This window comes from Pinus tabuliformis, chromosome 7 (genome assembly GCF_031772625.1).
Source record: "Pinus tabuliformis cultivar Carrire ecotype Pingquan chromosome 7, CPIR1, whole genome shotgun sequence".
Lineage (NCBI taxonomy): Eukaryota > Viridiplantae > Streptophyta > Pinopsida > Pinales > Pinaceae > Pinus > Pinus tabuliformis.
In genome coordinates, this window is record NC_142293.1 from 335,441,678 (window position 1) to 335,585,856 (window position 144,179).

Below are 144,179 nucleotides of genomic sequence, written 5' to 3' on the forward strand. Positions count from 1 at the left end.
ACTTAAATTTAATCAACAATGTCATGTAATCCAAACTCTTCGTCCTCTAGAGTTTCATCATTGTCATCTTCCACAATATTTTCTACTTCCTTTTGTGCAATTTCCTCTTCTAATGGGTCTTTGATGTCTGCAAATCTCCCAATATATGTCTTTCCAAACATTCCATGTAATGGTGGTTGGGGTTCCTTTGCCTTTTTTGCCACACGTGATTCACTAAAGTCCCCTTTCCTCAACCCAATTTCTTGCATTTCATCTGGAAGAAATTGAAGAGCATTAATTCTTTGCTGAATGAAATTGCATTGTAATGGATCTTTTTCAATTGCAATGCAATTTCTTCCTTTTTGAAGGCAGCATGCTAGTGTTGTACCTAATTATCAAGCACAAAAAAGTAATGAAGTAAATTAGTACAATGACATATTAATTAAAAAAAAGAACATATTGAAATTCAATTCCATGTGGCAAAACCTACCTGAGCCAGAAAATAAATCCAGAACCCAATCTCCTTCATTTGAACATATGTCTATAAGATAGTTAATCAATAATTGTGGTTTTTGATAAATGTTAACTATCTCTCCTTTCGTTTCTTTGTCTTCATATGTTAGTTTTCTCACAACAGCATCATAAGTCAGTATTTGGCTATGACTCTTTCTCTCCACCCGATTAAAAATCATAGACATATGGCTATCATCTTTTGCCCAACTATCAATATGAATGAACTCACAGTCATTTATAAATTGTTGATCTTTATTGTTAAGAAGATTTGACTTTTTCCTGTAACATAAAATAGTAAAAGTTCAATTAACTTGTACATAAATGAATTTTTCAACATTAATCAAATATACCTTTAAACATCTTACCATGTAAGCTGCATCCTTGAATTTGTTTTCCCCTTGAAGCTTGACAATACCATTGCCAATTGTGTGTCTGAATGAAATGTCACAAATCTCCATAATGGTGATGACGTCACTTCCATAAATCCCGCCACCACTTTATTAAAAGCTTGATAAGTATAAGGGTCACTATCATAGTAAATGTTTGGAATATTGAAACCATGGGGAATATCTGCAATAACCAGGGCATAATCCCTTTTTGGTACGAGTTTAGCAATGTCTTCACAGTCGCCTTGTATTACTTGATATTGAATAGTGTCTAGCCCATTCCAAATGAAATGATTAAGAGTTGGATCAAGTACAACATTCTTAATACGTTGCTTTCTTAGTCTTTCAATCTTTATTTTTTCAATAAAAGTCTTGAAACTGTCTGGTGCTCCATTATCTTCTTTCTTCATCTTTTACCAAACAAACAAATGTATGTGTAAGTTTTAAATTAAAAATAGTACATAGATGATTAAAACTGAATGTATAAATCAAGTTACCTTTTTAAATGCAAGATAAAAAGCTTTTAATGTTGATCTAGAACTTGAATCTGGATAGTTGCGTACAACATCATCCCAACTATCTTCATTCAACAGTTTAACCATTTGTTCTTGAATTTTCATGTAAACTTTGTGACTGCATAGATAAAGTAAGAAAAAGTTAATATAATGATATGTATAACAAATACTACCAATAACAACATGTTTTATTTAAAAGATAACTATAATCCTGGAAATAAGTAAAAATAATTCAGCAAACTTACTTTTGAAATTCTTCAGACATTTCTTCCAATGATAATTCCCCTGACCTCACACGAGATAATATTGTTTTGACAATTTTTTCATCTTTCACTCCTTGCATCGCCCTCCAAGGCGTGATGGTCATATCGTCTGGAAGTTTCTTCAGTTCAGGAGCTGATTTATTGTTGCTACATATCAATGGCTTAGACTTTTTGACCCTCTAGTTTTTAATGCCAATGTCTTCCCACATGCTAAAAATGTCATCAATCAAATTCCAAATATCTCCAGTTCTAAATGCCAATTGGAAAATGTTATCAATACCTCTGAATAAATCGCTATATCTGCTGTCTTTTCCACCTTTTGAATTGGTTTTCTCTTCAATTTGATAGCCTATTTCCATACAATATTCCTTTCGGAAATCTGCAGTAATATTTATCTTATCCCCACCACATTTTTCTAGGAATTCACTATGAATAAATCTAACCTTTTGGATCAAATTCATAGACATCCTATATTCATTATCTGAATTATGATCCAATGCCACTAACTTTGCTTCTGTTTCATTTAAACTAGCATAAATGACACATTTCATTGTTTCAAAACGTCGGTTATTAGGATATTCCTCCATCAATTGTCTTTGAGCTTCAACATAATGGTTCCCCCCAAGCACATAATAATTGTATTCAAAACATTTTGACTTATCAAATGCTTCTTTGTTGGGAACTTGAAGTGGATCAACAAGAAGCACATAACTAACCAGATGAGCATATGGATTATACCTCATCAATGTCTTCAAGTTGTGAACATGCAGATGATGTGGCTTTCTGATTTGATATTGGCATTGTCCTTCACTTGCCTTATAGGTTTGTCTGACATTTAACTGAAATGTACGACCACCATCAATTAAGTTTCTCTTTGTCAAATTCTGTCGAATGGAATTTTGTTTTGTTTTGATTATGCCATCATCTAAATCAGCTCCTGGTGTAATGATTTCTCTGCTTTCTTTTGAAGTTTCACTAGGTTCTTGACTGCTGGTAATGACTACTTCAAGATCTTCAACTCTACTTTTTTTCGTCATAAAATTCTCAAGAGATCTATTCTTGGGCATTGTTACTTTTGGTCTTTTACGACCTTCTTCAGTTCCAATGTCATCTTCAGTAATGGCAACATATGCTTCATTGTCAATTTCAACTTCATCGTCCTCAAAAGTAACTTGTTTACCCTTGCTAGATTTATCCACCAGAGGCCTTTTTTTCTGATTCTTTGGATGTAGTTTTGTAGCATCATCAATTACTACATTTTCCATGTTTTCCATATCTTCTTCTGACATTGAGTAAAAATGGCTGACAACTTTCATGATATCATGCTCTATGAAATGAATGCCTCCCAACCTAATTGAACAGCTTTCAACAAAATTCTGCCAAATAAAATATCATATGTTAATATAAACAAAGTTAAAAAAATATAGCGAGACACTTTCAAAACGCAAAATAAAAATACAAATAACAATACTTACGATGTTTTGTGTCATCTCATTTACGATTTGTTTACACAACTTTGTAGATACCTCTCTCGTGTCATATAATGAATATGATAGTCGGTATTTAATCCTTTCATGTGACTTGGGAGCTTTTGTAAGTACGTAAACAACTTCAGTGTTTGGTACCGAACACATATCTATGACTCTTCCCATCACCTCCAAATTTTCATTATTTTGGGGTATATCAATGTATAGATATATATTCACAGTTGTGCTCTCTCTTTCTTTCACATACCAGACTCTTGATGGAAATTTCACCTCTTTTGAACTTTTCCAATCTGAGATTAGCTTCTTATCACTTGAAGCACTTGAAATATTTGTAGGCATGAGCTCAGGTGGAGTTCGTTCACCAATGTTTTTTGAAGATACACCTTTAAGACTCTTTGGTCCAGAAAGATTCACAGAAATTTTCCTTGATGCCATTTTCCTAAAAAAAAAACACATAAATTAGTAAATAAAAAAACATATTAACTTAAATTAATAACAAAAATATACCATAAATTTTTTATTTGTATAATCAGAATTGCCCAGCCACCTCTAACGGGCAGGCCGGTCGATGGGCGAGCGGGAGGCCAGGTGAGGGATAATGAGGCTAAGTAGACATTTAGGCAAGTATGGGCGAGCCCCTACCCACGCGCCCCCCACAACCCCCTAAGCTTCCCCCCCTCACCGCCCCCCTTCCCTTCCATCACCCCACCCCCTACCGTCCCCCCACACCCCCGCCCCCAAAACCCCCTCCCCCCATCCCCCGCCCCCAAACCCCCTACACCCCCCAACACCTCCCTGCGGCCGCCCCTCCCCACTGCGCCCACCACTCCCCACACCACGCGCCCCCCCTGCCGCATCCCCCCCCCACCATCCCCGCGCCCTACCCCACCCCCCCCAACCCTTATCCCCCCCCCTACACCCTACCCGCGCCCTACCCTTACCCCCCCTACCCGCCCTATTCCCCACCCGCTCCCTACCCCATTCCCCCCCCCCCCCCCCCCCCCCCCCCCCCCCCCCCCCCCCCCCCCCCCCTATCCTACCTACCCCCCCCCATTCCCCCTATCCTACCCCCCTCATCCCCACCCCCCCGCCCCCACCATCCCCCCCACCCTACCCCTACCCCCCCATTCCCCCCCCACGCCCCCACCCTACCCCCCCATCCTACCCTACCCCCCCATGCCCCCACCCTACCCCCCCATCCCCCCCACCCTACCCCGACCCCCCCCATTCCCCCCCCCCACGCCCCCTATCCTACCACCCCCCCCACGCCCCCTATCCTACCCCCCCATCCCCCCACCCTACCCCTACACCCCCCCCCCCGCCATACCCCATTTCCCCCCCCCTATCCTACCCCATCCCCACCCCACCCACCCCGCCCACCCGGCCCACCCACCCTACCCCGCCCACCCGGCCCACCCGCCCGACCTCGCCCACCCATCCCACCCGCCCTACCCCGCCGACCCGGCCCACCCGCCCTACCCCGCCCACCCGGCCCACCCACCCCACCCGCCCTACCCCGCCCGACCCGGCCCACCTGCCCTACCTCGCCCTACCTAGCCCACCCGGCCCACCCCGCCGCCCCTCCCCCTCCCTCCTCCCCCTCCCCCGCCCCTCCCTGGCCCCCTCTACCGCCCCTCCCGCTCCACCTCCCCTTCCCCCGCCCCTCCCCGGCCCCCTCCGCCGCCCTTCCCCCTCCCCCTCCCTCGCCCAACGACCCCTCGTTGGCCCCCTCTGCCCACCCCTCCGCCCGCGCAGGGCCACCCTCGGGCCGCCCCGCCCCTCCCCGGCCCCCTCCGCCGCCCTTCCCCCTCCCCCTCCCTCGCCCAACGACCCCTCGTTGGCCCCCTCTGCCCGCGCAGGGCCACCCTCGGGCCGCCCCGCCCCGCCCCGCCCGGAATCGACCTGCCGCCGGTCAGGCGGGGCGAGGCGGCCCGGGGGTGGCCCTGCGCGGGCGGAGGGGGACGCGGAGGGGGTCGGGGAGGGGCGGAGGAGGGGGAGGGGGAGGGGCGGTGGAGGGGGCGGGGAGGGCTGGCGGAGGGGCCCGGGGAGGGGCGGCGGAGGAGGGGAGGGGGAGGGGGAGGGGCGGCGGAGGGGGCCGGGGAGGGGCGGGGGAGGGGGAGGGGGAGGGGGAGCGGCGGTGGGGTGGGCCGGGTGCGGCGGGTGGGGCGGGTGGGTGGGGTAGGGCGGGTTGGCGGGGTAGGGCGGGTGGGCCAGGTGGGGATGGGGTGGGATAGGGGGCGGGGGGGGGGGGGGGGAATGGGTTAGGCGGGGGAGTAGGGTAGGGGGCGTGGGGGGGGGTAGGGTAGGGGGCGTGGGGGGGAGAATGGGGGGGTAGGGGTAGGGTGGGGGGATGGGGGGGGTAGGATAGGGGGCGTGGGGGGGGGGAATGGGTTAGGGCGGGGGGTGTAGGGTAGGGGGCATGGGGGGGGAATGGGGTGGGTAGGGGTAGGGTGGGGGGATGTGGGGGGTAGGATAGGGGGCGTTGGGGGGGGACGGGTGGGGGGTAGGATAGGGGGGGAATGGGTAGGGTGGGGGGATGGGGGGGGTAGGGTAGGGGGGGTAGGGGTAGGGGTAGGGTAGGGGGGTAGGGGTAGGGGGCGGGGGGGGTAGGGCTAGGGTAGGGGGATGGGGGGGGTAGGGCTAGGGGCAGAATGGGGGGGGTAAGGGTATGTGGGGGGTAGGGGTAGGGGCAGAAGGGGGTGGAGGGAGAGGGGGCACGGGGAAGGAGTTAGGGGATGGGGCCCATGGGGCCGGTGTTAAGGAAGGGGGGGAGGAGTTGAGATTGGAGGGGAATGGGAGTTAGGGGTGGGCTTATGGGGAGGAGAGTTGTGGGGTAGGGAAGGAAGAGTTGGGGAAAGGGTGCATGGGTGGGTGAGTTGGGGGTGGCAAGGGCTGGCGCATGGGTAGGGTGTTAGCTACCTATACCAATAGGTTTCATATTTCATGATTGGCAAAGAAAGTTCCAAATATGCTCTGCTTTGGTGATGCAAAGATCCCATATTTTCAAGGAAAGGCAACATGTGTATATAGCTTGATGTTGTCTCAATTTTGATGGATGGTCCAACAACCTAATCTGGATCATGCCATGTTTCAATTTTTTGTTGTAGAATAGAGAAAGAAGTCTGTCCAAACTGTTTAATCTTGGCAGACCAGTAGCTAGGTAGAGAAGTAAGGTTCCCAACTGCTTAATCTGGGACTTTGGAAGCAATAAGGGTAGCCTGAGGTAGAGAATCAAAAGAAAAATCCAAAAGAAAAGAAAAGGCACATAAGGGTCTGCAAGTCTAAGTGCACCCTCCATGAAGAAACAAAAAATGCTAGGCAAGTAGATGGGTAGGTAGATGGGGTTGCAGAAATGTCATTCATTTCAACTGAATTTTGCTGGTCTAGCATAAAGGAACATCAGTGGATAGAGAAGCTCCTCTTCTCCATCATGTTGCAGCAAAGCAAAGGAGCATGACTAACTCCCTTTCCTCCCCTTTCACATTCATTACTAACATCCCTTCATCAGTTGTGTTCATGAAAGAATTTAAGGTTTTATGTTGGTTCTTATTCCTTTAAAAGCCACATTTCTTGTCTAAAATTCTTTTCATTTTGATCTACTCCCTAAGCTAAGTTGTTTTTATATAAACTTAGTGATATCACTCCTCATTCACCTCTTCCATTCATATTAACCCCTAACTTCTTATTATCTAAATCCCCTATGTTACCCTTTCCCTATTATTATAAACACTATGGTGTATAAACCCCAAGCATTCTATAAATATCCCTTCCCCCCTGGCATTATAGCCATATGTTCACAGTCAGGGATTAAATTGACATCTAGTCAGTTTAAAAACCCAAACCCTACCCCTCTTCCCCCTTCAGAAGTTATCTAAACCATTAACCCCTTCATTTGCTAAAGAACCTTGTAAAAAACCCCATTTTCACCCCTAACCCGCTTCATTTGCAAAATATACATAAAAACCCACTTTTCCCATTTTACCCAAAGTATTGGCGCAATGCGCGTTTTGATAAAATACATTGAAAATTCATACAAATTCACCAAAGTCCATAGTCCCACTGGGCGCGCTTTTCAAACAAATATATTATTTTAATCCCCGCCCACGTCCGTATCAACCTGGCACCTTAACGATCCGTCGACTGTCGGATCTGGCCCTTTTCATCTGACGGCTCTCATGCATTTCGGACCGGGCCCGACGTCCGTAAGTTACCTTCCGAAATCTGTCAGAGGGTGACGTCAAGCCTCTGCCACGCGTCACCCCCAAATCGTATCGGAGCGCCCTCTGAGAATTCTGCTTCCCTATAGAGAGCGGTGCGATATTATACCGCTTACCGTTTCCGGTCTTTTGTGAACCCGCCTTGCCAACGTCACTACCACGTCATTACCGCGTCACTGCTACATCACCGCCGCATCAGCGCCCCCGTCCGCCACTGCTCTGACCTGCCCGCCACCTCACCATCCCCGTGGACCACTCTCAAGCCGCCACGTCACTCGATGACATCACGATGACGTCATCCAAAAAAGGCGCCAAATAACCCAAAAATCCATATTTTGGCCGAAAAATCGTGTTTTTCATTACTTTTGCAAAAAACGACTGTGGCACCTCTGCATGTATTTTACGACCAAACAAGCGTCAACCTGCTGAATTTGACCCGAGGACCGTTGGTGCGCCAAATCCACCTGCATTTGTGACTATTGCCGACAATTTACCAGGTATTTATCCCAGTCATTCCCTCTGCGCCTGGTTTTATCCTGCGTTCTCCAACAATAGCTTAAAGAGTAAGAAAACACTGTGTTTACCGCTAAATCCCCTGTGGCTAGCCTCCATTTTCAGTTGTAAAGTCGAATTTCGCCTCCAGAGCCTTGTTTACCCGAATTTTCACAAAACATACAGTTAGTTCGCGCATTCGTGAACTGAGAACCCAAGTTGCATCAATTTACCATGAAGAGAGTTTTTAAGGCCAAGCATTTGCCCTATTAGTGCTTTGTGCAGTGTTTCAATTGCTGCCATTGCCATTTTATCCTCTGTTCCTCAATAAATCACCTCTCTTTCCAAGAAATACTCCTTTGTGTTGCTCTGCATAGTAACACCAGTGCATACAAACAGAATCCTAAAGTAACCATGGATGCACCGGTAGCTCCTGTAGCCTTGAATATTGCTCCATTAAATGCCCCTCAGAGAGAATTGGAATGGCAACCATTAGCAGACCTGGATTATCAAATATTAGAAGAAATGCTAATGCGCAGCAAGTACCACATCCACTTGTTAAATGAATTGAAGATTAAACACGAGACTGGAACAGATGTATTGGGCATTTGGGATTCTTTCCTTCCTATCTTCAAGCTCCCTCAGGTCAACCAGTTTCTTGACCTAATCCACCTATGTGCTGACTGCTACGACGCCACTCAGAGGGCTGTGATTGACCCTTTAGGCTCAGTTGTTTTCTATGTCACCCCTGAAGCCATCAGAGAGATGCTGCACTTCAAAACTGAGAAGAAATTAGTTCCTTTATCACTGATTGATCTGATAAAGCAAGGAGCTAAATTGACAGATGCTCAGGTCACCAAACTAAATCAATTGTACATTGACTCTGACACCGTGAAGTACCCTCCCATTTCTCATGTTTACCTCAACCAATTGGGCAGGGACCTTGTAGACATGATCAGTCCCATTCTGGGCTATAATTCAATTGAGTTTGTTGATGAAACTGTGCTGGTCATGATGCTCATCTTTTCCCCTGGCAAGTCTCCAATTTGCTATGACTATGCCACCTACATATCTGACAAAATACATGAGCAATTAATGAACTTGGCAAGAGAAAGGGTGTTCAGATACACCTCCTACATCTACCACTTAATTTTGTATTATCAACATGAGAAATTTCACTTTGCTGTGAAGAGAGTGGATGCACAAGGAAATCCAAGATCAGTGGTTTATGGGTCCTCTGCCTTCCACTATAGATCTTGTTCTCCATACACTTATTGTGAGTTTATAGACCTCTTCATCCACCCAGCCATGTCTTTGCTTATGAGCTCACCTCCTCCAAGACTAACTGATGAGATGCAGAGAGTCCTTCAGTTATCTAAAGCATACAACATTGGGGATTGGTACTATTACCAAAACCACACAGTCATCAGAATAAATGGGTGTGAGTTTCCCCCATACAGATTGCCCAAATATGTGCCCATGAGATTGTTTGCCCTTGAATACTTCAAGCAGTTTGGGAATGCTGATGTGCTACATTTTTCAGGCAAAGGCAAGAAAGCACAGCTCAAAGTAAGAAACCAATTAGGCCACTTCATTTACAACAAAAGGGAGGAAGGTTGGCAAGAAGCAGACAGAATGCTAGAATCCCTTGGCCTACAGACCAGTTTCCTTTGGAAACCTTATGACCCCTATCACTTCATAACTTTAAGAAGGGTCAAGTATAGGCTGGCCAGTTATGACCGCGTAAGGTTGCCTCATATAGAAAAATATGCAAATCAAATAAAGTGGAGGAGAGGCACCTTAGAGGAAGCTGTCACACAAGAAGAATTAAATCAAAGAGCAGTTAAAAATCTCCAAAAGATGGCTGACTTAGAGCTTTGTGCACAGGTATTTGCCCTTCCAGGCACTCAAGTGGGAGCAGCTGCCTCATCCTCCATAGCACATCAGCAAGCAACCAAAGCTACTGATCAAACCTATAGCAAAGGCAAAGAGAAAGAGATGGAGCCAGAGCAGCCACCTCATGAACAAGTACAGCAGCAGGAAGTGCAGCAACAGCCACAGGTACAACAGCAACAAGGGGGGCAGCAAGAAAAGGAACAGCCAGTGCAACAAGAGCAAACATCGCAGGCCCCAAAATCCACTGGGCAGCAAGCTCAGGACACTCTGCCTCCTAGGCAGGAGACAACAGTGGAGGCCTCAGTCCTCCAAACCCCACAAAAAGAAGACATAAGTAGAAAGAGGGACAGAGAGACTCCCCTCACAACATCAACAACTTAAGGGGAGAAAAGACAGAATGAATCCCCTCTCAGAGGAAGAAATGCCTATAGGGCAATCTTTGGGCATGGGCCCACCTAGTATGGAGGCATCTGCAAGTTCCTTCCAGCAGGAACAAGAGAGGATGATCGGAGGAGAAGTCAGCTCCTCAAGCCAGCAAAGAGGAGGTGAACTGGGCATCAAGCAACAATTCATTGATATAAAGAAGAGGAATGAGCCCATAAGAATACAGCTATATAATCATTTTTTGAAAATGGCTCCCACTAACCAGCAAAGACTAATGTCTGCATATGATGTCCAGGAGGGAAAAATGATCATGCGCCATTTTGCGCCAGCAGTGTTGCAGCCGCAGCCAGCTGCAGATTACATAAGGACCAACCTTGAGGTCCTTGCCAAGGACATCCACCCAATGGATCAAATCGAATTACATAAGCAAACGGGTGAGATGGTGTATGCCTCCTTGGCAGATAAGACATTGGTGAACTACAGTCTAGAAAATAGCCTAAATAATACAGCTGTCCAACTTGAGTTGGAGAGAGCATCCTCTCAAGCAAAGGACAACAGAATCAAAGCCTTAGAGGAGATAATCATAGAACTTGGGCATGATCCCAAGGACATCAAGGCTGTACAAGCATTATTGAAGTTAAGAGATGCAGATATGGCAGCACTAAGGAAAATGGTAAAAGTCCCAGCAACCATTCACCCACAAACTGGAGAAGTTGCCCAGCTGAGACATGACCAAGATGCAGCAGCTATGCTGGTGTCATTATACAAACAGCTGATCCAGACACAGGAGAAATTGGGAGAATCAGAGGCTGCACAGGCTGCACTGCAGGCAGCATTACAAAAAAAAGAAGGAGGACAAACATCTCAGCCTCCTCCAGAGATAATTAACCTTGAGGAACCTCCTCAAACTACTGCTCCTCCCCCTGAAAAGACAGAATAAATAGCACCATCTACATCAGCACCAGCGCCAACAACAGAGCAGGCTCCAAGCCTGGACATGCAGAAGCTAAGGAGTGAAATCCAAGCCCTGGAAGCCCAAATGGCAGAATTAAATGAGGCCAGGGAAAATTTGGTCAAGTTGAATGAAAGATATGATAAATCAAAACAAAGTGTTGCTGAGAAAGGAAGAGAGATAAAGGCTCTCAAAGAGAAGATAAAGGAGCTGGAGAAGGAGCTCACACTTGATAAAGTAGTGGCTGAACTCAAGAGAGTCCTATGGGCCAACATTGGCCAATCCATAACTGATCAATGGCAATACATTGAGACCATTCATGAGCAAATAGAGCTCATAGGGAAAGCACATAGAGAAATCCAAATAGCAAGGGCTTCTCTAGGCAATATGCCTGAGGTTGCCAACAGAATGATTAATGTGCTTAATAACAGAACAAGTGCTCAGCTGGCAAAAATGGGAATTTCCAACAGGACTGCGACCATTTTGCTAATAAAAAGAGTCCTAACACTAAGAATCCTGGTGCAAACACTAGAAAGAAGAAGCCAAGATATGCAGACAGAGGTTAATAAGTTCATGGACAAATTTGTGGCATTGCAGAACAGAGGTCTTCCTAGCTTATTGAACAGCGCAGGAAGACTACTTTCCCATGAAAATTATGCCAAAAGGGTCAACACATTTGCTACAAATCAGATTACAGAAAGACCCAGCACTTCAGAAGAATCAGGGCCAGCATCAGGGCAGAGTCTTGTCACACGGAATCTGTCAAGGGTGCGGACACGACTGACCTTCCTAGAAGTCTAAGACATTCTAATGACAAACAAGACAAAATGGAGTGATCTTTCTCTAAATACACCTTTTACAACATGAAAACTACAAGTGTTTAGGCTTACCTTATTCCAAAACGCTGTTGTTGAAGTCCGTTCTTGACGATCCGGATGAGCTCCTCCTTCAAGTCAATTCCTGCAACCACAAACAATCAAACAATTACCAAGCACTTGCATTTCATATAATAAAACATATATTCAACATGCAGACCAAGGAACACATGAAATAACTCATTAACACAAGCTATTGAGAAAAATAAACCAGTTTGTATTAATAACGAAACAAAGAAACTCTTACAACCTGGCCTTGGTGTTGTGCAAGTTCCTCCCAGGGTCCATCAAGGGTTTTCCTCTACTTTGACAAAGCTCACCCTCTCCCAAGTAGAATCAAGTGAAGACAATCTCTCCTCACAAAGGCTCTAATGGAAGACCTAAATCCTGCAGCATTTACCCAAAGAAAATGTATAGCTCCAACCTCCTCTCCTTCTGGCTCAATGCCTTTATTTATAGTGCTGTAAAGAGGTTATTCAGGTCCACTATCAATGGGATCATCCCCCTCTATGGGTGGGATAGCTCCCTTATTGATGGGATAAGTTCCCCCTTAATAGAGATACATGAACCAACTGGAGGCGCATCCATTTCATCAAACCGACCTCTAGAATGTTCTAGAAGTAACCACAAGTAACTTTTTCAAGATAAAACTCGCGCATTTTGCCTTTTACAGAGGGACGCACCTGTCCCTTAACATACAGAGCGTCCATGGACGCATATTTTGTGAACAAGGTCAGCGTCCCCGCAGGTAAGGCTAGAGAGAACCTGCGACCCCAGAGATAAACATAGTTTTTACAAGACTTTCTCTCTTCTTTGAGTTTGAGATGGATAACAGAGGCATGAGACTTGCCTAAGAGGGTAGCATGACTGTTGATTTGAGCCATACTAACTGTAAGTAGTCAAGGTGACATTTTTTAGTGTAACAGATTGCCCCCTAAAGTGCGAAGCCTGGAATAGAATAGGGTTTTGTAATTCTAGGAAGGGTGAAGCGCTTTATCATTTCAAGGATTGTCTTGTGGATGGCCTGGTTGGAACCTGCAATTTTCAACACAAAATACATGGATAAGATTATATCATCACTGAGGTAGGCATTCCCATACTCAGATTCAAAACTTTAACTAATGGACTAACTATTCTGATACAGGAATGATCTTGCAGTACATCATTTTTATAGACTTTTGTAGACACAGTATGGACGCAGCCATCTGTTTATGATTAGTCTACATAGATAATGAATACAAAACTCCTCGCAGCCTGGATGGTAGAAACTAGATCCAGGGTCTTCACTTCTACTTCCCGAATTGGTACGATTCTAGCCATGTGATTAAATGATTCGATGTCGAACATGGTAGAAACCACTTGATTACCAGTCAATGATGTAAACTGTTAACAAGCGTGAGAGAAACCACCAGTAATGTCAATGGTTCTCAAAGTACCAAGCACAACCCGTGAAATGTGAATAGATGTTTTGATGTCGAACACTTCACGGAATCCTCTGATCGAAAGTCAATGATGTAAACTGACGTCAAAGGCGAGAAACCTGCCATTGATGCATGCAGACTTCAAGGTACTGTCGATTCCTAAGTCATCTTTCTAGATAATGTGTCGATGTCGATAGAAAGCGACCCGTTGCAGGCAAGCCCGCAACACGAAATCATTGTTCAAGTTGAAGAAATGTTGCTGTAAGGACTGACTCAGGGATGGTCAAATGGATGACAAGTATTTTGCAGATGAAAGTTTTTGCTTGCAGACCTCTTGAACACATAACGACACAACAGATGGCTTGGTGACGTATAACTCAAAGTTAACCCCTGGAACCCGGTTAAAGACTTTCAAAGTGATTTGGTCAACTGTGAGGTAAAAGATTTCCCAACCCAGGTGAATGAAAAGTGTCGTGTTCAAGAGCGGTAATAAAGTTTCTTCTGAGACAAAAGGTGACAAATAGGTTCATTCTTCTCTTTTTTCCCCCACCATTTCTGGCAAGTACCTCTTTATTTTTAACAAGCTTGAGGAGGATAACATATGCTTGATTATAAGCTCATCCTTCGGACGAGTCCAACCTAGTTTAAATTCGAACCCTAGGAAGGAGTGGTTCGTTCCTGTTTGTAATTGAACAGGTCCTCTACTGTAAAAGTTTAACGAGCCCAGTATAGGAGAAACTCGGCGTTTTTCAATTTTAGAGAGTCTGAAAAAACTAAAGGAGACTCCACGTTGAACTTTTTCGTATATTTGTGTCCCTCAAGCCCGAAAAAGTATAAAATAATACCTGGGGGAACCGCTTGATCTTGCGACCAAGGAGTACTTTCATAATAGTGTCGTTAACCTGAAAAGTAAAAAGCGATCAAGGACACGTCGTTTTATTTCCTTATCGAGTTCGAAACGACAAAAACCCGGCAATCTTTTCCTGATTTTGCGGTCAGAAAAGAGCTAAAAGGGGACCGTCTTTTAATTCCGTTTTAACGAGTGAAAAAGAAACACTCGGCGATCTTTTCATGTTTTAGGAGTCAGAAAAGGGCTTAAAAGATGACTCTGATATTTTTGTTTGTGAAAAATTACAATTTCCCTCGAAATCCCTTTGTCCTGCACAAAAGCAACACATTACTCATACCTGTTTAAAATAGGCAAAAATACATTCAAAAACATCTTTTCATGGTAAAAAATGAACTAATTCATCCAAAAAACCTATAAAAAGACCTTTTACCATGTCATTTTTACCGTTTCACTGTTGAGGTTGAAAAAGGAGCTTTTGACAAGAAACTTCCCGTGGTTGCTGCGGAAAATCTGACCGTCGGAATCGAACGCCGTCTCATCCAGGTATTTTACACATCCTACTCTGCATTTCTATCCGTTTAGAATCAATTTTTAGGTTTTAGTTTCATTTTTTTGGGGGGTTTTGGTTTTGGAATGCGCCTCTCGGCGGACGCAGGTGCCCTTCGGGTGACCTGCGTCCCCCGACTTTTTCTCATACGGGAAAACGGTCGGAAGACGCAGCCCGCCTTCAGGCCAGCTGCGTCCGGGCGCCCTGTGCTACAAAGCCGGGGTGCGTCCTCCGAGAAACGCGCATTTCAAAACCCCAACTCTCTCAAAAAACCACCAAAAATTCCCAAATCAATTTCTAATTGCTATTTTTGATATGCAGGGCATTAATCATGTTAGACTGGAGAGAAAGAGAGCATGTAGAGGAAGATGAAGCTGCAATAAATCATCAACCTTCCCTGGATGCCCTAAGAGCATGCGGATTATACAAATATTGGACCATACCGGGCATGAGGGGCCAGGTAAGATTCTTGGAATGGCTGGTTGAGCGATGGAACGTACAAGAACAATGCTTTTACATAGGAGGGCACCAGCTCGAGATAGAGCCCTCGGATGTATACTTTCTCACTGGCTTGCCATACAGAGGTGAGCAACTCAGTCTTGCGGGGACTAGGCCGGTGGCCAATCCCTTGATAGTCTCCGCGAGAATTGGTGCACACCTGGGGCTCACCATTCAAAAGGCATAGAGATAAAACACATCACTCTGCCGGAACTCAAAGTCATAGCGTTCACGGTTACCAGAATTTGCGGCGCGGCCGCTTTACACATTGCTTCCGGATCCCAAATGCGGATGGCAATTGACTGTTACCAAGGCACCATTTTCAACTGGTGTGAAGCTGTGTCGGCTCATATGAAGAGCCAACTGACCAAGGCAAAGAACGGACGACTAAAGACTTTTGGATATGGGCCTATAGTCGTGAGCTTTGCCTTGGAGAGAATTCCAATGCTGATCCCTCAGCAACTCACTGTTGATATCTTGGGTCCCCAGCAGCCAAAGCTGATACGATGGGTTGCGGTGATGGCCCGGCATCCTGACGAGGGCGCGACAGTAGTTCGATTCTCAGATAGTTATTTTGACTGGTTAGAGGGCCAGCTTTTTGTGATACAGGACTTTCCGTATGCCGGAATGGATTTCAGAGGTGATCCGGACATGGTTCTTCCACAGGGAGAACAATGGGACGACAGAGGTACTTTTTATTTTCACAAGTTTTCTAGTTATGTATTTTTTGTATTTTTTATATATATCGTCTCAAAACTAATAGTAAACTTTTTCAAAATGCAGATGTTGGTCCACAGCGTCCAGCCAACCTCCGGCCTTATGATAGACTACATCCAGCTGCACCGGTACCGGCCCCACAGGATGCGACAGCAGAAGTACTAGCTGAGTTGGAGCATGATCTAGAGCGTCTCACGGCAGATATACCTGAGACTACTATGGACGACATTCCTATCAGGCTTCAGCGCTTCGTAGTCGCGGTCCCTGGACCGTTTAGGAGATTTTTGCGTAAGGTAGCCCGCGCAGTGGTGTCGTACAGAGAGCACCACCAGTGATTGACTAGTCACTTTTGTAGTCACATGTGACATTTTTGACTTTTTGTACTATCATTTTGCCGATCATAAGGTGTTTTAAACCTATGATCGAAGACGATGTATATATTTTTTGACACACTTCTATCTATATATATCACTATTACCGGCTTATCTTGTTTAACATATGTGATGAAATGTTTTTAAATTTACTTGCATGATTATCGTAAATGTCTGTCCAACATTCGAGAAGCAATTGCATCTGCTAATGTATTCAAAGACCTTGGAATATGTTGATATTCAATGTAATCAAATTCACGTTCCAAGAGACGCACTCTCAAAAACAACCTTAATAACACAGGATTTCTAATGGCATAAACTCTATTAAGCTGTAATACAACAAGTTCAGAATCTAACCTCACTATCAAACGTCGAATTCCAAATGAAATAGATTCGGATAATAATTCAACCACTGCACTGTATTCTGCAATGTTATTCGTTGTTTGACCGAGGCTTACCCCATGCATAGAAACTAACTCGTCAGAGGGCGAATAGATAACCCAAGCTGCGGAAGAGATATTCCGTGTACTACGACAAGCACCATCAGCAAATCCAATGTATGTTTGGAGAGGCGTCGACATCTACAATATCAAGAGTAAAACCAAGATAAGCCAGAATAATGACGAAAAACCACACTTGCTAAGCTAAGCACACTGACTAAACTAACACACTTGCTAGCTAGAAAGAAAATCTAACCTATCTAAAAATTTCTCCATACCCATCATTTTAAGCATAATACCTCTTTAGGTAAAGTCCATTTCTGGGTTTACCCAAAGAGTCCCCATCAAAATCAACTAACTCATAAGCCCCTTTTGCTAGCTTTCGCTTTACAATGTAGGGCCCATGCCACATGGGAACGAATTTTCCGGCACCTAGCTTATCGTTAGCTTGATCATATAATAGTACTAGGTCTCCTTCCGAAAAACTTCGAGGGGTTACATTTTTATCGTACTGAGCTTTCATTCGTTTCGCGTGAGTCTCGATAGCTAAAGTAGCGTCACGTCGAGTCTCATCTAATTTAGCCAAGTATAATAACCGTTTCTCCTCTTCGGAAGTAGCTGGAAGTAATTCGACAGCCATTTGAAGTGATGGGATTTCGCATTCAATAGGTAACACAGCTTCTAAGCCATAAACTAGCTGGAAAGGGGTGAAACCTGTTGAATTTTTCACTGAAGTTCGATATGCCCATAGCGCCGAAAATAACATGTTATGCCAATTCGTTCGATGGATACCAATGATCCGTCGAATCATGATGACTAGAACTTTGTTGATTGACTCAACCAAACCGTTGGCTTGCGGATAATAAGGAGTAGAGCTATCGTGGCGCAAACCAAGCTGGCTTGTAAGCTCAGTCATCATGACGTTTCGAAAATGGCTCCCATGGTCAGTAATGATTGCTTGTGGGACACCAAACCTAGTTATGATATGATTGAATACGAAAACTGCAGCTGTCTTGCCGCTTGCGTCGAATGTAGGCATCGCCTCGGCCCATTTTGTAAAATAATCAACCGCGAGGATGATATACGCATGCCCCCCGGCCGAGTGAGGGTTACAAGTAATAAAGTCAATGCCCCATTTGGCGAATGGACCAGCGGCAATTATAGGGTGGAGAGGAGCAGGTGGAGCGCGCATCTTTCGATCAAACACTTGACAGTTGTGGCATGTTCTGACAGCAAGGATACAATCTTTAAACATAGACGGCCAGAAATAGCCAGCGCGCAACACCTTCTGAGCTGTGGCATACCCAGACATATGACCGCCACATGCTCCAGAGTGACAATCATTCAAAACTCTCTCAGCCTCTTCGTGAGTTAAACAACGTCGAAAAACTAAGTCTGCCCCCCGGCGATAAAGTGTATCTCCAATAATTCTGTATTGCTGGGATCGAAACCGAATTTTTCGACGGTCTTCCTTGGAAGCTTCAGGCCGAAAGGTTTGGGTTTGGAGATAGATGATTATATCCCCATACCACGGATCTAAAGTGCTAATAAGAAACAAAGATTCGTCCGCAATGGACTCCTCTGCCACAGTCTCTGTGTCAGCACTCGGGAAATCACACATCAATTCCGCAAAAACTAAAGATTTCTTAGACTTGGACTTCTCGAACTCCAAGTCGAACTCTTGCAGGATAACAATCCATTTAGAGTACTTGCCCCCTAGCAGTTGTTTTGTCAAAATATAAATCATAGGGTTGCAATCCGAAATAACTGTAGTCTTGCGGAGAAGAATGTAGTGACGAAAACGCTGGACAGCTTGAACGGCTGCCAGGGCCAATTTCTCCACATGCGAATATTTTAACTCAGTGGGATTTAAGGTTCTACTAAGATAATATATCACATGCTCTGCTTTGAATTCATCTTCTTGAACTAACACCATTCCAATGGTGGAATGCGAAGCTGCGAGGTATAAGAAGTAGTCCTGGTTGTAGTTGGGAGGATGCAATAACGGTGCATGGGTCAACGCGTGTTTTAGTGCATCAAAAGATTGTTGGGCAATCTCGTCCCAAAAGAATTGTGCGTTCTGTTTCAACAACCGTGTAAAACCTTTAGTGACCTCGGCGTAGTTTGGGATGAATCGGCGTAAAAAGTTCGCTTTCCCTTGCAAACTTTGGAGTTGGCGCAAACTCGAAGGAGGAGGCAATTTGATGATAGCCTCGACTTTCGAGGGATCGACGCGAATGCCGGCTTTTGAAACAACAAATCCCAGCAATCGACCTGTTTCTATACAGAAAACACACTTGTGGGGATTCAACCGAATTCGATAATGCCTACACCTCATAAAGATTGCTCGTAGGTGGACAAGGTGATCAGCTCGTTGTAAAGAATGAGCAGGCAAATCATCGAGATAGGGTTGCACAATGTGCTTGATGTCATGAAATGCATAAGACATCGCCCGTTGAAAAGTGGCCCGGCATTCTTAAGCCCAAAAGGTAATTTGCAATAAGCAAATGTCCCCCATGGACAAATGAATGCCGTTTTTGGTTGATCGGCAGGTAGAATATTGATTTGATTATAGCCTGAGAAACCATCCATGAAGGAAAACATCTCACTTCCGGCACAATCATCAATAATTTGATCGATATAAGGCGTAGGATAGTTGTCTTTTGGACAAGCTCGATTGATATCCCTATAGTCGATACAGATTCTTATTGTTCCTTGTTTTTTATTGACGGGAACAATATTCGATACCCAATCCGTTAACGGGATCGGATAAATGAAACCTGCTTTCAACAGCTTTTCGACTTCTGCTTTAATCGCAGCCGCTTTTCGAGGGTGAATCTGACGCAACCGTTGCCGAATGGGTTTAGCATCCGGGTAGGTTTTGATTTCATGAACAACAATGGCAGGATCAATTCCCGGCATTTCCTCGTAAGACCAGGCAAACACGTCGCGGAATTCTTGGAATAGGGCCTTGTAAGTTTGGATTTCTTCTTCAGTACATGCGGCACCTATATGAATGTTCTCCTCGATTCCGGGCTTCACTGAAATATCAATGGGAATAGTACGAGAAATATTCCCTAAATTCAGCTCTGAATCAGAATGTTTCGTTGGATCCTGAGCGTCTTTGACATATTCAGCGGTAAAGATAGATGAAAAATCATTTTCAAATGCATCATCCTTAGGTAAAAACGAAGATCTGTGATGGAGATCTTCCCATGGTAGATCATCTACACTTAGGATTTCGCGAAGTTGTTCGTCAGATGACACTTCTTCGGGAAACGTTATCCGTTCTAAGGGTGAGGTGAAAAGTGACTCTTCACTGACCACATTCATTTGGTCGGTTTCGGTTGAATGAAAGTCGGTAAAAGACATAAGAGCTTCATAAGCAATCTCATACGGACTCAACGGCATAACATCACCGAGTGAGTCTAGCTCAGAGTCAGAGGGAACATACCAAGGATCATCATAAATAATGTTTTCTGACGTGATCATATGAATTGTTGCAAACGAAGGGTCTGCATTGAGTGGAGGGAGAGGAAAAGTTCCCAGTAAACCGGAATCCTTAACTAAACCTACACCAATGTCCCTATAAGGGATTGTCGTTTTACCAACATGCTGGATAGTTTCTGAAGAGGTTGGGTCGGATGAAAAGTATGTCAGCTGATCAATAGTCACGATCTTACCGTTATGTGGAAACTTAATGACTCTGAAGACCGATGAAACGACCGCTGTCATAGCATATGACCAACTTCGACCCAAAAGAAGGTTGTAGTCTAGAGGGGCATCAACCACTTCCACATCCAGACTAACGGTTTTACCTTCGACCCCTATAGGCAATTCTTGTAGAATACCAAACGGACGGAACCCACGGCCATCAAAGGCCTTAAGGATGGTGGGGGATTGGTTCAACGAAGGAGAACCAAGCGATCTCCAACATTGAATCGACATAATACACGTAGAAGCTCCCTCATCAATCACAGTCCGATGAATAGGCCTGTTTTTGACTATCACTGGAATTTGGAAAGCCATTTGATGGGGGAGACGCGGTGTACTACTTTCTAGATCAAAGATCATTAGGTTCGGGTCCTGAACATCGACAGCTCCAATAGCCGACAAAAGCAATTTTCGTTGCGCTGGACATGATTGCAGCACTTCGAGTGCCGACATTGCTGAAGGTGAAACAGCTAAGTCTTCAACAATGTTGTAATTCTGGGCTGCTCTCGCATGTGGATTGAAAGCAGACCTTCGAAGTACACCCTTGGCGGGCGGCTTAATCACTAAGTCTGGGTTAGGTTTTTCGATCTGTAGTGGATCGGAACCAGGAGCTGAGGTTGATGGGTTAGAGTGAGAAGATTCTGCTTCCTTACCATCAACAGGAGCCTTACTACCATAATCTTGCGATCGAGTCGCAATCCTGACATGAGACATCATCAAAATGGGTTCTTCACTGGCATTCGAAGAAGAACCTATCATCTTATTCTCCTGCTCTGGAAATGGATTTTTTAACACAGCAGGAGTGGGAGAACCTTTGACTATTTTCACTACCTCGGCCCGATGAGGGCAGTCTCTCGTAAAATGATCTTCTTCACAAATAAGACAAGGATATCGAGGTTTGCGTTTTTCGTCATTGGTTTCCGACTTTTCCGTTTTCTCCTTTGGAGCCTTGTCTGCTTTAGCCTTCTTCTTTCCTTTCTTCTTTCCACCGTTTTTTGATTTGGCCGTAGATGACTCTACAGCGTGAATGTCGGCGGTAAGTTCAGGAGGAGAAGACTCTCCTGTCGGAGAATCAGGCAAAGTGATAATTGGAGTATTGGAGGTCTTGGAAGACTTCTTCTTACTCTTCGTAGTCACGATACCGATCATACCATCAGCGGCATGAGATCCCGAAGGAGCAGCAGCGATTTGGTTTGACTTTGGAAGATCCGGAATTTTCTCGTGTAACGTACCCGACTGAGTGTAAACTAAGTCAAGGTATTGTGCCTGAGCAATGACTTGCTCCTCAGTAACTACTCCGGCCTTAGCTACATCTTCAGTAATTCTTGGTAATAATGATTTGACAAACCATTCAGCTAAGATTTGGTCCGGGATAAAAACTTTCACTAATCTCCTTCGACGTCTCCACTCATGAATGTGATCAGAAATGTACGTGGATGTCGATTGTTTTAGCGAAGTTAATAATTCTGTACCATTATCGTATCTGACTGGTAACTGAAAATGAGTTAAGAACGAGGTAGCTAACTGGCTAAAGTTGTAAAAAGAGGCCCGTGGTAACTCAATGTACCACTTGGCTGCGAGACCAATGAGTGTACGCTGGAAAAGACGTAAGCGGATGGAATCATCTGAGATGGAATTTGATGCACACCAGAGGTGGTAAGTCATCACGTGATTAGACGGATCCTCTCCAGACTTACCTTCGAACTTGGGTATATCGCTGGGCAACTTATTTGGCATTGGCGGCCAGAACTGAAGATATTGAATTGGATCGTTCGTTAGGCGCGTCAAGTCGGGTAAATCTAAAGTCGCAATAAACGGTAACTGCCGGTTAGGATCTCTAAAACTCTGAGTCACAATACCAGCCCCAGGAGGAGGATATCCAGGATAACTAGGAACAGGAGTCGCATTTGGGATATTATATCCTCCTGGAAAACCAGGATTAACCGGACCGTACTGGGGTTGCTGAGGTGGTTGATAAGTGTACCCAGGATACGGTTGATACTGGTAAACCGGTTGTTGGGCAGCTTGCCCAGGTTGATACTGTCCCTGGTACGGAGGTTGAACAAATTGAGGTTGAGTAGTAACAACCGTACTTGTACCAGGTTGGCCTGCAGGCATCTGGACTGTGGTTTGAACCGTGGGTCCAGACAACGGTACAGATGTCTGAGGAGTGGTTACAGGGACAGTAGAAACCGGAGCTGCCGATACTCCAGAAGTAAGCATGGTAGATGAAGCGGTAGTTGCTGCAGCCGTGTGAGGTGGAGTACCAGGTGCAATTGGCGGCTGAGTAACTACAGAAGTTACAGGGGTCTGAACACTTGACTGGACAGGTTGCGGTTGCTGGGGTGGACCAGGAACTGCAGGTTGTCCTGCTTGAGGTACCGACTGTATACTTGGTTGCGACATCTGTTGACCCTGTGACGGATCCCATGTTAACATTCCAGGGTATTGACTCGTAACAGGTTGAGGATACTGAGATCCATAGCCGTATTGAGGATAGGGTTGATAACTGTAAGGTGCAGTCCCATATGATTGCCCTTGAGGTGGTTGATAACCTTGACCAGGGTATTGACCCGTAGGTTGATAACCTTGAGGTAAATACGAATACTGGGGTTGACCTTGACCTTGAGGTTGGTATCCTTGAGGTTGATACCCTTGGGGTTGATACCCTTGGGGTTGCCATCCTTGAGGTTGCCATCCTTGAGGTTGATATTGATACTGAGGTTGACTTTGGGGTACATATTGAGGCTGGGGTTGATACCCTTGGGGTTGATACCCTTGAGGTTGCCCCCCAGTCACGAATGAAGTACCTTGAGGTTGCCCCCCAGGCATTAACGAAGGTTGCCCCCCAGGCGGTAATTGGCCACCTTGAGGTTGGTTAATGGGAGTTGAACCTGACATCATATAAACGTCACCTATACTCAATGGTACATTACCACTGTTTCCAACTAATAACCCATGATCAATGGGTTGAGGAGATGCTCCCGCAAAGGTACCAGAAAGTGATTGATACCCAGTAGGAACAGAAGGACCGCCATGTAAAAATGATTCAGGACTTTGTGAAAACACAGATGACTGACCAGACATATTTACAGGAGAATGAATTCCTCTAGGTGGAACCGGAGTACGAGGTGTAGAAAAACCTACTGAGTTGTCTAAAAAATTGGTTAATGCAAGGTACCAAGATTCACTTCTAGGAGGACTGTAAAAGATGGATTCACGCTCCCTTAGATCAAGGGTAATTAGATCTTCAGAATCAGAAACGCCTATTTCTTCCTCTGGAACAAGTTCTTCTATAGCAATTAATCCAACAGGAAGATTTTCGGTGATAATTCTTTCTATTCTTGGTGAATCAGGAACACTAGGAGTTGGAGTAACAGGTTCTGAAATTTCAGGTTCTTCGCCTGTTTCACTGGCAGATGAAAAACTACCAGCAAGCTCGGAAACTGTAACAGCTTCGGGATTGTAACCTGTTTCTAAACTTTGGTAATCTGGATGGACTACCAAGGAAGATTCTCCTTCTTCAGGTGATCCTACTCTACTGCCACTAGGAGGAGTTACAAGGACCTTTAACCCTTCTAAATGACCTGGAATGTCTTCAGGAGATTCACCCCGCGATTTACGGAGTTTTCTTAACAAATCTATTCCGGTAACAATCTCAGGAGACTTGCCCCGAAGTCTACGGGACTGTCTCGGTAATTCCGCCACAATTAAAGATTTTAACTACAACACACGAAAACAAAGTAAAAAATTTCAAATCAAACCACCTAAAGTCTTCTAAAGAAGCAAACAAATTTGAAGCACACGCCTAAATAATCTAGAGCGTCAAACCACACACAAACAGTAGTCTTCCGGACCAAAAGCGCTAGTTGGTGATTAGGCCCAACCTCGCAGGATTCAGTACAGAAATGGTGGGTGGAACAGTTACCCCGGCAACCTGCTTAATGAATAGACTGGACCAAGTTCCTCCACTTTAACCGTCTCGAAGTGAAGCGAACCCCCCAGAAAATCCAAGTGAGTATAACCGACGTCTGCTCCAGGTACAGTGGGACCTTCCCTCCACCGTCACCTTGGGTAGAATCCTAGATATTATGGCCACTAAGGTTACCAATCACAACAATTACACCTGGGGGAACAGTCTAAACTCCGACAGCACGCAAGGGCAGAGTAGCAAGCTCCAATCCCCTTACCGGCTCCTTGACAACAATCCAAGGTTTACCGATAAGTGACCCCTGGCTCCTCGACAATGGTTAATCCGAGGTTTACCGTTTGTAATACGTACTGCCTGGCGTCGTTCCCAACGAGGGAGGAATGATCCCCTCACTGGTTCGGACACGAGCTCGTGCTTCTCCTTTAAGAGGAGCTTTCCCAGAATGTAACTGAAACAATTGGATTTGTTCTACTCAAGATAGACTATCTGTTTGGTTTTGTAGTCTTGGAGAGTTAAGTACTCACCTACTCCAAGACCCTAGCCTAAGCTATGTTGGTGCTTCAGAGCCCTAGAAAAATAAAGATTACTAGATTGATTTTAATTTAAGCGTTACTTTTAAGGTTGTTTCTTAAGTCAAAAGGTGATGGAAGTGAAACTAGTGGTGTGTTGACTCGACTCGAAACCACTACAAAATGCACCTAGAATGATTTATCCACTACTTTACTTTTTCGATGAATTGCTTAACTAAAAAGTTGAGAGAATGCAATCTTTATAAAAGCAACTTCTTAATTGAAGACAATCAAAGAAACAATTCGTTTTTCTTTTCCAAGCATAAAAACATAACCTCTCTTTACATGCACGAAAAAACTCTTTTCTTCTTTCGAAAACAAAAAGCTACTTGAAACAAGACTTTTTAAGAAGATGTTTTTGTATTTTTCTTTTAATAAAGCAAATAAATCTAATATAACCAAAAATCAATCTTAACAACTCTTAAAATCTATGAAAATGCACTCATAAGCAAACTAAAGGCAAATTTACTCTAAGCAATCTTAACGAGGCCAAAACTAACAATGATTATTTCTAAGGTGTTTTACTTGATCACAATCAAATCAAGGACTAGCTTATTGCAGAATCAAAAACTAGCCAAAACAAAACTCTAATCTTTTTGTTCTTTTTGTAAAATGGAAATCAATACTTTATAAACAAGTAATTCGAAATTTGACCCAAAACAACTCAAATGGCAAGTTGCTCACAAAAGGAGACTTTACGACAGGCCCGACTTCTAAGAAGGTTGACTAACCAGAGAGATCTAAGGCTGGACAACTTTCTACTATCAAAGTCACTACAAAGCCTTTCCAAAAATCAAACCCTAGGTCTAAACTTCGTTGAAAACCACTAAAACACTCAAAGCTCACAAAACTAGTTCAGGTGAAAATTCTTGACAGGGTACTAAAGGATCTGGGCAGAAAACACTAAGGAAAAACAAAATCTAAAAGCAATTTAAAGCAAAAATGGAATTTTCTTAAGTTTTACAGGAAGACGCAGGCAACCCGTTGTCACAGGTGCGGCCCCGCTCTGTGCAGACGGCAACAGCGCGTCCAAAGACGCACTGTGCAGTACTAAGAGGGTGCGTCCTTCTGGAAAAATGAAGAAAAACCAAATCTAACTAAATCTAAAGCTAAGCCACCCAAATACTAATTCTCACAGTCAAAAACCAGAAAATAAAAATGATTTTCTCAAAGCAAAGTTCATATAAAGGAAAAGACTCTCTCATTAATGGATTCCCCAGTGGAGTCGCCAATTTGTCACACGGAATCTGTCAAGGGTGCGGACACGACTGACCTTCCTAGAAGTCTAAGACATTCTAATGACAAACAAGACAAAATGGAGTGATCTTTCTCTAAATACACCTTTTACAACATGAAAACTACAAGTGTTTAGGCTTACCTTATTCCAAAACGCTGTTGTTGAAGTCCGTTCTTGACGATCCGGATGAGCTCCTCCTTCAAGTCAATTCCTGCAACCACAAACAATCAAACAATTACCAAGCACTTGCATTTCATATAATAAAACATATATTCAACATGCAGACCAAGGAACACATGAAATAACTCATTAACACAAGCTATTGAGAAAAATAAACCAGTTTGTATTAATAACGAAACAAAGAAACTCTTACAACCTGGCCTTGGTGTTGTGCAAGTTCCTCCCAGGGTCCATCAAGGGTTTTCCTCTACTTTGACAAAGCTCACCCTCTCCCAAGTAGAATCAAGTGAAGACAATCTCTCCTCACAAAGGCTCTAATGGAAGACCTAAATCCTGCAGCATTTACCCAAAGAAAATGTATAGCTCCAACCTCCTCTCCTTCTGGCTCAATGCCTTTATTTATAGTGCTGTAAAGAGGTTATTCAGGTCCACTATCAATGGGATCATCCCCCTCTATGGGTGGGATAGCTCCCTTATTGATGGGATAAGTTCCCCCTTAATAGAGATACATGAACCAACTGGAGGCGCATCCATTTCATCAAACCGACCTCTAGAATGTTCTAGAAGTAACCACAAGTAACTTTTTCAAGATAAAACTCGCGCATTTTGCCTTTTACAGAGGGACGCACCTGTCCCTTAACATACAGAGCGTCCATGGACGCATATTTTGTGAACAAGGTCAGCGTCCCCGCAGGTAAGGCTAGAGAGAACCTGCGACCCCAGAGATAAACATAGTTTTTACAAGACTTTCTCTCTTCTTTGAGTTTGAGATGGATAACAGAGGCATGAGACTTGCCTAAGAGGGTAGCATGACTGTTGATTTGAGCCATACTAACTGTGAGTAGTCAAGGTGACATTTTTTAGTGTAACAAGTCTCTACAACAGGGTGGAGAACCTATTTTTCATCATGAATGAGATCAAACATTTGTTTGAAGTGCATCCAAATTTCTACAACTACACAGAGGCAGATGAGACTCTAGAGGCAATCCTGAGACATCAATTGCCCACACAGGAGGTCTGGAACAAAATGGTACAGTTAATACTGTAAACCAGAGCCTGTATTCAAGTTTTTTCATTTAAATATATAAATTATCATGCACAGGAAAATTTTGATAAAATCAGCATACATGGAAAAGAATGGGCTGAGCCAACTCAGCAAAACTATTCGGCCACTAAAGCAGCACTGACAGTCACAGGTGACAGGGCCGAAAAGATACAGGAGGACAGATCCACAAAGACACGTCATCCAGCATTTATAACAGAACATTCAACCGACTTAGTGGCCTCCAAAGGTCAAAAAGTCTTCTGACAGAATTGAAGAGCATTTATGTTGTATTCAAAGCTGTAATAACTTCTTATCTGTTGTTCTGTACAAGTTGGTGAACATATTTATTTCTCAGACGACTCAACGCTTGAGATATTTTGTATCACCGTTTGTATATATTCCCCCCTCGCATAAGCTTGCAGGGGTTGTTGTTGATTTCTCTTCTAGAGTTTCTTATGCTGTAAATTTTCAGAGTATTAATACAAAGGCTGATGGAATTTCCAAAGCTCTGCGTTATCTGAGTCATTGTGGTGTTTTGTTGAATGTTACAGGATTCCTGCATACTTCATGGCACAATAAGTTTTCCTTAAAAACTCTTCGTTATGTGTTTTTTTTTTTTTTTTTGATATCCTTTCATAGCTCATTCATGTTTCTGTGTTTCATAGTTAATGGCAGAGGAAAAGAATAGTTCCAGGATTTATTCACAGAGTACCCTGAACTCAATCTATGCTGTTCTAAATGTCTTTCTTCAGTTATAGTCATAAGGTGTAATTCTTAACTGCTGCACCTCCAAACTATATCTTTCACAGTGATTGTTGTTTCAGGAATTCAAGTTTGCTCCTGTGCAATATATCTCTTTCTTACACCCCATCTTAGTGGAGAATTCTTAATTGCTTTTCACTGGTTAAACACACCTCATAATCACAATTTAAATTTTGTTTCATGATGTATTTGAATGGCCCTGCAGTTTCAGCAACTCAACTTAATATCTCAGACAACCTGTAGCCACAGACTTCATTGCCCAATGGACTAGAACTATCTGAAGATTTCCACCTTAGCTACAGAAGACATCCCTCAACCAAAACATACAACCAAACCCTGAATTCATAACTAGCCTAAAATCTTCACGAAACAGAGACAAACCTTAAAGAGAGAGCCCTCTCTTATTACAGTTTGGCTAGAAGCTGTAATCCAAAGATTGGTTAGTGGTTAGCCCGGCCATATTCCCTTGGGAGTCAAAGGGAACAACCTGGGTGTTAACATAATTGGCGACTCCACTGGGGACAGCATATTTTTCAACTGTTGTCTGTCCATAGACAGTGGTTTTAAAAACCTGAGCAGTCCCTTGAAACAGTTCCAAAAAATATCCTGAAAATACCAAAAAGAAGTTCATAAGTTGGCTCCTAAAAGGAAAACAAGGCACACTAGGTCAAATCCTGACCCAAATCCTCCTCTTGTTTTCAATAACCCTAATTTGATCCATAAAACTCATAAAATCCAAGAGGAATGGGAGCAGTCTCCTGAATCCAGTCCTGAGGCAGTTCAGCATAGTTTTATCCCCACCCCTACTAAACCTACTATTCACCTCCATACCACTCATTCCTCCCCCTCTTCATCATCCACTTCACAAAATATATTGGCAACACCTAACACACAAACTGCCATTGTTGTTCCTGTTGTTCCAGTTGTCCCACTTATCCCACCAAATATGGCAAATCGTTATGCACCCCTCCAGCTGCCTAACAATCCCGGGGCCATGCCTCAGGATTACCAGGGTAAAATAACTTATTTTGATGGAACCAGTACATACACTGCCTTACAGCATACTAAGAAAATGCAAGACTACTTTGAAAACTATGAGATAGATGATGATGATGTAAGGATGAAAATCTTTGTGCAAAGTCTCACAGGTGAAGTAAGAACATGGTTCAGAGCACTGGCTGCAAATTCTATAGCTAATTCAGGTGCCCTTTATCAATCCTTCCTAAACAGATGGGAGAAGAAAAAGGACCCTCTGCACATTCTATCTGAATATGACACCATAAAAAGGGGTCCACAAGAAACTGTTTCGGACTATTGCACTAGATTCAATGCTGTCTATAGTGCCATTCCTCAAAACCTCAGACCACCACCTGATCTAGCATTAATTAAGTTCCCTGATGGATTTGATGCTGATATGGCATATCAGTTGAGAGAAAGAGCCCCTGCTACTTTGGCAGACATGCAAGACATAGCAGTGAGTGTAGAGGCAAATCTCATTGCCAAAAGAAATAGGGCAAGAACTGAAAGAAGAACTACATTTAAAGAAGAACCCTCAGCATTTGAGCAGAAGTTAGATGCAATCATCAAAGGCATGGATAGACTTGGGGACAGAGTGGAAACTATAGAAAGAAAGTCATCATGGGAAGGGCCAACAAGCAACGTGAGAAACCAAAACTTTAGAAAGACTCAAAATTCCAATGTTGGAAGGATTGATCCTAACCAGCATGTCAGACCCCCTTTCCAAGAGAATTATGCTGAGTCTTCCACATCAAGTGAACCCAATGAAGACCCTCACATCAATCTAATGGGTTTGGATGGTGAAAATCAAGTCTTTTTAACACAAGAAGATCATAAGGATGATAACATCAAGCAATTCCAAACCAAATCAGGTGAGTCATTCGATTTCAAACAAGGATATGATACAACGGTCTTTGAAGTTCATAAACAATACAAATTGAGGAGTAGAACAATAAATGTGACACAGCCTGACAAGACAAAGGACACTCCACAGCCTAAGAAAGCTATTGTCACAGAACCAATTGACAAGACTGGTCCAATTACAGATGAGGTAACAGTTGAGGAAATAACTGAAACATCCCCCTCAAAACAGCAACCAGTAGATACAACACCCTTCCAACACAACCCAAGTAACATTTCTCAAAAGACAAGTTAAAGGGATAAGCCTCAAGATCAAAAAGAGAATCAAGAGGAGGGCATCAGGGATTCCATTGAAAAGGAAAGGGCTATTAACCAAAATACCAAGACCCAACCTGATAAACCTTTTGACTTAGAAGCTGAAATTGGAAAATTGAAGATAGCCATTCCTCTTTCAGAATTGGCCAAACACAACATATACAAACAACAAATCAGAAAATCCCTTCAACTCAATCACAATAAAGATGATGTTAATGTGTTGGATGATACCCCAGAACTACTTTTCGGCCCAGAGGTTGATGGAAAGACAGCAGTTGCAGGAATTTTACCTTTTTATGTCAGCCTGCATGTTCATGATAAGATATTACACAATGCAATGTTTGACTCTGGTGCTTCTCACAACCTGATGCCCAAATCAGTCATGGAAAGATTAAATCTGGATATTACAAGACCCTATAAGGACTTATTCTCATTTGACTCCAGCCAAGTTAAGTGTTTAGGTCTGATAAAAGATCTTTGTGTGTCACTTGTCCAATACCCCAATAAGACAATCCTGATGGATGTTGTAGTTGCTGATATCACACCCAAGTATGGAATGTTGTTATCTAGATCATGGGGGGCTAAACTTCAAGGTTCCCTGCAGTTAGATATGTCATATGCCACTATCTCTATCTTTGGGCAACCAAAGAGACTATACAGAGAAACACTCATGAAATACATGGTCAGTAGTGAAGAAAAACCTCAAAATTTCCCCATATATGCGGTCCATTCTGATATAGATTCATATATTCTCTTCAATGATAACTCAGGTCTTACAAATCATGATGAAACCAAGACACTCAAACAAGATCAGGACATTAATGAACAAGCTGCTGCTCTAGAAATAAAGCTGATCCAATCAAGTGATGAGACTGTCCTAAAAGACAAACTAAATGAAAAACCAGAACTTCAACTCACAATCCCAAATCACAGAGAAGTTATTAAGTCTCCCCTAGAACAAGAGATCCTATGGTTCCTTGAATTTGATGGGTCAATCAACAAATTAGGGGCAGGAGCTGGAGTTTGGATACATAACAAACAGAACGATCATGCATAAGGCCGAGCCTATAGGCTAGATTTCAGATGCACTAATAACATGGCAGAATATGAAGCTCTTTTACTAGGCCTCAAACTAGTAAAATCCTCACAAGCCACAAAGGTTTCAATCATGGGAGATTCAGACTTAATTATCCAACAAGTGAAGGGAAATTTTGTTACTAATGACAAAAGGTTGAGATCTTATAGGTCTGCTGTTGCTGAAATACTAAACTCCTTCACTGAATTTCAAATCGCCAAAATTTCTAGGACCCACAATCTTCATGCTCATAGTTTAGCCACATTTGCAAGTACCTGCAAGCTACCCTTTGAACCTAAGCATTGTTTTATAGCTGAGGTAAGACACAGACCTTCTGTCCCAAACAATGTTAAATATTGGCAAGTATTTGAAGATGATACACAAATAAATAATTTCGTGACCTTGCAACAAGAATTTGTAGGATTAAACATTGACACTGAGGGAGCAAGTCAATCACAAATATAGAGTGAACAGAACAACAAGCCAATATCACCCAAGACAGCTCACCAAATCCTACATCCAACAATTTTTAACAAAAACAACATACAAGAAATTCAACAAACCAGTTATGAAGAAATAGCTGCTACAGAGGCTGAGATCATAGAGCTGAAAGACAATTTTCTTCCAACAGGCCTAACTCCATTAGAGGACATCTTTGAATCAAATGATATCCCTAGGAAACCAAAAATGCAGCCCCTTAATGCTGCCATTGAGGAATGCAACATTGGAACTATTGAGAAGCCCAAAATAATAAAATTGTCTGCATCCTTACCTCCTGATAAAAAACCTAAATACATTGACCTCTTCAAAGAATTTCAAGATGTCTTTGCATGGGGTTATGAGGATTTGAAATCCTATGACACCTCGGTTATCCAGCATACTATCCCTCTCAAGCCTAATCAGAATCCATTTAAGCAGAAATTGAGAAGGATCAATCCCATGCTTCTCCCTTCAATCGAAAAAGAACTGCAAAAAATGTTTAAAGCTGGCATCATAGCACCCATCAGGTTTTCTGATTGGATTTCTAATTTGGTACCTACAAGAAAGAAAACTGGTGAGATAAGACTTTGTGTTGATCTTAGAAATCTAAACCAAGTGTCCCTCAAAGACAACTATCCCTTACCTAAGATGGATCACATTCTCCAAAGAGTGGTAGGGGCCTCAAGGATCTCATTACTTGATGGATTCTCAGGCTTTAATCAAATCCTAGTGCACCCTGATGATCAGGACAAAACTGCATTGACAACCCCATGGGGAACTTTCAAATATGTAAAAATGCCTTTTGGACTGAAAAATGAAGGGGCAACATTCCGAAGAGCAATGGATATTGCTTTTGCCAAAGAGATTCATGACTTTCTTGTCATTTATTTGGATGACCTCACACCTTTCTCAAAATCTGACCAAGAACACTTGAAGCATTTAAAGCAGATCTTCTTAACATGTAGGAAATATGGAATTTCCTTGAATCCCAAGAAGTCTCTATTTGGTTTGGAAGAAGGTAAGCTCTTATGGCATATCATTTCAAAGGATGGCATAAGAATTGACCCAGACAGGATACAAGCTATCTTACAAATGCCCCACCCAAGAAACATCAAAGAATTGCAAGCTTTCTTAGGGAAGATCAATTTCTTAAGAAGGTTTATCCCAAACTTAGCAGAATTGATCAGATTACTAAACAACATGTTGAAGAAGGATTCAAAAGTGAAATGGACAGTAGAAGCAAATCAAGCCTTTGAAGGTATAAAATTGGCCCTTACCCAAACCCCAGTCTTAACAAATCCCCAATTTGATAGAGAATTTATCATTTTTTCTTTTGCCTCCCAGCATACCATTGCTGCTGTTCTATTACAGAAAGATGACCAAGGAAATGAGAAACCCATTGCTTTCTTTAGTAGAGCTCTTAAAGATGCACCTCTGAAATATCAGATCATGGAAAAACAAGCTTATGCTTTGGTCAAGGCCATTAAAGACTTTAGGATTTACATCCTTTATTCCCATGTTATAGCTTATGTGCCAAGTCCCATTGTGAAAGACATACTCACTCAAGAAAACTTAGAGGGCAGAAGAGGAAAATGGATCGCCAACATTTTGGAATTTGATATTGAAATAAAACCTACAAAACTAATAAAAGGGCAAGGTTTGGCCAAACTAATGATAGAAGCAAACTTCCAAGCCTTAGACATAAACCAGCTGGACAATGAACCGGAGCTGGCGACTCCAAAGATCAATGTAGCCTTTGAACAATCCCCTTGGTATTCTGATATCTGTTATGTGTTACAAAACCTGTGTGCTCCCCCAGGATTGTCCAGAACTAAATGTAGGTTCCTAAAAATGAAAGCTTCAAGATTTTGTGTTATGGATGGCAATTTGCTTTGGAAAAACCATGAGGGTATACTGTTAAACTACTTGATTGAGAATGAGACTAACATTGTCCCCAAAGAATTTCATGCAGGTGACTGTGGTGGACACTTGTATTGGAAGTCCACTCTAGATAAGATACTGAGGGCTGGTTACTATTGGCCCACTGTTTTCTCTGATGTCAAGAAATTCACCACCTCATGTCATAAATGTCAAGTGTTTGAGGGAAAGAGAAAGTTATTGCCACTTCCTTTGAGGCCTATTGCAACAGAGAGACCTTTTCAACAATGGGGCTTGGATTTCATTGGAGAAATTCATCCCTCATCTTCAGGCCAACATAGATGGATTCTAACAGCTACAGACTACTTTACTAAATGGATTGAAGCTGTTCCATGCAGACAAGCAAATGATTCCACTATCATTCAGTTCCTTGAGACCAATATTCTTTCTAGATTTGGTTGTCCTGATAAGATAATAACAGACAATGTTGCTGCCTTCAGATCTAAGAAGATGGTGAATTTCTGCCACAAATTTCACATTACCCTGGGCCATTCTACTGCATACTATCCCCAAGGAAATGGCCTAGCAGAATCATCAAATAAAAGCCTTGTAAACATCATAAAGAAAGTTTTGGAAGAAAATAAGAAGAATTGGCATAAGAAGCTGGTCAATGCCTTATGGGCAGATAGACTAACAACCAAGAGATCAATTGGGATCAGCCCATATGAGTTAGTCTATGGACTAGAAGCCAAATTCCCTTCATCACTAGGGGCTCCTGTCATGAAACTTCTTCAATAAAATCAAGCTGAGCCAAATGATATGCAAAGAAGGATCAATCAAATAATATGTTTGCAGCAAACTAGAGATCAAGTTTATAGCAGAGTTCAAGTTTTACAAGAAAAATTAAAGAAAGCTTTTGATAGAAGGACTAAGGCAGAAGATTTCAACATTGGTGAAAAAGTCCTCAAATGGAATTCAAGAAGGGAAGATAAGGGAAAACATGGAAAATTTGATTCCCTTTGGAGAGGACCATTTGCTGTTCAACTAGTACAAGGAAACAATACTTATTTCCTTAAAAGTCTTGATGAAGCTGATTTGGATGAAGGTCCTGTAAATGGCAGGATGTTGAAGCACTATTTTGACTACTATCCATAACTACAGCCTAAGTTTCCCTTGTACATATTCAGGTGTATATATTACTTTCTGTTAACATGTAAAAATGCAGTTTCTCAAGTTTTATTAGTTATCAGCAAAAGGAAAATAAGTTCAGAGATTTACCAAGGTGGGAAGAGCACAATTTTGGGATTTCAAAGAGGAATACTCCAAGTTTTGATACAAGAAGTCAAGGGCCAAGGCATTCTGACCTGCTGTTCTTGGTCTTTCAATTGGAAAAACCATCCCCATGTGGAGCCACTGTTAGCTACCTATACCAATAGGTTTCATATTTCATGATTGGCAAAGAAAGTTCCAAATATGCTCTGCTTTGGTGATGCAAAGATCCCATATTTTCAAGGAAAGGCAACATGTGTATATAGCTGGATGCTGTCTCAATTTTGATGGATGGTCCAACAGCCTAATCTGGATCATGCCATGTTTCAATTTTTTGTTGTAGAATAGAGAAAGAAGTCTGTCCAAACTGTTTAATCTTGGCAGACCAGTAGCTAGGTAGAGAAGTAAGGTTCCCAACTGCTTAATCTGGGACTTTGGAAGCAATAAGGGTAGCCTGAGGTAGAGAATCAAAAGAAAAATCCAAAAGAAAAGAAAAGGCACATAAGGATCTGCAAGTCTAAGTGCACCCTCCATGAAGAAACAAAAAATGATAGGCAAGTAGATGGGTAGGTAGATGGGGTTGCAGAAATGTCATTCATTTCAACTGAATTTTGCTGGTTTAGCATAAAGGAACATCAGTGGATAGAGAAGCTCCTCTTCTCCATCATGTTGCAGCAAAGCAAAGGAACATGACTAACTCCCTTTCCTCCCCTTTCACATTCATTACTAACATCCCTTCATCAGTTGTGTTCATGAAATAATTTAAGGTTTTATGTTGGTTCTTATTCCTTTAAAAGCCACATTTCTTGTCTAAAATTCTTTTCATTTTGATCTACTCCCTAAGCTAAGTTGTTTTTATATAAACTTAGTGATATCACTCCTCATTCACCTCTTCCATTCATATTAACCCCTAACTTCTTATTATCTAAATCCCCTATGTTACCCTTTCCCTATTATTATAAACACTATGGTGTATAAACCCCAAGCATTCTATAAATATCCCTTCCCCCCTGGCATTATAGCCATATGTTCACAGTCAGGGATTAAATTGACATCTGGTCAGTTTAAAAACCCAAACCCTACCCCTCTTCCCCCTTCAGAAGTTATCTAAACCATTAACCCCTTCATTTGCTAAAGAACCTTGTAAAAAACCCCATTTTCACCCCGCTTCATTTGCAAAATATACATAAAAACCCACTTTTCCCATTTTACCCAAAGTATTGGCACAATGCGCGTTTTGATAAAATACATTGAAAAGTCATACAAATTCGCCAAAGTCCACAGTCCCGCTGGGCGCGCTTTTCAAACAAATATATTATTTTAATCCCCGCCCACGTCCGTATCAACCTGGCACCTTAACGATCCGTCGACCGTCGGATCTGGCCCTTTTCATCCGACGGCTCTCATGCATTTCGGACCGGGCCCGATGTCCGTAAGTTACCTTCCGAAATCTGTCAGAGGGTGACGTCAGGCCTCTGCCACGCGTCACCCCCAAATCGTATCGCAGCGCCCTCTGAAAATTCCGCTTCCGTATAGAGAGCGGTTCGATATTATACCGCTTACCATTTCCGGTTTTTTGTGAACCTGCCTTGCCAATGTCACTACCATGTCACTGCTACATCACGGCCGCGTCAGCGCCCCCATCCGCCACTGCTCTGACCTGCCCACCACCTCACCATCCCCGTGGACCACTCTCAAGCCGCCACGTCACTCGATGACGTCATGCTGACGTCATCCGACCTTGACCCCACCTGATGACGTCATGCTGACGTCATCCAAAAAAGCCGCCAAATAACCCAAAAATCCATATTTTGGCCGAAAAATCGTGTTTTTCATTACTTTTGCAAAAAATGACTGTGGCACCTCTGCATGTATTTTACGACCAAACAAGCGTCAACCTGCTGAATTCGACCCGAGGACCGTTGGTGCGCCAAATCCACCTGCATTTGTGACTATTGCCGACAGTTTACCAGGTATTTATCCCAGTCATTCCCTCCGCGCCTGGTTTTATCCTGCATTCTCCAGCAATAGCTTAAAGAGTAAGAAAACACTGTGTTTACCGCTAAATCCCCTGCGGCTAGCCTCCATTTTCAGTTGTAAAGTCGAAATTCGCCTGCAGAGCCTTGTTTACCCGAGTTCTCACAAAACATACAGTTAGTTCGCGCATTCATGAACTAAGAACCCAAGCTGCATCAATTTACCGTGAAGAGAGTTTTTAAGGCCAAGCATTTGCCCTATCAGTGCTTTGTGCAGTGTTTCAATTGCTGCCATTGCCATTTTATCCTCTGTTCCTCAGTAAATCACCTCTCTTTCCAAGAAATACTCCTTTGTGTTGCTCTGCATAGTAACACCAGTGCATACAAACAGAATCCTAAAGTAACCATGGATGCACCAGTAGCTCCTGTAGCCTTGAATATTGCTCCATTAAATGCCCCTCAGAGAGAATTGGAATGGCAACCATTAGCAGACCTGGATTATCAAATATCAGAAGAAATGCTAATGCACAGCAAGTACCACATCCACTTGTTAAACGAATTGAAGATTAAACACGAGACTGGAACAGATGTATTGGGCATTTGGGATTCTTTCCTTCCTATCTTCAAGCTCCCTCAGGTCAACCAGTTTCCTGACCTAATCCACCTATGTGCTGACTGCTACGACGCCACTCAGAGGGCTGTGATTGACCCTTCAGGCTCAGTTGTTTTCTATGTCACCCCTGAAGCCATTAGAGAGATGCTGCACTTCAAAACTGAGAAGAAATTAGTTCATTTATCACTGATTGATCTGATAAAGCAAGGAGCTAAATTGACAGATGCTCAAGTCACCAAACTAAATCAATTGTACATTGACTCTGACACCATGAAGTACCCTCCCATTTCTCATGTTTACCTCAACCAATTGGGAAGGGACCTTGTAGACATGATCAGTCCCATTCTGGGCTATAATTCAATTGAGTTTGTTGATGAAACTGTGCTGGTGATGATGCTCATGTTTTCCCCTGGCAAGTCTCCAATTTGCTATGACTATGCCACCTACATATCTGACAAAATACATGAGCAATTAATGAACTTGGCAAGAGAAAGGGTGTTCAGATACACCTCCTACATCTACCACTTAATTTTGTATTATCAACATGAGAAATTTCACTTTGCTGTGAAGAGAGTGGATGCACAAGGAAATCCAAGATCAGTGGTTTATTGGTCCTCTGCCTTCCACTGCAGATCTTGTTCTCCATACACTTATTGTGAGTTTATAGACCTCTTCATCCACCCAGCCATGTCTTTGCTTATGAGCTCATGTCCTCCAAGACTAACTGATGAGATGCAGAGAGTCCTTCAATTATCTAAAGCATACAGCATTGGGGATTGGTACTATTACCAAAACCACACAGTCATCAGAATAAATGGGTGTGAGTTTCCCCCATACAGATTGCCCAAATATGTGCCCATGAGATTGTTTGCCCTTGAATACTTCAAGAAGTTTGGGAATGCTGATGTGCTACATTTTTCAGGCAAAGGCAAGAAAGCACATCTCAAAGTAAGAAACCAATTAGGCCACTTCATTTACAACAAAAGGGAGGAAGGTTGGCAAGAAGCAGACAGAATGCTAGAATCCCTTGGCCTACAGACCAGTTTCCTTTGGAAACCTTATGACCCCAATCACTTCATAACTTTAAGAAGGGTCAAGTATAGGTTGGCCAGTTATGACCGCGTAAGGTTGCCTCATATAGAAAAATATGCAAATCAAATAAAGTGGAGGAGAGGCACCTTAGAGGAAGTTGTCACACAAGAAGAATTAAATCAAAGAGCAGTTAAAAATCTCCAAAAGATGGCTGACTTAGAGCTTTGTGCACAGGTATTTGCCCTTCCAGGCACTCAAGTGGGAGCAGCTGCCTCATCCTCCACAGCACATCAGCAAGCAACCAAAGCTACTGATCAAACCTCTAGCAAAGGCAAAGAGAAAGAGATGGAGCCAGAGCAGCCACCTCATGAACAAGTACAGCAGCAGGAAGTGCAGCAACAGCCACAGGTACAACAGCAACAAGGGGGCAGCAAGAAAAGGAACAGCCAGTGCAACAAGAGCAAACATCACAGGCCCCAAAATCCACCGGGCAGCAAGCTCAGGACACTCTACCTCCTAGGCAGGAGACAACAGTGGAGGCCTCAATCCTCTAAACCCAACCAAAAGAAGACATAAGTAGAAAGAGGGACAGAGAGACTCCCCTCAAAACATCAACAACTCAAGGGGAGAAAAGACACAGAATGAATCCCCTCTCAGAGGAAGAAATGCCTATAGGGCAATCTTTGGGCATGGGCCCACCTAGTATAGAGGCATCTGCAAGTTCCTTCCAGCAGGAACAAGAGAGGATGATCGGAGGAGAAGTCAGCTCCTCAAGCCAGCAAAGAGGAGGTGAACTGGGCATCAAGCAACAATTCATTGATATAAAGAAGAGGAATGAGCCCATAAGAATACAGCTATATAATCATTTGTTGAAAATGGCTCCCACTAACCAGCAAAGACTAATGTCTGCATATGATGTCCAGGAGGGCAAAATGATCATGAGCCATTTTACGCCAGCAGTGTTGCAGCCGCAGTCAGCTGCAGATTACATAAGGACCAACCTTGAGGTCCTTGCCAAGGACATCCACCCAATGGATCAAATCGAATTACATAAGCAAACGGGTGAGATGGTGTATGCCTCCTTGGCGGATAAGACATTGGTGAACTACAGGCTAGAAAATAGCCTAAATAATACAGCTGCCCAACTTGAGTTGGAGAGAGCATCCTCTCAAGCAAAGGACAACAGAATCAAAGCCTTAGAGGAGATAATCATAGAACTTGGGCATGATCCCAAGGACATCAAGGCTGTACAAGCATTATTGTATTTAAGAGATGCAGATATGGCAGCACTAAGGAAAATGGTAAAAGTCCCAGCAACCATTCACCCACAAACTGGAGAAGTTGCCCAGCTGAGACATGACCAAGATGCAGTAGCTATGCTGGTGTCATTATACAAACAGCTGATCCAGACACAGGAGAAATTGGGAGAATCAGAGGCTGCACAGGCTGCACTACAGGCAGCATTACAACAAAAAGAAGGAGGACAAACATCTCAGCCTCCTCCAGAGATAATTAACCTTGAGGAACCTCCTCAAACTACTGCTCCTCCCCCTGAAAAGACAGAACAAACAGCACCATCTACATCAGCACCAGTGCCAACAACAGAGCAGGCTCCAAGCCTGGACATGCAGAAGCTAAGGAGTGAAATCCAAGCCCTGGAAGCCCAAATGGCAGAATTAAATGAGGCCAGGGAAAATTTGGTCAAGTTGAATGAAAGATATGATAAATCAAAACAAAGTGTTGCTGAGAAAGGAAGAGAGATAAAGGCTCTCAAAGAGAAGATAAAGGAGTTGGAGAAGGAGCTCACACTTGATAAAGTAGTGGCTGAACTCAAGATAGTCCTATGGGCCAACATTGGCCAATCCATAACTGATCAATGGCAATACATTGAGACCATTCATGAGCAAATAGAGCTCATAGAGAAAGAACATAGAGAAATCCAAATAGCAAGGGCATCTCTAGGCAATATGCCTAAGGTTGCCAACAGAATGATTAATGTGCTTAATAACAGAACAAGTGCTCAGCTGGCAACAATGGGAATTTCCAACAGGACTGAGACCATTTTGCTAATAAAAAGAGTCCTAACACTAAGAACCCTGGTGCAAACACTAGAAAGAAGAAGCCAGGATATGCAGACAGAGGTTAATAAGTTCATGGACAAATTTGTGGCATTGCAGAACAGAGGTCTTCCTAGCTTATTGAACAGCGCAGGAAGACTACTTTCCCATGAAAATTATGCCAAAAGGTTCAACACATTTGCTACAAATCAGATTACAGAAAGACCCAGCACTTCAGAAGAATCAGGGCCAGCATCAGGGCAGAGTCTCTACAATAGGGTTGAGAACCTATTTTTCATCATGAATGAGATCAAACATTTGTTTGAAGTTCCTCCAAATTTCTACAAATACACAGAGGCAGATGAGACTCTAGAGGCAATCTTGAGACATCAATTGCCCACACAGGAGGTCTGGGCCAAAATGATACAGTTAATACTGTAAACCAGAGCCTGTATTCAAGTTTTTTCATTTAAATATATAAATTATCATGCACAGGAAAATTTTGATAAAATCAGCATGCATGGAAAAGAATGGGCTGAGCCAACTCAGCAAAATTATTCGGCCACTAAAGCAGCACTGACAGTCACAGGTGACAGGGCCGAAAAGATACAGGAGGGCAGAGCCACAAAGACACGTCATCCAGCATTTATAACAGAACATTCAACCGACTCAGTGGCCTCCAAAGGTCAAAAAGTCTTCTGACAGAATTGAAGAGCATTTATGTTGTATTCAAAGCTGTAATAACTTCTTATCTGTTGTTCTGTACAAGTTGGTGAACATATTTATTTCTCAGATGACTCAATGCTTGAGATATTTTGTATCACCGTTTGTATATATTCCCCCCTCGCATAAGCTTGCAGGGGTTGTTGTTGATTTCTCTTCTAGAGTTTCTTATGCTGTAAATTTTCAGAGTATTAATACAAAGGCTGATGGAATTTCCAAAGCTCTGCGTTATCTGAGTCATTGTGGTGTTTTCCTGAATGTTACAGGATTCCTGCGTACTTCATGGCACAATAAGTTTTCCTTAAAAACTCTTCGTTATGTGTTTTTTTTTTTTTTTTATATCCTTTCATAGCTCATTTATGTTTCTGTGTTTCATAGTTAATGGCAGAGAAAAGGAATAGTTCCAGGATTTATTCACAGAGTACCCTGAACTCAATCTATGCTGTTATAAATGTCTTTCTTCAGTTATAGTCATAAGATGTAATTCTTAACTGCTGCACCTCCAAACTATATCTTTCACAGTGATTGTTGTTTCAGGAATTCAAGTTTGCTCCTGTGCAATATATCTCTTTCTTACACCCCAGCTTAGTGGAGAATTCTTAATTGCTTTTCACTGGTTAAACACACCTCATAATCACAATTTAAATTTTGTTTCATGATGTATTTGAATGGCCCTACAGTTTCAGCAACTCAACTTAATATCTCAGACAACCTGTAGCCACAGACTCCATTGCCCAATGGACTAGAACTATCTGAAGATTTCCACCTTAGCTACAGAAGACATCCCTCAACCAAAACATACAACCAAACCCTGAATTCATAACTAGCCTAAAATCTTCACGAAACAGAGCCAAACCTTAAAGAGAGAGCCCTCTTTGATTACAGTTTGGCTAGAAGCTGTAATCCAAAGATTGGTTAGTGGTTACCTCGGCCGTATTCCCTTGGGAGTCAAAGGGAACAACCTGGGTGTTAACATAGGGTAGAAGGGGGAAGAGGGCATGGATGAATGGGAAAGATCGGTAATGGGTTGGGGGAAGGGGGCATGACGACGGCCTACCCACGGTTATTGGGTGATTGGGTTTGATTGGGCCCACCATGCTTACGATTGACATAATTGTTATTTTGGCTTGGAAAAATTATTAATTTAAAAAAAAAATCTTCTTCGATGTTAAATTAATTTAATATGAAAATTTTGAAAAAAAAATTGAACTTACCTTTCAATTGCGATAATTCTTCGTTGAATATGTTGTTGATAGCAATATAGCTGCTCCACAAATTCACGTCTTTCAACGAACTTCAGAAAACCTGGATGTGAGGTAAGTAATAGTGATAACGAAATTTAATATATAAGTGAAATTATGAAGATGTTTTTCTGTACGATTAATGTGGGATAATTTGTTTTAAATTATTATAGAGCGAATATTGTAGAGTTATTTTACAATGGATTGAATGTGGGATTAATTTGTTTTAGAATATATTATAAAAATTTAAAAAAAAAATTAGTTGTTTAGTAAATATTATATACTTTAACTATTAGAATAATTAATATAGAAGTTGTAGTTTACAATTTGAATTTCAGTGATTGATTTCATAAAAAAATTTAGTTTATCTTTTTCAATGAATTGTAGAATAAAATAATAAAGGTAAATAAATCTAACAAACTTTTGGAGGGAAATATTTTCGCGAAAATTTTTGGAGGGAATAATTTTGGAGGGAATATTTCATTCTTTAAGCTATATAATATTCTTAGGAGACTGCATTTGTATCATTCTACATCTTCTGTTTGAAAGGGATGGATTTTTCTGATGGTGAAGTTTCGGTTTATACACCATCAACATCTTCATCGCGTAACAACTCTATTCATATTGATGAATATAGCGGCAATTCTTCCACTATGAATAGAAAGTCAATTCTTCCACTTAGTCCCGATTCTAAGGACTATGAAAGCAGCAGTGATGAAGAGCATGATGGTGAAGTTCAAAAGAATGGAGTGTCACGATGTCCACTTAGTCCTAATTCTAAGGACTATGAGAGTAGCAGTTTTGAAGAGCGTGATGGTGAATTTCAAAAGAATGGAGGGTCACGGTGTCCACTCAGTCCTAATTCTGAAGACTATGAGAGCAGCAGTTTTGACGTGCATGATGGCGAATTTCAAAATAATGGAGTGTCACGGTGTCCACTTAGTCCTAATTCTAAGGACTATGAGAGCAGCGGTGATGAAGCGCGGGATGATGATTTTCAAAAGAATGGAGTGTCAAAGTGTCCAGTTAGTCCTGATTCTAAGGACTATGAGAGCAGCAGTGATGATGAGTGTGATAATGAATTTCAAAAGAATGGAGTGTCAAAGTGTCCAGTTAGTCCTAATTCTAAGGACTATGAGAGCAGCGATGATGAAGTGCGGGATGATGATTTTCAAAAGAATGGAGTGTCAAAGTGTCCAGTTAATCTTGATTCTAAGGACTATGAGAGCAGCAGTGATGAAGCGCGGGATGATGATTTTCAAAAGATTGGAGTATCACAATGTCCTCTTAGTCCTGATTCTAAGGACTATGAGAGAAGTAGTGATGAAGCGCGGGATGATGATTTTCAAAAGATTGGAGTATCACAATGTCCTCTTAGTCCTGATTCTAAGGACTATGAGAGCAGCAGTGATGAAGCGCGGGATGATGATTTTCAAAAGATTGGAGTATCACAGTGTCCTCTTAGTCCTGATTCTAAGGACTATGAGAGCAGCAGTGATGAAACGCAGGATGATGATTTTCAAAAGATTGGAGTATCACAATGTCCTCTTAGTCCTGATTCTAAGGACTATGAGAGCAGCAGTGATGAAGCGCGGGATGATGATTTTCAAAATATTGGAGTATCACAATCTCCTCTTAGTCCTGATTCTAAGGACTATGAGAGCAGCAGTGATGAAGAACAGGATGAGAGCAACAGTGATGATCCAATGATGGAGATGTTTCCAAGAAATATTGTATCGAGGAGTAGGAGCAGACCTTTTCGTATCAATGCAAACTATTCTAGTTATACAAGGGGTAGAGCAGAATATCTGACGAGAAGAAGTTCTATCAGTGCTCTCATTTCAAGTGAATGTTGCCAAAAAAATTTCTTGAAACGTATGGATTTCACATTTGCATTAGAAAGCAGGAAGAGATATTTGTCAATGAATAAAAGCATGCAAAACTCATATTTAGTTGGCTACATGCAATCTACATTGTCAGGTTATGATTATCATATTAGGAATTTATTATTGTGTAGAAAAGCTTTCAAAATGTTTCATTCAATTGGGAATTTTTGTCTCTCGAGAATTCAAGAAAATTTGGAAAAGGATCCCACATTTTATTCAGAAGTACGTTATAAAAGACAGTTTGGGCCATTATCAAATACTGCAATGTCATGGATGAAATATTTCTTTCCAAAGCATGGAGAGTGTATGCCAAATAGAGAGACAATACATATTCCAGATAATTTTTCAAGACGAGAAATCTACAACTTATACAAAGAATATGCAAAAAGTGCTGAGGGATAGGGCCAATTTATTACATATCAAAATTTTGTGAAGATATGGAAGAAAGAATTCAATAATGTTCATATTCCTAAGAAGACAAGGATGGGGATTTGCAGTCCCTGTGCTTCTCTTAAATAAAAAAGGGACAAATGTGAAGGCTCAGAAAGAGGTAAGTGTTCATAACTTTTACTTTCAAAATTGTATAGTCATCAACTATGAAAACATATTTCTTAATGAATTTCTTTTATGTTGTGTAGATTTAATTGTCAAAGAACTTCAGGAGCATCACGAACAACAAACAAATGAAAGGAAGAAGTTGTACAATCATCGAAAGAAGTGTTATGATAATCCAAATAAATATTTGGGTTTGATAATTGATGGTATGGACCAGAAGAAAACACTTTTACCACATTTTGTTCGCACACCCAAAAATCTACAAGAGGAAACTTTTATTCAGTTTCACTTGGTCGATTGTATGGTCTTCAATGGGAAAATGTTGCCAAGGGTGTACTTCACAGCTCCAAATATTCATAGTGATGCAAATCTGACCATAACCATAATTCATGATTTGATTTCTCATTGGTCTGGTAATCTTCCTGAAGTTTTGTATCTACAATTGGACAACACTTGCCGTGAAAACAAAAATCGGGTTGTTTTTGGGTATCTGAACATGCTTGTTGAATTGAGGATTTTTCAAAAGGTAAAGGTTAGTTTCCTTCTTTTTGGGCACACTCATGACCATATTGATCAGATGTTCAGTCGTTTTTCAGTCACATTGAGGAGGAAGGAAGTTGGGAGCTTGCCATCACTAATTGAATGTATTAAGAAATCATACATGCCAGAGTCTGCTTTTGAAGTGTTGGAAGAAACAGTTGACATGCGAAGGTTTATTCTAGGATCATATGGTGAGGGGAAATGCATTGAACAACTTAATGATATTAGCTTCCAACATCAATTTCGTATTAAAAAAATTGATGGGAAAACACTAATATGGGGCAAGAAGTTTTCAACTACTACAGAATGGGCACCGTCATTAGGTTTTCAATTTTTGAAGTTCATTCCAGATCGTCCAATATTTACATCAAAAATATTGTTATTACAATCAGTTGGTGAAGTTTAGAATGCACGCAGACAGAATAGACATATAAATTATTCTGATTGCCTAGAAGAAATTAAAAAATGTATTAGATATACATATGAGTACTTTGACATTGCTGATTCAGTTTGGTGGGAGTCATTTTTCAATAATCAAAGTGATATCATTTCAACAACAACCAATGAAGATATACCTTTGAAAAATCCATTTATTTGGCCACAAAATGTGTCGAATGAACAAGAGGAAGTAAACATTGTTGAACAGCAACAAACTCAAGGTATTATTAATTCTTCACAGGCAATGGAAAGAGAGATGTATATTGGTTCCAGAAGATCGCGTGCACAATGTGAAGCCATGGAAGACCTTTATAGGGGTTCAGTACATGATATTAAGGAGGGTTGCATGATTGCAGTGCTAGCAGATGGAGATCCCAAAGGCTATCCATTTTGGGTTGCTAAAGTTATAAAGGTCTTTACAGAAAATGAGGATGTTACAAGTGTTGAAGTACATTGGTATGCCACAAATACACACCCATTCAATGGTGTGTATAAGCCAGAGATGGTAGTTGACAAAAAAAATGGTGGAAAAAGAAAAAGAAAGGGTACAAATATAAATCGCCGCCGCACAGACATATTACAATTGGATGATATTGAAATACTTGTTTATGACTTCAATTTAACAAAGAGAGGAACTCTTCGCTTCAAGACGATAGAGATTCTGAAAAGGTTGTTACCAGAAGGAATAGTGTTGACATGGGAGTCTACTGAAACCAGTCGTAGATCTAGAAGACTTTTGAAACCTGGAATGTTGGGAATGCATGTGGACTCAGATGGGGCACTAGTTGATGAAAGAGAAGAATATGGAACATCTTCGTCAGCATCCAGTCACTCATCTGAAGATGTGAATTGTGATTGTGTGCAAGAAAATATGAGTGATTTTGAATAATTGTTTAAGATAGATTATATAACTGATGTATGCATCATATCTTCAAATAAAATTAATGTTTTCCATATGTTGTTAAATGAGAAGTTATGAAGCATTTTTATGTTGTTGGATTATGTCTTAAGTATGATAAATTTTATTGTTTAAATATCTACAATGCAATATCAAATTAGAGATATAATGTCTGTTTTATTCAGTATACAAATAAAGACTTTTGATTTCATTGAGTGATATACTTTGTTCATAATGTCATGGTTTTTTAATTTTATAGTTGAAAACATTTCAATTTCTTGTGTATCTAGCATGGTGTGGTTGAAAACATGTTAAATTTATACTTAGGAAAGAAAAATGATATTCTACCAGAAACATTAATGTGTTTTTTCCTTAAAAATTAACTTTGTTTGAGACATAAAAAATTGGTTTTATTAGCATTTTTTAAAAAGTTTGAAAATTGACCCTAAAAAAAAAAACGTTATTCCAGTAGCATCACTTTCGCTTTGAAGCTATATTTTTCACGAAAATTTCGTAGTAAATTTCGTAGTCACCGCCATTTTTAAAACACGTTCAAAATTGGCACCTAAAAAAAAAACATCGTTCGAGTATACCCACTTTTCGTTTTTAGCACTATTTTTGATGTTTTTTTTGGGTTTTTGGGCCAGAACTCCCATTTTGAGTTTATAGTTCCCGTTTCAAAGTTTACATTATTTCTTGATGCGAAGCTAGTTAAGAAAATACCTTACACATTGAATCCAAAATATAAGGAGAAAGTAAAAGTTGAGTTGGATAAGATGATAGTAGCAAGAGTCATTGAACCTATGGAAGAATCAGAATGGGTAAGTTCCATGGTCGTACAAGAAAATAATAATCAAGGAGAAATCAGGATTTGTGTGGATATAAGGAAATTAAATGATGCATGTGTGCATGACCCCTTCCCTACACCCTTTACAGATGAAGTGTTGGATAATGTAGGAGGACATGAGGCCTACTCATTCACAGATGGATTTTCTGGCTATCATCAGATGAGGATTGCACCATAAGGTAGGCATAAGACTACATTTGCTATAGAGTGGGGCTCATATTAGTATACAATTATGCCTTTTGGGTTGAAGAATTCCCTTGCTATATTTTCAAGAGTTGTGCTTGCATCATTCAAGGAGTACATACACAAATTCCTAGAGTTATATTTTGATGACTGAACGTTCTTTGGATTGTTGAAAAAGCATCTTGCAAGTTTAAGGCTTTTGTTGGACACATGTAGGTAGTACCAGATATCATTGAACTTAAAGAAATGTATATTTTGTGTGCCTTTTGGCATACTATTGGGGCATGTTGTGTGCAAGAAAGGTTTTATGGTGGATCTCACGAATATAGTTGTCATTGTGAACTTACCTCCACCAAAAACAGTGAGATTGTTACGCACTACATTGGGACACACTGGATATTATAGAAAATTCATTAAGGGGTATGTGCAGATAACTGCACCAATGGAGAAACTATTGAAGAAATATGTGACTTTTCAATGGAATGAATAATGTCAGAAAATTCTCGATATATTGAAAGAAAAGATGGTAACTACACCTATCTTGGTTTTCTCACACTGGAATAAGGAGTTTCATGTTCATGTCAATGCATCTTTCATAGCTGTGGGAGTAGTATTGGCACAACCTAGTGCAGGAGAAATCGATCACCCTATAGATTTTGCAAGCAGGAAGTTGTCTAAAGCATAGAAGAAATATACTACCAATGAAAGAGAAGGCTTGGCTATGGTATATGCATTGCAAAAATTCAAACAATATTTGCTAGGATCCCATTTTAAGATGTTCATAGATCATTTTGCATTAAAATATCTGGTGAATAAGCCTATCCTAGGAGGGAAGATTTGTATATGGTTGTTGTTATTTTAGGAGTATGATTTTTAAGTTGTTGTTAAACCAAGAAGGTTGAATGTCAAACCTAATCATCTATCAAGGTTGGAAACAGGGGAAGAACCAAAAAACATTGATGATAATCTTCTTGGTGAACATTTCTTTGCAATCAGGATTGCATATGATCACTTCGTGGGCATTATTTAGTTGTCGGCCACAAGAATGGCCCCTGAAGAATACACTACGCAACAGAAGAAGGAGCTGGTGGTAAAAGCAACTGATTTTTTGTTGATAGTGGGACATTTGTATAAGGTGGGATTAGATGAAATACTACGTAGGTATGTCCCAAAACATGAAAGACAGATTATTTTGGCAGAAGCTCATGGAGGCGTAGCTGGTGGACATTATGCAAGGAAGGCTACTAGGTAGACTGTCTTAAGACAAGGATTATGGTGGCCCATACTACATAAGGATGAAAAGGAGTATTGTTAGGCATGTGATGTATATCAGAGAACTGGGAAGCCATCAAGGCATGAAATGTCATTGGTGCCACAAGTGACATTATAGGCCTTCAACAAACGGGCCATGGATTTCCTTGGACCTATCAACCCACATGGAAAAAAGACTAGTGTGAGATATATAATCATAGAAACTGATTATTTGACAAGGTGGGTTGAGGCTCAAGCAATAAGGGATTGCAATGCAAATTTTTCTATGAAGTTCATTTTTTTGTATTGTTTTCCATATTTGGGTGTCCAAAGGTCTTAATGAGTGAGAAAGGATCACATTTCCTAAATAATACTATTGAGGCATTGAATGAAGAATTCTAGGTGTATCATCAAAAGAGAACCCCTTATCACCCTCTTGCAAATGGCATAGTCCAAGATTTTAACAAGATTTTGGAAAATGCACTGACCAAAGTGTGCAATGTGAATAGAGGTGACTATGATTTGAGAATTGTAGCAGTGTTATGGGCTTATATAACAACATGCAAGAAGTTGATAGGCCAGACACATTTTAGGTTGGTTTATGGGCAAGAAGCTATGATACCCATGGAGTATATTGTGCTCAGCTTAATGATTGCAGCCTTTATAGACATGGTTGACCCTGAGATTGTAGGTTTTAACCCCATACAGAAATTACCTGCATACGAATTCTAAAAACAGAAAATAAACTATGGTGAGAGCATAACACTTTAAACAAATATACACATAGATTTTCCCATAGATCCCAAAACTGGGACTACTAGATTGATTTTTAATTATGTTCCTTTCAATATTACAATATATATATATATATATATATATATATATATATATATATATATATATATATATATATATATATATATATATATATATATATATATATATATATATATATATATATATATATATATATATATATATATATATATATATATATATATATATATACATGTCGATGAATCCATAAACCCCAATCCATTAACCCTAAATTGGAACATAACCAAAGTTCCCTTGACCAGATCTACAAAATAAAATGGACCAAAAACCATCGCACCCAAAACCATGTATGAAATCCATGCACAAAACCACAGGTAGGTCTGCCCACCTAATATAGGGTCCAAAAAATAAATTTTGGGATGCTACCCCGAACCCCGTGCAGGGGGGCTACCACCCAGCGCGTGGGCTAGTCGTGGAAAGAATATAACACAACCCAACAAACATAATGGAGGAAAGAATGGTGTAGTTGCTCGCATTACAAGAAGACAAATTTGTAGTAGGATTTCATCAGGATGTGTAGAAAGAAAGAGAAAAATTTTAGCATTACCAACATATCAAGCAGAAGATGTTCCAGGAAGGAGATCTTGTCCTTTTGTGTGTCAGTAAATTCACGAAGTTCCCAGGAAATTTTAAGATGCATTGTTTGGGCCCTTATATCATCAAGTATATCATGAATAGAGGCGCAGTTCAGTTGGTGAAGTTCAATGGAGAATTGATACCATAGAGGGTGAATGGAAACAGTTTGAAACTATATAGGGACAGCCCTGCCATGGTAGCCTTGCTCTAAAAATAAAGGAGGAAAGTCTTAGTGCCACCTGCAGTTAAAAGTGGGCACTAGACAATAAACTACAATACATAAAAGAGTTTTAACATAGGTAGGTTACTTCACCACAATGAAGAGTATGTCACAGCTTGCAAGAACCATGACACAAGAAGGATTGTTCACTACAATGAAAGGTGTGTTGAAGTTTGCCATAAATATGACTGTTAAAAAGAAACTGGTCATTGGAGGAGCGGAAAATTGCATCTATGGAGACAGATTGACAAGTATCTAGGGATAAATATGAAGTTAATAAAAAAAATCTGAGTAAGGTCTAGGATAATGATGAGGTTAAAAGATCAAGAGCATTATAAAAATCTATGTCCCACCAAGATTTTGGCATTTTTCTTTCCGAGAGCTCAAAAATCACTAAGTATTGAGAAATTGCAGAAGTTGCACTACTACATGAACATTGAAGAGCTAATATTCATATTTGAATAGAAAAGTATAGAGGGAGTTATGGAAGCTACATCACCATCTGATACACTTGTAGCATAGCCTCTCTCGTAGCAAAGATCACCATGGAAGAAACTGACTCTGGAGCTGACAACAAAGAAGAAGTAAGATAAGAAGCCTAAGAACCCATTGAACCACAACCAGAAGCCCAACTTGTAAGAGACAATGAAGAGGAAACAGAACAACCATGGATGGAGACATAGAGTGTAGTAATTTCTTGCCTGTTGCCGCCATATTTACCTCCAAGGAAACCCAACTCCAAACCAGTCAAAGACTACAAGGATGCGAATTATGGAACCTTTACACCATTACTACCAAAGAAGATACCATTTGAAGGGGAATTTCTTGGAAAAATCCCACAATTGAAGTTCGAGGATAATGAACTCAACGACCGTAACAAATACCCATAGTTCCCACCAAGCAGGTACTTAAAGAAGGTCCATTATCCAGAGAGAGGAGTAACAAGATTGGAACCACTATTGGAAATATTGAGGGGGGGTGAATCAGTATTCCTTAGCAATTAGCACTTTTAAATATTTTCAGAGCATTAGCTAGATTTCAATTATTATTAATGTTTATACAATAACAAAAATAAACAATAGAACACAATAGGCACAAGAATTTTATGTGGAAATCCCCCTCCAGGTCAAAAAACACCAAACAATTTTCTATTAAATTATTTAATCCTCATCCGCAATTGAAATGAAAGCTACAACTTCCTTGAATTCTAGAAAATCATTCTTCTCTAGCTCCCACTAGAAGGACACCAGAAAGCCCTAGTTTCTTCTGTATTCAACTGAATGGATGCCCCAACTGTTGGAAATAATACTGAGAGGGGGGGGGGTGAATCAGTATTATTAAGTTCTTTTCAATATATCTTCCTTATTTATACTTTGAATTATTCTTCAGATATTGATCGTTACTTTGTATGTCAGTACCATAAAATAATGAGCATGAACAAGATAAATAGATAGTCACACCAAGGAACACCAGATATAAGGTGGAAACCCAATGTGGGTGAAAACCACCTGCTGCAATATGTCTCTATCTTCCTTCAATTAGAAACTTCTTTTACAATGATTTTGTACTGGTGCAGTCATTTACCAGTACGCAGGCTGCAACCTGCAGAGAGCTACAACTCTCTCTCTCGTTTTCAGTTTTTCCTGGAAGGGAGCTACAACCCCCTACTTCGTTCAAGGACCACGTTTCATTAATTTTCAGACTGGATCCAAGAAGATCAAATGATCATAAAGTATAAATGATTCTTCAGAAATACCCAAACCTCAGATCAATACATGTTTTCTTTATACAGCAGATCACCCACGCGCCAACCCAAGCACTAGCTATAAATAAATATCTGATCTGGTCACCTTTTAATCAGAGGTTGTATATGCCATAATCATACCATAATGCAGAGGACATACATGTTATAGAGCACCCAGAGGCTAGACACAAGACAAACCCAATATTCGGACCCAGAGACCTTTAGCGAATCAACAGAAGACGCTATATCAAAGTTAAGGAATGACTGTTACTTCCCTGCGGTTGGCTGCTCTCAACTTAACTGCAATACCCCCGAAGCGATGCGGATCTACCGTCCTGCGTGAATTCTTCTTGAATTCGGTTCAGTAGATTGTTCCTTGACAGATCATAAGAATGCCGATCTATTCTCCCTTAAGATCTTCAATTCATAATCGATGCCTTGCCACCGGATCCCCTTTTTCTTTATATAGTCATGCTTTTGATAATACCATGAATCGAAACCAGACGATCTGAAACCTGAGGTGCAACTGTTTTGACCAATCTCTTAAGAATAGGCTTAAGCGGGAAAAACGATGAAAATGGTCCAAACCACAAAAGGCGAACTTTTAACTTAATGCATCCAAACTAATAATATATCGGGTCCAATCCTTATTTCTATCAGCACCTGCCCATCTCATGGTTTATTCCTGACATCCAATCCGATGGATCGGATGCGACATGCCCCATTAACCAGCCTTTATTTATATATCAGGTCCGCTCCTCATCGCTAACAATACATGCCCGACGTCCGATCTGATGGATCGGATGCAATATGCGCCATTAACCAGCCTTTATTTATATATCGGGTCCGCTCCTTTCATCGCTAACAATACATGCCCGACGTCCGATCCGATGGATCGGATGCGATATGCCCCATTAACCAGCCTTTATTTATATATCGGGTCCGCTCCTTTCATCGCTATCGGCGATTTGAAGTGGGAGGCTATTATAAGATGGGTGAACACCGCGGATGCGATTTAATATGAAATGCTTTCAATTTCTTCATCAGGTTCGACCCCTCTTTTCGCAATCGGAGGATTGGGGTGGGCGATCCTTTATGTATTCCGATATACTGTGGACGCGATATTTTTATAAACCATGTTTTGATGCCTTCATCGGGTCCGCTTGCAATCGAAGGTTTCAATGAAGTCCGACGCACATATATGCCAAACTGCGGATGCGATATTATTATATATTTCCTTTAATGCTCCCATCGGGTCCACTACCTCTTTATCGCAATCGGCATTCAGGGCTTTTAAGCATCAGACGCGATATTATTATACGTCAAGTTTAATTCCACCATCGGGTCCGCTGAGTTATCGCAATCGGAGGATTTGAGGTGGGCGACCCTTTATGTATTGCGATACTGCGGATGCGATCTTGTTATAAACCATGATTGATGCCTTCATCGGGTCCGCTCCCAATCGGAGGTTTCAACGAATTCACTTAGCCGGACCCCCGATGCGCATGGATGTGATATTAATATAAACCAATTTTTAATGCCACCATCGGGTCCGTTTCGATATGCCATCGGGTCCATATGTGCCGAAACATATTTAACTTGTGTTGTTTCCGCCAAGAAGGAAAAAGGCCTTTGATTATTGTAAAAGCATATATATATGGGTTTTACGCACCCAACCAACTCCCGATAATATAAATGCATGCATATATGGGTTTTAGGCGCTCAAATACCTCTGATAACATTAATACATGTGTATATGGCCTTTCTTCTCTAATACATGAGTATATGGCCTTTATTCTCTCCTCTTGGCTCTTCTTGTCCCCATCATGGTGTATATAAGAGAAATGACCGTGTAAGAGAGGGTTTCCATCAAGTTCAACATATGTTCATAATGCCATAATGCCAACAATCTCTCCCATTGGACTTGATGGCAACAACACCATCCAAAAAGCATCCAAAAAGCACTCTCCCCCTTTGACATCAAGGGCAAAGGGCAGATATCTGCTTCTCCTAACTATTTCTCCCCCTGAGAGCTTGCTCCTCCTGATTTCGCCCCTCTGACTTTAGGACAGAAAGTCGAGCTATTCTGGCTATATATAAAATAGGAACCGCGCTATATTGCCTACATATAATATAATTCAGCATCTTTATTGCCATGGATAGATACAGTTCATTTACCCAACATGTTCCTCCTTCTGTAATACTATAATGCCAACAATGAATTACGCTCCCCCTGAACCTTGTACACGTATACCCCATCATAACCTCGCGTACAAGCACCAATCTAAGAATTAACAACAGGATGATGCATCGACAACCCCCAACTTCTGCCTGAGGTATTCAAAAGTCTCCCTGGGCAATGGTTTGGTAAATATATCAGCCACTTGTTCCTTAGAAGAAATGTATTCCGACTTGACCTTTTGTTCAAGCACTTGTTCTCTGAGAAAATGATACTTGATCGGTATGTGCTTGGTTTTTGAATGCATGACTGGGTTCTTTGAAATGCTAATTGCACTTGTATTATCACATAAGATGGGGATAGGTGGAGTACAAGTGATTTGGAAATCCTGTAAAGTCTGCATCATCCAAAGAAGTTGGGTGCAACAAGTTGCAACAGCCACATATTCTTCTTCAGCTGTGGATAAAGCAATCGAACTTTGTTTCTTTCTGAACCAAGATACTAATCTGGAACCCATAAAGAAAGCACCACCACTTGTGCTTTTCCTGTCATCCACACTTCCAGCCCAATCTGCATCTGTGTAAGCATGAAGTGTGAGATCTGTATCTCTAGGATACCATAAGCCAAAGTTTTGAGTTCCTTGAAGATATTTGAAGATTCTCTTTACTGCCTGAAGATGAGTTTCCTTTGGATTTTCCTGAAATCTTCCAACTATTCCAACTGCATGCATGATGTCTGGTCAGGTACCTGTCAAATAAAGTAGACTTCCAATCATAGATCTGTATGTTGGTTGATGAACTGCAGCCGATTCATCATTCGCACTAAGACTGCATCCTGTAACCATGGGAGTACATACTGGTTTTGAATCTTCCATGCCATACTTCTACAAAATCTTCTTGAGGTACTCGGTTTGAGATAAGAAGATATCGTCTTTATTTTGTTGGATTCGCAATCCAAGAAAGTATGTTAGTTCACCTAGCAGGGACATTTCGAATTCTTTCTGCATTACCGAGGCAAAGTTTTGACTCATAGTTTCTTCATTGCTGCCAAAAATAATATCATCTACATACACAACAAGTATTAGCAACTTGTCATTTTCAATTTTTATATAAAGATTGTTATCTGCTGATCCTTTTGAAAAACCTTGTTGATGAAGATATTTGTCCAAACGGTAGTACCAAGCCCTTGGAGCTTGTTTAAGACCATAAAGAGCCTTTTTCAGTCTACATACAAGGTTTGGATCATTCCCAAGAATGAACCCATCTGGCTGCTCAATGTATACTTCTTCTTCTAAATCTCCATTCCGAAAAGTTGATTTCACATCCATTTGAAATACTTTGAATTTTTGAAAGCTTGAGAGAGCAAGGACATTCAGATAGCTTCAAGTCTAGAAACAGGAGCAAAAGTTTCTTCAAAGTCTATTCCTTCTTGCTAAGCATATCCCTTACAAACCATTCTTGCCTTGTTTCTAACTACTTCCCCATTTTCATTCAACTTATTTTTGAAGATCCATTTTGTCCCTGTGGCATTCTTATCTTTTGGTCTAGGAACTAATTCCCAAGTGTTGTTCTTTTCGATCTGCTCAAGTTCTTCATCCATAGCCTTGACCCAACATTCATCTCTACATGCTTCTTTTACATTTTGTGGCTCAGTGGAGGAGAGAAATGCCAAGTAGCTTGAGGCTTCTGCTATTGTTCTTCTTGTTTGTACACCTGCCTCTTTCTGCCCCAAAATCTGAGATTCTGGATGATTCTTTTGAACATGCCTGGATGGAGTCTTTTCTTATATCATTATCTGTTCCTCTGGAGCCTCTTGAGGTTCTTCTTCTTCATTATCAGTCTGATTTGAAGGGTAGTCTTCATCCTCTTCGATATCTTCATGATTTACTTGCCTAGGAATGTATCCTTTTTCATCAACCACTACATCAATGCTGTCAACAATTCTTCCAAGTCTTTTATTGTAACACTTATATGCTTTGCTATAAGGAGAATAACCAAGGAGAATACCTTCATCTGCTCTAGGCTCAAGTTTTCCAAGCCGTTCATCAATATTCTTAATATAGCATTTGCTTCCAAAAATTTTAAAATGCTTTACCGAAGGAGTCTTACCATACCAGAGCTCAGGAGGAGTTTGAGTGTTGTTTACTCGGACATTTGTTTTGTTGAGAATAACAACCGCGGCATATGCAGCTTCACCCCAGAAGGTTGCAGGAGTTCCAGATTCATCAAGCATGGCATGGACCATTTGTTGGACTGTTCTGTTCATCCTTTCCACCACTCCATTTTGCTGAGGAGTCCTTGCTGTAGAGAATTCCCTTTTTATTCCATGCTCTTCACAGAAATCGAAAAATTCATTTGAGGTAAATTCCCCACCTCTGTCAGACCTGAGACACTTAATTTTGTGATCTGATTCATTTTTGACCAAGGCTTTGAAGGATTTGAATTTTTCAAATGCTTCGTCTTTGTGTTTCATAAGTCCTAACCAAACAAACCTGGAGAAGTCGTCAATGAATAATATAAGGTATTCCTCTCCTCGAGGTGTCCTTGTCCTAAATGGACCACATACATCTGTATGAATAAGTTTGAGAGGTTTGCTAGCTGATCCTTCCTTCTCAGGGAAGTTAGTCCTGGTTTGTTTACCAAACTGACATGATTTGCATATTGTGTTCTCTAGAATTTTGATATCTGGAAGATCACGAACTGCCTGATACTTGCATGCTTTCCTTATTTGTGAAAAACTTAGATGCCCCAACCTCCGGTGCCATAACCAGTGCTCATCATCCTTGCTCATATAGCATTGTTGTTGTCCTTCTTCAAATATGTATAGATTGTTTGGAGTTCTTTTGCCTTTGATCACTGTTTCACCTGCATCAAGATCACGAACACGACATCCATTTGATCTAAATATTACCTCGGTTCCTTGATCACACATCTAACTGACACTTACAAGATTATGTTTCAATCCATCAACGTATAAAACATTTCCTGCTTTGACCTTTTCTTTCAATTGAGCAATACCTTTTCCTTTTATGGCAGCAGGAGTATCATTCCCAAATGAAACTTTCTTTCCTTTTTCTAAAGCAGTGTATGCTTCAAGTTTTTCTTTATCACCTGTCATATGCTTCGAACATCCGCTATCGATGTACCATTTATTTTCCTGTCCTTCTACATAAAATGCTATCCCACATCTTTCTGGTCGAGGTTCCTTTATTCTCCATGTTCTGGTGCTTGAATCTTGTTCCTTTGTTTGCCGAAACCTACTCCTGCATTCAGAGTCTTCATGACCAAAGTTATTACAGATAGAGCATTCAATTACATTTTCAAGAGCCGAGAAGTTGTTATAGATCCATTTTGTAATCCCAGTCATACTTCTTTACTTTTGAGCTTCTCTAGTCATGATTGTTTTGTAGGCAACACATTGAGCTGCTTTGTGACCGAAGTTATGGCAAGAGAAACATTGGCCACTGAGGAAACTTCTGCGATTATCAAATTTACCAGTCATATGATTGTGATTTCTATTTTCATCCATTCTTGAAGTAAATTAAGAGGATCTTGGCTGATTGTAGCTTTTGTTCGCCCTTAAGGTGAATTGTCCCTGATTTTTCTGGTAGTCTTTGTTTGTTCTTGATGAAATTTGTCCCTGTTTTACCTGATGATCTTTGTTTGGCTTTTGCTCATATCTTCTTACTGCATCAAGATAACTCTTCAAGGTGGATGCTTGAGATGTTTCTCCATTATACCCAAGACCTGTCTTAATTAGAGGAGAGTGTTGTACATTGATGATCTCATCCAGAGTTTCAGATCCTTTAACAAAGTTAAGATTGAGAGCCTTTGTTTTCTCAATTTCTTTTTGAAGCCCAACAATTTCACATTCTAACTTTTCAAGAGATTGTTCCTTTTTATCAAGTTGGATTTGCAGAGTCTCAATGATCACATTCTTTTCTTCTAAGCATGTCTTGAGTCTATACATCTCCTCATAATAGCTATCTATATCTAGAGCATCCATGTAATCATCATCTTCAAAATCCATTAAAAGTTTATAGGGATTACCTCGTTCATCTTCATCGCTATTTGATAGACCATCACTGTCTTCATGGGTGTAATAGCTCTTCTTATTTGCATTCTGTTTCTTGTTCCATCTAACAGGTTCATTTCCCTTGTCAATCTTATCCTTATGAGGACATTTGGTAGCATAGTGACCTACTCTTACACAAGCAAAACATTTGAAGGGTAACTTACCTCTGAATCTGCCAGTACCTCGTTGAAGATTTCTGAAAAAATTTGATTCTTCTTCTTCTTCTGACACATGACTTGATTCAAGGTACTCTCCTTTTCCTGAAGCCTTGAAGGCAACTTCTCTCCTATCTGAAGGACCTCCTTTTCTCATTTCATAAGTAGTTAGAATTCCATGCAGCTGTGACATGGTGAGAGTTCGTAGATTCTCCTTTTCTTCTATGGCGGACACTTTAGATTCAAACTTGGTGGACAAGGATCTTAGAACTTTTTCAACCACAATAGCCTCTTTTATTTCTTCACCCATGTTTTTCATGCAGTTAACAATCTCATCTACCCTAAGGAAATAGTTAACCACACTTTCATCATTATACATTCTGAGATTCTCATACTGAGTCCTGAGGGTTTGAAGTTTAGCACGCTTTACCTGTTCATCTCCTTCGTAGCTCAAGACAATCTTGTCCCATATTTCTTTTGCGGATTTATATTGCATAACCTTTATGAATTCTGATTGAGATAAGCATCCCAACAGAGTATTGACTACTTTAGCATTTGTTTCATATTTCTTTTTCTCGGCCGGATCTGTAGGAGTAGCTGAAGGAAAAGTGTAGCCTGTCTCTATGATATCCCAAACTTCCGTACCAAGAGATTGAAGGTAGGCAGTAACTCTTACCTTCCAATAATTGAAGTTTGTCCCATCAAAATTCGGTGGCCTGATTGATGCTTTCCTCTCATAGTTGCTCATAATGAACAATCTTCCTTCAAGTGATCAAGCTTCTCTGAAGGACCTGCTCTGATACCAATTGTTGGAAATAATACTGAGAGGGGGGGGGTGAATCGGTATTATTAAGTTCTTTTCAATATATCTTCCTTATTTATACTTTGAATTATTCTTCAGATATTGATCATTACTTTGTATGTCAGTACCATAAAATAATGAGCATGAACAAGATAAATAGATAGTCACACCAAGGAAAACCAGATATAAGGTGGAAACCCAATGTGGGTGAAAACCACCTGCTGCAATATGTCTCTATCTTCCTTCAATTAGAAACTTCTTTTACAATGATTTTGTACTGGTGCAGTCATTTACCAGTACGTAGGATGCAACCTGCAGAGAGCTACAACTCTCTCTCTCCTTTTCAGTTTTTCCTGGAAGGGAGCTACAACCCCCTACTTCGTTCAAGGACCATGTTTCATTAATTTTCAGACTGGATCCAAGAAGATAAAATGATCATAAAGTATAAATGATTCTTCAGAAATACCCAAACCTCAGATCAATACATGTTTTCTTTATACAGCAAATCACCCACGCGCCAACCCAAACACTAGCTATAAATAAATATCTGATCTGGTCAACTTTTAATCAGAGGTTTTATATGCCAGAATCATACCATAATGCAGAGGACATACATGTTATAGAGCACCCAGAGGCTAGACACAAGACAAACTCAATATCCGGACCCAGAGACCTTTAGCGAATCAACAGAAGACGCTATATCAGAGTTAAGGAATGACTGCTACTTCCCTGTGGTTGGCTGCTCTCAACTGAACTGCAATACCCCCGAAGCGATGCGGATCTGCCATCCTGCGCGCATTCTTCTTGAATTCGGTTCAGTAGATTGTTCCTTGACAGATCATAAGAATGCCGATCTATTCTCCCTTAAGATCTTCAATTCATAATCGATGCCTTGCCACCGGATCCCCTTTTTCTTTATATAGTCATGCTTTTGATAATACCATGAATCGAAACCAGAGGATCCGAAACCTGAGGCGCAACTGTTTTGACCAATCTCTTAAGAATAGGCTTAAGCGGGAAAAACGATGAAAATGGTCCAAACCACAAAAGGCGGACTTTTAACTTAATGCATCCAAACTAATAATATATCGGGTCCAATCCTTATTGCTATCGGCGCCTGCCCATCTCATGGTTTATTCCTGACATCCGATCTGATGGATCGGATGCGACATGCCCCATTAACCAGCCTTTATTTATATATCGGGTCCACTCCTCATCGCTAACAATACATGCCCGACGTCCGATCCGATGGATCGGATGTGATATGCCCCATTAACCAGCCTTTATTTATATATCGGGTCCGCTCCTTTCATCGCTAACAGTACATGCCCGACGTCCGATCCGATGAATCGGATGCGATATGCCCCATTAACCAGCCTTTATTTATATATCGGGTCCGCTCCTTTCATCGCTATCAGCGATTTGAAGTGGGAGGCTATTATAAGATGGGCGAACACGACGGATGCGATTTAATATGAAATGCTTTTAATTTCTTCATCGGGTCCGACCCCTCTTTTCGCAATCGGAGGATTGGGGTGGGCGACCCTTTATGTATTCCGATATACTGTGGACGCGATATTTTTATAAACCATGTTTTGATGCCTTCATCGGGTCCGCTCGCAATTGGAGGTTTCAACGAAGTCCGACGCGCATATATGCTGAACTGCGGATGCGATATTATTATATATTGCCTTTAATGCTCCCATCGGGTCCACTACCTCTTTATCGCAATCGGCATTCAGGGCTTTTAAGCATCGGATGCGATATTATTATACGTCAAGTTTAATTCCACCATCGGGTCCGCTGAGTTATCGCAATCGGAGGATTTGAGGTGGGCGACCCTTTATGTATTGCGATACTGCGGATGCGATCTTGTTATAAACCATGATTGATGCCTTCATCGGGTCCGCTCCCAATCGGAGGTTTCGACGAAGTCACTTAGCGGGACCCCCGACGTGCATGGATGCGATATTAATATAAACCAATTTTTAATGCCACCATCGGGTCCATTGCGATATGCCATCGGGTCCATATGTGCCGAAACATATTTAACTTGTGTTGTTTCCGCCAAAAAGGAAAAAGGCCTTTGATTATTGTAAAAGCATATATATATGGGTTTTACGCACCCAACCAACTCCCGATAATATAAATGCATGCATATATGGGTTTTAGGTGCCCAAATACCTCCGATAACATTAATACATGTGTATATGGCCTTTCTTCTCTAATACATGAGTATATGGCCTTTCTTCTCTCCTCTTGGCTCTTCTTGTCCCCATCATGGTGTATATAAGAGAAATGACCGTCTAAGAGAGGGTTGCCATCAAGTTCAACATATGTTCATAATGCCATAATGCCAACACCAACATCTTGGACCAACCTACCACCTTGAAGTGTTCACAAGCTCCAACCTGTAGGTGACTTCAAGCACCTGCCTAACACCTTTGTGCTACCCTATAATGACCAAAAATGAAAAAAGAGTGTGGACTCCCGTACCAGGGACAATGATCCAAGATACAATATAATTACAATGATTTTATTATGCTTGACCAATTACTCAATCACACTATAACCTGTAACCTAATCATGACATCATCCAACAATGACTCCTATACCTCCCAACAATGCTTCTTCAACTCTAGGCAAATTGACTTTTTTACAATAATGACTCTTTTACAATTTTACAATGATCATCTTTTACAATATTGACTGTTGACAAGAACTGATGCTTGACTTGACATGGCTTCTTGGATCACTTTCAACTACTGAGGTACTATCTTTCTTGCTTCACATAATGGTACTTTGGCATTGTATGTCCTTATAGTATGTGTCTGAGTTGTCCTGAAGTGCCCTCCTTCCTGCACATGCATTAATGAAAAAGACCCAAACCAATACACAAACAAAATACTTACACTGTCCTGAAAAACACATGTCAAAGATGATATTCAAAATTAAAATGCAAACACTAATCATACATACCTTGCTGTAGCAGACTTACCCTTGACTGTTGATGTTTGGTCCTTACTGCAGTGATCTTTGAATGCATACTTTTTCTTTCCTTCTAGGAACTCGATATTAAATCTATTTTATCTATGTAATTTTAGATCTCCAGGGTCTTAAATTTTTTCCTATGGTAGCCATTTGAGTTCTCTTCCCAACCCCACAGGTCTGATCGATATTGGATTCTTGAAGAAATATTTATGCAAAGTCTGCCATGATAACCTGATTATATACTAGTTCAGTAGAGCGAACTTGTAAGAAGTACCACATGTAACTGTTTCGACCTTCGGCCCGAAAAAGGAGACCCAGCAAACTAAATTATGCCTTATTTCTATCACCATTTACGAAATTTGAATCCAATGCTCAGAGAGAATGTTATGATGATTTTCCCAAGGTCACCTGTTTGATATGGAATCCAAGAGTCTGCAAAAAAACCTAACTTCCTCAGATGATATCTCCGTAAATATTGTGAACCAAGCTATGAAATTCGGTCACAAGATTCATCAAGATTTCATCTCACGTGGATTTTAATTTCCACTTCAGGCACTTCATAGAAAAAAAACTTATAGCGAAAATTCCATGATGTCCTTTTTGACGCAGCGAAATCCTAAAATCCAAAGCTCTAAATTTGTTTCAAAACGGACCTTTAAACTTGATCATAATTTTTTACCCTAACCAGAACTCAATGAAACCTTAAACTCCTTGTAATAGATCCTATGTTAGAAGCTAATGAGGTCCAAAAAATTATAGAGGTCTTCTCACAAGATAATTTGTTGAAAGTGCTTACATGAGGAGGATATGAGGGTCACAATTTATAGAAATGACTTTAGTTGAGAGGGTGTTCAACAAGTGAACATTGGAGAACTTTGAGGAGCTTAAAATTTTTTTAACTATTGATTATTCAATGACCAAAACCAATGATGAGTGCCATGCCACACCCCCATGGGGTTTTAGCCCACTAAGTAGCGTTACTAATTTCAAACATGAATATCTATCAAACCGTGAAGAATTACGTGGCATGCCATATATCAACAGAAACATATTGACGAGTAGAATCAATCTAGAATGTCCTTGACTCATAATCGAGTAATGTTTCAAGTTAAAATTCCCATGTAAGATCAAGATAGTCCTTGGTGCTTCTTGGGTTGACATCAATGACAACCACAGATCAACAACCTCCCCCTTTGGCATTGATGGCCACACAAGTACTCCTCTACGATCATGACACATCTTCCTACTATCTTCTTTCCCCCTTTGTCATCAATGGCAAAGGGTAACGCCCCCTGAAAAATTGTCATCCTATGGACCTATACACACCTCCACTCCCCCTTTCTACTTAGTTAGATAAGAGAAATAATATAATGAGAACTTGGGAGAATCACAAACTTTTGGTGAATATACTCAAATGCTTCACGAGGTAATGGTTTGGTAAAGATGGCAACAATTTGTTTCTTTGTGCCAACATATTTAATCTTGATATTCTTTTTGGTGACCTGCTCTCTAAGGAAATGATATTTGATCGTAATGTGATTTTTTTGGAATGCATCATAGGATTCTTGGAGATACTTATGGCAGTGGTCTTATCATAGAATATGGGAAAAGGCTCATCAAACTTGAATTGAAGATCTTGCAAATTTTGCTTCATCCAAAGAACTTGAGTATAACAAGTTGTTGTCGCGATATATTTTTCTTACATTGTGGATAACAAGATTAAAGTCTGCTTTTTATTTGGCCATGAAAAAAGGCAACCACCTAGATAGAATGCGGCTCCACTGGTACTCTTATGATCATCAACATTTCTTGCCCAATCTGCATCTATATAAGCTTGGATAACTAGATCACTTCCTTTGGGATATTGTAAACCATATTCCTCTATGCCCTTAAGATATCGAAGAATTATTTTGATGACAATAATATGAGATTCTTTTGGTGCTACCTGGAATATTGCTACTTGTCCAACTTCTTGCATTACATCTGGTCGAGAAGTTGTCACATATATAGGACTGCCATCATAGATCTATACAACCTCTGGTCCACATCCTTTGACGAATCTTCTAAGATTAAATTTCATCCTATTACCATCATGGCAAGTACAGGCTTGCAATATTCCATCTTGAATTTCTTGAGCATTTACTTGATGTACTTGGTTTGACAGATAAATATTCCTTTATCCTGCTGAGATATCTGAAGCCCTGAAAATTATGTTAGCTCGCCAAGCAGAGACATTTCAAACTCACTTTTCATCTTTGTGGCAAAGTTTTTACTTAATCTGTCATCATTGCTTCCAAAGATTATATCATCCACATATACCTTGATAGTTTTTAGGTTATCTTGATCCACTTTCACATAGATATTTTTGTTAGAACTTCCTTTCTTGAATCCTTGTTGATGTAGATATCCATCAAGACAAGCATACAAAGCCCTAGGAGCTTACTTGAGACCATAGAGTGCCTTCTTTAATCTATACACGTAGTCTTTCTTGTCAGAGAGAAGAAGACCTTCGAGTTGTTCAATGTAAACTTCTTCTTCCAATTCACCATTTAGAAAGGTCGACTTAACATCCATTTGGTAGACCTTGATTTTGCTCGAGCATGCATAAGAGAGAAACATCCTTCTAGCTTCCATTCTGGTAACACGAGCAAATGTTTCTTTAAAATTGATTCCTTCAAACTTGTGCATCTCCTTTGCAGGCTAATCTTTCCTTATTCCTGGTAACCTATCGATCCTCATTCAATTTGTTTCTGAAGACCCATTTAGTTCCAATAAAAAATTTATCCTTTGGTTGTGGAATTAATTCCCAAGTGTCATTCTTCTCAATTTTATCCAGTTCTTCATTCATATCTGCTACCCAGTGTTCATCTTGACTAGCTTCCTCAAAATTTCTAGACTCAAAAGTGGCTAATAGAGAAAGGTGGGCTTGTTGTGATGAACGAAGCTGTCGACTTCTTTTGGTTCGAATTCCTTCATTTATGTTACCGATGATTTGATTTGACAGATGATTCTTTTGACGTTATTCTTTTAAAACTTTTGGAGAAGTTTCTTTTACATCCTGCTAATCATTTCTTATTTCCTCTTGGTTGACTGTCGTTTCCTTATTTGATTGGTCTTGTTCTGAAGCTTCTTCTTCATCCTTCACAGATTCTTCCTCAAATCCCTTAGATTTTCTTCAAGAGACAATCTCAGCATTATCCTTTGAATCACAAGCTTCAACAAAAGTAAAATTTATGCTTTCCACTATTTGTTTTCACCTCAGATTGTAGCATCTATAAGCCTTCCTTTTGCGTGAATAACCAACAAAAATACCTTCATCAACATGGGAATTGAACTTGCCCAATTTTTTTATCTTCTCCCTTGATGTAGCATTTTCTTCCTAATATTTTGAAGTATTTGATGTTAACTGGTTTTCCTTTCCATAGTTCGTATGGAGTCATGTTAAAATTGTTCCTGAGCAGACCTCTATTTATAATGAATATGGTTGTATCGATTGCTTGAACACAGAATTTATCATCATTGTTCTAGCCATTTCCTTTACGGTTCTATTTTTTCTTTCAGCAACTCCATTTTGTTGTGGTGTTCTGGATTTTAAGAATTGCATTTTTATTCCATTTTCATCACAGTAATTCTAAAAAACCTTGGAAGTGAATTCTCCACCATTATCTGATCTCAGACACTTGATCTTCAAATCAGTTTCATTTTTTACCATTGCCTTATAGATTTTAAAACACTCGAATGCCTCTGACTTTTTATATAAGAAACTGACGGCTGTCATTCTGGTGTAATCATATATCATTATCATAAATTATAATTCTCCATCTAAACCATTTGTTTTCATAGGACCACATAGATCAGTATGTACTAATTCCATTGGATGTGATGCAAAGTTTTCTTTTGTCTTCAAATAAACTTTTGTGTGTTTTACGTGCCTACAAGCTTCACATATCGTATTGTTAGTTTTTGAAAATTTTTTCATATCTCTTACTGCTTCCATTTTGCTAATCCTGACCCAATTTTCAAAATTTATATGCCCCATTCGTTTGTACCATAACCAAATTTCATCTTCTTTCTCCAAAAATCACCCTTTAGGTGCCTCATCCAAAATATATATGCCATTTGGAGCCCTGCTTGTTGTAGCCATAATTTTACCAAACTTGCCTTTCCTGATTTCACATTTCTTAGAGTTGAATAGAATCGTGTTTTCTTGATCACACATATGTCCAACATTGAGCAGATTATGATTCATATTTTCAACCTGTTAGAGTCAGTATTTTCATACTGCCACCACTGATCAAAATCTCTCTTTTATATCATATTAGAGTACAGTTTGAAATTTTATACATTCTGCTCAGGTCATCATGAAAAAAATTGTTCACTGATGGTAGCCCAAAGTCCAAAATCACTTTTACCTCTCAGAAGTTTTTATTTTCTGGCCCTCCTTCATGTGTCTTCTGGGTTACCATTGAACATGAAGGCTCATTTTGTCACATTTTATATCAGTCAAATTCACCTAAAATTCAGTCATTTGTGGTTCCATTAGGTCACCTACATTTTATTTTTCCAAGGTCCAATAAATCACCGTCTCACTGCATAAGGGCGGAAAAATATGTAATTCAAGAAAATGATATATTTTTCAGTTAAATAAAGCTTTCCAAATCATGTAACCATAGTTATTGAAAGCCCTAAATTTGATTTCAAGAAGGGATTTTATTCCAAGTTTGTAAATTAGAACAACAAACAAATGTAATAATTTTACTTTTTCTTATGTAATTGTATGCTTGTTATATGTAATAAGTTACTTTTAGCCACATACTCAAGTCCATTGCCAAAATCATCCCAAGAAGAAAGTAAAAATGAAGATTGCCAAGCATCATCCACCTGTCAAGAGCAAAAAGGTCAAAAAGTCAAAAAAGCATTAACATGAGAATTTGGAAATGACAAGAAACATTAGAAAGTGGGTATGCAAACTCATAAGTCAAATTCCATTCAAGCATAAAGCCTATCAAGACACTCATGAAGCCTCATTTTCACTCTAGCATTCTCAGAACTCCTCAGCAAAATAAAATTGGTGATTTTAAGGGGAAATTAGGCAAAACAGAGTAAGAGGACGCGCTCAACACGGTCGCTACGCGTTTAGCCTAGTTGTTGTGCTCCTGTAGAGGTCACTGCGCATTTTCTAGAGATCCAAGTGTTATTTATAATGGAATTGCGCTCCTGTAGAGGTCATTGCGCATTCGACTAGGTCACTGCGCCTTTGCCCGGGACATTGCGCATTCACTTGGAAGGAGCCAAAATGTCCTAGAAACCCTCCATTTCCACCAAGTTTCCAAGTTGATCATCATTTACTTCAGAAAATCAGGTTGGTGGAAAAATTACTCACTCCTTCCCTCCATTGTTCGCCTACATAGGGTTTAAGTTGTTTGTTATTTTTCCTAAGATCAAACCCTGTCACACGGAATCAGTCAAGGGTGCGGACACAACTGACCTTCCTAGAATTCTAAGACATTCTAATGACAAACAAAACAAACTGGAGCTATCCTTCTCTAAACATACATTATGATATGAGAAATCAAGTGTTTCGTTCTTACCTTTGTCCAAACGCTGTTGTAGAAGTCCAAGCTTTGTTGATCTGGATGAGCTCCTCCTTTTCTCCAAAACCTGTAATCACCAATAGTCAAACAATTAAATAGCACCTGATTATAACATAAAACAAAGCATATTCAACATATAGACCAAGGAGTACATGAAATAACCCATTAACAACAAGTTATTGAGAAGAATGGACCAATTTGCATTAAAGGTAATCAAAAGGAACCATGACAACCTGAGCCTTGGTGTTGTGCAAGATCCTTCCAGGGTCCACAAGAGTCTTCCTCTACTTTGATAAAGCTCACCCACTTCCAAATAGAACAAGTAAAGATGGCAATCTCTCCTCACAAGCTTCTAAATGGGAGTCCTAATTCCTGCAGCATTTACCCTTAGAAATGTATAGCTTTCAACCTCCCCTCCTTCTGGCCCAATGCCTGTATTTATAGTACTCAAGAGGAGGTTAATCAAGTCCACCATCAATGGGATAATCCCCTCTTTGGGTGGGATAGCTCCCTTATTGATGGGATAAGTTCCTCTTTGATAGGAGTGCATGAACCATCTGGAGGCGCCCAATACACGTCGAACAACCTTCTAGAATGCTCTAGAAATGACCACAAGTAACTTTTTAAAGATGAAACTTGCGCATTCTAACCTTTACAGGGGGACGCACCTGTCCCTTTACATACAGAGCATCTTTGGACGCAGCTTTTGTGAACGTTGGGAGCGTCCCCGCAGGTAAGGTTGAGAGAACCTGCGTCCCCAGAGATAAATACATTTATACAAGACTTTCTCTCTTTTTTTGGAGTTTGACATGGAGAGCAGAGGCATAAGACTTGCCTAAGAGGTTAGCATGACTGTTGATTGAGCCATACTAACTGTAAATAGTCATGGTGACATTTTTTAGTGTAACAAACCCTAGTCATACATTCCCACAATCTCAAATCACATTTCCTAGTTTTCATCGCTATTCCCCCTCACTTAGAAACTATTCCCTGTCACCTCCCTCATTCCACATATCCCCATATCCTCCTCATCACCTCTCCTCACATCATTCCACATTTCCCATACCCACATTCCATTCTACCATTCCCCCAGGGTTTTATAAGCAAAAAATCATGGCAAAAGAAGAACACACAAGTCAGAGTGAGGAAGAAAAACATCAGAGGAGGAAATATAAAAAGGAGGGAAAATCATCAAATATGAACCAACCAACAATAGAGAGCTCATGGCATCTCCATTCACTATCACAAACTTCAAACATATGGGTTGTTTTGAGTTTTGTGAAAAGGTGGAAAGGACACAACATCATTTTTAATTAACCAAACAGTTCATCATCAACCTCCATGACAACCATGATACCCTTGTCGGTGTCACCTTTACCATATCTTCTACTATCATATCAGCTACTACTGGGATCCCAGATGTTGGGGAAAAATGGTTTAAACAAGAAGATTTGGATTATTGCTACTATGAGCCATATCTTAAACCTAGCCAAAAGAATGAAAGGAGGATTTTTACTTTCTCTTACCTCCTAGACAGATATGTTCCTATAATGAAAATTCATGAATTACTTCACATGTGAGGGTAGGTTTTCTAGGCTCTATTCCTATCATATTCGGTTACTCGTGCATTTTACAAGAGTTAGAATGGTTAATCTGCCCTAATATCTTTACCAGGATATTGACAAGATGTCATACATTGCCCGAAGGAAAGATCGTGATCATCAAATTCATAGAATATTTCACCATTCTATCATTAAAATGATATTCCTACACCACCTTGATCAACTTAACATTTCATGCGACACTTTCATATCAAATGAGATTTTCATAGTCCCACCTATTCAGCATGGCCAAGAGGCACCTTCATCCTCTCATCCATCCACCTCCATTCCTCGACCTCAGTCCATACATCATTCATATTCATTTGATGATTTAGCCACACCATCACCTCCATCATCACCATTTCATGAGCCTATTCATTTGCCTGGCAGAGATGAAGGCACTGAGCAGGAGTATATTGACCATGGTGAGAGCATCAAGCCCAAAAGTGCTAGTTTAGGTACCTTGGCACATACCTATCAGAGAGGGTACATGAAAGTGTTTGCTCCACTGATTGTGGGAGTGGCCTTGTCTTTTGCATTGAAAAGTTGGTACAAGAGGGTAACGAAAAAGTTGTAGAGGCAGAGATCCAGCAGCAGGAGGAAGGCCTCCATGAGATAGAGCATGATTTTTAGTTAGTTGAATCAGATGAGCATGATGATAGTAAAAGCATAGCTATTTTCATCAAGGAGAATAATGCACTCATAGGTGAGCTCGAGGTCAACTTGCAAAGGGACAAATGGATCATTTCCTACTATCAGCAAGAAAATAGGCAGTTTTAGGTAAAAATGAGCTCATGGAGATTCAGCTCAGAAAGGCAAAGAGAGAGGCTCAAAAGGAGAGGGCCTTACTTGATGAGGCATATGGGAAGTATGATGAGCCACTTGATGAGTAGGTGCCAAGAAGAAGGCCAAGGACTAGAGGCCTAAAGAGAGCCTTGGAGCAAGAAAGGAAAAGGGAGGAAGAACTAGTTAATTAGCTCATCTTGAATGAGCAATTTGCCAAGATGGTAAATGAAAACTGAGAATATTGGCTTGAGAAGGTAAATGATCATCTGGAGAACCTCTTAGACAAGGCCAAGAAGGACAATTATATTCAAAGAAGGATGGTGAAGCACTATGCTATGAGAGACAAAATTGCAAGGGCCAAGCTCAAAAGAGCTCATGCAAAAATTGAGGCCTTCACCAAGAAAGAGGAGAAAAAGAGGTTGGATATCCTTGTCGAGGAATCACTTCATGCCTCAAACATATAGCCAATTGTCAGCCCACCAATTCTGGCTATTTTTGAACAATTTTGGAAAGATATGTTTTGCTGTGTTTTTTGAGAAATTGTGACACAGTCAGCATGGTCAAAAGCTTAGCACCGAGGATGATGTACCTTTTTTTATAGCATCCAATGAGAAAATGGTCAGCATTTTTGGATTCAAAATGATGAGGACATGAACCCTGTACTTTTTCTAAGCATTTGAAGAAAAAATGGTGAGCCAAAAGGGTCAAAAACTACCAAAAAATCACCTTTCTGCCTCTTTTCTAGCCTGGCCATTGCGTGTTTGAGTAGTCTTGGGAGATCGCAATTTTGGAGGGGAAAATCAAGCCTGTTTTGAAAACCAATGATAGTTTTGGGAACTATACATGATAAGCTTTCCAATGAGATATCCTGGGCTAGATTTGGACATCGAGAAGGTGGTTAAAAGTCATCTTGAAGAGGACATTGCATGTTTGACCAGGGTCACAACGCATTTAACCAGGTCGCTACGCATTTGACAGTGTTCCACAATTTTCACTGTTTCATTCCAAATTGACTTTTACCTATGGGAAATTCATGTTTTATGTATGTAATTGATCTATATGATCTAATTATTATTTTTTTACTTTTATCTAGGGTAGATACATCATGTAAATGGCCTATGTGGCATGTAATGAATTAATTTGCTAGAGTGATGGGTGAGTCACTTTGACCACCCTACACTCCAGCTATTAGTTCAGCCTTTCTTGCAACTACTCCTCCACTCATGGATTCGACCCTGAGCCTAGGATGAGTTGTTTTTTGGCCTATATTATGTATTTTCTTAGTCATTTTATAGGTTGGATTCAGTAGGGATGCTATACTAGTGATCAAAGACTATTGTATTAGATTTTGGAAATTTTCAATAGATGAGTTGCAACTATTTTTCTAGGATACATGTGGTATGAATTTTTAGCATTGTTTATTCTTTGTGATAATTTGTATGAATTTTATTAATTCATAAACCATTCCATGTCTTTTATATTGTAATTTACAAGTTGATAGGCAAAATACATTCTTTCTCATGCTTTGTTTTGGGTAATTTATCACACTTTGTCTATTTTTCCTCAGTTTAGGAAGAATACATTTCTTATGCTCTTCCAACAACCACACCAAGTCAAATCAAACACCCTCTACACTTTAAATCTAGCCTAAAACCATAATTTATCGATCCCTCTTGGCTGTCATCCCTTGAAGAGAGCCCTCTCCGGCTTGGTAGGGCTAGCTACTAAGCTAAAAGATTGATCTGTGGTTACCTCAATTGTACTCTTCCTCAACCTTGGAGATCCGAAGGAGTTATAACATACTGGCACCGTTGTGGGGGAATGAAAGGTTCATTTTCCCTGGGTGTACGACTAATTATCATTGAAGTTTGGTCCTTTGGATGATGGGACTAAGCTTTACAAAGGTTGATTTAGAAATTGCAGTGCCTAGATTGTAGAAGTTGGCCTCAAGGAGACAACGAGGCAAATTCTGCATCCTGGTCCAGTTGATTCAGTTGAAGACAATTAGAGCTTGTTCAAAAGAAAATATAGGTACATATCACAAGTTCGATCAGACTTCCTCCTATTGGTAAGCTCTTAATCATTACCAAGTTCAGATTTCGCTATTGAAGACTTTCCTTTATAAATAATCTAAGTTTAGCTCAAAGTCTTAGATCTGATCCTATTGAGTCTGACCTTGTTAAGATACTAGTTTCTAAAAGATACACCAGGGCAAACCCTGACCCTAACCCTCCTTCTACGGTTTATAACCTTGAGAGGTTGTTGAGAAAGCCTAAAATGCCTATCCCTGAGACTGAAACCCCTAAATTGGAAAGGACCACTTCCTTGCTAGATAAACTGCATAGAATCGAGGATATGCCTTTCAACACTAAATTTGAGTTATCCTTGCTTCGATCAAAATCTGATTCTAGTCTTACTGAAGAAGTTTTTGATCCTATAAAGTTTGACTTATATCCTTCTGACCCAAAGTCATTGTTTAACTAACCTTCTGCTGCTTCTCATTCTTTAAAACTTGAGCACGGGGTTTGGTCAAATTTTGAAAAACTTCAAAGCCTAGTGGATAAGTTACAGATCACTACTGAAAAGGATTATATCCAATATCAACTTGAGCTTTTATCTTTTTCCATACCCTCTACTTCATCTATGAAAACATCCACTTCATTTCCTTCATCTTCATCACAACTGACACAACCCATTGCAATTCACATCCACCATTCTCCGGGAGTTATGGCGAGATTTGCACCTTTGGTGTTACCGAGTCAATTGGCAGCATTACCTTAGACCTATGGTCAGAGGCTTCCTCCATTTGATGGTAGCCCAGGAGTAACAACCCAACAACATATTGATAAGATGGATAACTTCATTGACTTAGAGGAATTTGATGAAGATGATGCTAAAATGAGGTTGATAGCTCAAAATTTTTTGAGAGACATGAAGAAATGGTTCTGTGGTTTGGAAACAAGCTCTATTCATTATTTAGCCAGGCTCAATGAGTTGTTTTTAGCTAGATGGCGAGAAAAGAAGAATCTGTTGCAGATCTTGGTGGAATACAACACCTTGAAGAGGAATCCTAATGAGATGGTTTAGGAATTCACCATAAGATTCAATCAAGTGTACAATTCTATTTCAGACAATATGAAACCTCCACTAGATTTGGCACTTCAGCATTACCCAGATGATTTTGATCTAGAAATGGCCTATTAGTTGAGGGAAAGGGATCCCACATCTCTCGAAGATATGTAGAACAATGCAGTAAGTGTGGAAGCAAACTTGATGATCAATAAATCTCAATTGAAACAAGAGAAATTGGAAAAGAGAGTGACCATAAAAGAAGAACCTTCCACTTCTACTAATCTAAAAATTGATGCATTAATGAAAACCATGGACAGGATGGCCGACCTGATGATAAATTTAGCTAGATCTCTAGAGCCACAAGTTAGAAATCCTAACTTCAGAAATAAACAGCAACCTTAGTGCTGGATAAAACAAAGAGAGCGTAAGGATTCTGAGGCATCAACATCTCAACAACCTATTCGGACTCCTTTTCAGTAGAATTATGCTCAAGGAAAATATGAAGATGAAACAGAACCAATTGTTGAGGAAAATCACTTTTTTAGGGAAGATCACCATCCCATTTTCTTGACTGAAGATGAGAAGTATGTCGAGAAAGTGGAGGAACCTAAAGATGAGGACTACATACTGGGAAGCGATAATGCATTGGAAACCCAAACCAATGATTATCAAGGAGGATATTTGAATTTTCTCAGTTCTCAGCAAGATCAATATTCTTTGAGGAATAAAGATGTCCTGATCACTCGAAAAAGGACATTACAGTAGAAAGACATCCAACAAAATTCAACTCCTCAAGGAGGTTAGACAAAAGGTAAAGAGATGGAAGAAAATGATCAAAGAAGAACAAAGCAGCCATCTACAAGCATTCCGAACAAGGATCATGACAGCCAAAGAAAGGATCAACTACTGAGAGACAATGTTCAAAAAGAGGTAGATAAAACTAGTTCTTTCAATCTAGAAACTGAAATTTCAAAGTTAAAAGTGTCAATCCCTCTTACTGAACTTCTCAAAAATATCCATTACAAATTTTACATAGTTAAAATTCTTAAATTTGATCCTACATCTGACATGGTTAATATTGAAGATGACCAACCTGAATTGATTTTTGGTCCAGCCATAGATGGTGTTATAGATATTTTTGGGCACTACAACCCCAAGCATAAAATGTCCATAAACCAAGGGCTCCTAACTCCCTAAAAGTGTTGTTCCAACCCCTAAAGGAACAAGGTCAACTGATTACAGCTTCTCCCAGAAGTTCTCCATGAAAAACTACTCAGAACTGGTCAAAACTGGATCATTTCACCTGCTCCATAGGCAAAGTGCATTGCATCTCACCTAAATACACACAGTTGGTGTGTTGCATTTCAAAAAGCTCTTCTATGGGGTGCGATGGACGAGAAGAGGCAAATGGCAGTGTCAATCCACGAGGTGGAGAAGCATGGAATCTTCCAGAAACTTCTCTTGTGACACTTGCCTCTCTGAATTCGACCAGGGATGAGTAAGAGATCATCAATCTCCAAGTGGAAGCAAGAAATATCAGAGGGAAGTCACTAATCAAATCACAAGCTGACTCATCTCCCTTACAGACATCTATATATGGATCCCTCATCCCAGAGATCCAGGGGCTGGAATTTTGCATCTTGTAAGGAATTGTTGTTGGTTTCTTGAGGCAACATCATAGTGTTGGGTGATCTAAGCTTTCTATGAGGTGAAGAAGGGCTTACTTGCTGAGAGGATGATGCTAGGTCAGAACAACTGGTTGTAACTCTCTTGGCTCTTTCTTGATTATCAATAAAGCTATTCAATTTTTCCTCCATACTCTTGTGTAATTTATGTTTCATGCATTTGTATGGTCAATTTACATCTGATCCTAGATTGTTTATGATAATAGATCCATGTTCTCGTATAGTGTTATGCTGCTTTGATTCTACAGGTACTCTGTGAAGCTAGGTATACAAGAAAGCAAGTAGCAAAGGACTATCAGAAGAGAGAGGAATCGAGCAAGGAACCAAGCGCAAGACAGAGGTTGGTCTCCTTTATTCTTCTCTCATCTATCTTTCATAAAGGAAAACGAAAGTAGTTTTACTTTGTTTGTTTCTAAGGTAGCTATCCGCCTTAGTGGGATTAGCAGTTCTACATAGACACTTTTCCCTGTAACAAAATGGTGACTCCACTGGGGAGCGACTAGGTTGTTTGTTTATCTACATTTGTTTACTTTATAAACTTACAGATGGAGCCTGAAGTTGATCCAGGTAGCCTTCGAACTACATTTTCTATGCAAATGCAAAGTAGATAAATGCCGCTTTAGTCAATCTCTGGGTTTTGTTTATGAATTAAACAACTGATTTACAAACTCTCTAATTGCCCTTGTGGTGGCTCTAGTAACCTCCTTAGATCTACCCCTATGATTGATTTACTCATTACCACTTGCTCGGCCAAAATCCGTGAACTGAACTGCAAACTGTGACCCGGAACCCAATCAAAGTCTCGTCCCTGGTCCAGCGCACTGTCTGTTCTATGAATCTCAAATTCAGTGCACTTCCCGAGTGTAGTAGGTGCACTGCATTTCAAATTCATTGTGTTACAGGTGCGCTGATCACACTAGGCATTGTTCCTAAATTTTGGTTTCTCTGTTCACTCTTTTTAGATCTATTCAGGAGTTTTGCTGCCTGTAGTCAGTACACCTCTGTTTGAAACCCCTTTCCTTTCTGTTATTCCGCCTCCATTGTGCAAAGAACTGTAAATGTTTTTATGTATTTGTTGAGTCATTTTCAGTTCTCCTTTACAAAGAAGTAACGTAATTGTACTGTCGTTTCTTGATTTGAAAGTGTCGCAAGTGTCGTTTTCAGTCATAGAAGAGGCCCTGATTGTTCTTGATAGTCGATTACCATGTTACTATTGTATTTGGTCTGAATTAGTAGTTTTTCTGGTGTCGAAAGCAAGTTTTCATTTCCAAATTGCAAAGTGTTGTTGTTGTCTTCATTTTGATTTTGAAAAGAAACTTGTTAGTAATTGTCGCTTTGAAAAATAATTCAGATTTGCGCATTAGCTTTCTTTTTATCATTCACATATTAAGAAGGTTGAAAACAAATACATGCATGTGCATTTGCATTTATACTATTTGATTGGTTTGATTTAGGACGGTGCATATAGTGTGTGCTCTATGCTCTTTGCTGAAAGAATACTATCTCTCTTTCCTTAGTAGCTAGGATTTTCATTGCTCAAAGAAGACAAAACGAATGTTTATCATCTTAGATTGCATTTTAGGAATTGTACATCTACATCACGCGGTGAACCTGAAAGGCAAATTTCTTAATCAAGATCAACTATAAAATAAATTTAATGAATCTAACAACGCTTTGGAACCTAACGCACAACATCTAGAAGTCTAGGCTAGAGATGTATTCCGGCATCGTAAAGCCTGGTAACTGTTGTTCTCACTGTTGGTTGGGTGATTCCTCCACTTTGAGACGATACGTGCCAGTATGGACTTGTGCTCCTACGTACCGTCGAGTATATTTTGGGAGACCACAATAGGCTGAATCCTTTATCCATAGGAAGCCGTGTCTGCTGCCCTATCGATCGCAATGCACTGAACACACCATTCGGGAAGATTGACTGCCGTACCGTAAAAAGTATTCTGCAGTTTTGCGATTGGTTTGGTAATCCCTCTGCCTAGATTTATAGAGCAGTCCCTTTCGTTCCTTTTCAAACTCCTTAATGGAAAAGGTCCATCTGAGCACTTGTCACTTCAAGCTCATTAAAAATCGAAGGCGACTAGAGTCATCTTTTGTTTTCTCTCGACTCTTAAAAATTGAAAAAACAAGTTGTGTCAAAGCGTCTAAAATTCATCTAATTCGGAAACATACTTCCCCTTTATTTTTGGTTGATCAAGTAATCCACAATCGTGGAAGAAAGTCAATTGAAACCCTGTCATTCGCGGAGGCTTACAAGTCAACTGTCTTTGTCTCCGGAATCGAAACTATTACGGACAAAGCGAACTCCTTTAACCGGTTCCAAATCTCCTGGTAAAGTTAGAACAAGTGTTCCAACAACATCAGAGACTCCGGTTACTCCAAACATTTTTGGTATCCCTGCCTTTACAGAAGAAGTTCAGTAGCCACCGAGGGACAGTAGCTATGATCCTAGTTTGAAGGTAAACACTTGTGTTATTGAACCAGTTTCAACTACAACCGGTTCAGAGAGTGTTGTTCCCCAAACATTTGTTGCTGCAGATTCTGTACCTTCTTCGACACCAGAAATATTTTACGGACCTGACGGTCTACCTCTTCCACCTGGTCTGATTGCTACAGAAGAGATTGTGGAGGATCCTCCATCTAGTACTCCATCACAATTTGGAGTCGAGATCACTCTGTATCCTTCTTCATCAGAAATTAGTCTACCGCCAGCAGAAGCTCCTATAGAATCGCTAGGTAATCTTTTGGATAGACTAGAAATGTCTGAACAACCGTCGACATCTAGGACTGTGTCGTCCGACACAGCGACGACAGAACTTCCTGCTGTCACTCCAACAATGTTCGCCAGTATACCATCTATCCCAACTAGCTCTCAATTACTAGAAGGGGCCCACTCAAGGGATATTTCGACAGTATGGTCCATTCCTGTTTGTTCATCTGGAATAGTATCCGGAAACTCTTATGTTGAGTCTCAACAAATTGATCCTTCAGGATGTCAATTTGGGCATTCTGGTCCTCAAAGGAAAACCCTTCCTTTAAGTACCGGATTACCGCCATATGGGGGGCAGTATACCCTTTCATTGTCACCTCCAGGAGGACAGCCATACGGGAGTTCACAACAAAATTCACGTTATGCTGGAATTACATCTAGCAGTTGGGTACCGATACTACCTCAACAACCAAGAGTTGTATATTCAATGCAACAATGTTTACCTATGTCAAATATACCAACTAAGCCAGCTGTTGTGACGGTGTCACAAGTACAAGCGCTGCCTATTGTATGCCAACCTCAGGTTTCTAAGGTTGTAATGCAACAGCCTCTTGACCCTGCGACTCAACCACAATCGCCGACTGGTGGAATGACACAGGCCCAAACGGGGACAATTACCCCTCATCTCGGTGAAACAGTTAGTATCGGGCAACAACACATGGCTTCACAACCATGGCTGGTGCAATACCAACAACCGCAATTCCAACAAGTATACCAAGGATCTGAGCAACAAATCTTTGCAAATAGTGGCCAGCCGTATATTCAAAACGGTCAAAATCAACCATTCTACAATGGTTATGCCCACCAACCTTACCAAAGTTACCAACATCAAATGCATTATGCTGGTATGCAAAGACCCACTGCTCAGGCGATTCCATCTTATCCTAGATATGCTTCGCCTAACCTGAATCAACAGTTACCCTTTGTGGCAACTTTAGAGTTACCGGATTTAAATCTGTTAACAAACGATCCAATCGCTTACGCCCCTTGGTGGCCAGCGATTCCGCATAAACTTCCATCAGATATTCCTAGATTTAATGGAAATCCGGGTGAAGATCCGTCGAATCATGTGACGACCTTTCATCTGTGGTGTTCATCAAACACCCTAAACGATGATTCGATTAGGCTTCGTCTTTTTCAGAGGACGTTAACTGCTCCGGCAGCAAAATGGTATATCGAGTTGCCCAGAGCTTCGTTTGACAACTTCAGTACCCTAGCCACAACCTTTTTAACCCATTTTCAGTTACCGATAAGGTACGAAATGGGAACAGAACTTCTTACCAATTTCAAACAAACAACGGCCACTCACATATCCGATCATATACATGAGTGGCGACGTCGTCGTAGAATGGTAAAAATGTATGTTCCTGATCAGCTTTTAGCTGAATGGTTTATTAAGTCATTATTGCCTTCCATCATGGAAGATGTAGCAAAAGGGGGAGTCGTCACCGAAGAGCAAGTTATCGCTCGTGCACAATATTTAGACTTGATTTACACTCAGTCTGGCATGCTCTACGATAAAATACCTGATGCTCCTAGACTAGAATTCTCGGTCCCTCCTCCTCCTAAATCAAACAATGACTCTCATGTCGGTGATGGTGTGATTGGCACGACAGACACGAGATCGACAAAGGCTACATCTAAAAAGGCCCGTAAGATTTCCAATCAAAATGTAAAAGAAGAACTTCTTGCCTCGGAAGTAAATGTCGTCTCGACAGATAAAGGCAAAGAAACCAAGCGACCAGGAGGCAAGAAGAAAAACAAAGGTAAGAAGAAGAAACAGGAGGAATCATCACCTGAAAAATCTTCTGCAAACCCTATTGGAAATAGGAAACCAAAAAATCCATGCTTTATATGCGATGAGGATCATCGGACATCAGATTGTCCACAGAGAGCTGAGCTTAAAAAACTCTTCAAGAATTCAAAAACCTCGGCAGTATTAACTGATCCGTTTCCGAACCCAGGGACAAATCTGGTTGATAGTGGAAATGCTTCCTCGTCTCAAGTGTTGATGTTGTCGGTTTCCAAACAGCAAAATGATGCTTTGATATCGACAAGGAACAAAGATTATGGGAATCCATAGCTGTCAAACAACAAGGATAAAGATCAACCTAGTAGTTTGACAACAACTTCGACAGAAGTTGCGCCACCCATCATTCTTGAGCTGACAATAATACCGCCAAAGGGAGTAGTACACAAGTCGAAATTTCATCCTCGTGCTAGAGCGGCACAACATTATAATATAGTGGAAGATCTGGCCCAGTCGCCATCCTCTATGTCGACACTTGAGGTACTGCAAAATTGCCCATCCCAAAAGAAGGCTTTATTATCAGCCATCGGTGGGATAGACCTAAAGGATTCCAATCTTGTGTCCTTTAATCATAAAGGATACGATCCTCAGTAACCAGCTCAACTAGCTTTCCTCATTCAAGTGAAAGCCCTCAACAGAACTGTTCATTGAACAATTATTGATGAGGGGGCATCTACATGTATTATGTCGATGAGTTGCTGGAAAACTTTAGGATCTCCAACCTTGTCACGATCTTCGACGACATTAAAAGCATTCGACGGACGAACATATACCCCATATGGTATTCTAAGTAACTTGCAAGTTGAACTGGAAAATAGTAGAAATAGATGTTGAAGTAATTGAAGGAAACCTCGATTACAACATCCTACTGCGAAGACCATGGATATATGCTATGGCTGTTGTTGCGTCGACCTATTTTAGGAAGATTGTGTTTCCCTTTCAAGGAGGGATTACAATCTTCGATCAACAAACTTTCCTCCCCAATGGTTCTCAAGTTACGGGAAGCATTCCAATGATCCATGGAAGCCCTCATTCGCTTCAAAATATCAGAGTAGGCCTACTAAAAGACCCTATATTAATGGGAACTTTTTCCCTTCCACCTCCAATAAAACTGGCGAAAGTAGCATCAGTAGGAACCTGCAATATGATATCTTCGATTAAAAAGATCTCAGAAAACGATATAAACATGGATCATACGCAGGTAATGCCTCCAAGTCCAATGGAAATATTGTAGCAATCAATGTTCCTAGCATGGGAGGCAAACCCAAATCAACGCTCACCAAGCGTTTGGATAGATAGGTCTAAGGAATATGGCACCCTTTCAGATCTTTGGTCACGAGTGCATTACACCGACGAAGGAATTGTTCTATCAATGGTAATTGAAGGGGCACCATGGGAATATTACCACCATCGTTCCCTTCTTCCAGATTGTGAAGAAGATACTTCTGATGACCTTTATCATCCCTCAGTTTTTTATTTCCTATCAAATACTGTAAACACGGTGGATTCCGAGCGAAACTTGTCCAACATTGAAGAGAGTATCGCTATAAATATATCGACCACAACAGATGTTGTAGAGAATATTTATGTTGGAAAATGTTGTTCTCCTTCAGAACTGGAAATATATAACACTCTTTTTCGCGAATTCAGAGATGTCTTTGCTTGGTCATATAATGAAATGCCAGGCACTGACTCGAGTATCATTGAACATGAAATTAAGATGTATCCAGATGTCAAACCAGTACGACAATGGCTACGGCAGGTGCACCCCAAGAAAGCCGCTGCCATCAAGGCGGAAGTTGAAAAGCTCCTCCATGCTAGTTTCATTTACCCGGTTCCTCTAACCGATTGGGTATCGATCATTGTTCCTGTTATGGAAAAACAAGGAACGATTAGAGTGTGCATCGATTATAGGGATATAAATCAAGCTTGTCCAAAAGACAACTACCCAACACCCTTCATTGACCAGATAATTGATGAATGCGCCGGATGAGAAATCTTTTCATTTATGGATGGATTCTCCGGGTATAATCAAATAAATATTCGCCCACAGGATCAGTCAAAGACTGCATTAATTTTTCCGTGGGGCACATTCGCATATCGAAAATTACCCTTTGGTTTAAAGAACGCAGGGGAAACATTTCAGAGGGCAATGAATTATGCCTTCCATGACATCAAAAACATCGTTCAACCATATCTCGACGACCTTCCGGCTCATTCGCGAAAGTGGACTGATCATCTGCAGCATTTAAGAGCGATATTTCAACGCTGCCGACACTACAAGATACGACTCAATCCACACAAATGTGTATTATGTGTCATTTCTGGTCGTTTACTTGGCTTTGTAGTCTCAAAGGATGGGATTCGTCTCGACCCATGTAAGGTTCAAGCAATCATTAATTTGCCTCCACCTTCGAATTTGCTTCAGATTCAGAAACTCCAAGGGAAAGCAAACTTTCTGAGGAGGTTCATTCCAAATTACGACGAACTTGCTAAAGGTTATACATGTCTATTGAAAAAGGAAGTGCCCTTCGTCTCGGATCAGGTTACAGAAGCTTCCTTTGATGCTTTAAAAGAATCCCTAATGAAAGCATCATTAATGTACGCTCTTGATTATCAAAAAGACTTTAAGCTGTATCTGGCTGCAGCGGATACAACCATCGCAATGGTTTTAGTTCAAGAAGACAATGGAATTGTACATCCTATATATTAATTGAGTAAGAACTTAAACGATACAGAAATCAAATATTATTATGTTGAAAAGCTAGCGCTCGCAGCTGTTCAAATGATACAGAGATTTCGACACTATGTCCTCTTTCAAAAAACTACCATTCTATTAGATTGCAACCCCATGACTTATATATTGTCGCGACAGTTGCTGGGGGGGGAATATTCAAAATGGATAGCAATTCTACAAGAGTTTGATCTAGAATTTGTAAAATCCAAGTCAAAGAAAGCCCTGGTTTTCACAGAATTATTATGCGATCTCCCATCGTCATCCAACGATGAAACAACCGAAGAAACTATCGTGGATGAATCTTTGTTTCTGATATCTTCAAGCAACCCGTGGTATGGAGATATAATCATTTATCTCCAAACCCAAAAATATAGGCCTAATACCTCTCGTTCCGAACAAAAACGTATTTGATACCAATGAAAAGACTACATGATCGTCGGTGATACACTTTACCGTCGTGGTGTCGATATAGTTCTATGGAGGTGCTTCACCCATGAGGAGGCCGAAAAAGTCCTGAATGATTGCCATTCAGGCGCATGTGGGGGGCATCAATCCAGTTATGCTACGGTGCAAATTTTTTTACGAGCAGGATACTTCTGGCCAACAATGTTCAAAGATTTCATAACCGCAGTCAAAAGTTGCCATGCCTGTCAAATTTTTGATAGCAAAACCAGAAGGCCGCCCGTACCTCTGCAACCAATAGTTGTTGTTGGGCCATTCGCCAAGTGGGGCATTGATTTCATGACATGTAACCCCACCTCGACTGGGGGGCATGGGTATATCATAGTCGCAGTGGACTATTTTACCAAGTGGGCCGAGGTAATGCCTACATTAGATAACACTGGTGAAACAACTGCCCTTTTCTTTTTTAATCATGTAGTCGCCAGATTCGGCATTCCACAGGCTATAGTCACAGATCATGGATCGCATTTTCGCAATCACATGATGGTCGAATTAGCTGCCAAATTAGGGTTGTCCCACGACAGCTCTACTCCATACTACCCGCAGGCCAACGGACAAGTTGAAGCAATCAAAAAGGTCCTGAAGCGCATGCTACAAAGGATGATTGGAGTCTACAAAAGGAGTTGGCACCTGATCCTGTACTCAACCTTGTGGGCATACTGAACATCGGTAAGGAATGAGACCAGGTTTACACCTTTCTGATTGGTGTATGGCCTAGAAGCAATCTTACCAGTTCAATGTGAAATCTCATCCCTCAAACTCGCAATCGACCTTCTCCCTGGAACTTCAGAAGAAGAGGCTCGTTTCTTGGAACTAATCCAATTGGATGAAACCCATCATGATGTCGCTTTGGCTAACGAAGCCCATAAGAAACGAGTCAAGGCGCAGTTCGACAAGAATGTCAAACCCCGTGTCTTCTCAGAAGGTGACTTGGTCTTGCTTTATGACCAAGAATCCGATAAATTGGGAGCAGGTAAATTCAAGTCTTTATGGATGGGCCCTTATATTGTTAAGCAAGTGTTAGCAAAAGGAGCCTATGAGTTAATGGATTATGACGGGATTCCACTGGCACAACCTTGTAATGGGTTGTACCTTAAGCGTTACTATACATGATTCAGTGTGGTAACCTATATGCTTTTGTTACATTTTTGTTTTCGCTAAAGTATTTGTTTTGGTCAAGTCTGCATTTTACATTTGTCACAGATGTCAAACCTATTGGAATATTTTGTTGGATATGCCGACGGAGCAAGTCGTAGTTCGCGGAACCTATCTTCTGCAGCCTGGGCCAGTTTCGATCCAAGCGGCGAGTTAGTAAGTTTCAGAGGGGTATGTATTGGTCGATCAACGAATAACATCACTAAATATAGCGTGTTGATAGAACTTCTCTCTGATGCCATCACACATGGAATATGCCAACTGGTCATCAGGCTAGACTCACAGCTCGTCATACTACAGCTCAATGGTATCTACTCCGTCCGAAATCCAGCTATCTATCGCATGTTCCTAAGGGTCAAGATTTTCGAAAGGCAATTTGATTTTATTCAATATCAACATATTTCCAGAAACTTAAACACATTAACCGACTCATTGGCAAATTATGTGTTAGATAGACATTTGCAACATTTATAAAAAGAAGCATCTCTTCAATATTTGCATTAAGATCATGTAACTTAACCAAAATAAAACTCCGAAAATCAAAACTATATATATATAAGTGTTTATGGTTTTCACATAATGTTCTGTAACCAAGACAAAATTGGTCAAATGACCCAAAACTCAAAACGCTAGGGGGCACCCTAGTCTAATGATGTTGGTGATAACAAGTCACTGCCTGTGCAATCATGCGCAAAAGCCTAGTCCATCGACTTGGCATGCCAGTAGTATATCGCTGCAACCTCAAAGGCAGCTCATCAGTCGTCACATCTGGAATATCGAGAGTGAGGCCCTCGACCTGTTCCTGTAATGCTGAAAGAGTCTCGGCCACATCAAGGTCGCGAAGGATAGCCCTTCCTACAGCCTCTCCTGCTGGAGCGGCAGCTGGCACTCTCAGGTGTACTACTGGCTGAACGGGACCAACATCTGCATGAGCACATAAGTTCTAATTAGTATTGATAGAATAAAGCACAAGGACATTATAAAAGGAAAAACAATAAACAGAAATATGGTCAAGAATTTACCAATGGCACCCCACTGTTCGCCAGCCGGCAGTACCAAATTCGGGTCACCCCGGAAGTCCATACCAGCATATGGATACTCGGAATAAACCATCTCCTGATAATCAAACCACCCAAAGAAGGTATCAAAAAATGAAATCTGAGACTGACCAGCATGCCTAGACATATGGTTGACCCATCTCTGCATACGTGGTTCAGTCGGTGGAGGTAAACCAAGTGCAATATACTGCGGCTGCATCAGCGGTATCTTTTCCAAGGTGAAGGCAGTCAAAATAGAACTGTATCCAAAGTTCTTCAATCTCCCGCTTTTCACCTTGGTCAACTGTTCTTTCATCACAAGGAGTACTGCGTCACACCAGTTGAACACCTTCGGTTCGAGACATTCCAAGGCGTACTGCATATAAGATTAGTTGGCCACATGAAGAGCCGCACCACCAGCCATCCTACCAAAAGTGAACAGAATGGTCCTCAAAGACCTGTCAGTGACATCTCGAATGATGATCTTGTTGTCTTTACTCGGCTGAGATCCCTCTCTGCAATACCTGCGAGCATAATCTCTCACAGATTCACCTCCATGGGGCGAACCTGATATATTGTTCATTTCTAACTAGTTTGATGAAGCAATTGAGCATGCAGTACAATCTTTGAAAGAACAAAGCTATTAATGGTAAAGTCAAGAAATGACCATTATATCGAGCAGTTTTAACGCAGACTTCATGCTCGTTAAAAAATAAACATAAGCAATGAGCAAATGTTTCCCCCAGCATTTAAGCTCAATAAAAAATGAACCAATTTCCGGTAAATAACCGTTGTGAATGTAGTACTTCAGCCTTTAAAGCCTTGGTCGTGTTCTCATCATCACCTCCACTCTGTATTGGCCGATCATTCACCTCCATTTGATTGTTTACCCCTTTTTAGGAACAACTGCGAAGAGTGATCATGTTAGCCATCCTTGTAACACTGCCGTGATTGGGAAATTCCAAACCTTACCTGGAATCAGCTGCTACCCGAATTTATCACTCGTTCCTCAAAAACGAGTCTCCTTTAAGCTCTTTTCAACAGAATCGTAAAACATGAAAATATTGTCGAGCCATTGGCCTCTCCAGCTCGTTAAAGTGACCGGAAGTGCTATCCCTCCTTTAGATTTTAATCTTTTTGGACCTGAGGGATTATTACACAAAAAGATCGAGCGCTTGTTTTGTTCGGCTCGTTAAAAGTATCAAAAATTCATCCCTTCTGTATTGTTTTATACTTTTTCGGACCTAAGGGATTAGATGACGAAAAAGGATTTTTGGAGTTTCCTTTACGTCCCTTTTCGGACTCTCTAAAATTGAAAAGGACCAAGTTATCTTTGTCGTTAAACTCGTTAAAACCTAATAGCAACAAACTTGTCCATAACAGACAAGAGCGAGTTTCACTATCGCTAGGCTCGTTAAAACATAGCGATGGTTTTTCCCAAAGGGAAAATTATAGAACAAGCATATGTTATCCTCCTCAAGCTTGACAAAAATAAAGAGGTACTGGTCAGCAATGACTGGGAAAAAATTGGGAAGAAAACTGAAGAAACTTTGTTGGTAGCAAGTCGCTCTTGAACATGACACTTTCACTCCGCATCCAAGTCGGGTTGGGTTGTTTCATTCACCGGTCACATCACCATGGTCACATCACACCATCCACATTTGGGGTTAATGCTACCAATCCATCATGTCAGTGTCGCCGATATGTTCAAGAGAAGTCACTCAGAGAATTCACCTGTGTCTCACCCGCTGCAATACATTTACGCTCCATTCTTTCATGACCGCCACCCTGAACCTTATATCACCAGACCGTTTTCACCTCCATTAAAATCATTTGCTCCATTCCGTGTCATTGATGTGGGATTCATTAAGGCCCTCCTATGACGGATTGCTTCTTGTTGACATCAGCTCATTATCCAAGAAGTCGATCTAGGAACACCCATTTCAGTACTTTGAAGCTTGCATGCCTCAATGGCAAGTTTCTCACTTCCGGCGACAGGTTTACATCAATGGCCTTCGACCGAAAGATTTTGCGTGGTGTTCGACGCCAAGTCCCTTATTCACACCATGTGAATTGTACTGCAGTACCTTGAGGATCATTATCATTATCGGTGATTCCTCTCGCGCCTGTTAACAGCTTACATCATTGGCTGGTAATCAGGCGATGTCTTTCCATGTTCGACTCCAGAACATCTCTCACATGGATCGACTTGTACTTTGAGTGAAGATTGAATGAGATTGAAGACCCCAGATCTAGTTTCATCCTTCCGGGCTGCAATATATATTCAGGAAATAAAGACATCAAATGTACATCGTTGATGCACAAATAATCATCCAATCTAAGGGATGATGACTCTACCATAATCATCAGTCTACACTCAGACGATTGTTTGTCCTATGTACATGAAAATGAATTTATAAAGCTGAGCATGGGAATTCCTGCCTCAGCTAGATCATGAAAATATTATGAAGATAATGTATTGTATTGTATCTTACTACAGGTCTCCTTCCATCTTGAAAGAACTTCAGATCCTCATGATAAAGCATTTCACCCAACATCAAAAATATTAACGACCTCATGCTTTAGGGGGCAACTGTTATAGACATTTTTGGGCACTACAACCCCAAGCATAAAATGTCCATAAACCAAGGGCTCCTAAGTCCCTAAAATTTTTTTTCCAACCCCTAAAGTAACAAGGTCAACTGATTACAGCTTCTCCCAGAAGTTCTCCATGAAAAACTACTCAAAACTGGTCAAAACTGGATCATTTCACCTGCTCCACAGGCAAAGTGCGTTGCATCTCACCTAAATACACACAGTGGGTGCGTTGCATTTCAAAAGCCCTTCTATGGGGTGCGATGGGCGAGAAGAGACAAATGGAAATGTCAATCCGCGAGGTGGAGAAGCATGGAATCTTCCAGAAACTTCTCTTGTGACACTTGCCTCTCTGAATTCGACCAAGGATGAGTAAGAGATCATCAATCTCCAAGTGGATGCAAGAACTATCAGAGGGAATACACTAATCAAATCACAAGCTGACTCATCTCCCTTACAGACATCTATATATGGATCCCTCATCCCAGAGATCCAGGGGTTGGAATTTTGCATCTTGTAAGGAATTGTTGTTGGTTTCTTGAGGCAACATCATAGTGTTGGGTGATCTAAGCTTTCTATGAGGTGAAGAAGGGCTTACTTGCTGAGAGGATGATGCTGGGTCAGAACAACTGGTTGTAACTCTCTTGGCTCTTTCTTGATTATCAATGCTATTCAAGTTTTCCTCCATACTCTTGTGTAATTTATGTTTCATGCATTTGTATGATCAATTTACATCTGATCTTAGATTGTTTATGATAATAGATCCATGTTCTCGTATAGTGTTATGCTGCTTTGATTCTACAGGTACTCTGTGAAGCTTGGTATACAAGAAAGCAAGTAGCAAAGGACTATCAGAATAGAGAGGAATCGAGCAAGGAACCAAGCGCAAGATAGAGGTTGGTCTCCTTTATTCTTCTCTCATCTATCTTTCATAAAGGAAAACAAAAGTAGTTTTACTTTGTTTGTTTCTAAGGTAGCTACCCGCCTTAGTGGGATTAGCAGTTCTGCATAGACACTTTTCCCTGTAACAGATGGTCAATCAGGTGATAGTGATGTTCCTCTGTTTTATCTCAGATTAAGAATTCACCAATTCATTCTTCACAATTCCATTCGTGATTCCGGAGCCTCTCATAACTTAATGCCAAAAGCCATCATGGAGAGACTAGGTCTAGTTATAACTCGTGAGTATCATGACTTGTAATCTTTTGATTCTGGAAAGGTCCATTGTCTTGGCCTAATCAAAGACTTGGTAGTATCTCTAGATCAAATCCCTACTAAATTTTTTAACGGATGTGGTGGTAGTTGATATAGCGCTTCGGTTTGGAATTCTATTGTTGAGATCTTGGGGAGAAAAATTAAGAGGCACACTGCAATTAGATTTCTCCTATGCCACTATCCCAGTTTTCGGGCAATTGAGAAAGTTGTACTGTGAAAACAAAATGAAGTTTATGATAACTAGCAAGGAGAAACCCAAAAATCATCCCATAAACACTGTACATACAGATTTAGAGTCATTTATTTTGTATAATGATAATGGATTGAATGATGTAAATAGTCATCTTGTAGAGATTAAATATGTACTGATATTTTCAATACTATAAAGGCAGTTTCAGACCAAGAAATAGGTGTGCTGCCACACTCATCCAAAAATATGTCAGACGAGGCAGAAAATGGTTCAGACCAGTCATCAAAGAAGGTAATGGAAAATTCTAAAGAGTCTGAAGTGAAATTTCAGAAAATGGACCCAAAACAGCAAAAATATGAACAGCCCTTGGAAGAGGAAAATGGCCTTTGGACCATGGATTTTGACGGTGACCTTGGGAAAGATGGAGCAAGTATTGGTATTTGGATTAGACGTCCACATCATCATCAGCAAGGTAATCTCCCTCATCATGTTAGATTTTTCTCATACAAGTTAGCTTTTGATTGCACTAACAATGAGGTGGAGTATGAAGCACTCATCACAGGTTTGAAGATCTTGAAGAGGTTAGGTACCTGCAGAATTTCCGTGTATGGTGATTCAGAACTTGTAATTAATCAAGTTAAATGGGAATATCAAGCTCACCATCCATGAATGAAACAACATATAAATGCCATTTTAGATATTCTTAGAATGTTTTCGGAATATTCACTTTCAGTTGTACCAAGGACTCAAAATCTTATGGCGGATTCATTAGCTATAGTTGCAAGTCATTTTAAAATTTCAATTTTTTATAACAAGAAATTTGAGATTCATGTGAAGCATCGGCCCTCAATTCCTGATAACTTACGATACTCGCAAGTATTCTGGGATGACAAACAGGTGAATAACTTCCTTTCGAGTGAAGGAGAGTTTGAAAATTGTTCTATGGATGAAATCTATGATGAAGATGATCAAGTCATCAAGGCGGCTCAGGTTGATATACTACAGCTGAAAGATAACAATATTCTGAAAGGTCTCGTACCTTTGGTAGACTGGTTTAATCAGGGTGATGTAGCAAGGAAGCCTACATTGGTTCCTAGAGAGAAATGTGTTGAAGATGTGAACATTGGGATAGTAGACAAACCAAAATTATCAAGCTTTCCAAATCATTATCTCCCAAAGCAAAGGAAAAGTACATTCATTTATTGTCTTATTTTTCTAATGTCTTTTCTTGGGATTATGTAGATTTGAAGGAATATGATAAGAAGATAATTCAACACACAATACCAATCATGGCCAATCAAAAGCCCTTCAAGAAAAAGTTACGGAGGATCAATCTGAGATTGCTGCCATCCATAGAAAAGGAAGTCAATAGACTTTACAAGGCAAGCATTATTGTTCCCATTAGATTGTCCAACTGGATATCAAATCTAGTTTTAGCGAGAAAGAAGACTGGGTAGATAAGACTTTTCATAGACTTTAGAAAATTTAACAAAGCGTTGCTAAAAGACAATTACCCCCTTCATAAAATGGACCATATTCTTCAAAGAGTTGTTGGCGCTTCCCGACTTTCACTTTTGGATGGCTATTCCAGTTACAATCAAGTTTTAGTGCATGAGGATGATCAGGCTAAGATGACATTCACCACACCTTGGGGCACATCCAAATATGCCAAGATGTCATTTGGTCTCAAAAATGAAGGGGCCACTTTTCAACGTTCCATGGACATAGAATTTTCAGACGAAAAAGATGTTTTCCCAATTGTATACTTAGATGATGTAACCATATATTCACATTCAGATAATGAACATTTGCATAATTTAAGAATAATTTTTAAAAAGTGTAGAAAGTTTGGAATCTCTCCCAATCCAAAGAAAAGTTTGTTTTCCATGGACGAAAGTAAACCCCTTGGCCACATCATTTCGAAAGATGGCATCTAGATCGACCCTTCAAGAGTAGAAGCCATTTAGAAAATTGATTTTCCACGCAACAAAAAGGAGATCCAAGCTTTCAATGGTAAGATGAATTTCTTACGAATATTTATTCCTAATTTGGTTGAACATCTTAGAGAAATTACCAACATGTTGAAAAAATATAACGAGGTAAAATGGTTCGAGGAAGCCTGTAAGTCTTTTAATGTGGTCAAGCTTGCCTTAACCACTTCCCCTGTTTTGATTAGTCCTGATTACACTGATGATTTTATCATATTTTATTTTGCTTCCAAGCACACTATGGCAGTGGTAAAGGAAACAGGGCTTGGCTTTGGTAAAGGAAATCAAATATTTTAGAGTTTACATTTTACATCCGCATACTCTCACTTATGTGCCTAATGCAGCAGTAAAAGAATTCCTTCTGCAAAATTACCCAGAAGGTAGGAGAGGTAGATGGATAGCAGAACTATTAGAGTATGATCTTGAGATCAAGCCTACAAAGCTGATCAAGGGTCAAGGCTTAGCCAAACTCATGGCCGAGTCAAACCTTCATGCTCTATACATCAACCCTATGGCAACATTATCGGATAATCATGAAGAAGTGAATCTCATTCAGGTATCTAAAATATTTCTCTCATTTGCATGATATTATAGTATCATTTATGTACTTCAGCATCTAAATCCCCCTCCAGGCATGTATAAGGCTAAGACCATATCTTTGAAGTTGAAATCTTCTAATTATTGTATCGCGAACAATGTGATTTATTGGAAAGATCGAGGAGGTGTATTACTGAACTGTTGGACTGAAGATGTGTCCAAAGAAGTAATAAATGACTTCCACAAAGGAGATCGTGGGGGTCATATGTATTGGAAAACTACAACCAACAATGTACTGAGAGAAGGTTGCTATTGGCCTACACTGTTTGCAGATATCTACAAGGCAATGATGAGTTGTCACAAGTGTCAAGTTTTTTAAGGTAAAATAAAGCTTCTTCCCTTACCTATACAACCAATATCAGTGAATGCACCTTTTTAGAAGTGGGGCCTAGATTTCATAGGTGATATTAATCCATCATTATTTGCACAACACAAGTGGATACTGAAAGCTATGAACTACTTCACAAAGTGGATCGAAGCAATCTCAACTAGGCAAGCAACTGATTTAGTTATCATTCAATTTTTAGAAACTAACATTTTGTCCCATTTTGGTTGTCCTCATAAGATAATCACAAACAATGCGGCCACATTTAAGTCCAAAAAGATGACTGAGTTTTGTGACAAGTACAATATCAAGTTGGGACATTCTACAACATACTATCTGTAAGGTAATGGTTTGGCAGAGTCCTCCAATAAGTCTTTAATCAACATCATCAAGAAACTATTGGAGGCCAACAAAAAGAATTGGCACAAAAAGCTGATAAATGCATTATGGGCAGCTCGGGTGAGTAGTAAGAAATCTCTTGAGCTTTCTCCTTTTCAGATTGTGTATGGAGAAGACATTATTTTCCCTATATCATTGGCAGTTCCGATCATCAAATTATTACAAGAAACGGGACGTGAAGAGAATGATATGCAGTGCTGGATCAATCAAATGATCCACTTAGAGCATACACGGGAAGAGGTATTTCAAAACACCTCCAAGCTACATGAGAAGATAAAAAGGATCTATGACCAGAAAACAAGGGAAGATGATTTCAAAATCAGAGATGTGGTACTTCGTTGGGATGCTGGAAACGAGGAGAAGGGCAAGCATGGTAAATTAAAGAATTTATGGAAAGGCCCTTATCAAATTTCAACTTTCCTGGGACAAAATTCTTTCACGTTGGATGAAATGAATGTAGAATCATGCTTAGGAGGACCAGTCAATGGTAGGCTCCTAAAGCATTATCTTTTCTAAATTTTCCTTGGTTCCATTGTACATACATTTTAAATTTTCTACAAGTGTGAAGCTGAACATCACTAGATTTCGGAGCCTGAAGTGAAGGCCATGGAGCATCACTGATTTTTTGCTATTTTGATAATTCAGTCCTTAGTCATGTAAGTCAGTTTTGAGTTAGTTTTGAGTCAGTTCCATGTCAGGTTTCAGTCATTTTTGAGTTTTTTTACCGTATTGGCCCATATGCTAAGGCTACTTAGTCTACAGTGTTATTGGCACCTCCAAGGAGTTTCCATCCTCAAATAAGACCAATGTTAGAGTCAGTATTTGCATACTGCCACCAGTGACCAAAATATCTCTTTTATATCATATTAGAGTCTTGTTTGAATTTTTTTCATTCCACTCAGGTCATCATGAAAAATTTGTTCACTGATGGTAACCTAAAGTCCAAAATCACTTTTCCCTCTCAGAAGTTTGTATTTTCTAGCCCTCCTTCATGTGTCTTCTGGGTTACCATTGAACATGAAGGCTAGTTTCATCACATTTTATATTAGTGAAATCCACCTAAAATTCAGTCAATTGAGGTTCCATTAGGTCACATAGGTTTTATTTTTCCAAGGTCGAATAAGTCATCATCTCACTGCATAAGGGTGGAAAAATATGAAAGTCAAGAAAATAATATATTTTTCAGTTAAATAAAGTTTTCTAAAGCATGTAACCATAATTACTGAAAGCCCTAAATTTGATCTCAAGAAGGGATTTTATTCCAAGTTTGTAAATTAGAACTACAAACAGATGTAATAATTTTACTTTTGCTTATGTAATTTTATGTTTATTATATGTAATAAGTTACTTTTAGTTGCATATTCAAGTCCATTGCCAAAAGCATCCCAGGAAGAAAGTCAAAATCAGGATTGCCAAAGCATCATCCACCTGTCAAGAGCAAAAATGTCAAAAAGTCAAAAATTCATTAATATGAGAATTTGGAAATGACAAGAAACCTTAGAAAGTGGGTATGCAAACTCATAAATTAAAGTTCATTCAAGTATAAAGCCTCTCAAGAAACTCATGAAGCCTCATTTGCACTCTAGCACTCTCACAACTCCTCAACAAAAGAAAATTGGCGATTTTAAGGCAAAATTGGGCAAAACAGAGTAAGAGGATGCATTCAGCAGGGTAGCTACGTGTTTAGCTTGGTTTTTGCACTCCAGTAGAGGCCGATGTGCTCTTGTAGAGGTCACTACACATTTCTAGAGATCCCAGTGTTATTTATAATGACACTGCACTCCTGTAGAGGTCATTGCATGTTTGACCAGTTCATTGCACCCTTGCCCGGGTTGCTGCGCATTTGCCTGGAAGGAGCCAAAATGTCCTAGAAACCATCCATCGACACCAAGTTTCCAAGTTGATCCTCATTTATTCAGCAAATCAGGTTGATGGAAACATTACTCACTCCTTCCCTCCATTGTTCGCCTACATAGGTTTAAGTTGTTTGTTGTTTTTCCTAAGATCAAACCCTAGTCATACATTCCCACCATCTCAAAACACATTTCCTAGTGTTCATCACTATTCCCTATCACCTCCCTCATTCCAAATATCCCCACCTCCTCCTCATTAGCTCTCTCACATCATTCCACATTTCCCATACCCACAATCCATTCTACCATTCCCTTAGGGTTTTAAAAGCAACAAATCATGGGAGAAGAAGAACACACAAGTAAAAGTGATGAAGAAAAACAATAGAGGAGGAAATATAAAAAAGGAGGGAAAATCATCAGATATGAACCAACCAACACTAGAGAGCTCATGGCATCTCCCATCACTGTCACAAGCTTAAAACATATGGGTTATTTTGAGTTTTGTGAGAAGGTGGAAAGGACACAACATCATTTTGAGTTGACCAACCAATTCATCATCAACCGCCATGACAACCAAGCTATAGAAAATATGATATAGGTTAACCCGATAATGCAATATAAATCAAAGCAGAATACTATAACCTACTTCTACTATCAATTTACGGAAGCTTAAAGATCAAGCTGAACAATATGACCAGAAGAAGAAGAATCAATGGCAAAATACACATGAAAATACTTTGGGGAAAGCCTCAGCTAAAAATCCCATATTAAAGTATTATCATACATGGTGGAAATACATAGGAATTATACAAAGCCTTAGCTCTCACGGCTAGCTAGCTCTTAGTACAATCCTCACAGATGCTCATAGGCAATCTTGGCTTCTCTCCAGCCTTCCTCTCTACCCTCCAAGCTCTTATTTCCTTGCACCGTCCCTTGTTGATGATTAGCCTATTACCAAGTGGAAAACAACCTTCAAAACTACGCAATCCTCAAGGATGAATCCTTGACTGCATGCATGAGTTTTCTCCATGAGAAAAAACATGCAACTAATAGTACATTGACCTTGAACATTAATCTCAACTAGGTATTTCTCAGAATAAACATGCATGATTTTCTAATGAGGGAATCTTCAGTTAAATGGAGTAGCACTAGTTGAGTGCATTAATGCATCAACTGGCTGTTAACTCACTATTAGTTGCTCAAACAGTCTGGAATTAATTTAACTGGACTTAACTCGGTAAATTGAGTTAAAAAATTACAATTCAAATATAACTCAATCTTATCTCCTTAATTTAAGGGATAACTCTTGCATGACTTCAGAAAGACTTCTAACTTGAATTTCTCCAACTAATTAATTTAAAATAAATTAATTAATTGTTTCCATGTAGTTGTTAAGACTAAATTTGATTTTAATTGACAATTTAATTCAAGGACAAATTAAATTGGAATATTCTTGTTGCCATATTTCAACACAAGCAACCCTTGCCGATGTCACCTTTACCATATCTTCTGCTATCATATCAGCTACTACTGGGATCCCAGATGTTGGGGAAAAATGGTTTAAACAAGTAGATTTGGATTATTGCTACTATGAGCCATATCTTAAACCCAACCACAAGAATGAAAGAAGGAGGATTTTTCCTTTCTCTTACCTCCTAGAGAGATATGTTCCTATGATGAAAATCATCATGAAGTACTTCACATGTGAGGGCATGTTTTCCAGGCTCTATTCCTATCATATTCAGTTACTCATGCATTTTAAAAGAGTCAGAGTGCTCAATCTTCCCTACTATCTTTACCAGGATATTAACAAGATGTCATACATTGCCTGAAGGAAAGATCATGATCATCAAATGCATAGCATATTTCATCATTCTCTCATTAAAGTGATAGTACTACACCCCCTTGATCATCTTAACATTGCATGGGACACTTTCATATCCAATGAGATTTTCACAGTCCCACCTATTCAACATGGCCAAGAGGCACCTTCATCCTCTCATCTGTCCACCTCCATTCCTCCACCTCAGTTCATATAGCATTCATCTCCATTTGATGAGTCAGCCACACCATCACTTCCATCATCACCATTTCATGAGCCTATTCATTCACCTGGCAGAGATGAAGGCACTGAGCAGGAGTATATTGAGCAAGGTGAGAGGAGCAAGCCCAAAAGGGTTGGTTTAGGTACCTTGGCACATACCTATCAAAGAGGGCATAGGCAAGTGTTTTCCAAACTGATTGTGGGAAGGCCTTGCCTGCTTCATCAACAAATCAGGTACAGAAGAGCAAGGAAAATGTTGTAGAGGCAGAGCTCTAGCAGCAAGAGGAAGACCTCCATGAGATAGAGCATGATTTTTAGTTAGTTGAATCAGATGAGCATGATAACAGTAAAAGCATAGCTATTTTCATCAAGGAGAAGAATGCACTCATAGGTGAGATTGAGGTCAACTTGCAAAGGGACAAATGGATCATTTCCTACTATGAGCAAGAAAATAGGCAGTTTGAGGTAAAAAATGATCTTATGGAGATTCAGCTCAGAAAGGCAAAGAGAGAGGCTGAAAAGGAAAATGCCTTACTTGATGAGGAATATGGGTAGTATGGTGAGCCACTTGATGAATATGTTCTAAGAAGAAGGCCAAGTAATAGAGGACTAAAGAGAGCCTTGGAGCAAGAAAGGAAAAGGGAGGAAGAACTAGCCAATCAGCTCGCCTTGAATGAGCAATTTGCCAAGATGGTAAATGAAAACTGATAATATTGGCTTGAGAAGGTAAATGATCATTTGGAGAACCTCCTAGACAAGGCCAATAAGGACAATGATATTCAAAGAAGAATGACAAAGCACTATGCTATAACAGACAAAATTGCAAGGGCCAAGCTTAAAAGAGCTCATGCAAAAATTGAGGCCTTAACCAAGCAAGAGGAGAAAAAGAGGTTGGATATCCTTACCAAGGCATCACTCCATGCCTCAAACATATAGCCAGCTATAAACCCACCAATTTTGGCCATTTTTGAACAATTTTTGCAAGATATATTTTGCTGTGTTTTTTGAGAAATTTTGGCACAGTCAGCATGGTCAAACGTGCAACACCTAGGACGTTGCACTTTTGTTTGGAGCATCCAATGAGAAAATGGTCAACATTTTTGGATTTAGAAGGATGAGGATATGCCTCCTTTACTTTTTCTAAGCATTTTGGAGCAAAATTGGTCAACCAAAAGGGTCAAAAACTACCAAAAAATCACCTTTCTACCTCTTTTCTAGCCTGGTCACTGCGCGTTTGAGTAGTCTTAAGATATCGCAAGTTTGGAGGGGAAAATCAAGCTGGTTTTGAAAACCAAGGACAATTTTGGAAACTAGACAAGATAAGCTTTCCAATGAACTATCCTGGGCTACATTTGGACATCGAGAAGGTGGTCAAAAGTCATCTTGAAGAGGACGCTCCATGTTTGACCAGGGTTGCTGTGCGTTTAACCAGGTCGCTACGCATTTGACAATGTTCCACAATTTTGACTGTTTCATTCCAAGTTGACTTTTACCTATGGGAATTTTAATTTTTACCTTTATAATTGATCTAGATGATGTAATTATTATGTTTTTACTTTTATCTAGGGTAGATACATCATGTAAATGGCCTATGTGGCATGTAATGAATCAGTTTGCTAGAGTGAGGGATGAGTCACTTTGACCACCCTACACTCCATCTATCAGTTCAACCTTTCTTGCAACTGCTCCTCCACTCATGGATTTGACCCCTGAGCCTAGGATGAGTTGGTTGTTGGCCTACATTATGTATTTTCTTAGTCATTTTACAGGTTGGATTCAGTAGGGATGTTATACTAGTGATTAGAGACTATTGTATTAGATTTTGGCAATTTTCAATAGATGAGTTGCATCTATTTTTCTGGGATGCATGTAGTATGAATTTTTATCATTTTTTCTTCTTTTTGATCATTTTTATGAATGCTTTATCAGTTCATAAACCATTCCATGTCTATTATATGGTAATTTACAAGTCGATAGGCAGAATACATGCTTGCTTATGCTCTGTTTTGGGTAATTTATCATACTTTGTCCATTTTTCCTCAGTTTAGGAAGAATACATCTCTTATGTTATTCCTAACTCCTCATCAGTATTATCCATCTCATAAAATCACCTTTTAATGTTAAGCTTCATACCTACCTTGCCCCTTTGAATGTCTACAATCATATCTCATTCACCCTGACCTAGTCCCTCTGACCTAAATAACCCATTCTTATGACTACCCAATCAAAATCAAATCAATTAACCCCCTGCACTTTACCTCTAACCTAAAACCCTAATCTATCCAACCCTCCTGGTTGTGATCCTTTGAAGAGAGCCCTCTCCGGCTTGGTAGGGCTAGCTACCAAGCTAAAACACTAGTTTGTGGTTACCTCAGCCGGACTCTTCCTCAACATTGGAGATTCATAGAAGTGATAACATGACCAAAAACACATCTTTCGCTAATGCATCCTTCCTTCCAAGTGTAACCATACCTTCTCCTATGACGTAACCCATCATTTCCAAAAGACATTGTTCCATCCTTCCTTTTCTTCAAGGATATGAACTTATTCTTATCTCAAGTCATATGCATTGAGAAACCATGGTCAACATACTAAACATTTATGTTGCTTTTAGCCTTCTGAGCGATAGCACATTTTTCAGTCTTCTTTTTCCATACTTGTTCATTCTAACTTTGTGAGAATTCCTTTGAAGAGATTCCAAGTCTGCAACCTTTAGCAAGATGTCCAAAATGTTACATTTGTAACATTCGACATCATCTCTCAAATGATCAAATCTATTGATATACTGTTGAGTTCTGGAATATCCATTTCTGAAAGATCTCTTGGATATATATTCATTCCAAACATACATGCGACATTCTATAGCTCTATGTCCAAACCTTCCACATGAATAACAATTACCATTAAAGATAATTTGATACTTGGGAGGAAATCTTCTTCGAGGAATTGTTTCCATGGTTCTTCTTGCGAGTCTTGATCTCTTGATTTAGTTGAGAGATCTACCTTCTTGGTGGATTTTTCATATCTGTCTTCTTTTGTTGTCATAGAAGGACTTGACTCCTTTTCAAATTTTTCTTTGTAACCAAGACCACTCTTGTCACTACATGATCGTTGATTGATGATGAGTTCTTCCAAAGACTTTGAGTTGTTGGCATAGTTTTGAAGAGTTTTTCCATTTTTTACTTCCTTTCATAGAGAGACTATTTCAACTTCCAATGCTTCTCTTTCCTTTTTGCTTTCCTTTATTTCTTTCATGAGCGATTATTCAATTCATTTGTATTCTTCGACCTTGATTTTAACATTTAGGACATTTTCCCTTTCTGTCTTTAATATGTCTTCAAGAGTGTTGACATCCTTCTTCTCAGCCTTGAGCTCTTTTATAACCCTCATCACTTCATTTTGAGATTCAACCTCATTCATCTCTTCTTCTCCTTCACCAGATGCCTTTTGCTTATTGTGCTTGGCCATAAAAAATACTCTTCCGTTGATTTCTTCTTCATTATCATTGTCTTCATCAAATGAGGAGCTATCTTCTTTGGAGAATAAACTATTCTTAAACCATTTCTTCTTTCCTTTCTTGTTGAACTTCCTAGGACCTTTCCTTCCCTTCGTAACAACCTCATTTTTGTGAGGACACTTGGCTGTAAAATGTCCAACCATACTACAATAAAAACATATTAATGGAATTTTACCTTTGAATTTTCCCATACTTGCTCTTATTTTCTACGTGATGTAGGAAAATTCTTTATCTAAAAATTCTTCTTCATCTTCTTCCTTTTCTTCATCCTTAAAACTACAAGTTTTTTCTTTCGAAGTCTGCATGTCCTTACTAGTCTTATTGGATACAGAAAATATTGTTTCTAAGAGAGATATTCCAATCTATTTTTTCAATCCTCATTTCATATGCCATAATAATTCCATGCAATTCATCTATGCTGAGATCGGTCATATTCGATCTATTTTCCTTGATAGATACCTTTGATTTGAATCTTGCTCGTAATGTTCTGAGGACCTTTCAGACAATAATTTTTGTGTTGACAGGTTCTACCAAACCTTCCAATGCATTTTTTGTTTCATCAACATGCTGAAAGTATGAAATAATATCTTCATCTTCCTTCATTTTGAGTTTCTCATATTTTTCCCTAAAAATTTGAATCTTTGCTTCATTCACCTGTGAGTCACCTGCATATATATTCTCAAGCTTGCCTGATACCCCTTTAGCAATTTTACAACTCAATACCTTAAGATAGATAGATTTGATAAGCCCATTGATAATAAGATCTTTAGCCTTTGCATCATATACCACATTTTTCTTACCTTGTTCATCCGGGTTTGATGTGAAGCCTTTTTCAATGATTTCCCATACTTCATATACTTGTGCGAGCAAATGAACCTGGATTCTTCCACTCCAAAGTGCATAGCTATTTCCATTGAACAAAGGAACTCTATTCTTGGTATATTCCATGAACTCCTTCCAGATGTTAGGCTGTTATTGAAGGAACCAAGCTCTTATACCAATTGCTGGAAATATTGGGGGGTGGGGGGGTGTGAATCAATATTCCTTAGCAATTATCACTTTTAAATATTTTCAGAGCATTATTTAATCTTCAATTATTATTAATGTTTATCCAGTAACAAAAGTAAACAATAGAATAGAATAGGAACAATAATTTTAGGTGGAAAACCCCCTCTCAGTCAAAATCCATTGAACGCTTTTCTAATAAATTCTTTAATCTTTAGCCCCAACTGAAATGAAAGTTAAAAAATCCTAGAATTACAGAAAATCATTCCTCCATCTCCCATTGGAAGGATGCCCCAATGCCCTAGTTTCTTCACTAGTAAACTAAATGGATGCCCCAACATCTTAGAAAAACCTACCACCTTGAAGTGTTCACAGGCTCCAACCTGTAAGGGACTTCATGCACATGCCTAGAACCTCCCTACCACCCTATAATGACCAGAAATGAAACTAGAATGTGAACTCCGTACCAAGGACAATGATCCAAGATACAATATAATTTACAATGATTTTCTTATACTTGACCAATTACCCAATCACAGTATGGCCTACAACCTAACCATGACATAATCCAACAATGACTCCTATACCTCCCAACAATGCCTCTTTAACACTAGGTAGATTGAATTTTTTACAATAATGACTATTTTACAATGATGATCATTTACAATATTGACTCTTGAAAATAATTGATGCTTGACTTGACACGACTTCTTGTATCACTTGTAGTTTCTTAGGTACTATCATGCTTGCTCCAAGTAATGGTACTTTGGTGTTGCATGTCCTTCTAGCATGTGTCTGAGTTTTCCTGAAGTGTCCTTCCTGCACATGCATTAATGAACGAGACCCAAACCAATGTACAAACAAAATACTTAAAACACATGTCAGAGAGGATATTCAAAATTCGAATGCAAACACTAATCATACATACCTTGTTGTAACAAACTTACCCTTGATTGTTGATGTGTAGTTCTTACTACAGTGATCCTTGAATGCATACTTTTTCTTGCCTTCTAGGAGCTCAATATTGAATCTGTTGTATCTATAGTAATTTCACATCTCCAAGGTATTAATTTTTTTTCTATGGTATCCCTCTGAGTCCTCTTTCCAACCCCATAGATTTGATCGAGATTGGATTCTTCAAGAAAGAGTTATGCACAATCTCCCATGATAACCGGATTATAGACTAGTTCAGTAGAGTGAACTCGTATGAAATGCCACATGTCGTTATTTCGACCTTCAGCCCTAAAAACAATACCCAACAAGATAAAGGTTGTCCTCTTTCTATCACTATTTAGGAAATTTGGATCCAATGCCTGGAGAGAAAGTTATGACATTTTTTCTAAGGTCACATGTTTGATATGGAATTCAGGAGCCTGCCAAAATTTTAACTTCCTCAGATCATATATCTTAAAATATAGAAAAACAAGATCTAAAATTTGGTCATGAGGTTCATCAATATTTCGGCTCAAATGGATTTTAATTTCATCTTCTCAATATTCGTAGAAACAAAATTACAACAAAAATTCCACGATGACCTGTTTGAAGCAGCGAAGTCCTAGAATCCAAAGCTCTAAACTTGCTTCAAAACAAACCTTCAAAATTGAACATAATATTTGTACCCTAACCAGAACTCAACGAAACCTTAAAATCCTTGCAACCGATCTTGCGTTAGAAGCTCATGCGTGCCAAAAAATTACAAAGCTCTTCTCACAAGCTAGTTTGTGGAAAGTGCTTGCATGAGGATGATATGAGGGTCACAACTTATAGATATGACTTGAGTTGAGAGGGGCTTCAACAAGTGAAAATTGGAGGCATTTTAGGAGCTTAAAACATTATTAATTATTGACTATTCAATGACCACAACCAACGGTGAGTGCCATGCCACAACCCCATGGAATTTTAGCCCACTAACTAGGGTTACTAGCTTCAAACACAAATATATCTCAAACCATGAAGAATTACGTGGTGTGCCATATATCAATGGAAACATATTGACGAGTAGAATCCATGTAGAATATCCTTGACTCAAAATAGAGTAATTTTTCAAGTAAAAATTCCCATGCAAGATCATGGTAGATCTCAGTGCTGCTTGGGTTGACATCAATGACAACCATTGATAAACAACCACATCAATGGGCACAAGGGTTGGAGCAATCAAGCTTACTAAACATGTTGAACATGTCGCACTTCGACAGAAGTACACCTAACATAGCTTGTGTAATAAAATTTCTCATGCTAGTGCATGATGGATGCCTCTATTTGGGAAAGAGGAGCCCCTTTGACAAAATTCTAATATCGGGGATTGCTAGGTTGCCATACAAAGGAATGGACCCCACCGAAGAGTTCCTGGGTAAGGATCAGGATAGATCGATAACACAGAGTGTGAAGGACAATTTCAGCTTTGTTAAGAAAATGTGAGGCTACGACATAAATTCCATTAGTGGCCAAGGAGTATGCTTCATTGTGCATATCTTAGCTAGGAATATTATGCGAAAATGTCGAGCCAATGAAGTCCTCGCAATAGTTGTTTCCTTAACTTTGTAGTGCAACAATGGGGTCCAATACAACTAGGCCAAGTATCTATGTGGATAATTCCTAGAATATTGTCAAGAAGATCAAGAGGAAGGTAAGGCCTTTCATTACACATGGCTGATTTTGATCATAGCCTTGTTGGCATGGAAGGAGCCAGAAGATACGTAATTTACTCTAGTAGAAGAAGACATGTGTGAAGGCATGCAGTATGCATTCCTCTGGTATACCAAGGAGACATCGCAACTATAGGAGAACAAAATATTCTTTGTCTTATATCACATGGATTTATGCATGGTTATGAATCAATACCCTAGACTGTCATGAGGCTTGTACCAACAATATAAGTCTGTTGTGAATTTCAAAGTAGACTTTCATAGGATCTACATATAGGCTCGAAAGGATACAATGAAGACATGGCATCCTCTACCATACTTTTTTACTGAAGATGAAATTCTAACATTAATACAATAGTGGCCCATAGAATGGATGACTGCGATGGAGAAAGATGCAAGAGATAGTGAAACAAAGGAAGAAACTTCGCAGCATGGGGAACCAAGTGGAAAAAATAAACATAAGGATTAATAGGAGCAAGAATAGGAATTGGAGCACGACGAAGAGGATACCAGGGAGAAAACAGAGACAAACAAAGGAAAGAGGAATATGAAGAGTGACACTACACTGAGGAGTAGAAAGAAGAAGAAAGTAGATAAATCCAATGGCACAATGCCACTAATCCATACTGATGGGAACCTAGATGAACTTGGGGAGAATGTTTAAGAATTGACAGTGGAGTGATCGAGAAAAATAGAGGATCGCTATGGCTCACTCCTAACAGGTGTTGAGTAGGGTATTGCAGAATTGAAAATATTGGCGCAAACATCTAGACAACTAGCACATATAAGCCAAAGACTCCATCTAGAAAAACTAATAGAGATGAAATTTAGGATGAGGATAATGTAGATACTTGCCATATCTCTGCAGTTCGACTCTGTCGAAATCAAGCAGCAAGAAAAAGGTTGGGATCATTTCAATATGAACATGGCAGTGCTACCTATTCTAGTATTAAATGAACTGCACTAAGGTATCACAAATGAGCTAAAGGAGCGCGAACAATGCATTTTACAATTAAATATTCATGTAGAACAAGAGTGCGTTTTCCTAAAGAAATAACTCGACCAGGCCATCAAGGATAAGGCTCAAGAAGAGATACAACAACGCAGATTGAATGAGGTGGTCAAAGCCACTTGAGGGAATTTCCAAACATGGATGTTTGCGAGGAGGAATCAGTAGAAGATAAGATTGCAAAGCTCGGCCTTGTAGTCAAGGAATCAAAGAAGAAGATCACAAATGTGAAGTTTGAATATGAAGTAAAGATCAATGAGCTAAAACTGAAGATGTCACCAGCCATGCCACTAGAAGTATGGCAACAAAGGGAGATTGACCTAAAGACTATAATGACAGTCATCTTCGATACAGTGGCAGAGTGTGGAAAATTATTGGAAGAGACCATGCAGATTTGGACTTCTGTAGGAAGATATGAACATTCAAAAGATAGAACATAACATCCAACAAAAGAAGAAGAAGAAGTAGCTACAGGAGATTCAAGCAACTGTGAAGACCTTTCCCGTCTCGTAGAAGCTTGCCAGAACTAGTGAATCCAAGGCACTTCAGAAACAGATCGAAGAACTCAAAAGGGAAGAGAAAATTTTGATGGAGAGAACTCAACCATGGAAGGATGAGGCTCTCCAGCTATCGTAGGAAGTGAATGGGAAGCTCCAGGAGATTCAAAAAAAGGAAGAAGTAGTGTTGAAGAAGACTACAAGACCGCTGACAGAGGAAATGCTAGAAGACGTGTGCAAGGAAGGAAAATAGGCAACATGGATATTATAGCAGTACAAGGTCATCTACAACAAAATCGCAGTGAATATTTGAGGCAAAATAGTTGAGTGACTCAGTACAAGTCACATGTGAGTGTTGGGGGCCTATTGGGCACAACCCAACTTGGCCCAAGTTTTGGTAAAAACTCCACATTTTAGGGAAGCGGAGTGTGCGGTACCATGAAGCTATGAACTGCATGATGTTTTAGGGGCTTCAGGGTGGGTCAAAGTCCCTTCTTTTCTAATGGGTTTCGGCAATAGTTGATTTTTTTTAGGAAAAGCATGGTATTTTGATGTACCCATTGATGTAATTGGTATATATATGGGAGAATAGATATAAGTCAAAGTAAGGAATGAATAATAATGATAGAATCATAAGAAAATATCTCTGTAATTTGTTTTGGGCTTGAAGGAAAAGCTTCGTAACTGAGTGTGCAGAGGCCTAAAGTCTACAGCTGAGTGCACAGACACCTACAGATGGGTGTGTGAGTTAAGGAGTTGTACGTGGTTTCAAATAATTAATAGAATAAGTAGAGTTTTGATGAACATAAATTGTGTAGGATTATTGTGTATCTTTCTCTTTATGTTCAGTATTTCGGTTATATTTTTACTTCAGCACAGTACTATTTATGGTTGTTAATTGCTTCAGTAGATAACCTGACCCTACAAGTAACCTATGTATGTTAAGGACAAAATAACATAGAAACACCACATCACATCATCCCTTAAGGTTGTAGAAGCCTGGTTCTACAACCTCCCATAATCACTTCAAGTGAGACTACGATCTGCTTGCAGGTCATTGCTGAGAGGGCCACTGATTAAGGGTTTTATTGGTGTGCAGTAAAATCTGAACCTCGATCAGCCCAAACTAAAGTCAACAGTAGGGCCTAGTGATCCCTAGATCAAATTGTGGATTGTGGTAAATCCTGAGGGACTAGGAGATACTCAAATTCCTCATGGTGTAGGTGGAGAACTCCGATGGCATCCATGCTTGTTTGGTTATTTTGGTATGTTCTATGAGTCCCACGTTCATTCTTTTAATATGGAATGGGGGTGATTGGCTGAAGAGAGACTTGGATCAGCCAATCTATGGTCGGATGGAACGTGGCAGTCCCATCTCTAGTTGGTTTATTGCATTCATTAATGAGAAATTAATTTGCTTGATTTTCATGTGTAAATGTACTAATGTATATGTTGATTTTATGGTAGATATGTTTATGATATTTTTGCCCCTATTATGTTGTTTATATGTATGTTTTATGACATTAGCCATGTATGGATCTCAACATGTTTTTACTTGTAAATGAATGGATAATTTATCTATGGCCTAATAGATGATAATGTAGCAAATGACATGATGGAATAATGGTTCATAGTGAGTCTAAAATAAGTATGAGATCCCTACACTTTCCGTTTTTTACACCTGTAGGCTACATGATGATATGTTTGATGAAATTCCTGTCATGGCTAGTAGGGGTATGGTTAAGGTCTTGTTCAACTTATGTCTTCTGCATCATTGTTTCCCTATATTTTAACTGATTTTAAGCTATCATTCCATTCTAGGCAGTGACGTGGGTTTTGGGCCTAAACAAGTGGCTTAAATCTCGGGGTCGCTTGCACATAACTGATAATTTTAGTCTCTTGTCACTAGCAAACAATCCTATGAGAGAAAATTTGGGTTTTTCGACGCTCTCTTACCCATAGCTAATGTTGGATGATTGTGTGTGATGTTTCCATTGATTCCACTTCCTTAAGGTCACATAGGAGGTAAAATCCAATCATAGTAGCCTCTCATCTCATGTTTACCCTTGTTGTCTAGTTACTTGGGTAGATGTGGGAGGAGGGTGTTACAAAGTGCATATTTTTAAGTTGGGTTAGGGACATGATTGCACAATTTTGGAGGTCAATTCTAGGGCTTGGGCACAGAAATTCCACAATGAAACATTCCTAGGAGGCATGAACTATGCATTATGCAATGCAAAGAACCAAGGTCACAGCTCGGCCGGGAAGTTTCTCCAAAAATGGTTAAGTGTGGGATTGGTGAGATTGGTGGGAATGGTGATGAAATTTGACTATGATAACACACTTAGAATATTGTGACAACATGACAACATAGATCATATAAACACATGAAAAAAACATTTCCCTTCGTCCGACAACTTTATGGAAAGCTAAGACAAGTGCGACACTTAAGATATACATTGGGATGACCGTGACGACACTTGTGCAACAATGCTCAGAAATTTGTGAATGAGTTCGAATTCTTTTTACATAGTTGGAAAAACTCATATACATAAAGATAGACCCTTGAAACCATCATAATAGGTTTGTACACATTGCGTGACAACCAAACATGCCCAAAGATGACAGTTTACCCAACATGAAAAAGGGAACAAAACACTTTAATAAAGCTCATGGAATAAGCTTTCGTGTTTGTGAGAAAAATGTACAAGACCAAGGATGGCTCTGAGGGTGTTTTAGTAGCTACAACACTTGGCGACACATTGGTTGAATTCTAGCTTCTCTATCTCGATCAACTTCTTATGTGTAGGGCCTTGGTTCTTCAGGGAGTATTGATTCATCGTGTAGATTAGTTTTGTCTTCCCACTTAACACATGAATAGACATGGTCCCATTTATGCCTTCTCTATTGAACATAACATGAGATTCAATGATATCACTATGGTTTAAGTTGGAAAGGGTAGTGTAGCTTGCGAGCTTAAGATTTTAAGAGTATAACTTTTCATCTCTAGTGTTGCTTCACTGCTAGTAGGCCTGGACAGTAACCTGACAGAGTCATGCAGGAACACAAACATTGCCCTACTACTAGCAAGCCTAGATAGTACCTCGGCGAAGTTTCTTGCTTCACCTCTCTGGGTAGGAATCCTTTCTCTTATTTTTCCTTTATTTATTTATTTTAAAGAGGACTGTGTATCAACACTTATTTATTTAGGGGTGGAAGAGGGATCCCAACTTATTGAGATCATAAGAGGTTATTCCTTCAGATAAGCATATAGAAACGTCTTGCTTAAGTTTTCTCATTTATATTTTCCCCTTCTATGCTTCTATTGATTGGATAAACATGAAAAAACTGAAACATAAAGACTGAGTGTAGCCATGAGGTTTCTGGAATAAATGTGGGTTCATGGTTGGACCAAAACTCTCCATATGGATGGATCATATTTTCCGTCACAACTTCATCGGAGAAAAGATATAACCAACACAAGAAATATCGATAGAAGGTTAGCCAATTTTGAAGTGTCACAAGACTCTTCAGATTTCAGTGACACACATACTAAGAAGCCACAACGTGTACATGCACAACACTTATTCACATAATGAAAACAAAACAAAACTCAAGCAAACAAGAAATAAAATATTATGGACATAGTTGTTACCGGGAAAAGTGTCTATTTAGAACTGCTCTATCCCACTAAGGTGTGACAGCTGCCTTAGAAAAAAACAGAGAAAACTACTTTTGTATTTCCTTTATGAATTAATAGAGGGGGATAGAAAGATCCGACCTGTGTCTTGCGCTAATCCTTTGAACCAATCCCTCTCTTCTTTGATAGCTTCCAGCTACCTGCTCCCTTACTTGCCTAGCTTCACCAAGTTCCTGTAAGATCATAGAAGAAGAAAACTACACAAAGACATGGATCTATATTCATAAACAGCTTAGGATCAGATTTAAGCTAAACATACAAATGTAACAAGCATCAATGATACACAAGCATGTAGGAAAAACTCAAATAGTTTTATTGATATAACAAGAAGATCCAGGAGGAGTTACAACCGATGATTCCTGACCCAACATCAACCTCCCAGCAAAGAAGCCCCTCTTCACCTCCAACAAATCATAAATCACCCAATACTCTGATATCTATCTCAAAACCAACAGCAATTCCTTGCAATGTACAAAATTCCAGCCTCTGGATCTCTGGGATGAGGGATCCATATATAGATGTATGCAAGGAGGATGAGTTAGCCTGTGATTTGATTAGTGTCTTCTCTCTGTCAGTTCTTGCTTCCACTTGGAGACTGAGAACCTCTTACTCATCCTTGGTCGAATTCAGTGAGGCAAGTGTCATAGGAGAAGATTCTGGAAGCTTCCATTGTCTTTCCACCTCGCAGAATGGCACTGCCATTTGTCATTTCCTACTCAACACACCCTGATAGTGCATTTAGGTGCGTTGAAATGCACCTAGCTAGTGTATTTAGGTGCTATGCAACGCAGCTAGCCAGTGGAGCAGCTGAAATGATCCTGATTTGACTGATTCTGAGCAGCTTCTGGTGGAGAACTTATGGGAGAAGCTGTAATTTTTTGACCTTGTTCCTTTAGGGGTTGGAACAACACTTTTAGGGACTTAGGAGCCCTTGGTTTATGGACATTTCATGCTTGGTGCTGCAAGGCACAAAAATGTCTATAAAAGTTGCCCCCTAAAGTATGAGGTCGTTAATCGGGTGAAATGCTTTATTATGAGGATCTGAAGTTCTTTCAATGCTGGGAGGAGACCTGTAATAAGATACAATACAATACATTATCTTCATACTGTTTTTCATGATCTAGCTAAGGTGGGCATTCCCATGCTCAGCTTTATAAATTCATTTTCATGTACATAGGATAGACAATCGTCTGATTGTAGACTGATGATTCTGATAGAGCCATCATCCTTTTGGTAGGATGATTATCTGTGCTGCAATGTTGTACATTTAATGTCTTTATTTTCCTGAATATATATCGCAGCCCGGATGGATGAAACTAGATCCGGGGTCTTCAATCTTGTCCGATATTCACTCGAAGTACAAGTCGATCCATGTGACAAATGTTCTGAAGTCGAACATGGAAAGACATCGCTTGATTACCAGTCAATGATGTAAACTGTTAACAAGCGCGAGAGGAATCACCGATAATGATAATGACCCTCAAGGTACTACAGTACAATTCACGTGGTGTGAATAAAGGACTTGGCATCGAACACCATGCAAAATCTTTCGGTCGAAGGCCATTGATGTAAACCTATTGCCGGAAGTGAGAAACTTGCCATTGAGGCATGCAAGCTTCAAAGTACTGAACGGGGTGTTCCTAGACCAACTTCTTGGATAATGAGCCGATGTCGACAAGAAGTGATCCGTCAAAGGAGGGCCTTAATGAATCCCACATCAATGACACGGAACGGAGCAAATGATTTTGATGGAGGTGAAAACGATCTGATGATATATGGTTCAGGGTGGCGGTCATGAAAGTATGGAGTATAATGTATGGTAGTGGGTGGGACACAGGTGACTTCTCTGGATGACTTCTCTTGAACATGTCGGCGACACTTATGTGATGGATTGGTAGCATTAATCCCAAATGTGGATGGTATGGCATGACCATGGCGATGTGACTGGTGAATGAAACAACCCAACCCGACTCGGACATGGAGTGGAAGTGTCATGTTCAAGAGCGACTTGCTACCAATAAAGATTCTTTGAGTTTTCTTCCCAATTTTTCCCAAGTCATTGCTGACCAGTACCTCTTTATTTTTGTCAAGCTTGAGGAGGATAACATATGCTTGTTCTATAATTTTCCCTTCGGGCAAACCCATCGCTATGTTTTAACGAGCCTAGTGATAGTGAAACTCGTTCTCGTCTAAAGACAAGTTTGTCGCTATTAATCTTTTTAACGAGTTTAACGACAAAGATAACTCGGTCCTTTTCATTTTTAGAGAGTCTGAAAAGGTACGTAAAGGTAACTCCAAAATTCCTTTTTCGTCATCTAATCCCTTAAGTCCAAAAAAGTATAAAACAATACAGAAGGGATGAATTTTCGATAGTTTTAACGAGCCGAACAAAACAAGCGCTCGATCTTTTTGTGCAATAATCCCTCAGGTCCAAAAAGATTAAAATCTAGAGGAGGGATAGCACTTCCTATCCCTTTAACGAGCTGGAAGGCCAAGGACTCGGCAATCTTTTCATATTTTACGAGTCAGTTGAAAAGAGCTTAAAGGAGACTCATATTTTGAGGAACGAGTGATAAAATGGGTAGCAGCTGATTCCAGGTAAGGTTTGGAATTTTCCAATCACGGCAGTGTCACAAGGATGGCTAGTGAAATCACTCTTCGCAGTTGTTCCTCAAAATGGGTAAACAATCAAATGGAGGTGAATGATCGGCCAATGTAAAAGTGGAGGTGACGGTGCAAACACGACCAAGGCTTTAATGGCTGAAGTACTACATTCACGGTGGTTATTTACCAGGGAATAGTTCATTTTTTAACGAGCTTAAACGCGGGTGGAAACATTTGCTCGGTCCAGGTTTATTTTTTAACGAGCTTGAACCTCGCGGTAACGCTGCTCGATTAATCCAGTCATATGATAAGAATGTCTCATATAAAAAACGGCAATTTTTAGAGTTTTGCCCCACATCCTTTCTTTATGCAAGTTAGGAAACGACCAATCCTACGGGTTTAAAGGGTTAGAGGTCCTAAAATTTTAAAAAATAAATAGTCGCTCTTTGCTTGCACTCCAAAAGGTTTGCATGCCCCCAGGTATAAAATAGAGTTTCAAGGTTACCTCTACTTCTCTCCGTCAAAACACTTGTTTTGACGAGAGAGGCCTACCTCTTACAGGTTACCCAAAGATTGTTCTATTCGCGGTGCAAACAAAACACTTCTTCGGCGATGTCTATCGAAACAAACAAAGGTGAACGGATGATATAGTGAGACCATCCCTGACATAACTTTGACAAGAGAATCCTGTACTAGAATAACCCCCTCTTCCACTCACGGACGGGGGTACAGACTAGGCATATTCTCCCGCGGAAACCTACCCTATACCTGAAGTTTTCCTGCCACGAGCTTGACCACTCTTCCTTTGTGCGGAAAACACATTACTCTAAAGAGTGAGGAGACAATGGCCCCCATGCAATAAATATAGTCTCGTCCAAGGAGTAGATTGTAATCTAGGGGTCCTTGAACTACCATTACGTTCATGTGAACGGTTTTCCCTCTCAATGTTATGGGCACATCGGGAAGGATCCCTAAAGGTCGACTGGTTCCTTTATCAAAGCCTGTCAGATTTCTCATCTCAGGCAAAAGCGATGGCGAACCAAGCGCTTTCCAAGTAGTCGAGGAAAGGATACTCACAGAAGCCCCCTCATCTATGATGGTACCAACCATAACCATTCTATATATTTGGACGATAATTCGGAATGGTATGCTTGCGGGTAAATGGGGTCTGCCTAGTTGATTCTAGTCGAAGGAGACAACTAGGTTGCTTGGAGGTGGGATCGAATAGACGGCCGGGTACGACTCTGAAAAACTTCCTTCCTGCGGTAAAGGAATGGGTATATTGCCCCCATGTTCGTTGGAGTCTGTGCTTATGAAGAGAATTTGGATGGTGTCATCCTTGTTCTCTTCAGTGATTGTATCATCTGAAGATGAAACCTCTGAAGGCAAGACTGGGTCAACTACCGCCTCGCCCTTTTGACTTTCGTCTGGTATGGATCCAGATGGTTTATCTTCAATGATAGGTGCTTCAGCCGACCACCTGAGTGGGCCAGCCGGATTTTCAACTAGTGACGGACTCGGCAAGAGTTTTTTATATCCAGGAGGAAGTCGTAACGGTGAAACCGGACGATCATCCAAAACTCTTTTAGCTTCGTCTAAGAAGGGACAACAGTGGACAACATGATCGTCTTCACACAGTTTACAAGGAAATCTATATTTTCCTTTTTGTCCTGGGACTTCACTTTCACTAGTCGATGGTGTGCTTTCAACATGATCATCAGAGGTTGATGACACCGGGTTGTGCAATCTAGGAGACCAGTCCCTTAATATCCGAGGGATGCAAGGACAATCTCTGTGAAAGTGGTCTCCTTTTCAAATGACACATGGCGATTTAGGCCTGGTCGGTGCAGTGTGTGGATTTTCGTTAGACGACACTCGTTTTCCCCCATTCGCCTTTGGCTCTTTCTTCTTCTTTTCCTTCTTCTCCTTAGGAACTTGATTTTTGGCTTTACCAGCCCCATCAAGCGAAGAGGAAGGAGGAGAAGAAGAATTAGAGGAAGTAGAAGGTTGGTGGGAAACTCTGGACTCGTCTAATTGTTGATTCGATTATTCAAGAATAGTGGTGTTCTGAATGACAGAGGTTGAGAAGAGCCATACAGGCAAACCAATTGTAAGTCCTGGAAGCGACAATGTGGCCATATGGGGTGCACCAACATCTCCCCAAGAGGAGAAGGGACTAGGATTTCCTCCAAGGGGAATTCCTTGGTTGGTAGACTCCATTTTCTCAACCCAAGATCAACGTAGGAAAGGGGTAATGAATATTCCGTTTAAAATAAATTTTTAGACGCTTTGACACAACTTGTTTTTTTCAGTTTTTAAGAGTCGAGAAAAAACAAAAGATGACTCTAGTCTCCTTCGATTTTTAATGAGCCTGAAGTGACAAGTGCTCAGATGGACCTTTTCCATTAAAGAGTCTGAAAAGGAATGAAAGAGACTGCTCTGGAGATCTAGGTAGAGGGAGTACCAAACCAATCGCAAAACTGCAGAATACTTTTTATGGTACAGCATTCAATCTTCCCGAATGCTGTGTTCAGTGCATTGCGATCGATAGGGCGGCAGACACGGCTTCCTATGGATAAAGGATTTAAGCCTATAGGGGTCTCCCAATATATACTCGACAGTACGTGGGAGCACAAGTCCGTACTGGCACTTATCGTCTCAAAGTGGAGGAATCACCCAACCATCAGTGAGGACAACAGTTACCAGGCTTTACGATGCCGGAATACGTCTCTAGCCTAGACCTCTAAATGTTGTGCGTTAAGTTCCAAAGCATTGTTAGATTCATTGAATTTATTTTAAGTTGATATTTCTTATGGAGTTTTCCTTTTGGGTTCACCACGAGATGTAGATGTAATTCCTAAAATGCAATCTAAAGATGATAAACAAACTTTTTATCTCTTTTTAGCAATGAAAATCCTAGCTACTAGGGGAAAAGAAAGACACAATCTTTTCACAAAGAGCAAAGAGCACACTGTAAATGCACTTTCCTAAATCAAGCCAAATAGACTGTCAATATGCAAATGCACATGTGCATGTATTTGTTTTCGACTTTCTTAATATTGATGCTAAAAAGAAAGTTGATGTACAAATCTGAATTTGCTTTCAAGCGACAAACACAAACAAGCTTCTTTTCGAAATCAAAAGATAAAGACGATTACGACGCTTTACGATTTTGAAATAAATACTCGTTTTTGACACTAGAAAGTCACAAATTCAGACCAAAGGCAATAGTACAAGTATAATCGACCATCAACAGCAATCAAACTTTCTCCTATGATCGAAATCGACACTTGTGACAGATCTAAATCAAAGGACGACAGTACGACTATTGTACTATTGCAATGGAAAACTGTAAACGACTCAACAAACACACAAAAACATCTACAGTTCTTTTGTACAAAGGAGGCGGAATAACAGCAAGGAAAACGGGTTTTTAAATAGACACATACACTGATCACAGGCTACAAAAATCAGAGACAAAACTGGAAAGAATGAAGCACAAGAACCTCAGCTGCACAGGGATAGTCTGATCAGTGCACCTGTAACACAGAGAAACTGGATTGCAGCGCAGGTTGCCCTTTCGGGAAGTGCATTGAAATGCAGGATCTCTTCACAGTACCTACGTTGGGGAAGAAACGAGAATCTATCCAGGTTCTGGGTCACGGTTTGCAGTTTAGTCTTTGGTTTTTGGCCGAGTGAAAGCAATCAGTAATGCACAATCAGGGGGTAGATCTAAGGAGGGTCTAAGAGCTATCACAAAGGGCAATCAGATCATTTGTGAATCAGCTGTTCAAATCATAAACCGATCCAGTGAATGGATTGAAGTAGCAGATGTCTACTCTGCATTTGTTATGGCAAATGTAGTTCGAATGCTACTTATAAGTTTATGAAACAAACAACAAAAGATACACAAACAAACTAATTAGACAATCGTCCCCAGAGGAGTCGCCATTTTGTTACCGGGAAAAGTGTCTATTTAGAACTGCTCTATCCCACTAAGGTGTGACAGCTGCCTTAGAAATAAATAGAGAAACTACTTTTGTAATTCCTTTATGAATTAAAGATAGAGGGGGATAGAAAGATCCGACCTGTGTCTTGCGCTAATCCTTTGATCCAATCCCTCTCTTCTTTGACAGCTTCCAGCTACCTGCTCCCTTACTTGCCCAGCTTCACCAAGTTCCTGTAAGATCACAGAAGAAGAAAACTACACAAAGACATGTATCTATATTCATAAACAGCTTAGGATCAGATTTAAGCTAAACATACAAATGTAACAAGCATCAATGATACACAAGCATGTAGGAAAAACTCAAACAGTTTTATTGATATAACAAGAAGATCCAGGAGGAGTTACAACCGATGATTCCTGACCCAGCATCAACCTCCCAGCAAAGAAGCCCCTCTTCACCTCCAACAAAGCATAAATCACCCAATACTCTGATATTTATCTCAAAACCAACAGCAATTCCTTGCAATGTACAAAATTCCAGCCTCTGGATCTCTGGGATGAGGGATCCATATATAGATGTATGCAAGGAGGATGAGTCAGCCTGTGATTTGAATAGTGTCTTCTCTCTGTCAGTTCTTGCTTCCACTTGGAGACTGAGAGCCTCTTACTCATCCTTGGTCGAATTCAATGAGGAAAGTGTCATAGGAGAAGATTCTGGAAGCTTCCATTGTCTTTCCACCTCGCGAAATGGCACTGCCATTTGTCATTTCCCGCTCAACACACCCTGATAGTGCATTTAGGTGCGTTGCAATGCACCTAGCTAGTGTATTTAGGTGCTATGCAACGCAGCTAGCCAGTGGAGTAGCTGAAATGATCCTGATTTGACTGATTCTGAGCAGTTTCTGGTGGAAAACTTCTGGGAGAAGCTGTAATTTGTTGACCTTGTTCCTTTAGGGGTTGGAACAACACTTTTAGGGACTTAGGAGCCCTTGGTTTATGGAAATTTCATGCTTGGTTTTGCAAGGCACAAAAATTTCTATAACAATAGTGTAGGGCATAGCCCCAGATCTTCATTGGAAGTAATGTTTTAAGTTTGGGCAATTGACATGAAGGGAGTCAATATTCTCACTAAGTGATTGAAGATGATAAGTGTGTTGGCCATGCCATTCATGTATTTTGAATTGTCCAATCCATAGGGACTAAAAATTAGTATTTTTTCATTTGTCCTCATGGGATTTATCCTACTTCAAGACTAATTCACCCACATTAAAGTTTTTCTTCCCTGAAGATTTCTTATCTAACCACCTATTGATACAATTCTAGTGAAGTGATAATTTCTCTTTTTCTTTCAACCTTTCTTCCTACAGCTTGCACAAGGTGTCCATCCTACGTTGCATTAATAGCCATGGCTTTACTTGGGATTCTTGTGAGATTTGGAGGGCAGGCAAGTAGATGTTGGGCAGGAGGATGGCTTCTTTTATGTATACCAAGAAGTAAGGGGAGGTGTTTATGGAAGGCTTCAACATGACTCAGTTAGCCCATAAGGCATTTACTAAAGCAGAGTACCAGTTTTGTTGCTCATAGAATATGGTATTTTTGATAATGCGGATTAGGTTTTTATTTTTGCATTTAACCAGACCATTCCCATATGGATGATAATTAGTTGAATGTTTTAATATAATACCATTTTCCAATGCAAAATCGTAAATTCTTGGTGATGAGAAGTATGTTGCATTATCGAAAATAAGTGAATTAGGAATGCTAATGACTTCAATAGGCCAATCACTTGAAGGCGTAAGCACGAGGACCTATGAATAATGCAGGCAATTAAAATCCATCCCACATGACTTTATGCATCATTTTTTTTCCTACTAAGTGTCCCCCAGCTAGTCCATCGTGGAGATCACACAATACCTTTTCTGAATCATGTGCTTCCCAACAGCTGAGAAGTACTCTACTGTGGTGCTTTTGAAAAGTGCCCCATGAACCAACTGGTAGGATAGTGCTTTAAGTCTAAGTGCCCTTTTTGTTCTGTGGGAAATTGGGAGGGCATGGTGTCGTGCTCAAGGTATTGGTGCACATCAGCATACCAAGATTTTGTGCTAGTAGTGGGGGAGATTTGTTCAACATTGTACATCTCAATTTATTACACCCATCCTAAAAGATCTTATTTTGCTTCCTTTGCATTCACTACTTCTACCGCTAGTTTAAAAATACCTTGGCCCTTGATTATGTGAACTAGCTAGACCCTTAGATCATGTTCTTGCAAACCAATCATCCAGTTCACTCACCTTTCACCCAAATCTTATTGAACAAGTAGTGATATGACTATCGGGTGCAAAAAAAAGATAATACAATGAGTTCTCAATAGATAGGGCCAAAAATTCTTTATTTCCTTGTATATCACTGATTAGGAGCTCAAAATTTTCCAAAAAAAAATCGCTTAGCTTTATATCGAGGAGCTAATCATTCTGAATCCAACAGTGTGAATGAATCTCAAATTTGACCTCGTATGCAGAAGTTAGAGCAAGTCAAAGTTCAGTTTTGACATGGACAAGTGGCAGGATTGGATGACATGGAAAATTTCCCAATGAATGGGGAAGTGTCAAGTGGCAGGTTGCCATTGGACGCATATCGGAGAAAAAGGTAGGTCAGCATTAAATAATATTCCCCCAACAGTGTCGATTTTCGATTTGTGATATCACATATTTCATATCGGAGGTATTACAGAATCGGCCCCTGTCACAGACAAGTTTGTGATGTGATATCGCATATCGCAATCACACAGTTAACCCACCGATATATATATATATATATATACATACAAATATATATATATATATACATATACATATACATACATACATACATACATACATACATACATACATATATATATCTATATATATATATATATATATATATATATATATATATATATATATATATATATATATATATATATATATATATATATATATATATATATATATAGCTATGTGTGTGTGGGTTACCGAGGTTATCCGTTGATTGCGATAAGTGATAAGTCCCGGATGCGATGCGACTTTAGATTCCAGTTTATAACCCGTATGGGTCTGCTGCTATCACAGTGTATGGACTTTGATATCCACTGAGGGAAAGTGTCGATTCTGATAGGACTGCTGGATGCGATATGTTATATTTTATGTTTCATAATCCTGGCAGATCCGTGATTGGCAGAGTGCCTGTTGTTTGGGCTTAGGGTTTGCCCCCCATTGCGATATCCGATAGAGTTGTCGAACCATAGTCTTTTCCACTGGACTAGCACTTTTCATGTGAACACTTGGCCTTAACTATGAGATAGGCAGGAAAGATGGCAGGACCTCTGATTTTGGTTGAACCACCAGTTTTAACTGCAAATAATGATTTAACTGGCAGTAAGCCAGATTTGGAGGAGAAAATTGTGGAAAGACTGATAGAAGTCATATCCAAGGAAATTTTCGACCAAATGGGATGCAAAAAGATGCTAGATAGCCATTTTTGGACATTCTGAACTGATTGGAATAAGTTTCAGGATCAAAGGAGCACTTCTGGATAGGATTTTTGAAAAGTGAAGCCTATGGGTGCCATGGTCAACCAGAGTGTTGATTCAATTTATGGAGGAGTATGAACATGGATATGACCTTGCAGGGGTCTTCCAGCCTCAATGTGTTTTCTGCAGTAGTCATTACACCAGTGTTGTAGTTTTATTTCTTCTTTTCTCTATATGTGTTTGGAGAAAGAGACTTGTTTAAGTACTTCAAGTGGAATCTAGTATTGTTTATGCTCTTGGAAATTGGAGCATGGGGTATTGATTTGAGATCCCTTAGCTTGCTGATTGTTTCATGACTAATTGTAGGTTGTCATGCATTTAGAGTGAGAGTTCATTGCAAAAGAATGCTTCCTTGAAGGGGAAACTAGGCACTCCTTTTGTCAACACACTTATGCACTCTTATTAATGAAGAATTTTGAGCATAATGAGAAGGGTTCATGCCTTTAGAGCTTATCCAAGGAGATGTAGCCCAGGAGGAGTGAACTCCTTTATCAATGGTTGGTGTATTACTATTTAATGTATCCTTCCATTCAATGTTATTGTTTCATGCTTTAAGTTTTCTTCATGAAACTAACTTAAGTAAAAACACATAAAATTCATGCTTGTACTTGCTATTTTGGAGTAAAAACCTCAAGAACATTTTTATATTCTGAATGGGGAATTAGCACAACATTACTAATCTACTCCATTTCAGATCAGGTTCATATCAGAGCATAGGGTTTCTTTGTGCAAGGATGAATTGATTGTTGTTTACAAGTGAATTTGTTTTGAAGCTCAAGTGAGGAGAAGGTTTTGGAAAGGAGAGAAAGATTTTTACAATATCTACCACCAAGTTCTACCTCAAATTGTAGTAGAAGCTTCAAGCAAAGAATTTCCAAAGGAAGAGAGCCTGCAAGAATGTTTGAGGATGTGAAGTCTTTTAGAAATGCTTTCTTCGACATGGCAGAAATGGTGAAAGTACCCTATCAAGAGAGGAATACCAAATTGCAAGGTGAAAGCTCTAGACCTCCAAAAGGAGAATGTTATCCAAGGGAGGAAGGTAACAAGAATGGTGATAAACCACTATCTTCTCCATAATATTCATGTTTTTCTACAACTCTTATGCAATATGCTAGTGTATAAAGTCCCTCAGAGAAGGTAGATGGACAAGTTTGTACCTTTTTTCCACATGACGTTGAAGATGAGGTTCTATCAGCACCCAAACTCGAGAAGCTGAAAGAAGAGTGCCAAAGAGTCCAAGAGGAGACATCCAAAATCAAAAGGGAAGTCGAAAGCATCTTCGTATGTCAATCAAAAGATGAGAGAAATGGTAGGAATTTACATGCTTCTTCCTTATGTGAAAGTGTTGACGTAAATTCATTTGCAGCCTTTGAAAAACATAGTAAAGGCATTGGATACAAGCTCTTGACCAAGATGGGTTACAAGGGAGGAGGCCTTAGAGAAAACCAACAAGGCATTAAAAATCCAATTAAGGCCAAGGAGAGGCCTAAATATGAAGGCTTAGGCTATGTTGCAAAAGAAGAAAGGTCTTCTAGTGACAACTCATGGGTATCATGTTCCTTTTGCCATAAGAAAGGACATGAGGAGGAAAGACGTTGGGAGCTGCATCCAAAATTGGTTACCACTTGGTTCCTCAAGCGTAAGGATGACTTGAAGGGAAAAATGTCTCCAAAGAGAGATGAAAACGTTGAAGAAGAAGGGAAGCTAAATTCTTCTTGCCTCGAAATTTCCTCACGCAAGAAGCGTAAGCCAAAGGACAACAAACAAAGTTATAACCTTCCTGTTAATTCGAATGCTTTTTATAATGGAAAACAACACAGATATTTTCAATAACGTGTTGAGAAAAAAATTTCCATGTACCTTTTTCTTTTCATCTAACCATTGTGTAGATAATTTTGATAAAAGGAAATAAATTGTCAAGGATGTTTATGTCTAAGGGAAGTGAGACCAAAAAGATAAAATATCATCCAAGGTTAAAGGCAAGTGAGTCGAGAGGAGATCAAAAGAAGTTTTGTACTCACTGCAATATCAATGGGCATTGGGTCGAGAAGTGTTGGAAATTGTTTCCACAACTTCATCCTAGTAAGGGAAAGCATATCATGGAAGCACTAGAAGAGGAAACAATAAAACAAAAAGTGGTGTAAGATGCAACCATCACTGAAGCAGCTTCAAAAGAAGAGAAAGTTCAAATAGAGGGTTCATATTCCTAGTTGGGTAAGAAATGGGCAAACTATTTGTCTAGATGAAGTTTGTAAATTTCTATTTTGCACTAGTTGCATATCCCCATGGATGGGTAACTTGTAAAAGTGATGTTCATAAATAAATCACTTATATGCAACATTGTTTTCTTTAAGCATTACAATGCTGGTTTGGCTTACTGATAGTCAATTTGAATAGAAAAATTTGGAGTCAAGTTTATTCGATTTTGTAAAATGCTTTCTCAAACCATCGATTTTAAAATTGTTGTATGAGTAGTTGTAGTATGTTTAGTATGTTCCAAATATATTTAGCACTCCAGTTATACAAGTATAACCTATGTGAGGCTTGTTTTGGTTCATGTAGCAAAGTATTTTAGGATCTTATCCTTGATAAGGAGTTTGTAGATGAGCACCTTGGAATTCTTCTTGGGAAAGATGTCTCTGTGGATGGCCATAGTGACATGGGCAAGTCAAGAATAACATTGAACTTGAATTCTTTGGTCAAGTTATATTTTAAGATAAGCTTGAGAAAAAGCCAAGACAAGTACAAGTCAGGGCACTACAAACATCGATTGGATCGAGTTTAGAAAAATGAATGAACTGTACCTTTAAATACTGAACAATTGAAATTAAACTTATGGATACCAAAAGTTTTTCAGTGGTGTTGGCTTAGTGGGTCCTTACCCAGGTTCAGAGTTAGTTGTGCCAAACAAATCCCTACACTACTGGCCCTTTTGGCATCAATCTGTGATGTGCAAACTGAAGTCTCACCCAAAGCAGTACAGTGGAATGTTGGAACCAAGTTTTCGCACCCAAAGATTAGTGTGATGTCCTTTTGTGACCTAGATCTAACTTCACGTAGATCGATAAGCCTTTAAGGCTTATCATTGTAACTCCCTTTAATCAGCCTCTAGACATCCGTGAAGGTCCACAACTAGCTTTTGCGGACCCTGAACATACATGTTAGCTACTTACGCACACCGTAGATTACTCTTAGATTAGTAATTACTTAGAATTACCTAAGTGTTTGATAACCTTAACAAAAAGCGTTATAACCTTTGCATAATCACTTAACATTAATTGTGTTCAGATAACAATATAGACCAAGTAAAGTTGTGCACCAATATATCATTATTTCATAAAACCGTCATTCATCACATCATATAGCGCATTCATAGATAATAGAAGTAAAGAGACTAAACACAGGAATTTCTGTAACAATCTTCTGTATTGATATTCAGCAAAGTTTTACAGACTCAAAACATCCCTACACACTCAGTTGTAGGGATCCACGCACTCAGCTGTAGACACTAATCTAGGCGTCTGCACACTTAGCTGCAGAGCCTTTTCCTCCTCTAAGACTTCTATCTCAATCTTCCTTCTATTGACCTATTACATTCATCATATCTTTTTTCGTGCCTTAGACTCTCTAAGACACACCTATTTATACAATCTCATGGTCCGTGGACCATGGGTAGATCTTCAAAAATTGACTCAAGTTACATAAAAGAAGGGTAAAACCCTTTTTGACTCTTAACTAGCTACGTGCTCCATGACCACAATTTGTCGAGACTTGACATCTTTTTACATCAAAACTTGGGCTTTTTCCCAAAAACTGACCCAGGGGACACTATCCCAATAGGCCCCTAATGCAATTATCATGACTCGCCCTCGAGTCACTCAACTGGCGCGAATATCTTACTGTGAAGATCCACCAGCTTGACCCGCACCACTGCTACTTCAGCTGTGCTCTACATGGCTGCCTGCTTCACTTGCTCGACTAGCTATACTATGGCTAGTCTTTCACTGTCCTGCTTGATCTTCTATTGTGTAAGCTACAGGTTTGCCAATTTTTCTTGTATGTTGGTGGAGACTTGGTAGGCTTCTTGCAACCGAGGATCCAACCACGCCTTAAGGATTACCTCTTTTTTCTGTGCTGCTTCCACTTTTGTAAGTATTTTCTTCCCCTCTTGTAACTTGGCAAGGCGTTGCGTTGTAGTCACTGAGTGCATCATCGCCCGCACTTCGTCATGCTGCTGCTAAATCTCACATATCTCTATTTTTAATCTCTGCATGTTGGGATCTTCCTATAGGGTCGTCATTACTTTCATGGCCTGCTCAATGTTGGGTTGTGTTATATTCTTTCCATGACTAGCCGATGTAGTTAACCAGGGGGTTAGAAGGGGGTTAGAGCCCCCCTTTCGTTGCACCGATTTCATAGTGGGGGGGTTCACAGGGGGTTTGAGGGGTGCAGGTAACCCCACTCTATGGGGTCTAGGGCAGCGCCTCAAAAGTTTTTTTTGGACCCTATATTAGGTTGGGCGGACCTACTTATGGTTTTATGCATGATTTTTCACACATGGTTTTCAACGCAATGATTTTTGGTCCATGGTTTTGGATGCGATGATTTTCGGTCCATGGTATTGGATGCTTCGACATGTATAAATATGTATTATAATATTGAAAGGAAGATAATGAAAAATCAAGTTGGCAGTCCTAGTTTTGGGATCCAAGGGAAAATATTTGTGTATATGTGTTTTTCTTTCACATTGTTTATTTTTCTATGTTTTAGAATTTGTATGCAGGTAATTTCTGTACGGGGTTAAAACCTACATTTGGTATCATAGATGTTTTGGCTTCAATGGGGTTCCTTTGTTGCTGAGGGGTTTCCCTCGGTCCTGTGGTAGACCCTGTTCAGTGGGAGATCTGCGAGATCAATTCTAGTGGTGAAAGAAGATGGCCAACAGTGGAAATATAAAAATCAAGAAATTTAATGGTCAGAGTTTTGAGTTATGGAAACTCAATATGTTGGATGTTTTGGTGGATAAATATCAATGGGTCGTGGTAGATCTAGGTACTAAACCAACGGGAGTGTCAGATGAAGAATGGAAGAAGTTGGATTGGAAGACTAAGAGCACAATATGATTGTGTGTCTCAGATTCAGTATTGCCGAATGTATTAAGGGAAGCTACGATGAAGGCTTTGTGGGACAAGTTAGGGACTTTGTACCAATCTAAGTCTTTGGTGAATAAATTGTTCCTACGGAATAAGCTACATAACCTGAGGATGAAATATTTAGACTCAGTGACAGAACATCTAGACACATTTAATAATATGGTAAGTTAGTTATTATCTGTTGACATTAAAATTTCAAAAGAAGATAAGTGCATCAGTTTGTTGTGTTCTCTACCAAATTCGTGGGATAGTCTGGTTATTGCAATAGGTAGCAATGCAACTTCCTTGGAGTTTGATGAAATAGTCTCATCCTTGCTGATGGAGGAGATGAGACGGAAAAATATGGAGAGCAGAACGATGATGCCTTGTCTGTACAAAAACGGTCCCAGAAATCTAGAGGGAGATCTAAATCTCCAGGAAAACCTATAAAGGTGGTGTGTTGGAAATGCGGAAAGGAGGGGCATTACAAAAGGTATTGTAAATCTAAATCTCCTAACAAAGGAAAGGGATTTGATGATGCTCCTTCCGCGGAGGCAAAAACCACCTCAGATGAAGGTGGGGACGTGTACTTGGCTTCTTCAGGTACACATGTAGATCATGAGGCATGGTTGATTGACTCAGGTGCATCCTTTCAATTCACTTCCTATAGAGAGTGGTTCTGCGAGTATGAGAAATACAATGGCAGAGATGTCTTCTTAGGGGATGATAGGAAGGCTAGAATCGTTGGTCACGGAAAATTAAAGTAGAAGTTGCATGGTGGAAGGGTTAGAACACTTCCAGGTGTTCTGCATATTCCTACATTCAACAGAAATATGAATTATGTAAACAAGTTGGATGATGCAGGTGTAAAAACAATGTTCGAGAAGAATACCTGCAAAATGGTTACGGGAGCAATGGTATTGATGCAGGGATTTCATATTGGAGCTTTGTACAAGTTGCAAGGTAGCACTGTTATTGATGGGTGCAACAGTTCTGTGGTTCCTGAAAGTGGAGCAGAAAATCTAGTGGTCTCTGGAGAGAAGACCATGTTGTGGCATCAAAGGCTTGAACATATTGGAGACAAGGGCCTTCGAATACTTCATGGTAAAGGTATGGTAGAAGGTATGAGTAATATCTCTCTAGATTTTGAATTCTGTGAAAATTCTATATATGGGAAGCAGAATCGGGTGAGTTTCCCCTCTAGTGGTAAGAGGGCGAAACATATATTAGAGCTTGTGCACAGTGATGTGTCTAGACCTGTGAAGGTTCCATCACTAGGTAATTCTATTTACTATGTATCATTTATGGATGACCTCTCAAGGAATACATGGATATATTTCCTTAAGAAGAAATCTGAAGTCTTTGACAAGTTTAAAAAATTTAAGGCTATGGTGGAAAACCAGACAGAGAAGAAGATAAAGATGCTGAGGACAGATAATGGTGGAGAGTTTCGTAGTAAGGAATTTGAAGAATTCTGTAAGAAGTGTGTTATAGCATGGCAGAAGACTACTCCCTATACACCTCTGCAAAATGGAGTTGTAGAAAGAATGAACAAGACATTGATGGAAACAGCAAGAGGCATGCTCAGTGGTGTTAGGTTAGGATAGGAATTTTGGGCAGAGGCGATGGAGACAACATGTTACCCAGTCAACAGATCACCTTCATCAGCGTTAGAGGATAAGACTCCACAAGAGGTATGGACTGATAAGAAACCTTCTCTTTAACATCTGAGGGTATTTGGATATGATGCATATGTACATGTTCCAAAGGAGAAAAGAACCAAGTTGGATAGTAAATCTGAAAATTGCATCTTTATTGGGTATAAGGATGGTTTAAAGGGTTATAAGCTTTGGAACCTAGTAACAAGGAAGGTTGTGTACAACCGAGATGTGGTGTTTAGAGAGGTGAAAGATGTTATTAAACATGAAGTCCAACCAAAGGAACCTGAGAAGATAGAGTTTGAGCTTAAGGAGGAAGATTCAGACTCTATAGTAGAGGACGAATCAGAAGAAGAAGAGCCACAAACTTCGGGTATGAGAATATCAGTTCGAGAAAGAAGGTAGCTAGAAAGGTATATCCCATCTTCTTTTTGTTCAAATTTTGCTTTATCTATTATTGATGACGATCCCAAAACTGTGAAGGAAGCAATAGATTCATAGGATGGAAAACTCTGGAAAGAGGCCATGGTTGATGAAATGGCATCTTTGCACAAAATTGAGGCATGGGATCTGGTGGAGTTGTCGGCTGGAATGAAACCCATTGGTAGCAAATGGGTGTTCAAGAAGAAGACAAATGCAGAAGGAAAGGTGGAGAAACATAAAGCTCAGTTTGTAGCAAAATGTTATTCCTAGGTGTCGGGAATTGATTTTGGTGATATTGTTTCTCTTGTTGCCAAGGTAACTTCTATTAGATTACTTCTATCTGTTGTTGTTTCTTTTGATTTTGAGGTAGAAAAGATGGATATGAAGACAAAATTTCTTCATGGGGATTTGGAAGAGGAGATCTACATGAAGCAACCTGAGGGTTTTGCAGTGAAGGGTAAAAAAGAACTGGTATGCAAGTTAAAGAAGTCTCTGTATGGGTGAAAATAGTCACCAAGGATGTGGTATCAAAAATTTGATACATTTATATGGGGAATTGTCTTCACTAGAAGCAAATCAAATCACTATGTGTATTTTAAATTAATTGGTAATTGTCCTATTTATCTGGTCTTGTATGTGGATGATATGTTGCTGGTTGGAAATTACAAAGAAATTATCCATGATTTGAAGACCCATTTGTCCTCCAAATTTGACATAAAAGATCTTGGTGCTACAAACTATATTTTGGGCATGGAAATTAAAAGAGATCGGACAAAGAGGTAACTCTAGTTAAACTAGAGGAAGTATGTCAAGACAATATTGCAGAGGTTTAATATGTATGATACTAAACTAGTGAAAGTTCCTATTCCTGTAGGTGTAAAGTTATCTGTTGAACAGTGTCCCAAGACACAAGAAGAGGAAGAGGACATGTCTCGTGTTCCATATGCAAGTGCAGTCGGTAACCTGATGTATGCAATGGTCTGTACTAGACTAGACATTGCACATATAGTGGGAGTATTGAGCAAGCTTATGTCAAAACCAGGGAAGGAGCAGTAGACAACAGTGAAGTGGGTTTTCAGGTATTTGTGTGGCACTAGTGATTATGGTTTGTGCTACCAAGGAAGACCATATTTGGATAGAGTGTTGGATATTCGTGGCTTTGTTGATGCAAACTGGGTTGGAGATCTGGATCAGAGAATATCTACAAGTGGGTATGTGTTTAACCTATTTGGAGGTGCAGTCAATTGGATGAGTAAGAAACACTCTGTAGTGGCACTATCAACTATAGAGGCAGAATACATGCCAGCCACTCATGCAAGCAAGGAAGCAGTTTGGTTGCAAAGATTGTGTTCAATTATGGGGTTAGTACAGGGAGCTATAAGGATAGAAGATGACAGCCAAAGTGTAATTTTCTTGGCAAAGAACCTTGCATATGATTCAAAGACAAATCACATTGATGTGCAGTATAACTTTGTGAGGGATATAATAGAAGACAAAAAGGTGTTGCTGGTAAAGGTGGACACTTTGAAGAATACTGCAGATGCATTAACAAAATTTTTGAGCTCTGAGAAGTTCTCTTGGTGTAGAGAAATAATGGGCATTGTAGGGCTGGATAAATGACTAATCTCTCCTATGGCCCCCTGTGGAAAGAAAACAATAAGTGGGAGAATGTTGGGTTCTGTTACATTCTTTCCACGACTAGCTGACATAGTTAATCGGGGGGGTAGAAGGGGAGCGGAGCCCCCCCTTCATTGCACCAATTGCATAGTGAGGGAGGGGGATCACAAGGGGTTTGAGGGGTGTAGGTAACCCCACTCTATAGCACATTCATCACAGCATATAGTGCATTCATACATAATAGAAGTAAAGAGACTAAACATAGGAATTTCTATAACAATCTTTTGTACTGATATTCAGCAAAGCTTTACAGACACAAAACTTCCCTGTGCACTCAGCTACAGGGGTATGCGCACTCACTATAGACACTACTCCAGGCCTCTGCACACTTAGCTGCAGAGCCTTTTCCTCCTCTAAGACTTCTATCTCACTCTTCCTTCTATTGACCTATTAAATTCATCATATCTTTTTTCATGCCTTAGACTCTCTAAGACACACCTATTTATACAATCCCATGGTCCACAGACCATGGGTGGATCTTCAAAAACTGACTCAAGTTACATAAAAGAAGGGTAAAAACCTTTTATACACTTAACTAGCTACATGCTCCATGACCACAATTTGTCAAGACTTTACATCTTTTTACATCAAAACTTGGGCTTTTGCCCCAAAACTGTCGTAGGGGACCCCACCCCAATAGGCCCCCAATGCAAAGATCATGACTTGCCCTCGAGTCACTTGGCTAGCATGGAGATCTTGCTGCAAAGATCCCCCAACTCCACCTGCACCATTGCTACTTCAGTCGCGCTCTATGTGGTTTCCTGCTTCACTTGTTCGACTAGATATTCTTGTTGGGTTGTGTTATATTATTTCCATGAGAAGCCCACATAGTTAACCAGGGGGGTTAGAAGGGGGGGCAGATCCCACCCTTCATTGCAATGATTACGTAGCAAGGGGAGTCATAAGGGGTTTGAAGGGTGCAGGTAACCCCACTTTATGGGGTCCAGGGCAGTGCTACAGAAAATTTTGGTTTTGGACACTATGTTAGGTTGGGTGGACCTACCTATGGTTTTGTGCATGATTTCCGCACATGGTTTTGGACGTGATGGTTTTTGGTCCATGGTTTTGGATGCTTCGGCATGTATAAATATGTATTGTAACATTGAAAGGAACATAATGAAAAATCAATCTGGTAGTCCCAGTTTTGGGATCTAGGGGAAAATCTCTGTGTATATATGTTTTATGTTTCATGCTCTCACATTGTTTATTTTCTGTGTTTTAGAATTCGTATGCAGGTAATTTCTATATGGGGTTAAAACCTACATTTGGTATCAGAGTTGTTTTGGCTTCAAGGGGACGCCTTTGTTGCTGAGGGGTTTTGCTCGGGCCTGTGGTAGACCCTGTTCAGTGGGAGATCTGTGAGATCGATTTTGGTGGTGAAAGAAGATGGCGAGCAATGGAAAGATAGAGATCGAGAAATTTAATGGTCAGAGTTTTGATTTGTGGAAACTCAAGATGGAGGATCTGTTGGTGGATAAAGATCAGTGGATCATAGTAGATCCAGGTACTAAACCAACGAGAGTGTCCGATGAAGAATGGAAGAAGTTGGATTAGAAGGAAAAGAGCACAATACGATTGTGTGTCTCAGATTTAGTATTGTTGAATGTATTAGGGGAAGCTTTGATGAAGGCTTTGTGGGACAAGTTAGGGACTGTGTACCAATCTAAGTCTCTGGTTGATAAACTGTTCCTATAGAAAAAGTTGTATAACCTAAGGATGAAAGATGGAGACTACGTGACAGAGCATCTGAACGCATTTAATACTGTGGTAAGTCAGTTAGCATCTGTTGATATTAAAATTTTAGATGAAGATAAGTGCATCAATATTTTGTGTTCTCTACCAGATTCATGGGATAGTCTGGTTATTGCAATAGGTAGCAATGCAATTGCCTTGCAGTTTGATGAAATATTCTCATCCTTGTTGGCTAAGGAGATGAGATAGAAAAATATGGAGATCCAGAATGGTGATGCCTTGTCTATACGAGGATGTTCCCAGAACAAAAACAAAAATAAGTCATCGAGTGGGAGATCTAAATCTAGAGGAAGATCTAAATCTCCTAGAAAACCTATAAAGGTGGTGTGTTGGAAATGTGGAAAGGAAGGGCACTACAAAAGGGACTGTAAATTTAAAGCTCCTGATAAAGGAAAGGGATCTTATGATGCTCCTTCTGCAGAGGTGAAAACCACCTTAGATGGAGGTGGGGATGTGTACTTGGCTTCTTCAAGTACACATGTAGATCATGAGGCATGGTTGATTGACTCAGGTGCATCCTTTCACTTTATTCCCCATAAAGAGTGGTTCTGTGAGTATGAGAAATATGATGGTGGTGATGTCTTCTTAGGGGATGATAGGAAGGCTAGAATCGTTGGTCGTGGAAAGGTAAAGTTGAAGTTGCAAGGTGGAAGGGTTAGAACACTTCCAGGTGTTCTGCATATTCCTGCATTGGCCAGAAATCTAATTTCTGTAAGAAAGTTGGATTATGCAGGTGTAAAAACAATTTTCGAGAAGAATACCTGCAAGATGGTTCGAGCAGCACTGGTATTGATGTGGGGAGTTTGGATTGGAACTCTGTACAAGTTGTAAGGTAGCACTGTTGTTGATGGGTGCAATAGCTCTGTGGTTCCTGAAAGTGGAGCAGAAAATTTAGTGGTATCTTGAGAGAAGACCATGTTGTGGCATCAAAGGCTTGGACATATTGGAGAGAAGGGCCTTCGAATACTTCATGGTAAAGGTATGGTAGAAGGTATGAGTAATATCTCTCTGGATTTTGATTTCTATGAAAATTGTGTATATGGGAAGCAGAATCGGGTGAGCTTCCCCTCTGGTGATAAGAGGGAAAAACAGATATTAGAGCTTGTGCACAGTGATGTGTTTGGACCTATGAAGGTTCCATCACTGGGTAATTCTATGTACTATGTATCATTTATAGATGACTTCTCAAGGAATACATGGGTAAATTTCCTTAAGAAGAAATCTGAAGTCTTTGACAGGTTTCAAGAATTTAAGGCTCTGGTGGAAAACCAGACAGAGAAGAAGATAAAGGTGCTGAGGATAGATAATGGTGAAGAGTTTTCCAGTAAGGGATTTGTAGAATTCTATAAAAAGTGCGGTATATAACAGTAGAATACTACTCCATATACACCTCAGCAAAATGGAGTTGTAGAAAGAATGAACAAGACGTTGATGGAAACAGCAAGAAGCATGCTTAGTGGTGTTGAGTTAGGACAGGAATTCTAGGCAGAGGTAGTGGAGACAACATGTTACATGGTCAAAAGATCAACTTCATCAACGTTGGAGGTTAAGACACCACAAGAGGTATGGACTAGTAAGAAACCTTCTCTTTTACTTCTATGAACGTTTCCTTGTGCACTCCAGACTAAACCCAAACTCCTTCTCTGGAGCCTTGCAAACCCACCCCCTTTTTTCAGGTTGTTTCCCTTTATCATCATTAGTTGTCATCCCACTCCGCAACACAATGTTCACATTTGGATCCTCCTCTCGGGGCTGGTCCCTCATAATCTGTAAATTTTGGGTAGGTTATTGAGGTTATTCCTTCTTTTCCTGCATCTTAGCTATTAACATAGGAATTCTTCTATTGTGTGTTTGAACTGAGTTCATTATTGACATGATGGGAGTGCCTGGCTCATACACTCCTGCGCGTAGTGCCCTGGTGTTCCGCAGTTATAAAAAATTACTTTTCCACAACCTCTCCCAAGTCCTCCTCCTCCTCGACATCATCCACGCCCCTGATATCCTTCACATGCTCCACCATCACCCTAATTGGGAGGTCGAGTTTATTCTTGCATCGATACACAGGCGTCCTGTCCATCATTAATTCATAGCTATGGAAATGGCGTTCATCATGGCCCACTGATTTACAAAAATCGCAGAATAATTGTTATGGTGTCTACACAAACTTTTGCAAAAAGTAACAATTATCCGTTATATTTTTTCCAGCCACCTGACAAATAGCACACCATAGCGTTGGGCCTGTACTTGGTCTTGTTGGATCTCCTACCTTAGGGGCATTAGCCTTCCCCTTGTAATATAATTCGTGAAGACAAGGTAGTGATCCTTATCATGCCCCTAGATTTTACACTTACGACACCAAACTTCTTCATGCACCTTCGGCCGAGCCGCTTTTTCTTTTTTCAAGCTCTGCAATTGTAGGCAAAGGTTTTTCAACTCTACATGAATCTGTTCAACTCCCAAAGAAGCATCCTAAATAGCCGTTTCATGCAATCTCATCGCAATCTCTAGAGCTTCCACTTGAGTTCCTACCTTTTTTTAAGACAAAAAAATTCTTATGTGGGGCAGCAGCACGGCTATAAACCAATCATGGTGCTAACTATCTGTGAGATTCATATTAGCTTCGTGGATCTGGCACTTCAATATTTGATCTAATTCCCAAGGCATTTCGCTGACCCTCATCGCAATTTCCTTGAACACAACTACTGATCGTGACTCAGACTTAGGCTTACCAAATTCTTTGTTTAGATTGGTCTGAGTGTCTGCTAACGATGCCAACGAATTATCAGTGTAGTACTTAATGTACCATGTAAACATGTCATCTTGTAGAGCAGTAACCAACTACACCTTCTTTATGTTATCATCTATAATCTGTTGTGTTGTCCACATAGCCTTTGCAACGAACCAAAACTGATCTAGATCCTCACTTCCTAAGCCCTTAAAAATGGGAAACTTCACTGTATTTGACATGTTGAACGGTAGTGGTGCTAGTGGCAGTGTGGGCGAAGGTGTATGTTGTGGAGGTGAAGGTGGAGGTCACGTGGATGGATGATGCATTCAGGGGAAACCTTGTCTTATCAACTGGACAGTGCTTTGTGGTGAGGCTTGTACTTCTCCCTCATTGTCACTCGAAGGAGGTTCAATCAATGGGCTATATTCAGGGCCTGTTCATCCCTTATCTCTGAAGAGCTTCCCACTTTGCGTAGCTCCAAACATCAAGGAAATGGCATAACCTGCTTTTCACACAATATCATCTTAATCCAAGTATTCAAAGATCTCAAATACTTACCTCATGATCCCTTGAATAAGTGTCACTCTACTTCGCTGTAACTAACTGAGGTATCAACTACAAAATTTGTAACAAATCCTCCTACGATTCGATCAAGCCACTACTCAACAGCACATATTATCTTATCCTCGGAAGCTTCCAACCTCCACACTAGCTCAGTGGTCTTTATTTGAGAGCCCTTAGCTCGCTGATTGTTTCATGACTATTTGTAGGTTGTCATGTGTTTAGAGTGAGAGTTCTTTGCAGAAAAATGTTTCCTTGAAGGGGAAACTAGCCACTATTTTTGTCAACACACTTATCTACTCTTATTGCCGAATAATTTTGAGCATAATGAGAAGGGGTCATGCCTTTAGAGATGATCGAAGGAGATGTATCCCAGGAAGGGTGAACTCCTTTATCAATGATTCTTGTATTACTGTTTTATGCATGCTTCCATTCAGTATTATGGTTTCATGTTTTAAGTTTTCTTCATGAAACTCAATTAAGAAAAAACACATAAAATTCATGCTTTTACTTGCTATTTTGGAGTACAAACCTCAAGTGCATTTTTATATTCTGAATGGGGAATTAGTACAACATTACTAATGTGCTCCATTTCAAATCAAGTTGGTATCATAGCATAGGTTTTATTTGGGCAAGGAGGAATTTACTGTTGTTTAGAAGTGAATGTGTTTTGAAACTTAGGTGAGGAGAAGGTTTTGGAAAGGAGAGCAAGATTTTTAAAATATCTACCACCAAATTCTATCTAAAATTGCAGTAGAAGCTTCAAGAAAATCATTTCCTAAGGAGGAGATCTTGCAATAATGTCAGAGGATGTGAAGGCTTTTAGAAAGGATTTCTTAGACATGGTAGAAATGGTGAAAGTCCTCTATGAAAAGAGGAATACCAAATTGCAAGGTGAAATATCTGGACCTCCAAGAGGAGAATGTTCTCCAAGGGAAGAAGGTAACAAGAATGGTGATAGACCACCATCTTCTCCACAATATTCATGTTTTTCTACAACTCTTATGCAAGATGCTACTGTAGAAAATCCCTCAGAGAAGGTAGATGGACAATTTTGTACCTTTTGTCCACATGATGTGGAAGATGAGGTTCTATCAGAACCCAAATTCAAGATGAAAGAAGAGAGCCAAAGAGTCTAAGAGGACACATCTAGAATCAAAAGGGAGTTCGAAAAAAGCTTCATATGTCCATCAAAAGATGAGATAGATAGTAAGAATTTACATGCTTCTTCCTTATGTGAAAGTGTTGATGTAAATTCATTTTCTTCCTTTGAAAAACATAGTAAAGGCATTGGATCCAAGCTCTTGACTAAGATGAGTTACAAGGGAGGAGGCCTTCGAGTGAACCAGCAATGCATTAAAAATCTAATTGAGGTCAAGGAGAGACCTAAATATGAAGGCTTAGGTTATGTTGCAAAAGAAGAAAGGTCTTCTAGCGACATCTCAAGGGTATCGTGTTCCTTTTATTGTAAGAAAGGACATAAGGAGGGAAGATGTTGGGAGTTGCATCTAGAATTGGTTCCCACTTGATTCCTCAAGTGTAAGGAGGACATGAAGGAAAAAATATCTCCAAAGAGATATGAAAAAGTTGAAGAAGAAGGGAAGCTAAATTATTCTTGCCATGCAAGTTCCTCGCGCAAACAGTGTAAGACAAAGGATAGTAAATAGAGGTATACTCATCCTATTAATTCGTATTCTTCTTATAATGGAAAACAACACACAAATTTGAATAACATGTTGAGGAAAATGTTTCCATGAACCTTTTTCTTTTCATCTAAACATTGTGTAGATAAGTGCGATAAAAGGAAAGAAATCATCAAGAAGATGTGTTACACTAATATTTGTCACCATGACTATTTGCGGTTAGTATGGCTCCATCAACTGTCATACTATCCTCCTTGGCAAGTCTTATACCTCTGCTCCTCATGTCAAACTCCAAGAAAGAGAGAAAGTCCTTAAAAAGTCAGTTAACTCTGGTTACGCAGTTTCTCTTAACCTTACCTGCGTGTATGCACCCCAAGTTCACAATACCTGCGTACTTGTACGCTCTGTCTGTAAAGGGGTGGGTGCGTACTCCTGTAAAGGTTAAAAGGCGCGAGTTTTACTTCAAAAAAGTTACTTGTGGTCGAATCTAGAGCATTCTAGAAGATGGTTTGACGTGTATTGAGCGCCTCTAGATGGTTCATGTATCCCTATGAAAGAGGAACTTATCCCATGAAGAGGGGAGCTATCCCATTGAAAGAGGGGCTTATCCCATTGATGGTGGACCTGATTAACTTCCTCCAAATCATTATAAATACAGGCATTGGGCCAGAGGGAGGGGAGGTTGAAAGCTGAACATTCCTAAGGGTAGATGCTGCTGAAATTAGGACTCACTTATAGAGCTTGAGAGGAGAGATTCCCATCCTTTCTTAGCTTCATTTGGAAGTGGGTGAGCTGATCAAAGTAAAGGAGAACTCTTGCTGGACCCTAGGAGGGACCTGCACAACACCAAGGCACTAGTTGTAATGGTTTATTTTGTTTCCACTTAATACAATTAAGTTCATTTTTCTCAACAAGTTGTTATATATAATTTGTTTCATATACTCCTTGGTCTTTATGATGAATATGTTTTATTTTATGAGTTATTCAGGTGCTATGTAATCGTTTGCTTGTTAGTGAATGCAGGTTTCAAAGAGAAGGAGGAGCTCATCCGGATCAGAGAGGCTGGACTGCTACAAACAGCGTTGGACTAAAGGTATGCTTTAAACGCCTGGTTGCTTGTATTGTAAATGCATATTTAGGGAAAGATAGGGCTCGATTGTCTTGTTTGTCACTAGAAAGCCTTAGCTTCTAGGGAGGTCGGTTTTGTCTGCAAAATTGACTCTTTCCGCTTGACAAAATGGCGACCATACTGGGGAATCCATGGATTTGATTGATTTCTCTTTTGATTGATACTTTGATTTGAGAAAAGTCGATTTCTTTCTGGTTTTTGACTGATTGACTGTGAATTTGGGTGGAATAGCTTAGGGTTAAGTTAGATTTTATTTTTCTTGGTTTTGCTAGCAGTACGCACCCTCTGCGTTAAGCACAGTGCGTACATGTACGCACTTCGGCTTTGTACACAGAGCGTGGCCGCACCTGTGCAAACAGGCTGCCTGCGTACCCTATCAAAAGTTGATAAAATTCCATTTTTTCCTTTTTACCTCTTAGATTTTGTTTATAATTTGTTTTTTGCTGCCCAGATCCACTGGTTACCTGTCAGAAGTCTTCATCTAAGCTTGTTTCATTAATATCAAGGGTTTTAGTGAAATTCATAGAAGTTCTAGCCCTAGGTTTGATTTTTGCATTGGTCCTGTAGTGACTTTGGCTTTAGAAGTTGTAAACCCTTGGATATCCCTGGTCTTTTCAGTCTTCTTAGGAGTCAGACCTTTCATAAAATCCACCTTTGCGAGAAACCTATCTTTGTGTTGTCTCTTTGCGGAATTTCAAGAAAGCTTGTTTTTTAAAGCTGTGAATTTCATTCTTAAGAAAAAGAACAAAATATTTTGATTTTTGTTTTTGACTGGTTTATGATTCTGCATGAACTAGTCCTTGGTTGAATTGTAACTGAGTAAAACATCCTGGAATTATACTTTGTAGGCTTTTGCCTCATTAGATTTGCTTTTAGGTGAATTTTTCTTAGATTTTCTTTTAGGAAAAATTGATTTGATTGTCATAGATTTTTTAAAATTGATTTTTGTTAAGTAGTTTTACATGCTTTGTTAATATAGGAAAAAATACAAAAATCTCTTTTGAAGAAAAGTTTGTTTTAGTAGTGTTTGAAGTCTTTTAAAATAGAAAGGAAGTTCGTGAAATAATTAGTGGTCATGTGTTGTATGCTTTGGAAACGATAAAGAGATTGTTTCTTTGATTTTCATTGCCAAGAAAGTTGTCTTTATATTAATTTTGCATTCTCCAACTCTCTTAGCTAGGGAATTCGTTGAAAAGGAAAGATAGTATAAATCATCCTAAGTGCATCTTTTTAGTGGATTTGAGTCGAGTCTACACACCATCAGTTTCATCTCCACTACCTTTTGTCCTAAAGAAAAGCCATAAAAATTAACGCTTAAAGTAAAATTTACTTAGTAACTTTTTATTTACTAGGGCTCTGAAACACCAATATAGATCAGGCTAGTGTCTTGGAGTAGGAGAGTAATTAACTCTCCAAGACAGCAAAACCAAACAAGTAGCTTATCTTGTGGTAGGATAAATCCAACTGTTACATTTATGCTCTGGGAAAGCTCCTCTTAAAGGAGAAGCACGAGATCGTGTCCGAACCAGTGAGGGGATCAATCCTCCTTCATTGGGAACGACGCTAGATACGCACGTACTACAAACGGTAAACCTCGAATTATTGTCGAGGAGCCTGGGGTCACTTGTCGGTAAACCTTAGATTATTGTCAAGGAGTCGGCAAGGGGATTGAGCTTGATACTCTGCCCTTGCGTGATATCGGATCGTAGACTATTCCCCCAGGTGTATTTGTTGTTGTTGGTGACCTTAGTGACCATTATCTTTAGGGTTCTACCCAAGGTGACGGTGGAGGGAAGATCCCACTGTACCTGGAGCAGACGTCAGCTAGACTCACTTGGATTTTCCAGGGGGTTCACTTCACTCGAGACGGTTAAAGTGGAGGAACTTGTGCCGGTCTATTCATTAAGCAGGTTGCTAGGGTAACTATTCCACCCGCCACTTCTGTACTGAATTCGGCGATGTTGGACTTCATCACCAACTAGTGTTTTCGGTCCGGAAGGCTACTATTTGTGTATGGTTTGACGCCCTAGATTCTTCAGGCGTGTGATTCGAATTTGTTTGGTTCTTTATAGACTTTAGGCGGTTTGCTTTGAGATTTTACTTTGTTTGCGTGTGCAGTAGTTAAAAGTTTTTAACTGTGGCTGAATTACCGAGACAGTCCCGTAGACTTCGGGGTCAGTCTCCTGAGATTGTAACCGTGGCCGATTTGTTGAGGAAGTCTCATAGACTTCGGGGCCAACCTCCTGAAGACGTCTCGAGTCATTACAAAGGTTTGAAAGTCCTCGTAACTCCTAGTGGCAGTAAAGTAGGTTCACCTGAAGAAGGAAAGTCTTCGTTGGTAGTCCATCCAGATTACTAAAGTCTAGAAACAGGTTATAATCCCGAAGCTATTGCAGTTTCCGAGCTTGCTGGTAGTTTTTCATCTACTAGTGATATAGGCGAAGAACCTGAGATATCTGAACCTGTTACTCCAACTTCTAGTGCTCCTGATTCACCTAGGGTAGAAAGAGTCATCACCGAAAATCTTCCTTCTGGTTTGCTAGTTATTGAAGAACTTTCTCCAGAAGAAGAAATAGGCGTCCCTATCCCTGAAAATCAACCTATTATTGATCTAAGGGAGCGTGAATCCATTTTTTACAGTCCACCTAGAAGTACTACTTGGTATCTTTCGTTAACTAATTATTTGGACAACTCAGGGTCAAGTTTTTCTCCACCTCGTGCTCCTTATCCACCTGGAGGTATTTATACTCCTGTAAATATGTCAGGTCAGTCATCCATGTTTACTCAATCTCCTGAATCTTTTTTGTACAGCGGTCCTTCTTTTCCCTCTGGGTATCATTCACTTTCTGGTACTTTTGCGGGAGCGTCTCCTCAACCCATTGAACATGGGTTATTAACTAGAAACAATGGTAATAAACCGTTGGGCGTAGGAGACATTTACATGATGTCAGGTTCAATTCCCAGTTCTCAATCTCAAGGTGGCCAGTTACCGCCTAGGAGGTAGCCTCAATTAACGCCTGGGGGGCAACCTCAAGGTACACAAATTGCGTCTAGGGGGCAACCTCAAGGACAGTATGTACCCGTGGTGCAATACATTCCTCAAGGTCAACCCCAGCCTCAATATGTACCCCAAGGTCAACCTAAGTATCAATTTATACCTCAAGGTCAACCCCAGTATCAGTACTTACCTCAAGGGTATCTACCCCAAGGTCAGTACTCGAGTCAAGGTTATCAACCACCCCAAGGTCAATCTTATGTTCAAGGTACGGGAAATGTACCTTTCAATTATCAATCCTACCCTCAATCCGGTTATGGATCTCAATATCCTCAACCTGTCATGGGTCAATACCCCAGAATGAACATAGTGTGGGATCCTTCGCAAGTTCAACAGGTTTTGCAACCAAGTGTACAGTTGTCATCTCAAACTGGACAACCTTTAGTTTCTGGTTCACCCCAGCAACCAGTCCAGTCTAATGTTCAAACTTCTGTACCTTTGGTAGTTTCTCAGTCTGGGCCTATTGCACCTAGTACTCCATCTCAAACGACTGCTGCAACTACCGCAACATCTGTTCAGTCTACCCCACTTACTTCTGGAGTATCGACAGCTCCGGTTTCTACTATCTCTGTAACTACTCCTCAAACATCTTTACCATTGTCTGGATCCACGATTCAAACTATGGTTCAGATACCTGTAGGACAACATGGTTTAAGTACGGTTGTCACAAGTCAACCACAATTCGCTTATCAACTACACCAGGGACAGTACCAATACGGGCCTGCTGTCCAGCAGCCAGTTTACCAGTATCAACCGTATCTTGGATACACTTATCAACAACCACAACAACCCCAGTACGGTCCGGTTAATCCTGGTTTTCCGGGAGGATACAATATCCCGAACGCGATTCCTATTCCTAGTTATCTTGGATATCCTCCTCCTGGGACTGGTCTAGTGACCTAGAGTTTTAGGGATCCTAATCGGCAATTACCATTTATCGCAACTTTGGATTTACCAGACTTGTCGCACCTAACGAACAATCCAATAAATTATCTTCCATTTTGGCCGTCAATGCCAAATAAGTTGCCCAGTGACATACCCAAGTTCGAAGGTAAGTCTGGAGAGGACTCGTCGAATCATGTGATGACTTACCACCTCTGGTGTGCTTCTAATTCCATCTCGGATGATTCAATCCGCTTACGTCTTTTCCAGCGTACTCTCATTGGTCTCGCAGCCTAGTGGTACATTGAGTTACCACGGGCCTCTTTTTATAATTTTAGCTAGTTAGCTACCTCGTTCCTAACTCATTTTCAGTTGTCGGTCAGATATGATAATGGCACGGAGTTACTAACTTCATTAAAACAATCGACGTCCACGTATGTTTCTGATCATATTCATGAATGGAGACGTCGAAGGTGGTTAGTGAAAGTTTTTATCCCGGACCAAATCTTAGCTGAATGGTTTGTTAAATCATTGTTACCGAAGATTACTGAAGACGTAGCTAAGGCCGGAGTAGTTACTGAGGAGCAAGTGATTGCTCAAGCGCAGTACCTTGACTTAGTTTACACTCAGTCAGGTACGTTACACGAAAAGATCCCAGATCTTCCTAAGTCAAATCAAATCGTTGCTGCTCCTTCGGGGTCTCATGCCGCTGATGGCATGATTGGTACGGTGAATACTAAAAGCAAGAAGAAATCCTCAAAGAATTCTTCGCCTATTATAACCTTACCAGACTCCCCGACAGGAGAATCTTCTGCTGAAGTTTCCGCTGATATTCATGCTGTAGAGTGATCTACGGCTAAATCAAAATCTGGTGGGAAAAAGAAAGCCAAGAAGAAGAATAAAGCAGACAAAATTCCAAAGGAGAAAACTGAAAAGTCAGAAACCAATGACGAAAAGCGCAAACCTCGATATCCTTGTCTTATTTGTGAAGAGGATCATTTTACAAGAGATTTCCCTCATTGTGCCGAGGTTGTGAAAATCGTCAAGGGTTCCCCAACTCCTGTTGTTTTGAAAGATCCATTTCCAAAGCAGGAGAGTAAGATGATAGGTTCTTCCTCGAGTGCCAATGAAGAACCCATATTGATGATGTCTCATGTAAGGATTGTGACTCGATCGCAAGATTATGGTAGTAAAAGTCCTGTTGATGGCAAAGAAGCAGAATCTTCTCATTCTAATCCATCAACCTCAGCTCCTGGTTCTGATCCACTATAGATCGAGAAACCTAACCCGGACTTAGTAATCAAACCACCCGCCAAGGGTGTACTTCGAAGGTCTGCTTTCAATCCACATGCGAGAGCGGCCCAGAATTACAACATTGTTGAGGATTTAGCTGTTTCACCCTCAGCAATGTCGGCTTTGGAAGTGCTGCAATCATGCCCAGCACAACGCAAATTACTTTTGTCGGCTATAGGAGCTGTTGATGTTCAGGACCCGAACCTAATAATCTTTGATCTAGAAAATAGTAAACCACGTTTACCTCATCAAATGCCTTTCCAGATCCCAGTGATAGTAAAAAACAGGCCTATTCATCGGACTGTAATTGATGAGGGAGCTTCCACGTGTATTATGTAGCTTCCACGTGTATTATGTCGATACAGTGCTGGAGATCGCTTGGTTCTCCTTCACTAAATCAATCCCCGACAATTCTTAAGGCCTTTGATGGCCGTGGGTTTCGTCCGTTTGGCATTCTACAGGATTTTCCTATAGGGGTTGAAGGAAAAACCGTTAGTCTAGATGTGGAGGTGGTTGATGCCCCTCTAGACTACAACCTTCTCTTGGGTCGAAGTTGGTCTTACGCTATGACAACGGTCGTTTCATCGGTCTTCCGAGTAATAAAGTTTCCATATAATGGCAAGATCGTAACAATAGACCAGCTGGCTTACTTTTCATCCAACCCAGCCTCTTCAGAGAGTATCCAGCATGTCGGTAAAATGACTATCCCTTATAAGGATGTTGGAGTAGGATTAGTTAAAGATGTCGGTTTACTGGGAACTTTTCCTTTTCCTCCAATCAACGCCTTGTCTTCGTTTGCATCCATTCATATGATTACATCAGATACCATTGTTTATGACGATCCTTGGATCGTTCCTTCTGAATCTGAGATAGACTCATTTGGTGATGCTATGCCTTTGAGTCCATATGAAATTGCCTATGAAGCCGTGCAGTCTTTTACCGACCCGCGTTCAACCAAAATCGACCAAATGAATGTGGTCCGTGAGGAATCACTTTTCACGTCAACCTCGGAGTTAATAGCGTTTCCCGAAGTTGTGTCATCTGACGAGCAACTTCGTGAAGTCCTGTGTGTAGACGATTTACCATGGGAAGATCTCCATCACAGATCTTCGTTTTTACCTGAAGATGATCGTTTTGAAAATGATTTCTCGTCAACCTTTACAGCTGAATATGTCAAAGAAGCTCAGAATCCAATGAAACATCCTGATTCAGAGCTGAACTTGGGAAATATTTCTTGAACTATTCCCATTGACATTTCAGTCAAGCCCGGAATTTTTGAGCACATTCATATAGGTGCCTCGTGTTCAGATGACGAAATTCAGACATACAAGGCCCTATTTCAAGAATTTCACGACGTGTTTGCCTGGTCCTATGAGGAAATGCCAGGAATTGATCCCGCGATTGTTGTTCATGAGATCAAGACTTACCCGGACACTAAACCTGTCCAGCAACGTTTGCATCACATTCACCCACGAAAAGCGACTGCAATTAAAGCAGAAGTTGAGAAGCTGTTGAAAGCAGGTTTCATTTATCCGATCCCGTTAACGGGTGGGTATCGAATATTGTTCCAGTTAACAAAAAACAGGGAACAATAAGAATATGCATCGACTATAGGGATATCACTCGAGCTTGTCCCAAGGACAACTACCCAACACCCTATATCGATCAAATAATTGATGATTGTGCCGGCAGTGAAATATTTTCTTTATGGACAGTTTTTCTGGTTACAACCAAATCAATATTCTACCTGCCGACCAACCAAAAACGGCTTTCATTTGTCCATGGGGGACATTTTCTTATTGAAAATTACCTTTTGGGCTTAAGAATGCCGGAGCAACTTTTCAAAGGGAGATGTCTTATGCGTTTCATGACATCAAACACATTGTGCAACCGTATCTCGATGATTTGCCCCCTCATTCATTACGTCGAGCTGATCACCTTGTCCATTTACAAGCAATCTTCATGAGGTGTAGGCATTATCGTATTCGGTTGAACACACACAAATGTGTCTTCTGTATAGAAGTGGGATGATTGTTGGGATTTGTAGTTTCGAAAACCGGCATTCGCGTCGATCCCTCGAAGGTCGAAGCTATCATCAAATTGCCTCCTCCTTCGAGTCTTCGCCAACTCCAAAGTTTGCAGGGGAAAGCAAAATTTTTACGATGATTCATTCCTAACTACGCCGAGGTTACAAAGGGTTTTACCTGGTTGTTGAAACAGAACGCTCAATTCTCTTGGGATGAGATAGCTCAGAAATCTTTTGATGCACTCAAGCACGCGTTGACCCATGCACCGTTGCTGCATCCTCCCAACTACAACCAGGATTACTTTTTTTACCTCGCCGCCGCTCATTCCACCATTGGAATGGTCTTAGTTCAGGAAGACGAATTCAGAATGGAACATGTGATATATTACCTTAGTCGGACGTTAAATCCAACTGAACTCAAATATTCACATGTGGAGAAATTGGCATTGGCAGCCGTTCAAGCTGTCCAACGTTTTCGTCACTACATTCTACTCCGTAAAACTACAGTCATTTCGGATTGCAACCCTATGATCTAGATTTTGACTAAATAATTGCTAGGGGGCAAGTACTCTAAATGGAACGTTATCCTGCAGGAGTTCGACTTGGAATTTGAAAAATCTAAGTCTAAGAAATCTTTAGTTTTTGCAGAGTTAATGTGTGACTTCCCGCGTGCTGACACGGAAACTGTGGCAGAGGAACCCATTGCAGACGAATCTTTGTTTCTCATCATCACTTTTGATCCGCGGTATGGAGATATCATCGTCTATCTCCAGACCCAATCCTTTCGGCCCGAAGTTTCAAAGTTGGAACGTCGGAAAATTCGATTCGAGTCCCAACAATAC